Source organism: Engystomops pustulosus, chromosome 9 (genome assembly GCF_040894005.1).
Source record: "Engystomops pustulosus chromosome 9, aEngPut4.maternal, whole genome shotgun sequence".
In the NCBI taxonomy this organism is placed as follows: domain Eukaryota; kingdom Metazoa; phylum Chordata; class Amphibia; order Anura; family Leptodactylidae; genus Engystomops; species Engystomops pustulosus.
This window is the reverse complement of record NC_092419.1, coordinates 52,740,175-52,884,353: the sequence shown is the minus strand read 5'-3', so window position 1 is coordinate 52,884,353 and position 144,179 is coordinate 52,740,175. Positions and strand designations below refer to the sequence as shown.

At 43.9% G+C, this 144,179-nt stretch overlaps 2 protein-coding genes and 1 long non-coding RNA gene across 6 annotated transcripts; 2 read left to right on the top strand and 1 right to left on the bottom strand.

Moving 5' to 3' along the window:
- The first annotated feature begins 41,956 nt into the window (after positions 1-41,956).
- On the top strand, positions 41,957-44,687 carry LOC140076661 (protein shisa-1-like). Its single transcript, XM_072123286.1, has 2 exons — positions 41,957-42,297; positions 43,161-44,687. Exons 1-2 carry the CDS (start codon positions 42,015-42,017, stop codon positions 43,682-43,684), a joined length of 807 nt encoding a protein of 268 aa, XP_071979387.1. The 5' UTR covers positions 41,957-42,014; the 3' UTR covers positions 43,685-44,687.
- An 8,352-nt stretch (positions 44,688-53,039) lies between these two features.
- Positions 53,040-108,628, bottom strand: LOC140078021 (uncharacterized). 2 transcript variants are annotated; one of them, XR_011849877.1, is made up of 3 exons: positions 108,555-108,628; positions 105,705-105,767; positions 53,040-53,236 (listed from the first exon to the last, which is right to left on the bottom strand). It is a non-coding gene; the product is annotated as an uncharacterized lncRNA (long non-coding RNA). The 2 variants fall into 2 exon arrangements; XR_011849876.1 differs by lacking the exons at positions 105,705-105,767; positions 108,555-108,628 and adding exons at positions 68,130-68,264; positions 69,356-69,457.
- Positions 108,629-114,685: 6,057 nt separating this feature from the next.
- C9H8orf48 (chromosome 9 C8orf48 homolog) lies at positions 114,686-127,929 on the top strand. Of its 3 annotated transcripts, none has more exons than XM_072123373.1 (7): positions 114,694-114,825; positions 117,427-117,469; positions 118,274-118,671; positions 122,362-122,448; positions 124,279-124,499; positions 124,621-124,773; positions 127,523-127,929. In XM_072123373.1, the coding sequence occupies exons 3-7, from the start codon at positions 118,281-118,283 to the stop codon at positions 127,625-127,627; spliced, it is 957 nt and encodes a 318-aa protein (XP_071979474.1). In that variant the 5' UTR covers positions 114,694-114,825; positions 117,427-117,469; positions 118,274-118,280; the 3' UTR covers positions 127,628-127,929. The 3 variants fall into 3 exon arrangements, with proteins under 3 accessions (XP_071979473.1, XP_071979474.1, XP_071979472.1); XM_072123371.1 differs by having other exon boundaries at positions 114,695-114,825; positions 117,427-117,487; XM_072123372.1 differs by lacking the exon at positions 117,427-117,469 and having other exon boundaries at positions 114,686-114,825.
- Positions 127,930-144,179: the final 16,250 nt, after the last annotated feature.

Sequence of the window (144,179 nt, the reverse complement as noted above, 5' to 3'; positions counted from 1 at the left end):
TTTTTGATGCATCTCCATAGACTTGTATGGTGCGTTTTTCAAGCGCGTGACTTGCAAAAGTAGAGCATGTCGAGATTTAAACGCGCGTGTGTGCGTGAAAAAAAAATGCAAGTCTGAAAAGAGCCATTGATTTAAGAACGGGTGCATGGTCCATTAAAATGACATGTCATGTGCCTGAATAATGAAAGAAAGAAATCTGGGGGCTACTCAAGTTCATTTAGAGGGCTTGATGGAATGTGCATCCCTAAAATTATCTTACATGGTGGACCCAAGTAACCCCTGACCAACACTGACTTTAGTAATGCAGACAGTGTCTTACGTACAGTGTCAGAAATTTCCCTCTATATTGTTATTTGGATCCTGGGGATTTGGTTTTGGTTTGTATTTGCTGATGTACAGATTTGTAATATTTGCAAATGAACAATTAAATATTGCTGATATTTTCCTCAGCTTCCCAGGGTATAGCTTCCTGTATACTTTGCAATGCAAATGTATTTTTATACTTTAGTTGAGCCAATAAAATGTATATTTAATTGAACTTGTGGTGCTGCGAGACATGATCTGATCCAGCTATACTGCAATCGATAAATAAATTTGTTTTATGCTAATGCAGCCTGATACTAATAAAAAGACAAGGTCACTTTTGCTCTGTAATTGCATTCAAACTATATTAAATAATTAAAAACATTGTGGAAACAGTGCAGAGCTCAGCAAGAAAGTGCCATGTATGGCTCAGTAGAAAAGAAATGAGATGATGATGCTTCTTGCCAGGATAGACAGGGCCTGCTGTGCATGATCTAAACTTAGAGGAAGGATTATTTCTCCTTTAAAACATGCAATTAGAAAATTTAAATTTTCATTTAAATTTTCATTTGTAGTAAGTTATTAGAAGCTGGAAGCTTACAATATAGATCAATTTGGCAAGCTCTCTGCAGGGCTGCGTAGTCTGTGTGCGTAAATGAAGGAATTATTATTTAATTATTAATAGATCAATAAGTATGAAAGCTGTAATTCCCATAATAAATAGGTATCCACATAAAAGGGGTTGTCTCAAGTTAAAGGGGTTCTCCCACCTAATAAGTTAAGCCCTATCCACTGCTCTTTTCAGCTAATTTTGAGCAGTGGCATAACTAGGAGAGGCAGGGCAGACTCCTGAATGGGGCCCTCTACCCCCTCAGAAAATATACATATTTATACACTTACACAGATCTGTCCCTGTAGTTGCTGACTACATGGGGGGAAGTACAAAGCAGGAATTATAGATGAGAGATCCCTAGTCCTGTTGTACTGCTGCCCCCTATCTCTCTCCTGACATTTCTTACCTGAGCTGCTGATTCATCCTGTGTACTTTGGAAGATGTGCACTGTTATGTACATATGTTGTACAATGTGAACCATAATATGTATATTTTGGTGCACATCCTCCATTCCTTATTGTGTCAGGCCGGATGCCGGGGCTACATCTAAATGAATCCCAAAACATTCTAGATCCAGGTTTTCTCATGTACACGCCAGATTTATTTGGTGCAAGTTAAGATCTGCAGATTATTTTCAGATTTATATTAACATGAAGGATTGTCATGTCTGCTGTCCGCTAAGTCACCAAAAACATGGTAAGGTCTGTCCTCACATGTCTCCAGGTGTTCCACCAGTTGTCTGCAGGTTGGGGGTCTGTTGACATGTGTTTGTCCTGTAAAAGATCTGTAATGTTACGTGTTAGTGATTGACGGTTTTAAAAATATTTTCTGGGCTGCGTTCACATGTTCCATCTGTATTGCGTTTCAAAATACGATCCAGGCGGAAGGAAGAGCTGCTGCGCCCAATCGTACAAGCGTTTCAACAGCAAAGAATGCAATCAGTAACAAGCGCCTGCTGTTTTACATGTTATTAAAGCGCAGAGCCCCTCTGTGTTCTGGCTGGTTTGAGTTTTGAAATGCAATTAAGATGGAATGTGTGAACACAGCCTCACAGTCCATAGTAATAGAGCTGCCTGTCTCCATAAAGGCATTACTTTTTGGGTTTAATAGCTGTGAAAATACCACATTTGATGGATTTCATGATTTTACATCTGGTAAATTTATATGAAAAATTGTGCATGATATCTAACAAAACATAGATATTTCTCACTTGCAACCTCACACCTAAGACCACGTAACCATTCTGCCAACAGCTGTACTTCTCATATCCCACATGTGCAACTGGTAAAAAAACTGCTTCTGCCGGGTAGAACCATTGAGACCATAAACTGAAAGCTTAGGCCATGCTCAATGTTGCATTTGAATTATTTTTTAGAAATGCAATTGAAATGCAGCGGGGAGGAGCTACTACTGAGAATGTAAATGCATTATAAACCTAAACGCTTGTCATCAGTAACTATCATCACATGTTTTGTAGCATTTACTGTGTTATAACCAGATGTTGTTAGTTGCTGGGTACAAGTGTAAACTCAATGCATTGTAAATTCATATGACTATGAATACCTTTAAAGGGAACCTGTCACCGCAAACATCGATACCAAGACCAGCAGGCTTCCGCCTTCCATGCACCCCATGCACATGTGCTGACACTACGAACCTGCGGCTAGTGACGTGGGTTAGCGGGCAGGCTGGATGGACAGAGCGGTGTTGTGGTATTAGTGAGATAGGTCGTGTGCCAGACATATTTTCTAATTTTCTTGTCGCGTTTATAAGCTCTTAGAGAGGGGAACAAATGATAGGACATTGCTTAATACCACACATGTTTAGTATGGAAAGACCACCTTACATGGTACCTTCAACCGACACCTAGAGGGAGTTCCAATAGCCATCTACGACTTGTCCAAGAAAACCCCCATTTTCTTTGCTTCCATCCTTAGGTTCTGCACTCACTGTAGACTGTTCTATATACCTCATTATTTCAGCTGTCTCGTAGTGTTTTGTTTCTTGCACATTGTCAGGGCTGCAGGTTTCCAGTGTAAATCTCATCACAATAAAAGCAGGTGGCTGAAAGAAAAGAGTAGTTTGTGAGGGAATCTATTAGATGGTGATGTGGTAGTGGTACAGGCCCAACGTTTGGACTAGAGAAAGAACAATGCCGATTGCACCGCACCTTGTCCAACCTCTAAGCATAGTATAATAACGACTTTAACCCCTTGGGCCGCAACCAGTTAATAGCAACCCACTTTTGTGTTATCTGACATGCGTCAGTTATAGGGTTATAACTTTGGAATGCTTTGACTCATAAAAGTGATTTTGAGTTTGTTTTACTTGTTGTTGTTGTTTGTTGTACTTCTTGTTGGTAGATTTTGGTTGATAAGTTTTGCATTAATTTTTAAAACAAATTAATTTACCATTTTCAAAATTGGAAATTATCTATTTTTCAGACAGATAATTTCACAACTTAAATTAGTTACTAAGTAACATTTATGTCAGGGTTGTGAGTCTGTGGACCCTCTGGACCACCGTGGGAGATGGAACCAGCCGACACCTGGGACCCGGTCTTCAACAGAGCCTGTCGCAAAGTGGGATGGTCTTGCTGCGGCGGGATACCACCAGGTTGTTCCACAGGTACGATTAGCCCGCGGTGGTAGCCAAGGTAGTAATGCAGGAGACGGTCTGTACCCAGGGTGACAGCAGGAGAACAGCACAAGAAGGCACACTAGAATTCACGCCAGGAAACACAGAAGCAGGAACACAGAAACGGACTGGGACACAGGACAGGAACGCAGGATACACAGGAACGCAGGATACACAGGAGGGCTTTCTCTTCAGGGAAATGGCTTGAAGATTAAATACATTCCCGGAAGTGGAATCACCTCTGCGCTAATCTGGGGCCTAATCTGGAGAGGAGCATGGAGAGGTAAGTCCATGGGGGCGGGGCAGCGGCAGCGGACAGGGTCACGAATGGATCGCGGGGGTGCCCGTGACAGTACCCCCCTTCGGCCTCTCCCTCTTCTTCTTGGTCCCATGAAAACTTTGGAGGAGAGTCCGATCCAAAATGTTCTCTTCGGGCTCCTAGGATTTCTCCTCAGGCCCGAACACCTTCCAGTCTACAAGAAAGAACCACTTACCCCTCACGATCTTCATGTCTAGAACCTCCTTAACTTCATAGACATCTGGGGAATCCGCCTCAGGAGCAGGAGGAAGGGATTGCTGGGAGAAGCGGTTCAAGACGACCGGCTTTAGGTGGGAGACATGGAAGGAGTTAGGAATGCACATAGAAGGAGGAAGACGGAGCTTGTAGGCCACTTGATTGATGTGCTTGATTACCTCAAAGAGACCAAGAAACTGGGGACCAAGTTTGTAGCTGGGTATCTTAAGCCAGTCATATCTGGAGGGTAACCATACTTTGTCACCAGGAGAGAAGACAGGAGGAGCTTGATGTTTCTTATCAGCCTGGGTCTTGGTATGGTCTGTAGCTCGTAGAAGGGACTGGCCGGTCTGGTCCCGAATGGAGGAGGGCGAGACCACAAAGAACAGAGCTGAGCCAGTAGACCCCGAGTCCAGGGAATTGTAGGAGAACTCAGCCCAAGGTCAGCCCAGTTGCCTTGATGGGCTGAGATGAAGTGGCTGAGATGTTAGCCCAAAGTCTGGTTCACCCTCTCTACTTGACCATTCGACTGAAGGTGGTAAGCAGAACAAAAGTCAAGGTTGACCTGCAGCTGGTAAGACAAGGAACGCCAGAATTTGGACACAAACTGGACTCCTCCATTGGACACGATGTGTAGCGGAAGACCATGTAGCCGTAAGAACGAACTGGAAAGCCGTGGGGAAGACAGAAGACCTGGAAGGGGAACAAAATAGGACTGTTTAGAAAACCGGTCCGTCACCACCCAGATAACAGTACTGCCCGAGGAGACAGGCAGATCGGTAACAAAATCCATTGCCACGTGGGACCACGGGCGACTGGGTATCGACAACGGAAGTAACAGTCCAGCCGTTTTGAGACGAGAGGCTTTGTTGCGGGCACAGAAGGAGCAGGATCCCACAAACTCCCGAACATCTTTGATCAAGTCTGGCCCCCAGTAGTAGCGGGAGTTGAGGGCCACGGTGCGTTGCACCCCAGGGTGCCCAGCCACACGAGAAGAATGTCCCCAAGACAGAATCCTCTTCCATAGAGCAAGTCTAACATATGTCTTGCCGGGAGGTAGCTGCCGAAGATCCACCAGAGCTGCAACAACAAGCTGGTTATGTGCCAAGGAGCCGGTTCTTCTCCAACAACATCCGAAGCACGGGACAGGGCATTAGCCTTGAAATTCTTGTCAGCTGGACAAAATGAATCAGGGAGAAGCGGGAGAAGAACAATGACCACCGGGATTGCCTGGGATTCGGGCGCTGGGCTGTCTGGAGCTCCTTCCAGAAGATACTGCCATTCTTCCAGAGCAAGTTTGATGGCCAACAGCTCTCTGTCTCCAACCAAATAATTTCTCTCAGCTGGAGAAAAGGTCTTGGAAAAGATGCTGCATGTGGAAGTTTGGCCCTTGGGCCCTTTCTGGGTGAGCACCGCTCACCGCTCCTACGGAGGACGCATCCACCTCAAGATGAAAGGATTTGTTCGTATCAGGCCTATTGAGTACTGGAGCCAAGGCAAAAGTGGACTTCAACTTGGAGAAGGCCTCTTCAGCTGTAGGAGACCAGGCACGTGGATTGGCACCCTTCTTGGTGAGTGGCACGATGGAAGACACCAGAATGGAGAAATGCAGAATAAACTGTCGATAATAGTTTGCAAAACCCATGAACCTCTATATGGCTTGAGAGGCCTTCTGGACGTGGCCACTGAAGAACTGCAGACAATTTTGCAGGGTCCATCTGGAGGCCTCTGTCGAAAATTATATAACTGAGGAATGGAAGGCTTTGCTGGTGAAACTGGCATTTTTCCAGCTTGGCGTAGAGATGATTGGCACAAAGTCGACCAAGAACTAGATGTACATGTGTCTGGTGGGATTCAAGGTCTGGAGAGTACACCGAGATGTCATCAAGGTAGACCATGAGACACGTATAAAGAAGGTCCCGGAAAATGTAATTAACAAATTCCTAAAAGGACTGTGTAATGCAGAGGCATTAAACAGTCCAAAGGGCAAGACTAAATATTCAAAGTGCCCGTCATGGGTATAAAACACCTTATTCCACTCGTCACCTTTGCAGATTCGAATGAGATTGTAAGCACCACAGAGATCCAGCTTAGAGAACACCCTGAAACCGTATAGGCAAAGAGTTCCGTAATCAACTGCAGGGGGTAGCGTTTTTTAACCGTGATCTTGTTCAGCCCATGATAGTCTATACAGGGACATAAGGAACCGTCCTTTTTGGTGACAAAGAAGAAATCTGCGCCAGCTGGAGAGGAGGACTGATGTATGAAACCCCTCTGCAGGTTCTCCTTGATGTATTTCGACATGCAACAGAAAGCGAATAGAGTGGCACCAAGAAGGAGATCCATAGGGCAATCATAGAAACGATACGGTGGCAAAGTCTCGGCTTGTTTTTTAGAGAAAACATCTGCAAATTGTAACAAGCTGGTAACAAGCTAGCAGACCCTTCATAGACTTAGAAGACACAGAAGAGGTCAGGACTGGAAGTGGTGCCACCATGCATCAAGATTGGCATTCAGGGCCCCAACGCAGGATCTCACCACTCTTCCAATTGAGGACCGGAGCATGGAGTTGAAGCAAAGCAAGACCCAGAATAAGAGCTGATGTGGAGCGAGGCAGGACATAAAAGACCAGTCTTTCTTGGTGTAGGACTCCAACTTGAAGACGGATAGGTTCTGTGCAGTACCGGACAGGATTGTAAAGAAGCTAACCCCCTACTGAAGAAATGACCAGGGGTGACTTGAGGGGAAGGAAAAGAACGAACCACTGAGAATAATTTTCTTATAAAATATCTTTGCTTTATATAGTTCTTGTTAACACATTAGTTACAAAAATACAGTACGTAGAAAAAAGTTTTTTCTTTATAAATAACTTCTGATGGTATACCTCTAAATGTAGTCCTTTGTTATTACACGGGTTGCAAAAATGCAATTTCCACTTCTGAGTTTCACTGTACCGTGGCTTGTAGAGAAATCTCACAGTTTTTAATTCAACAGAAGAACAGGTCTTATCATCAGTCACTTCTTAGCAGAGACGGCGCTCGCATAATTACTGTGACGTTTCAGAGGTCACGCCTCCTTCCTCAGACATGTCTTAGGAAGGAGGCGTGACCTCCGAAACGTCACAGTAATCATGCGAGCGCCGTCTCTGCTAAGAAGTCACAGGGGCCTGATGCTGAGGCTAGAGTCAAGCAGCTGTTGGAGAGCGTAAGCGGCTTGGCCTAAAATTTCTCCTTGGGCAGCAATCTGCTGCGACTGATGGGCGACAGTATCTGATGTGGCTCCTTGGCAGGGTCCATGGCCGGATCTAACTGTCAGGGCTGTGAGTCTGTGGACCCTCTGGATCACTGCAGGAGATGGTACTAGCCAACAACGTGGGACTGGAGTCTAATTCACCAGAGCATGCCTCAAAGGGGGATGGTCTTGCTGCGGCGGGGTACCACCAGGTCGTTTCACAGGGGTGACTAGCCCGCGGTGGCAGCCAAGGTTGTAAGCAGGAGACAATCTGTACCTGGGGTGACATCAGGAGAACAGCACAGGAAGGCACACTAGGACTACACAGGAACGCAGGATACATGCATGGTTTCTCTTCAGGGAAATGGCTTGAAGATCCGGCGGGGAATGATGGGAGCCGCTGGATTAAATTCATTCCCGGAAGTGGGGAACAGAAACAGCTTTAAGATTTTTTTTTAAAGAGTTTTTTTTTAACCCTTTGGGATCTTCATAGTAATTAAAACAAATGGAGGTGAAATTTAGAATGACCCCATTTTGTCAATACATTTAGCACTAAAATTTGCAAATTAACAATAGATAAAAAGAGAAAACTAGAGATGAGCGAGCACTAAAATGCTCGGGTGCTCGTTATTCAAGACAAACTTTTCCCAATGCTCGAGTGCTCGTCTCGAATAAGGAACCCCATTGAAGTCAATGGGAGACTCGAGCATTTTTCAAGGGGACCAAGGGTCTCCACAGGGAAGCTTGGCCAAACACCTGGGAACCTCAGAAAATGATGTAAACACCACGGAAATGGACAGGAAACAGCAGGGGCAGCATGCATGGATGCCTCCGAGGCTGCTTAATCGCACCATTATGCCAAAAATATGGGCAACAGCATGGCCATGGCAGAGTGACCGAATGAGGCTAGATAGCAGCTAAAACATCCAATAATTGACCCTGACACTATAGGGGACGGCATGCAGAGGCAGCGGCAGGCTAGAGAGTGTCATGGCGACATACCCTAAATGGACTCAGGCTTCCAACCAATGGGTGGCAGAGAGGAACCAAAGGAGGTGAGCAAGAAGGGCTGAAATGATTTCCTATGTCAACAAAAGGTTGACGGTATATTTAGTCGATAACACAGCATGGTGGCAACATAGTGACCAATTTTCATAACGTATCTGGTGAAACACCCGAAAAATGAGCCTGACACAGCTCGTTTGATAAGGGGACGACATGTGGAGGCAGCCATGGAGACGACTTCCATGATTAAGAGTGACAGTATGGGGCATCCATATTGCTGCTATGATTGCAACTTCAGGTCTCCAGCATGGCGGATGGGCCGAGTTCCATTATGTATCTAGTGAAACACCTGAAAATTCTGCCTGACACAGCTCGTTTGATAAGGGGATGATGTGCTGTATATCCTCTCGTGCTCCAGCATCTGGGGTATAGAGAGTCGAAAGTTGCGCATGGAGACATTGGTGGATGCTGTGGAGGATCGTGGAGGCAAAATGGACAGGAAACAGCAGGGGCAGTATGCATAGATGCTTCTGAGGCTGCCTAATCTTGGGGTGGAGCTGGCGGTCCGCTGCCAGACGAGCTTTCGCCTCTCCAAGCCCCTGTCTCTCGGCTCCTCCCCACCCAAAATGGGCCTGGGGGCCAGAAGCGTTTACTTTGAAAAAATTATAATTTTCAAAGCAGGTGGGGTCGTTTGAATATTTCACCTAGGAATAATGGAATAGCATAGTGGTTCTATTTTTAATTGTTTTTTCGGAAATGGTTCCATGATTAAGAGCGACAGTATGGGGCATCCATATTGCGCTGCTATGATTGCAACTTCCGGTCTCCAGCATGGCGGCGACAGATGGGCCGAGTTCCATTATGTATCTGGTGAAACACCCGAAAATTCTGCCTGACACAGCTCGTTTGATAAGGGGACGATGTATGGAGGCAGTAAAGTAGTAGTAGATTAAAGGTGCTGCAGTTAAAACTATGTTAGTTGGATCTTGGGATGGAGCTGGCGGTTCGCTGCCAGGCGAGCTTTCACCTGTCCAAGCCCCTGTCTCTTGGCTCCTCCCCAAACAGCACTTCTAAGAACCTTTTGTATAAGATCAAGTGTAGTAGTGTTCTTATAAGTTTGGGTTATGGCGGGTGAGGGGAATGTAAACAGGTGCGCAAGAAGTGCTAAAATAATATCGGTAAATGATAAAAGTTTGCCAGTATATTTTGTGGATAACACAGCAGGGTGGCAACAAAGTTAACAAGTTTGATGTGGAAGCCATGAAAATAACCCAAAATTCTGCCTGACACGATGTATGGAGGCAGCTATATGGACGACTTTGGGAGGCAGCTATGGAGATGATGTGTGGAGGTAGCAATGGAGACAACGTGTGGAGGCAGCTATAAAGACGACGTGTGGAGGCTGCTATGGAGACAATTAAATTTGGATAGTGCCTGTATGTGGCAGTCCAAAAAAGTTTTCAAACCAGAGGAGCAGGTAGGTGGCCCTCCAGAAAAATTAAATACATAGAGTACTATAGCTAGAGCCAGTTGGCCCTAGCAAAAAATAGCAGTTTCCTCTGCTTTAGTGTACAAATGGGAGGAGAAGGAGGAAAATGAGGAAGTGGAGTGCATACATTATTCTGGTTCACCTGGTGGAGAATGGAAATCCTGAGAAATCCAGGCTTTATTCATCTTGATAAGCGTCTGCCTGTCAGCGCTGTCAGTCGACAGGCGTGTACGCTTATCAGTGATGATGCCACCAGCTGCACTGAAAACCCGCTCAGACAACACGCTAGCGGCAGGGCAGGCAAGAACCTCCAAGGCGTACAGCGCCAGTTTGTGCCACACAGTAGTTGTAGGGAGCTGTGTGATCTTTTAGGACGATGGTATGGTCAGCTACGTACTCGCTCACCATCTTTCTGTAAAGATCAGCCCTACTCTGCCGAGACTGTGGACATGTGACAGTGTCTTGCTGGGGTGATATAAAACTGGCAAAGGCCTTGTAAAGCGTACCCCTGCCAGTGCTGGACAAGCTGCCTGCTCGCCTACTCTCCCTTGCTACTTATCCCGCAGAAGTACGCCCTCTGCCGCTAGCGCTATCAGAAGGGAAATACTGTTTCAGCTTCTGCACCAGGGCCTCCTGGTATTCATGCATTCTCACACTCCTTTCCTCTCCAGGGATGAGAGTGTAAAGATTTTGCTTGTACCGTGGGTCCAGGAGAGTGAATACCCAGTAATCGATGCTGGAATAAATTCTTTGAACGCGAGGGTCACGGGATAGTCAGCCTAGCATGAAATCTGCCATATGCGCCAGAGTCCCAACTCACAAGAATTCACACCCCTCACTGGCCTGACTGTCTATCTCCTCCTCCTCCAACTCCTCCAACTCCTCTTCTTCTGCCCATACACGCTGAACAGTGAAGGTCTGAGCAATGCCCCCCTGTTCTGTCTCGCCAACATTCTTCTCCTCTTCCTCCTCCTCTACCTCCTCCGATATGCGCTGAGAAACAGACCTGAGGGTGCTTTGGCTATCAACAAGGGAATCTTCTTCCCCCGTCTCTTGTGACGAGCGCAAAGCGTCTGACTTCATGCTGGCCAGAGAGTTTTTCAACAGGCCAAGCAGCGGGATGGTGAGGCTGATGATGGCGGCATCGCCACTGACCATCTAAGTTGACTCCTCAAAGTTACTCAGCACCTGACAGATATCAGACATCCACGTCCACTCCTCATTGTAGACTTGAGGAAGCTGACTGACCTGACTAGCAGTTCTGACATCTGGCAATCTACAATTGCTCTGCGCTGCTGGTAAACTCTGGATAACATGGTTAATGTTGAATTCCACCTCGTGGGCACGTTGCACAAAAGTCGGCGAGCGGGCAGTTGGAGGCGGTGCTGCGCTGCCCTGAGAGTAGCAGCATCTGTGCTGGACTTCCTGAAATGCGCACAGATGCGGCGCACCTTCCTGAGCAAATCAGACAGATTGGGGTATGTCTTGAGGAACCGCTGAACTATGAGATTTAACACATGGGCCAGGCATGGCACATGTGTCAGTCTGCCGAGTTGCAGAGCCGCCCCCAAGTTACGGCCGTTGTCACACACAACCATGCCTGGCTTCAGGTTCAGCGGTGCCAGCCACAGATCAGTCTGCGCCGTGATGCCCTGTAATAGCCCTTGGGCGGTGTGCCTTTTATAGCCTAGGCTCAGCAGTTTGAGCACCGCCTGCTGACGCTTAGCGACGGCACTGCTGCTGTGCCTAGAGCTACCGACTGATGGCGCCATGTTCACGGATGGTAATTCAGAGGAGGAGGTGGAGGAGGGGTGGGAGGAGGAGGAGGCATAGTAGGCCTGAGAGACCTGGACCGAGGTAGGCCCCGCAATCCTCGGCGTCGGCAGTATATGACCAGCTGCACGGTCAGACTCGGTCCCAGCCTCCACCAAGTTAACCCAATGTGCCATCAGCGATATATAGTGGCCCTGCCCGGCAGCACTCGTCCACGTGTCCGTGGTCAGGTGGACCTTGTCAGAAATGGCGTTGGTCAGGGCACGGATGATGTTGTCTGACACGTGCTGTTGCAGGGCTGGGACGGCACATCAGGAAAAGTAGTGGCGGCTGGGGACCGAATACCGAGGGGCGGCCGCCGCCATGAGGTTGGCGAAAGGCCTCGGTCTCTACCAGCCTATAGGGCAGCATCTCCAGGCTAAGTAGTTTGGAGATGTGGACGTTGAGGGCTTGGGCGTGTGGGTGGGTTGCACTGTACTTCCTCTTGCGCTCCAGCGTCTGGGGAACGCTGTGCATGGAGACATTGGTAGATGCTGTGGAGGATTGTGGAGGCGAAGGTGTGGTTTTCGCACGGGAGGTGTTTGGGCCAGGGTCCTGGGCAGGGGGCTGACTAGCAGAGGTAGCAGATGATACAGGGGAAGGAGCAGTAGTGTGCCCGGCCAGACGTGAACGGCCTTGGTTCCATTGAGTGTGGTGTTTAGCATTCATATGCCTGCGCATACTGGTGGTGGTTAAGCTGGTAGTGGTGGAACCCCTGCTGATCCTGGTGTGGCACAGGTTGCACACCACAGTCCGTCGGTCATCCGGTGTTTCTTTAAAGAACCTCCAGACCTCCGAAAATCTAGCCCTCGCCACGGGAGCTTCACTATGTGAAACATTTGGCGCTGATGCACCAGCTCTGGCCCTGCCTCTCCGTCTGGCCCCACCACTGCCTCTTCCAACCTGTTCTCGTCGAGGACTCTCCTCAATCTCAGAAGCACTGTGTTCACCCGGCCTATCAACCCAGCTTGGGTCTGTCACCTCATCATCCTCCGATCCCTCAGTCTGCTCCCCCCTCGGACTTCCTGCCCTGACAACAAATTCACCACTGACAACCGTGTCTCCTCATCATCTGACATCTCTTTACACACTTCTTACACTATGTCAACAATGTCATCATCACCCACAGACTGCGACCAGTGGAAAACCTGGGCATCGGAAAAGAGCTCAGCAGCAACCGGACAAGTGGTTTGTGACTCGGGGAAGGGTCCAGAAAACAGTTCCTCAGAGTATGCCGGTTCAAATGCCAAATTTTCCTGGGAGGGGGCAGACTGGGGGGAAGGAGGCTGAGGTGGAGGAGTGCTGATTTCGGTGACATGGGTGGACTGCGTGGAAGACTGACTGGTGGACAAATGGCTAGAAGCATTGTCCGCAATCCACAACATCACCTGTTCGCATTGTTCTGGCCTCAACAGTGCTCTACCACGAGTCCCAGTAACTTGAGACATGAACCTAGGGAGTGTAGCTCTGCGGCGTTCCCCTGCTCCCTCATCAGCAGGTGGTGTCTCACCCCGCCCAGGACCACGGCCTCTGACCCCTGCAGTAGTTGGACGCCCACGTCCACGCCCTTGTCCTCGTCCTCTACCCCTAGCCCTCGGGTTCAACATTTTCAAAATTAAAGTGTAAACTGTAAATTTTTTTTGATTTTTTTTTGTTTTATTTGTGTTTTTTTGTGTTTTTTTTTTTTACAAAACGATGCTATCCTATTGCTATGGCTAGTTTCTAACCTACACTGAAAGCACACAACTGGATTTTGTGCTGTGCCTGATGACTTTGAGTTATAAAAAAAAATAAAAGTAAAAAAAAAATCAGCAGACTGTGCCTAATTCAATCAAACCCCTAATAAATTGTCCCACTTAGGTGTTTGAGATGTGTGTGTCACTAAGAGCTAAATAGAACGTTCCCAAGTCTCTCTGCAAATTCCTCACAATATGGTACTAGCTGCACTACTAGTGCCAGCAAGGCCAGCCACAAGCAAATCAACAAAATATATATGTATATATATATAACGCTATTGTAGGCCTAAGAAAGTCGGTTGGGTTCTTGTGTGCCTAGTTTCTAACAGCACACAACAACTGGATTTTAAGTCACTTTAAGTTTTGAAAAAAAATAAATCGTCAGACTGTGCCTAATTCAATCAAACCCCTAATAAATTGTCCCACTTAGGTGTTTGAGATGTGTGTGTCACTAAGAGCTGAATATAAGGTTCGCAAGTCTCCCTGCAAATTCCTCACAATATGGTACTAGCTGCACTACTAGTGCCAGCAAGCCCAGCCACAAGCAAACAAAAAAAATATATATATAACGCTATTCTAGCCCTAACAAGGGCTGTTGGGTTCTTGTAGACTCACTCCTGCCTAACAGTAAGCTAATATAACACCCTAACGCTATCCCTGCAGCTCTCTCTCTAACGGCATCCAGGCAGAGAATGATGCGAGCAGCGCGGGCAGCGGCTAGTCTATCCCAGGGTCACCTGATCAGGCCAGCCAACCACTGCTATCGACGTGTAAGGGTACCACGTCATGCTGGGTGGAGTGCAGAGTCTCCTGGCTTGTGATTGGCTCTGTTTCTGGACGCCAAAAAACAAAACGGCGGAAGATGCCATTTTCTCGAGCGGGCGAAGTATTCGTCCGAGCAACGAGCAGTTACGAGTACGCTAATGCTCGAACGAGCATCAAGCTCGGAAGAGTTTGTTCGCTCATCTCTAGAGAAAACACAAAATTTGTTATGCAATTTCCGTTGAGTGTGGAGACACTAACATGTGAACTTCACTTTTTTTATGAGCGCACAGCAAGGCCCAGAAGGGAAGGAGGGCCATGCATTAGCCAGTTTTGCCCTATAGAATTTATAGAGCTATGGAGCTATAAAATATCAGTTTTTTCTCGTCGAGGACTCTCCTCAATCTCAGAAGCACTGTGTTCACCCGGCCTATCAACCCAGCTTGGGTCTGTCACCTCATCATCCTCCGATCCCTCAGTCTGCTCCCCCCTCGGACTTCCTGCCCTGACAAGGAATGAAATGCATTTTTCAGTGATTTTTTTATGCAGTTCATCGCGTGGGCTTATAATGATTTTGTTTTATTGTTAGGGTCATTGCGGACGTGGAGATACCTTTATCTGTGGGTTTTTTATGGTGATTTTCACATTTGTTTCTTTCTTTGTAACTGTTATATGTAAAATATCCAGACGTTTTAAAAATTATGAAAACATAGAGCAGACATATGGGAAATTGTCACGGGCACCCCCGCGATCCATTCCCTGGTGTACTCATGCTCCTCTCCACTGCCCCGCTCCCGCAGACTTACCTCTCCACGCTCCCATCCGGACTAGGCCCGTGTGGCCCCGCCCCCTAGGGTGCGCGCATCGGTACTTCAGGATTTAAAGGGCCAGCGCACAGGTGATTGGTGCTGGCCGATTCCAGGAATGCATTTAATTCTGTGGCTCCCATCCCCTGATACTGTGGCAATTCCATTTATAGGAGGGCCTGGCACTGAAGGTGGTCCTAATCTGTCTACCCCTCCCCCTGCTCCCTCAGCACGACATTTAAACACACAGTGGAAGGGGGAAGTGCTCCTTTCACACTGTAACAGCCTGCAAAGCTGCAGCACGAAGGTGCTCTAGTAACGCCTGGAGAAGCCCTTCTGGGTCATTAGCCTAATTTTAAAAGTTGATTTTAGAAGGAAGGAGGCAATGGGTAACAAATATAAAAAGATTACTACAGTCACAGTGCCTGGATCTATGCGTAAGTGTCCCTTGATGCTTGATTTTTATTTTTGAGTTCCTTTAACTTGATGACTTTCGATTTAGCCCAGCATATACACTGAATATTGGTATCCATCCAAACATTCACACTTATAGCAAGAATGTATTACACAGCACTAAGTTGTTTATTTTTACAAATAAGAAATACAAGAAGTAAAAGAAGGAATAACCAGTTGTACAGCCAATGTGCCACACTTTTTTGCTTTGACTCCCCCCCTTTTTTCCCCATTTTTCTGACTTTTGTGACATGTGCAATTTTGTGACTTATTTGCGCCAAAGACAACCTCCCTTCAAAGTTCCCCCATTGTCTAGTTTTCTGCAGTGTTCAGCAATCAGCAATTTGTCTGAATTAATTTCCTATGATGTGCACACATGCTTATTGATTAGAAACACGCAGCCAACACACACTAAAAGAGGATGTCTTGAATCCTACCCCAACACTTTGTTTGTTACTTTTGGTCAAAAAAGGTATCTGACCATCAAAAAAACATTTGGAAAAACAAAGCCAAAACCAAGATACATGTGCCCCAATCATCCATTTATTAACAAATGGAGCAGTTACATTACTATATACTGCCAAGGGGTGGCAGCACAGAGCCTCACTTACAGTTTTACTCCTCTTGGTTCGGATTTGTTTTTGTTTAACAATTAAAGGAAAGAAAACGACTTAATAGGTGAGTATAAAAATATATTGGGCAGTAAACATTTGAAGATAAAAAAAACTAAGAAAAGATTTGATACCCCTATGAGTCTTTAGTGCATAGCTATTGCATAAGGATAGACCATCAATATTTTTAATTGTCAAAAACCCAATCCAAGGCTTTTCTGGTATAGTCTCTTAGGGCAGGATCACAACTTTTGCCATGCATTATTACTGTTGGACATAAACGTGGGCAATAAATCAGACTAAACTTTTGGCTGACTGAAACATAGGAGGGCATTTATTATAAGCCAGCACTCATGCACTGACGTATGATAAAGGCCACGGCCTCCCAGTCACAGCGGATACATCAAGAGGTATAAGCCTTTTGATGTATCCATCAGGAGACTGCGCCACCGGATAAAGCTGCACCATGTCTGGCCAGGCGTAGTGTGGTGTAAAAGAACAAATGTTCATAGTATTTAACTTTCAAATTGTGTTGGAGGCCATGTTAAAAGTGCACCCCAAAAAAGATGGGGAACTCTGTTGGACCGCCGCACGCAGCATTATAGACAGACAATGCACTTTTAGTGAACTCTAGCAACTTTGTAAGTAAATGTGCCCCAGTAAGTTCAAAATGGGCTAAAGTGATCCATTGGGGGTCATTTACTAAGGGCCCGATTTGCGTTTTCCCGACGTGTTACCCGAATATTTCCGATTTGCGCCGATTGTGCCTGAATTGCCCCGGGATTTTGGCGCACGCGATCGGATTGTGGCGCATCGGCGCCGGCATGCGCGCGACAGAAATCGGGGGGGGTGGCCGAACGAAAACCCGACGTATTCGGAAAAACCTCCGCATTTAAGAACGGAAAATGTGTAGCTCGGGACGCGCTTACCTTCACTCAGACGGCCTCGGTGAATTCCGGCGCATTAAAATGCTTTTCAGCGCAGCAGCGCCACCTACTGGACGGCGGAGGAACTACCTTATTAAATCCCGGCCGGACCCGGATCCAGCGCAGAGAACGCGCCGCTGGATCGCGAATGGACCGGGTAAGTAAATCTGCCCCATTGACTCACATTCATTAAAGTGTTTGCACCAGTTTCTTTCTGACTTAGCACAAAAAAAAAAATCATGCAAACTGCTTGCACATGTATTTATCAGGTGTCCCGTTTTGTGTCGCAGCTGCACCGTGTCCAACAAGTGCGACTGGGTCGCACGCAATCAGATTCTGGCGCAGCGGCGCTGGCTTTCATGTGACAGACATCAGAGGTCGGGCCGTTGGATGATCGACTGATTCGGACTTAGCGCCGGATTTAAGATTAAAATTGTTTCGCAACCAATGCTCTTACATACACCGGAAGAAGATGGTGAACTCCAGCGGAAGCGGAGCGGGGAAGCGACGATCTTAGTAAATCGCTGCACAGTGCATTGTCGTCGGACAATGCACTTTGGGGAACTCCAAGGGACTGGGTAAGTAAATGTGCCACAAAGTGTTAATGCTTAGTTGGAGTCTAGGCCCCATTTATTACTGACATGAGCCACAATTCTGCAGCATGAACAAAGTGCACCCAAATAAAGATTAATGTAGACTGTGCGCCACTTTCGATGCATCTGGCGCACTCTGCACACACCCTGGATAAACTGCACATAGTACAGACTGCATTAGTTTTGATAAATGTGGGCCATTCTCTTTTATCTCTTGCTACATCTGGATGGAACAGAGAATAAAGGATGGGTCTTAGCAGATGCTGATAGACTACTTAAAATGAGCCTGTAGGTAACACACCTTAATGCTGCATACACACTGAATGTAATAGAAAGAACAATAGAAAGACTGAGGGTGCTTTCCCACATGGTGTTTCCGTTGCATTTAAAAAATGCAGTTAAAACGCACGTTTTTTAGTGTTGCGTTTCCCGCAAAAACCGCATGCGTTGCCAATTAACATTACATTGCTTTCTCAACCGCATGCGTCCCTGAGAAACACAAAGAAGAAATGATGTGCGGAAAATCTAACCAGGAAACATTACCTGGAGCAGTGTTGCGTTTCAAACGCCATGTGGCAAGGCAGGTACTCTGGTCACAAGTCAGCTGAGGCTAGAAGCACAAAACAGGCATGCGCCATCCTCCTTTGACTAGAAATCACACAGCTGCACTAAAAGCAACAATTTTTGATGTATCCGATAATATATCAGCTATTTTAACAGACCTGCCAAGTGATAAAGCATGTTGGTCACAATAGTTTATCAGGATACATGAAAAATGAATGGCAGACTGAACGTCCATTTTTAATGTATGATTTTATCCACATTTGTGTGCAGGTTACTTGAGCTATAAATATGAGGTTGAGTTCAGATGAATGTATGCCCGCACATCTACGGCCAGGCGGGCATACGTTTGCCGCAATGGAGAGGAGTGGTGACCCCTTCCCTCTCCATAAAAGTGCATAGCTTACAGGCTGTAACATGGGGAAAGATAGCGGTACGGTGGCGCACATGGGCCACAAACTCGCGGCTGTACATATGTCTCCCATATGTTAGTGTGAATGTAGCCTTAGGTTGTATAAAAAGAGAGATACAACCCAGGAATTCAATGTAGAGTATTATTACTCCTCTACAGAGCCAATGTAAGATCACATCTTGAGACTGTGTTCACAAGGTTTGCACAAAGTTAACAAGATGTTAATACAATTTAAATACTATGTTAACAGATTGTAAATGCAATTCAAAAACTGTGTGTGAATGAGGCTTGAATATGGCATCCAGTTTTGGGTTTCACATTCCCCCATAAAAAGATATTAGAAAGTTAGACAGAGACTAGAACCTGCAACTTACCTGCTGTAGATACTGGACCTGCAGTGGAAATCAGTTACTGCTGTGTTTTTGCAGCATTTTTGTGGGAATTATATGTATCCCATTCACTATTCTACTAATATAAATAGCTTTGGGGAGTCTTAGTCTACATAGGCTACATGGACATGGACGTGTGCTGTTCTCTGGCTTCAAACAGTGGATCTATGGAATCCAATAGTCTTTGTAGGCACCCCAAACAGTTACCTCAGCCAGAAGTGTCACCAGTTATGTTTTTCAGGAAACAAAACAAAGAAAACAAATCCACATAGGCACCAAACTTCTGATCCCCCACTACCCCAAGGATAAGTAGGCTATTCGGCCGCCGGAAGAAAAAGCGATTCCGGGGGACTCGATCAGGGCGAACAGAGCAATCGCATGAATGAAGAACCAGAGGTGGCACTCACCTTTAAAAATCCAAGAGTCCTTTATTAATTGCAAGCGGAGGTGTGGGAGAACGCCAGACACTGCTCGTTATGTTTTTGCCATAGTTTTTTGGTAACTTATTATAAACAACAAAAATATATTTCTGTAATTTTTAACCACAAGAAACCACAATAATTCTTTGACACTTCAGAGTTCTGGCATAGAGTGTAAGTATCTTAAATGCAAAATATATATTAATCTTATCTTGGGGTATGCATTTAATCTCTGTCCAGTTTAAATACTTAAATACATATATCTACAAACAAAATAAAGATAGAGGGATGAATATTTTTTGCTAATGGAAGTAGAACAGGATAACACTTTTGTTTAGATCAACTATAGTGCCAGAGGCCACCTCTTCACAACAATGAAACTCCTTAACAGCAATTTTTCTTTCAAGAAACATGAAGCCTTGGAGCACATGCAAATCCTACACATGACTAGCCACAGGGCCTTTAGGTGGACAACATTCCTATAGTTTCTCCTAAACCAATACAATGTATTCATTGTTTTCTATATATAAAGTCTCATTAAACTGTGAAAAAAATAGTTTTTCCCAATTAAATGATTCTTCTGCTATACAAGATGTGCATATGTTTCATTCAATATTATACAATTGTACACAGTTGCTGCTCCACTTACCTAAAGAGTAACCAAATATTTGAAGCAACTTTTTGAAATAGATTCCTTTTTTTGCTGTGTATTTGAAAGTGTTAAGAAGTCCAGTCCAGCGAAAGTGCATTGTCCGACTGGAATGTACATCTGCTGCGAATCACTAAGATTGTGCGCCTGATATCCTGCATTTGTCGCTTCCCTGCTCAGGTCTGCTGTAGTTCACCTTCTTCTTCCTGGTGCATATAAGTGCATTGTCTTGCAACACAAATTGAATCTTAAATCCCGAGTCCGAATCAGTTGGATTGTCCGACAGCCCGTCCCCCCAGCTCTGACGCATGAAAGCCAGCGCAGCTGCGGCACAATTTTATCATGTGCAACACAATCCCCAGCTAAATACCTGTCACAGCGGCGCAAATCCCGAAAATCCGACGAAAATGCGATCCGCGGACCCTTAGTAAATAAGCACCCATGACGTGATAATCTTCTTTTATTTGTTGCCCAATGTAAAAGTATGCTAATGACCCCCCAGGGCCTCTGTTTGGGTGGTTCCAGAACCCCTCAGTTATGTCTTTTCGCTGGTTGTTACAATGAGCAGAGCAGGAAGAGAGCAGGGGGGGGGGCATGTTCTGCTCATTGTAACAGCCTTATGAAGCTATGCTAATGAACCCAAAGGGCTCCTGGTGGTGTCCCTCTATGATGCAGATTAACAGGCTCTTATAGTATGCAGGAGCACTCCTGCAGGAACACTAGGCAGAGGAAGGGAGGAAGTGCTGAGGGAGCAAAAGGAGAGGGGAAAGGTTCTGGTAACAACCCCCAAGAGCCCTTAAAGCTTGTTGGTTTCAAAAGGGTATGTAATGCTCAATATAAATAATGTTTCATGGTTAATTACGGTTACTCCTTAAATTGTTGCACTTATTTACAATCCTTTAGTTTATCTTACCTGGTTCCCGGTCAAAATCCTATACTGAGACCCAGGGTGGTGGAGGCACTTCAAATCAAAACGGATTTCAGATGACCATTTAGATTTTAAGTGCCCCACATACAATTACAGCACAGTGTGGGGCTGGGTGTATGGAGAGGGCTAACAACTGAGCTCTCTTCATACATTGGGGCAGATTTATCAATCTGTCTGAAAGTCAGAATATTTCTAGTTGCCCATGGCAACCAATCACAGCTCCCCTTTAAAATAATCTTGAGCACTGGTTAATATGAAAGCTGAACTGTGATTGGTTGCCATGGGCACCTAAAAATATTCTGTCTTTCACACAGCTTGATAAATCTGCCCCATTGTGTGTATTTGCTGCATATTGCAGGAAACGCACAACACTAACACCCACAGTCAGTGCTAGCATGAAACTCAGGTGTTAACTATGTAAATGCAGCTGATTGTGGTTGTTCACTATTAAAATGCTGCTGGCAAAGTTGTGGCAGCATATCTAAAGCTCTGTTATTTCTTTATAATGCCTGAATATTGCCACATGTTCTATTCTTTATTCAGTAAAGTCTTTTAAGTCAGTGGGGAGCTAACTGTTGAAGTTGAGCTCTCTACGCTTTTCGCCCAGACAACTTCATGGGGTTAGTGGAATATGCACATAGGTTGATTTAGATGGGACATGGAAAATCACGCGTCTTTTGCTACCTTGTAAGCTATCCCCCTTACCATCAAGGTATGACTTTCAGGAAGCCTACTGACATGATGTGGGATTAAAGCCAAACCAGTATATTTATTCCAGAAGTCATGTTTGATGGTAAGGGGGCTGCTTTACAAGGTAGCAAAAGAGTTATGGTTTTCCTTGTCCTATATAGGAAAACCTATTAACCTATACCTGCTATATATATGGAAAGGCATCAGTCCTAGTCCTAACTACAATTCTTGGCCCTGTTAGTTTTATAGAAGTATGTTTTGGGGCCCCACTCTGGGATTGCATAAAAATTGGAAAAGGGGCAACAGGCCTTCTGGTCACGAAGATTGGCTTGGCCTTTCTTGAATAAGTTACAATGCACACATGTAGTCAGATGTGATGTCAGACAATTTCTGCAGGTTCAATATTTCCACAACCAGTTTCTAGTAATCCTAAATCAGGTGTATCTCAGGGGTATATTCCTTAACCCTCTATATATTGGGACCATTCTAGCTGACCCTCTAACTTACCACTACCTTACCACTATGTAATTAGTGCCCCGGGATTCACATTGACATCCAAATGTATAAAGCAGTTCTAAGATTTAAGGGCTGACCGCAATTGTGTGTTTTTGGCATAATGGGGTTTTTAGCCAAATCCTGGAACCAATTCTACATGTTGGTTACATACCGCATCAATCTAGTCTCAATGCTAAAGTAGTGATAACAAATAGCTCTGGGAGCAGATAGACAGCGAGCAAGTTCCAAAATTTCAGTAGCAATGGGGTATGGTATTATTCAAGCTATTAATTATATGCATCCACATGGTAGTAATTAATAACAACCCAATTAGTTTCTCCAGCCCTCCAGGACAATTCAGTTAGCACATGTTCACTTGCCTGGTGTACAAATGTCACACAAATTACATCAATACAATGGCAATTTGTCAGCATTCAGGAAACAAAGAGGGCCTTCAGCTTTCATTACAGGAACACATTTTGGCTAATTTCCCAGCTTTTTTTACCTGTGTATTTCAACTTTATTGAATAAAATCTGTTCAGTCCTACTGTGTGACGTTGGAAGTTTGACTTTGTTTATGAAGGAGAAACTAATAAAATATTTAGTAACAAAAAATTAAAACTCTTTTGTCATTACATAGGTTTAAAAAGATACATGTCCAACATCTTAAAAAAAAAGAAAATTTATAAAACATCATTATAAGGTGAATTCTATTCTTACTAGCTAACAATATAACCTTTTTAAAATACTGACATAGAATTTAACATTATTACCACTTGGGGTAGGACATTCCATAGTTTCACTGCTCCGACTGTAAAGAATAGAGATGAGCGAGCACTAAAATGCTCGAAGTGCTCGTTATTCGAGTCGAACTTTTCCCGATGCTCGAGTGCTCGTTTCGAATAACGAGCCCCATTGAAGTCAATGGGAGACTCAAGCATTTTTCAAGGGGACCAAGGGTCTGCACAGGGAAGCTTGGCCAAACACCTGGAAACCTCAGAAAATGATGGAAACACCACGGAAATGGACAGGAAACAGCAGGGGCAGCATGCATGGATGCCTCTGAGACTGCTTAATCGCACCATTATGCCAAAATTACGGGCAACAGCATGGCGATGACAGAGTGACCGAGTGAGGCGAGATAGCATCTAAAACATCCAATAATTGACCCTGACACTATAGCAGACGGCATGCAGAGGCAGCGGCAGGCTAGAGAGTGGCATGGCGACATACCCCAAATGGACTCAGGCTTCAAACCAATTTTAAAAATTCCTTTTGGCGAGGATAACGTGTAGCACTGTACGTTTCAGTATTTGGCCTGGTTATGGCGGCAGAGAGGAACCAAAGGAAGTGAGCAAGAACTGCTGAAATGATTTCCTATATGAACAAAAGGTTGACGGTATATTTAGTCGATAACACAGCATGACGGCGACAGAGTGACCAAGTTCCATAACGTATCTGGTGAAACACCCGAAAAATCAGCCTGACAGCTTGTTTGCTAAGGGGACGATGTGTGGAGGCAGCTATCCAGACGACGTGTGATGGCAGCTATGTAGACGACGTGTGGAAGCTGCTATGTAGACGACGTGTAGAGGCAGTGGGGACGGTTATGACACCCGAGGTGAACGTAAGGAAATGAAAAAAGAGGAGTGAAAAGATAGATTTTCGAGGTAAAAGGTTATAGTAGTAGATTAAAGTTGCTGCAGTTAAAACTATATTAGTTGGATCTTGGGATGGAGCTGGCGGTCCGAAGCGTTTACATAAAATTATCATTTTCCAAACAGGTGGGGTCATTTGAAAACTTCATCTACAAATAATGGAATAGCAGTGCAGTTCTATATTTTTTTTTTTTTCCCAGAAATGGTTCCATGATTAAGAGCGACAGTATGGGGCATCCATATTGCGCCACTATGATTGAAACTTCAGGTCTCCAGCATGGCGGCGACAGATCTGCCGACTTCCATTATGTATCTGGTGAAACACCTGAAAATTCTGTCTGACACAGCTCGTTTGCTAAGGGGAAGATGTATGGAGGCAGCTATATGGACAACTTGTGGAGGCAGTGGCCGCAACCTCAGGCTGGCGATTATCCAGGCGACATAACCAGAGTGTACTCTGGCTTCAAACAGCATTTCTAAAAACCTTTTGTGTACGATCAAGTGTAGCACTGTTCTTATAAGTATTTGGTCTGGTTATGGCGGGGGAGGGGAACATAAAGAGATGCGCAAGTAGTGCTGAAATAATATCCTTCATAGATAAAAGTTTGGCGGCATATTTTGTGGATAACACAGCAGGGTGGCGACAAAGTTAACAAGTTTGATGTGGAAGCCGTTAAAACCCAACCCAAAATTTTGCCGGACACAGCTTGTTTGCTAAGGGGACGACGTGTGGAGGCAGCTATGGAGACGACTTTTGGAGGCAGCTATGGAGACGACTTTTGGAGGCAGCTATGGAGACGACGTGTGGAAGTAGCAATGGAGACATCGTGTGGAGGCAGCAATGGAGACAAGGTGTGGAGGCAGCTATAAAGACGACGTGTGGAGGCTGCTATAAAGACAACGTGTGGAGGCTGAGACAATTAAATTTGGATAGTGCCTGTATGTGGCAGTCCAAAAAAGGACGATGGTATGGTCAGCTACATACTACCTCAACATCTTTCTGTAAAGATCACCCCTATTCTGCCGAGACTGGGGACAGGTGACAGTGTCTTGCTGGGGTGACATAAAACTGGCAAAGGCCTTGTAAAGCCTACCCCTGCCAGTGCTGGACAAGCTGCCTGCTCGCCTACTCTCCCTCACTACTTGTCCAGCAGAAGTACGCCCTCTGCGGGTAGCGGTGTCAGATGGAAAAGACTGTTTCAGCTTGTGCACCAGGGCCTGCTGGTATTCGTGCACTCTCACACTCCTTTCCTCTACAGGGATGAGAGTGGAAAGAGTTTGCTTGTACCGTGGGTCCAGGAGAGTGAACGTGAGCGTCACAGGATAGGCAGCTTAGCATGAAATCTGCCATATGCGCCAGAGTACCAACGCGCAACGATTCACTCCCCTCACTGGCCTCACTCTCCATTTCCTCCTCCAACTCCTCTTCTTCTGCCCATACACGCTGAACAGTTAATAAGGACTGAGCAATGGTACCCTCTTCTGTCTCTTCAACATTCTCTTCCTCCTCATCCTCCACCTCCTCCGATACGCACTGAGAAACAGACCGGAGGGTGCTCTGGCTATCAACAAGGGAATCTTCTTCCCCCGTCTCTTGTGACGAGCGCAAAGCTTCCGACTTCATGCTGACCAGAGAGTTTTTCAATAGGCCAAGCAGCAAGATGGTGAGGCTGATGATGGCGGCATCGCCACTGACCATCTGTGTTGACTCCTCAAAGTTACTCAGCACCTGACAGATATCAGACATCCACGTCCACTCCTCATTGTAGACTTGAGGAAGCTGACTGACCTGACTAGCAGTTCTGGTGGAAGTTGACATCTGGCAGTCTACAATCGCTCTGTGCTTCTGGTTAACTCTGGATAACATGGTTAATGTGGAATTCCATCTCGTGGGCACATCGCACAACAGTCAGTGAGCGGGCAGTTTGAGGCGGCGCTGTGCTGCCCTAAGGGTGGCAGCATCTGTGGTCGACTTTCTGAAATGCACACAGATGCGGCGCACCTTCGTGAGCAAATCAGACAGATTGCGGTTTGTCTTGAGGAACCACTGAACTATCAGATTGAACACGTGGGCCATGCATGGCACATGTGTCAGTCGGCAGATTGCAGAGCCGCTCTGTCACTCTGCAGGTTGCAGAGCCACCACCAGGTTACGGCCATTGTCACACACAACCATGCCTGGCTTCAGGTTCAGCGGTGCCAGCCACAGATCAGTCTGCACCGTGATGCCCTGTAATAGCTCTTGGGCGGTGTGCCTTTTATCGCCTAGGCTCAGCAGTTTCAGCACCGCCTGCTGTCGCGTAGCGACGGCACTGCTGCTGCGCATAGAGCTACCGACTGATAGTGCCATGCCCACGGATGGTAATTCGGAGGAGGAGAAAGAGGAGGGGTGGGAGGAGGAGGAGGCATAGTAGGCCTGAGGGACCGTGACCGAGGAGGCCCCACAATGCTCGCCGTCGGCAATATATGAGCGGCCCCAGGGTCAGACTCAGTCCCAGCCTCCACCAAGTTAACCCAATGTGCCGTCAGCGATATATAGTGGCCCTGCCCGGCAGCACTCATCCACATGTCCGTGGTTATGTGGACCTTGTCAGAAATGGCGTTGGTCATGGCACGGATGATGTTGTCTGAGACGTGCTGGTGCATGGCTGGGACGGCACATCGGGAAAAGTATTGGCGGTTGGGGACCGAATACCGAGGGGTGGCCGTGATAGGCCTTGGTCTCTACCAGCCTATAGGGCAGCATCTCCAGGCTCAGTAATTTGGAGATGTGGACGTTGAGGGCTTGGGCGTGTGGGTGGCTGGAACTGTATTTCCTCTTCCGCCCCAGCGGCTGAGGTATGGACAGCTGAACGGTGCGCATGGAGACAATGGTGGACGCTATGGAGGATCGTGGAGGCGAAGGTGTGGTTTTCGAGCAGGAGGTGTTTGTGCCGGGGTCCTGGGCAGGGGGCTGACTAGCAGAGGCAGCAAATGACAGTCGGGAAGGAGCAGTGGTGTGCCCGGTCGGAGGTGAACGGCCTTGGTTCCATTGAGTGGGGTGTTTAGCACGCAAATGCCTGCGAATACTGGTGGTGGTTAAGCTAGTAGTGGTGGAACCCCTGCTGATCCTGGTGTGGCACAGGTTGCACACCACAGTCTGTCGGTCATCTGCTGTTTCTTTAAAGAACCTCCAGACTTGAGAAAATCTAGCCCTCGCCACGGGAGCTTCACTACGTGAAACATTTGGCGGTGATGCACCAGCTCTGGCCCTGCCTCTCCGTCTGGCCCCACGACTGCCTCTTCCAACCTGTTCTGGTAAAGGGCTCGCCTCCGTCTCAGAAGCACTGTTTTCACCCGGCCTATCAACCCAGCTTGGGTCTGTCACCTCATCATCCTCCGATCCCTCAGTCTGCTCCCCCCTCGGAATTCCTGGCCTGACAACAACTTCACCACTGTTTGACAACCGTATTACCTCAATGTCCGACACCTCTTTACACACTTCTTCCACTACGTCAACAATGTCATCATCACAAACAGACAGCGACCGGTGGAAAACCTGGGCATCGGGAAACAGCTCAGCAGCAACCTGACAAGTGGTTTGTGACTCTGGGAAGGGTCCAGAAAACAGTTCCTCAGAGTATGCCAGATCAAATTCTAAATTTTCCTGGGAGGGGCCAGACTGGGGGGAAGGAGGTTGAGGTGGAGGAGCTGGAGGAGTGCTCACTTTGGTAACATGGGTGAACTGCGTGGAAGACTGACTGGTGGGCAAATTACTTGAAGCATTGTCCGCAATCCAGGATATCACCTGTTCACACTGTTGTGGCCTCAACAGTGCTCTACCACTAGTCCCAGTAACTTGAGACATGAAGCTAGGGAGTGTAGCACTGTGGCGTTCCCCTGCTCCCTCATCAGCAGGTAGTGTCTCACCCCGCCCAGGACCACGGCCTCTGACCCCTGCAGTAGTTGGATGCCCACACCCACGACCTCGCCCTCTACCCTTAGCCCTCGGGTTCAACATTTTCCAAATAAATGTCTATTTTATAGACAAAATAGAAATATAAACTGTACATTTTTGGGGGTAATTTTTTTTTTATGTTTGTTTTTTTTGGATTTCTAGAAGAACAAAATGTGCAGAAGAAATCAGACAGCAACCTCAGAAGATGATTGCTATGTCTAACCAACACAGACAATTTTCTGGATTTCTGGAGACTAGCTTGCTAAACAGTAACAGGCAGACTAAGCTAGATGAAATTGCATTTGCACCACTGACAGCACACAAAAGAATATTGTGCTGTGACTTTCACTTTTGAAAAAAAATAAATAAATAAAAAAATCGGCAGACTGTGCCTAATTCAAACAAACCCCCAATAAATTGTCCCACTTAGCTGTTTGAAATGGATATGTGTGTCACTAAGAGCCAAAAATAATATTTGGAAGTCTCCCTGTAAATTCGTCGCAATATGGTAGTAGCTGCACTACTAGTGTCAGCAAGCCCAGCCACAAGCAAATAAAAAAAAACGGCATTGTAGCCCTATAAAGGTCTGTTGGGTTCTTGTAGAATCACTCCTGCCTAACACTATTCTAATAGAACACCCTAACGCTTTCCCTGACCATCAGCAGCTCTATCTCTAACGGCATCCAGACAGAGAATGATCCGAGCACCGCGGCCAGTGGCTAGTATATTCCAGGGTCACCTGATCAGGCCAGCCAACCACTGCTATCGACATGTAAGTGTACCACATGATGCTGGGTGTACTGCAGAGTCTCCTGGCTTGTGATTGGCTCTGTTTCTGGCTGCCAAAAATCAAAACGGCGGGAGATGCCATTTTCTTGAGCTGGCGAAATATTTGTCGGAGCAACAAGCAGTTTCGAGTATGCTAATGCTCGAACGAGCATCAAGCTCGGACGAGTATGTTCGCTCATCTCTAGTAAAGAACCTTTTCCCACATAGATGGCTAAATAATTTTTTCTTCACATATAACAAATGCCTCTGGTTACTTGGAAATAATTAATCCTGCACTGGTTTATTGTATTGAACACACATATACATATAGATTTTTAAAGCTGAATAAACCTTCTATCCCATTTCTTAACCCCTTATGGACACAGCCATTTTATGACCTTCGGCTCAACCCAATTTTTCTTCTAATGTGTTTCATTATATGAACACTTTATATAAATAAAGGAATTATTATTATTATTATTATTATTGTGCTCCATGACATACCTGTACTTCATATAGCACTAGCTAAAGGGATCTGCACATGTTAACTTTTTGCCTAATAAACATTTTTTTCATTTTACATTTTAAGCACAGTGTACATTTACAGCCTCCTCACACATGGCGGGTCAATTCTGTATTAATACAGTTGTCCTGTCTGCCAAACACTACTACAGCATGCTGTCAATCAAGCACCTATTAAAAGTTACTAAAAAAAACTTTTTAAAAAAGGAAAAAAAAATAAAAACTTAAATCTACCCCTTAGAAAGCACATAACAATAAACAAAATAATTAAACTAATTATTCCATGTGGTTAAAGTCAAATGTTTATTGCCACTCAGATAAATTGGAATAGAAAGTGATCAAAGTCCATTTAGCATCCAAACTGGTATCAATGAAAATGTCATCCAGAGGAAAATAAATATTACACACTTCTGTATAACAAAGTTATGGGTGTCAAAAAAGTTTTTGGAAAGTGGGGAAATAAAAAAATTTAAACACAAAAATAAAAAGGGTCTGCATCCGGGTTTTTCAGTTTTTTTGTTTACATGGCAGGAAATGTGCGCTCTACTTGTTACTATCCTTACTCTAGTATGGAGCCTGTGATTGCTGTAGTCATATGCAGAATTTAGGCCAATTAATATTGGGCTGTGCACAGCTTCAGGACTTGCTCCCACCCACTTCAGGTCAGACAGAACCTAAAGAGAAGTTGTCTAAAGAAAGGCTGACTTCTTTTAAGATAAAAAAGATGGCAGCTTACGTCCCAGATTTAATTATGTGATGCTCAATAACATTAGTATTAGGATCTAGTATCTGTTACCTCTCATTCCTAATCTCAATTATCAGATAGCTGGGTCTCATTGGTTTTCTAAGCAAGAACTTCGGGGAGTTTATAATCTGGTCAGAATTAAAAATGGATAAGATTGGAAAACTGCCATTAACATGCCAGAGGGAAATTTTGAATACATTGTTATGCCTTTTGGTTTGTGCAAAGCCCCTGTTGTTTTTCAGCATTTTGCCAATGAGATCTCGGCTATTTATCTGGATGATATTTTGATTTTCTCTTCTGCAACCCACCACCTTAAAGGCACTGCAGCATACCGTATTTTAGGTTTCAGCAATTACTACAACATGTAATGAGAATTATTCAGTCTTGACGATGCCCTTGACAGATCTAATCAGGAAGAATCTGATCTGTTTCACTGGCCTTCTGATGCTGTGCAGTCATTCAAAATCCTAAAAGATGTTTTTTACACTGCTCCTGGGCTCGTACAACCTGACTTTGATAGACCTTAAGTTGTAGAGTTGGTTGTTTCAGAGGTGGGAGTAAAGGTTGTCCTACCTCACGGGCCTGCTGCTGTGACTAATATCAGACCATGTGCATATTTGTACCAGTTCCATGCATCTTTTTTCATTCTTTTGACTCACTAATATCCTTTATATAGGGATCATTTAGATCTAAGTTACAGTTGGCTAAGCTCCAACATCCCCCCTTCGGACATCTCTTCTTCTTGGTCGCAAGAAACCTCTTCCAGAGAGCAGGCAAGATGATATGCCGAGAGACTGGCCCTTCTCCCACAACATCCGAAGACGTCAGGATAAATGGAGGTGACGCCATGCAGGAGAAGCCCCAAAGTCCGGAGGCTAGAACGGCCTTTGGGAGACCGAAGCCAAACAAGGTAGCTGTGGAAGCGAAGTCTGTGGTTGCTCGTGATGCAATTCCCCAGCACACTACATGAACTGGACGTCTATCCGGGTGGCCTGGGTGATAAGACCATTCAGAGTAGATGGCAGGTCACAAGCAGCCAATAAATCCTTGGGCAGCGTTGTTCCAGGAGAGCTTGGAAGCCAGAGTACAGAACTTAACGGCATACTCACCCACGGTCAAGTTTCCTTAGCGCAGGTACAGCAGTGCCGTTTCAGCTGAGGAGGCTCGTGGGGGTTCCTTAAACGCGGAATTCAGCCAGGAATGCAGTATGGGTGGTTGTGACTGTATTGCCTCTGTCCCATAGCGGTGTAGCCCAGGTCAGGGCCTTCCCAGAAAGTAGACTGCAATAAATGCCACCTTGAAGCGTTCGGTGACAAACTGGAATGACATCAGTTCTATATTCAGCGAGCCATCATACTTGTCAGGCATAGAGAGTCTGAGACTTGGTTCTGCCGCTGGTAGACAAGTCAGAGTAACGGGAGGGGTAGCAGGAACTGCCGCAGAAATGGTTGCTGGAGCCAGAAGCTGGTGCACAGAGGAAATCAGCTGTTGCAGTGCAACGGTGACTTGACCGAGTAGTTCTCCATTAGAAGGGACAGCTGGGCGACAACCCTGGAAATATCTGCCAGAATCGGAAGCGGAACCTAGGCAGGGTCCATGGCCAGATCTTACTGTCAGGGTTCTGGGTCAGTGGAACCCCTGGACCACTGTGGGAGATGGTACTTGCCGACACCTGGAACTATAGTCTAAGTGGCACCTGGTTTTCACCAGAGCCCGCCGCAAAGTGGGATGGTCCTGCTGCGGCAGGGTGCTACCAGGTCGTTCCCCAGGTGTGACTAGCCTGTGGTGGCAGCCGAGGTTGTGGTACAGAATTGGAGTCCAGGCTCAAGGTCAGGAACAGGCACGAAGTCAGGGAAGGCGGCAGAGATGCAGAGGTCAGGTCCAAGGTCACAACTGGAAAAATCCAAAATAACACAGGAGCAGGAACGGAAAACAGGAACCCAGGAATCGCAGAGGAAGCTTTCTCTTGTCGCTATAAAGCTCAAAGATCAGGCAGGGAATCCTGGGAACAACCAGCCTTTAAGGAAACCAGGGGGCACATGCGCGCCCTAGTGAGCGGGGACACGCTCATGGCCTAGCCGGGAGCAGAGCAGGATTGCGGAGAGGTAAGAGCGGGGTGGGGACCGGATTAGCACCGCAACGGAGATCTAAGGGTTTAATGTCCAGGATCAATGTTATCCCTGACTGTGACCTTTTAGACCTGGATTTTATTGCCAGATGAAGTACCTACTCACTTGCATGGACAGTTGTGTCCCGGTGCCGGAAGAGGTTAAGCACAAGACAAGGAGATAACAGTAGGCAATATGCAGGATGCAGGCATAGCTTTCCTGTGGAGAATGATGGTAAATGTGATTAACACCATTCAGTCCAAACTGCATAAAATGTATATATGCTGCCACAATGCATATAAATCAGATTTTGTATTGGAAGGAGGCAAATGCATCCTGTAGTGAAAATTAGATGGCACACTGCTGTACTAAATGCAATACCTTGTAATAGATTATTTTAATAGGCCCACCGTCGATTCACTGTTTCCCATGGATCAGTCACAGTTTAAAGAACTTCTTCCATTTCAATTTTCTGGCAAAAAGATGTAAATCTTTGACCCAGTTAAATGAGTCAAAGCGATCAACGAGAGATCAATGAGAGATCTATAGCCTTTTTGGATTTACACATATCTAAGACCCCCGATGGACAACTGCAGACAAGAGTACATAGAAAGGAAACAGCTACGAACAGCCTTTTATGGTGGGAGAGCTGTCACCCCATTCCCCTTAAAAGGGGTATCCCGAAGGGACAGTTTCTCAGGCTCCGCCGTAATTGTAGCCACATGGAGGACTTCCTAACGCAAGCCAGGGATTTGAGCGATAGGTTTGCACAACGAGGGTTCCCTAAAAGAACTATAACGAAGGCCTTTCAGCATGCACTAACTTCGAGGAGAGATGATCTCTTAGGCCCCAGAATTAGGGAGAATGAAAACATCATATGGCTGATTGGTACCTCTGACATGAATGCTGATGCAGTCAAGCATATCCTCAGTAAATACTGGCGGATCTTGAGACAGGATCACGATCTGGAGGACTGTCTAGCACCATTTCCATCAGTCACCTATCGGAGAGGGAAAAACCTCCGTGATAGACTCGTGCATAGTCATCTCGAACCTATTCGCTCTCCTCAAACCTGGCTACCAGCTGGGACTGGCACTTTCAAGTGTGGAAAATGCAGTGTGTGCCCACTGGTCCTTGTGGGGAACAACTTCCAGGGAGCCAGTACTGGGGTGACATACTCCATCAGAGACTACACTAATTGTAGGACTGAGGGAGTGGTCTACATGTTGTCCTGTCCCTGTCCTATGAACTACGTGGGCAAAACACACCGCCAAATCAAGATTCGGATACATAAACACATAGGTGACATCAGGAACCAACGGGACACCACTGTGGCCAGACATTTTGCTACATATCACAATAGCAATCCCAATCTTCTACACTTTCAAGTGATTGAGAAGGTGAGACCCCCAAAGAGAGGGGGAAATTGGGATAGACTGATCCAACAAAAAGAGGCAAGATGGATATATACTTTGAACACAGTGGAACCGAATGGTCTAAATGATAAGCTTTCGTTTGTGAGCTTCCTCTAATGGTTTCCTACAGGACCGAATGGTCATGTGAAACCTCTGGGATGTCCCCTATTCTATGTTTTACAGAAAACTCTCTCTCTTTGTCCCTGATTCACCCTTTGTTTTTTCATGTATTTCATCTTAGCTCTTCATTGTTCACATGTTTTTTCATCTCCTGTGCAGTATATATACTGCACATAGTGCTTATTTCATCATACATCTTATCTATTATCTGCGAGTGTACCACTCACTGACTTGGCCCCGGATGCTGTGTGACGAGCACCTGGTTTTCCCCTTTCTAGTTTTTGTGAGAATTGGTACCCCTTATCTTTGTTTATCTGTATCACCTCGTAGCGGTCCAATAGCCATGTCTGATGCGCGATCTGGGCAGTCCTATGTGACGCGTCGGATTCACGATCACGTGACCGGGGTGACTCCGCCCCCGGGCCTGTTTCCATGGCCGGAACATCGGATGACGCACCGGGGTGTATCCAATGGAGGGGCTCGTCCGTTACGACCCTTCTGATTGGACAGGACCACTCCATGAGCTCATAGGTGGGAGGGACCATACCTTTAAATACTCAGCGTGTTCCCGCGGCCGCTGCCGCTTACATCAATGCGGGAACCCGCTGTATGAATGTGTTTCGCATCAGTATGAACTTACTACTCTACATTCACATACAGAATATCTGATCCCTGATGAACAATATAGGGAAACGCGTCGGATCTTAGCAATATGGAGTGCTAACTTAGGATTAGGGTTGTTTTGATGGCTATAGCTAGTGAGCAACTGTCATTAGCCCATTGAGGCTGAAGTGCGACTCATGAGCCCTTCCCTATCCTGTAACAGAAACGTTCAGCCTCCTCTCTATTTTAGTTGGACCTTGTGCAGGCTATTATCTAGGCTATATGCCTGAGGTCTTATTCTTAATAGGCATATTATCCTTTATCAAGAAGTGGGGTGGCTGCCTCGATCTAGCATCGCATAGCACATAATGGGTGCTTACAGTCTCCAATAATATCTCTCAGCCAAATACCCCCACAATAAGTCTGACCTCCATACAAATTGGTCTAATTGTTGCCAGCTAGCGAGATCAGACCTTAGTGTTGATACACATCTCTCATTGGTGTAAGGTTCTTACCCCCTCACCACATTCGTTGTTACCCATTTTAATAGCATATCTAATAAAAGTCCATCACTCAAGCCACAGCTGCAGGCAAAACAAACTCAAACTCACACCCAGCTTTACCTAAGGAAGGGGAAGGGAGCTGTCAATAATGGCAGCACTGGGTGTGGTTTTCAAGCACAGAGGCCTGAAATCTGATCCCATCCAGAGCAAATTGCGAGCTCTGACAGGTTGCTTGTAATATGTATACAGTCCAGCAAAAAACAAAGTTAGGCTACATTCACACTACAGTATGGGGGACGTATATACGGCCGACGTATATACGGCCGATATACGTCCCCCATACACTCCTATGGGCTCACGGCCCTGTACGGGAGCGGTACGGTGCAGCACACGTGCGGCACCGTACCGCTCCGTAGCCCGGGGAAAGATAGGACATGTCCTATCTTTCCCCGTATTACGGCGCCGTGCGCCATTAGTTTCTATGGAGAGGGGCGGGGGTGAGCTGCGCTCACCTCCTCCTCCTCTCCCCGCGCTGCCGTGTGCCCGCCGTGCTACGGTGCGGCGGGCTCACGGCAGTGTGAATTTAGCCTAATGTATGAATTGTAGGGCATATATAAATAAATATTTTTTTTTCAAAGTTAATCTACACTGTACCCAGGTACATCTTCAGTTTCATGCAAAGTGTGTACTTTGCGGGCCTCAAGCAGGGGAATGTGATCCCCTATTTGTGGTCTGTCTGATAGGACTGCAAAGATAGTCAGCAAAAGGACCTGTTCTATCCTTTACGGAGTGGGTTGTCGGCTCAGCTCGGCATGCAACACAGCAAGCCAGCCCAGTGGAAAGTGGCCATGAGTTAGCCATAAAAAAAGAACCAGTCCTATTACACGGTTATGTGCTTAACCCCTTCCTGCTCAGTGTCTGATATATCAGACTCTGAGCACAGTGACTTAGCGCTCAGCGTCCGATATATCGGACGCAGAGCCGATGCCGGTTCAGCTCAGGATCTGAGCCGAACCGGCATCGGGAAACATGGGGTGTCGACTATAAATAATAGCTGACACCCCAGTGTAACACCTGCGGTCAGAGTGAGCTCCGATCATGGGTGTTTAACCCGTTAAAGGCCACGGTCAGCAAGACCGCGGCATTTAACTTGGCTTTGGGGGGTCTTTTCCCCACGATCGCAACCCCCCCCCTTCGAGCCATTTTCGGGGGGCGCTGATCGTTGCTGTGGCATCACTGGGGTCCGATCTGGACCCCAGAGTTGCCTGTAAGGACTGCCTGTAAGATGGCGTCAGTGATGTCATCTTACAGGCAGAGTGTCAGCCTATGCACGTGCAGAGTATTATCATAAACAAGCAATCAGATGATTGTTTGGTCATGTCCCATGGTGAAATAGTGAAAAAGTTAAAAAAAAAATGTTATTCAATAAAGAATAAGGAAAGAAATCAATAAACATGCCCAAAAGCCCCATAACATATAAAGATACATATAACCCCAAAAAAAGGCTAAATCATAACACAAACCTCACATATATAGTATCACCACGTCCGTAACAACCCGTAGAATAAAAGGAAATAACCCGCACGATTTTTACCTATTCAATCCCACAAAAAAGGCAATAAAAAGTGATCAAAAAAACATATGTACTCCAGAATAATACTGGTGCAAAGTACACCATATCCCGCAAAGCTCCGTAGCCAAAAAAGTAATAATGTTATGCCAATTCGAAAGATGGCAATGCAAAAATGATAGATTTTTCCTATTTGGGTTTATTTGACAAATTTAGTGAAACGTAAGAAAAATATTCATGTCTAGTATCCCCGTAATCGTATTGAGCCGTAAAATAAAGATAACATGATTATTAGGCTATACGGTGAACACCAAAACAAAACAATAAAAAATCCAGTATGGAATTGATGCTTTTCTACTCCTGCCCTAAAAAAAAAGTTCCTAAATTTTTAACAATAGGGGATACCAACCCCAAAATGGTAACACTGGAAAAATCATCTCATCTCGCAAAAAAATGCTGTCACATGACCCCAATAATGCAAAAGCTAAAAATGTATAGCCTACAAAAGGGGCCAATGAGGATACTAAAATCCTGGCAGCTGCAGTGCCCCCATAAAACAAGTAATGGCCAAATGTGGGGGGTTCTCTGTACTCAGGAGAAATTGCAGAACAAATTGTATGGTGGGTTTTGTATTTTTATCTTTTGGAAATGTGTAAGTTTTAGGGCTATATGAACGTATAAATGACAAAATTGACCATTCTAAATTTCACCTCCATTTTGATTCAATTACTGTGAAGATCTCAAGGCGTTAACAATCTTCCTAAAAGCTGTTTCTGATAGTTTGAGGGGTGCAGATTTGAAAATGGGTTGATTATATGGGGGGTTTTGATGCTAAATATGTAAAATTTCATTCAAAACTGTATTTATCCCCAAAATAGTCAATTCTGAAAATCTGGAAAAGCGATATTCGATTTGTAAGCCGCGCGACATCAAAATAAATTATCCAGACCAGTATATCAGTGTGCTTGGTTAATAATCCTAGATCCCGCTGGTAGATGTCCTTTAAGACCTGAGGGAAAGGGTTTACACAAATTCCAATCCATGTGCTGTGTTAAAAACCAGAAGCTCCACTGCAAGTTTAAAATCTGCAGCTTGTATATTATTGTTTAGCGATTCCAACCCGCCTGTTCCTTAGGCTCAATGTCCACAACCAAGCCAATTGTCAAACATGATAAACTGACGTTACCATTCTCAGGAATTATATTCAGAGTGATCAGTATATAGGACATGCTTTACCATCCAACGGAGCAGACACAAGGACCATTAAAATAACAGCTTTGAGCACTAATCTATTAAATATTGCGTTTAATAAATTTGTGTGCCATACATTAAAAGAAATGGACGGCACTTGGAGCTGCTGGTAATGTACTCAATAAAACAGTTATGTTACTACAATTTTCATACCCTTCCTTAACTAAAAATACTACTATTCTGGTAAGTTCCGAAATCCTAGCAGGAAGCACTGGGGGGGGGGGGGGGGGGGTCAGGAGTATAGAGGAGCTTATAATGTCATGCAGGAAGCTGATAAACTGACTTCTGCGCCACAGCAAATACCTGAGAAGTCACTTATTGCTGCAAATCCTGGTGCAAGAATCATCCTTTGTGATGCCCTGCGGCCACATAGAAGTCTGTTGGTTTCTGAAGCATGTGTCATGGTTGCAGACTTACCGCTAGAGATATTCTCACAGTCATTGGCCCACATTTACTAAAGCCCTTGCGTTAGCTTTCTGTCGGACTTTGTACATTCTTTCTAGTGCAAACTGCCACCACATGTATTTAAGAAATGTCCATGTCACATTTCATTACTGAGGGGAGGCTGCTGGGCATTTAATTAGTTAAGGGAAGCTGATGGGCATTATATTAGTGACGGGAGGCTGCTGGGTATTATATTAGTGAGAGAAGGCTGCTGGGTATTATATTAGTGAGAGGACGCTGCTGGACATTTCATTAGTGAGAGGAGGCTGCTTTTGTAAATGCACATATTAACAGCAGTAGGTAAATCTAAATCTCCCCTTTTCTCTTACTATGTAAATGCCACATGAGAACGCAGCCTCCATGTAAATTTTTTCCTAGTTAACAAAAATACAGTTAAACATGTAGTGGACAGGTATGTCAGATAAATGACCTTAAAAAAAACCTTTAAATAAGCCCATTGAATATAATCGGTGAGTTTCCAATGCCACCACAAGCTCGAATGGGACTCTCTTGTGAAAGGACCACTCGAGTATAGACAACCGCTTTATTGCCTTACATCCTGTTTATTACAGGAAAGAAATGTTGATTCCCTTTCTTAAAATGAATTATTCTGTATATTCTTTGAAGTGACCAGACTGATGCAAAGTAATTGCATCACACCTAGAATAATGGAAATAACGCCATTAGTCACTAATTAACCAAGATGAGGATGGGCCACTACAGCCCCTGATTTCCCTTACGTTTGGCTGTAACACTACAGGTTTTCCAGCTGACACCTGCAATAAGTTGGCTTTCATGGAACCAAATTACATGTACTTTTTATGCATGGGTAACTCAATGTGGATTCTTTCTTGATAGCCTTTGATACAGTGGTGTAACTATAATTTACGACGATAATGGACAACATAACAAACTTTTGGCAATGCCCCCCCTCACTCCCTGAAATTGTAGGTTGTGGTGTGAAAACATACAAGTCACCAACATGAACATTTACACCTCCAAGGCTGTTACTTCTAACTTGCCCACAAAATATAATCCGCCTGTTTATGCCCCCCCCCCCCCTCAGTATAGCTCCCCCTTTCCTTCAGATACAACTCATAATGCAATCCCACCACTTATAGCACCTCTTTTCTATTACCACTCTAAGTTAGGCTCAGTTAAAATGCCTCCTTTCTGTAGACCCAAACTGATGCTGCCCCCTTTTCGTGGCCCCTCAATTTATACTCTTATTTCTCTAGCCCCCACCAACTTATGCTTTTATTTCTTAAGCTCTACAACTTATGATGCCTTAACTGTAGCCTTCAAAATGTATGCTGCCCCTTCAACATATGTCCCCCTTTCTGTGGCCCACCTTAATTTATGATTCCCTTTCTGTAGCGCAAACCAACAGCACCCCCCCAACTAAGAACTTATGTCCCTTTCTCTGAAATCCCCAACCTCCTAGCTTACTCTGCACTTTTTGTAGTCCTCCTCCCCAATTTATGTCCCTCTTTTTGTAGTCTGCCTCCTCAATATGTGTCCCTCTTTTTGTAGTCCGTCCCCCCAGAAAATCATTTTTTTGATTTTTGAGCGGGCCGAAGCTGAAATGCGTAGTGAACTTAACAATAAATTGAAACAACGTGTCATAAATTAGACGATGCAGAGCCTCGCTCTACGAGATCCAAAATATTTCAGCATCTCTTACCAAGCTGCCTTCTGGGAGAGCGGACAGCAGTGTCCTGAAGGATATACCAAGGACCCTGAACAGGACCCTTCATGATCAAATACGCTCAAAACTTCTGACACCAGGTGAGAGACGAACCACTTGCTCTCTTTTTTCCATCTGTAAGATTTCATTGAGTCTATTTCCGCTTATCTCTCTTTCTCCTCGGAATATTCCACCGTGCACAAGTGAGGATCCATTCACAAAGGCACCCAACCCAGCCCGTCATAAGCATACACACTGTCAATTACGCACAGATTTCCCACATAGGCCATTGTTAGGGTGATGTCGCGCATGGCGTTTTTAGGCCGTTTTTGGGACATTTTCAGTTAGTGTGTTTTCAGATTGTAAAAAACGCATCCGTTTTTGTCAGATTTTCTAAATTTGCGCAATTAAAAAAAGGACAAAAACAAATGCGTTTTCAAAAAACGATGCCTTTTTTTACGCATACGATTTTAATGATCTGAAAACGCACTAACTAAAAACGGCCCAAAAATGGCCTAAAAGCGCCATGTGTGACATCACCCTAAGGCCTTATTGCTACTGAGGCTGTGTTTACTGGTTGCGTTTACATTGTGTTTTGAAATGTATTGCAACAGTTGAGGAGTGGTGATTTGCTTAAAATTTGTGTTTACAAATCGCACTATAAACACAATGTTAACACAATTGGTTATCAAAATGTTGATAGTTGCATTTGTGAATATTAACAGTAATGTAATAGGGCAAATCTCCTCTCCTTAGCTCTTGTGATCTGTTTCAAAACTTGTCGGTGTGCACCCAAAAGAGCAATTTAGGCCGCGGTCACGCGTTCCGCTAGGACCGCCCCTGCGCTCAAGCGTCGTGTTATGAATGGACGCCTAGCAGAACGTGTGACCGCGGCCTTCTACAAAGGATAGGTGACAACTTTTTGTTTATTTATGGTTGCACCACTAATATGAGTTCCGCAGCACCCCATTCTGTTTGTGTTGTTTTTGCATGTAATTGCATGCCTCTCAAAACACAATTGAGAAAACACTTTATCAAAAAACCCATGTAGTAAGCAAATATGCAAAACTAATGTGTTTTAAAATGCAAATACACAATGAAAAAAACAGTAGGCTGGCGGCAAACGTGGCTTTTGAACCTGTTTTTGGCACATTTTGAGGGCCCGTTCACACGTTGCGTTTTGACCTGCATTTTCATTGCATTTGAAACGCATATACAACAGCTGAGGAGAGGTGATTTGCCTAATTACATCACTGTTAACATTTCCGTTTACAAAACGCATCGTAAACGTGATGTTAACGCATGCATTTTGTTAACGCATGCATTAACATTGCGTTTACAAACGTAAACGGTAATGTAATTAGGCAAATTACCTCTCATCAGCTGTTGTATATGCGTTTCAAACACAATGAAAATGCAACCAAAACGCAACGTGTGAACGCGCCCTGAAGGAGGCCGTTAAAAAACACATGCTTTTTTAACGGACTGCTTAAAAACAGCCCAAAAAGCGGGTTCAAAACACCACGTGTGCCGCCAACCTCAGGGTGATGTCACACCACGCGTTTTTGGTCCGTTTTAAGAATGCCTTTTCAAAAAGCATGGGTTTTTAAAACGCATCCGTTTTTGCCCATTTTTTACCAATTATCTTAATAGAGAAACAGGTTGTAAGCAGCCAAACGCATGGTAAATGGTTAAAACGGACCAAAAAACGCCATTTGTGGCATCACCCTTTGGGGTACATTTATGAAAGGCATCCACTCCTTCTGATATGTGGAAGTCTGCTGTGGTTGTGTATAAGGCCGTGGTCACATGTACCGCTAGGAGTCCGTTCATAACACGCTAGCGCACAGGGGGCGGTCCTCGGCCCGAACACACATGCGTTTCCAGGGAAACGCATGCGATTGATAAGCATGTAGCCCAATACTGAACTCTGTAGTATGCAGTACAAGTGGAGGCTCAACTCATACATATACATGCAGGAGAAGATTTATTTAATGTACTTTTTCCCTTCTGTGATCTAAGTACAGGACACATTTGTAGAATATTCTCATATAGTACAGACACTAATCAGTGTACAGACACTAACCTATTATTGTGATGTCGTTTTCCATGCGTTGTAATGACATCATGGAGGTGTCAGCCATGTGTTGGTAAAAGTGTGTAGTGTGCCAGACAATAGGTGTGTAAGTAACTGTGCATAGATAATGTCATTAACTGGAGGACATGTCTCTAAAGACCAGATAATTGATTTAGTGTGATGATGGAGCACATGGTTACTGAGTAAATTATGATGAATACGTTTCATTAAATAATTAACGTCATCTAAATGATAGAATTGTGAGCTGCCAGCCATTTGTAAATTCATGGACAGCCCTTAAAATATTATGGTATGTTCAGATTATCATAAATAATGAAGAAAACTCGAGTTTATACAGTTGTGAAGTGCAATCCACAAGTCTTCCATGGCAGCTCTGTGGTGCTGATGTGTTTATGATATGTGGCCGTGGGGTGTAGGTGGGGGAGTGTCAGGGGGGTAAGGTGGCTGACACTCCCTCACAGGAGAGGCGGGTTATAGCAGCAGCTGATAAAACTCATCTACCCCCTACAGCAGCAGCACTCAGCAATTAGTCTTCCTCTGCAGCTTGCACCATGTGTCCATTGTTTATCCTGTTGTTCCTGCATGTGAGTAGTTCTTGGGCACAGTTCGGAGAGTACTGCCATGGATGGACAGATAACTATGGAAGTTGGCACCCAGGATTTCAGTGCCCAGAAAGATATGACCATGTGGAGGCTACCTACTGTTGCGGGTCTTGTAATCTAAGATACTGCTGCACTGCCAGTGAAGCCAGGCTGGACCAGGGATTGTGCCCTAGTGAGGATCAAGAAGAAATGCTCAGGGATGGTGTACCAGCTGTAGAGGTGCCACCAGCAGGTAAGACCCAATTACACAATGTATATACAATATCGATAGGATGTGGGTGGTGGAGTGCATGGAGACGGTTGTTACAAGTAGTTGTCTTTAGGCTTGTATTTAAATGTTACAGGAGTTTTAGCAACCAAAAAAATCCATTTAATGTGGGTTGTTTCTGCAGCATGCACATGGATTTTCATTTAGATGAATGGGGAAGCTGCAACAAATCTGTTTTTGTTTTCACTCAAAGTTATTGGATAAGTAAATAACTGTAACTTTGCAAATTATCGGCAATAATATACACTGTAAAGGGAGGGGTGCAAATCTTTCCATTATACTTCAATGTATCTGGAACAATTATGCCTTAAATACCAGCGTGTGTAAAATATTGACCCATGTGTGCCCAGTGTATCCCCAAGTTTTGTTGTAATGTAGTTCCACATTTTTAGTCTCTATATCCTTGGTACAAAAGTAATCCAATAATTTGGAAACTTTTTCAGTACTTTTAAATATTTGGATCATTGTTCTAGGATAACAGTATAATATATTACTCATTTAAAAAAATACCTTGTGCTGAGTAGCTTTACCCCAGAGTAATTGCAGTAATCAATGTACTTTTGGATATCTCCCTGTTTTGTGGACTGTGTGATCCTATCCTTAGGCTGTGTTCACACCACCTGTAATGTGCTTTTGCTGCATAAACTGGGAATCCTACTATATATCAGTTATTTTCAAGTCTGTCACTAATTAAACTGTATGACCTAAAGTTATATACCATAAGGGCTATAATACTTGCTATGTAACTTATGAGAGAATCCAGACCACAAGTCTAACATACTTTTTTTTTTTTTTTTTTTTTTTTTTTTTTTTTTTTTTTCTTCTAGTGCCCACATACTTGCCTTTTCTTCTGGTTGGGAGCATCTTTGTGAGCTTTGTGATTGTGGGTGCTCTTGTGGGAGTATGCTGCTGCAGATGTCTGAGACCTGAGGAAGAAACCCAGATCAGTGGACCGGCACCACAAAGCCGACTCCTGGATGCAGAACCGTCTACTGATAACTCCAGGCACTCTAGTTCCAGCTCAAACTCTGCCCCTCGTGGTTCCCTAAACGCTCGCCCACAAAATCTCTGTGCTCTGGGAGCTGAAAATATCAATCTGTATATGAACATGCCACAAGCGTTTCCAATCATGGGTTGCCCACCTAATACTCAGTTTATGCATTCAGCTCCATCTGCTGCTCCTTTCTTACAACCACCATTCATTAACTATGCTGTGCCAGGGGAGCATACCATTTTAATGGCACCAGCTCAATACGTTGATGCCAGGAACTGTTACCCACAATCTACAAACTACCTACCACTGGCTCAGCATATTGACCCAATTCACGATGAATCTCCTTCAAAATGTTGAGCTGACTGGTAGAACGAGGCCTTTTAAAGGACAATTGCCTAATTTAATTGTATATGAAGAAAGTTTTTATAGAATGCAGCATCAATGGCTAATTCTTGTGTTTTGTGTTATTTTTTTTTTTTTCTATAGGTTGGGATGAATGTTTGTTTTTTTTCGACAAATGACAACCTACTAAGTCTTGGAGAAAGTTATGTGAATCTGAACAATCAGTTGTTCATTTATGTGTATTATTTTATGTATTTGTAATCTGTCATTTCTATTTTTAAAGCAAACGGTTATCTAGGAAGGTTGCCATGGATTCTGAAAGCATTTTGAGTATTAATGGATTGTGTGTGTATGTATAATATATATATCCTATACACACATACATATATATTTGGCCCTTTGGGACTCTTTCACATTGGCGTTGATGTTCAGATTCAGTTGTGCATTCATTCCATTGTGTCTGTGTCTGCAAAAAAAAAAACTGAAGGTTTGACATGGCTTTGAAAACATCACAGCTGGTTTTCCAGCCTTATCAGTAAAAAAAATGTTTTTAGCAGGGTGTTTTTTCACGGACAACGAATCAGTGAAAATACAAGCCAATGTAAAAACGCCTATAGAAATCAATGGCTTTGCAAGGCATCCGTGGAAATTGCAGAACCACAGACGTGAAAAACAGCACCAATGTGAAAGAGCCCTAACTTGTTTTCTCAAAAGGGCTGCTGTGAATGAATGTGACTTTTGCATTTCTAGATCGGCCCCACTTGAAACCTGAGGAAATGTTTTAAAATGTTTTTCTTTGCAGAGGTCGTTTTTTAATTCAATCTAGAAGAATAAGCAAATTGTAATGGTTGCTCTAACAAAATGTAGACTTCTCATTAACAAGGCTGCAATCTTTGTAGATGTTGTATTTGCTTCTGGAAAAGGAGCGTTCAATGTTTTTGTGTACAGTTAGTGTAAACTGGACTTTTATATATATATATTTTTTTTTCTACCATAAAATAAAACAGATGTACTGTTATATATTGTGTTCTTGTTCATTATTACTATATACAATAGTAGTTGTACTAGTGATTGCATGTTAATGGCTTTTACAAAGTCCACCAGCCAGTGGTTTTCTGGAGAAAAGCATGAGGAGCTATGCATTTCTAATCAGTCTTTTCATTAGCTCCTGCATCTCTTTTAATGGCTTCTTTGTGACCAGGCTCAAGCCATTGTTTACCCAGTCTACCCCCCTCTGGCAAAGGTGAAGTCATTTGTCTGTGCCAGTCCAGGTGTTTCCAGTACAGCTCGGCTCTAATTACTCTACTTTATGAAAATTGAGGACCTTTTGTCTTCATACTATCTAGTCCTTACAAGACAATAGGTTTTTCCCAAAGGTGCTGACGACCATTGGCTTTGCATACTAAGAGGCTTATGCAAGAACTAATAGAAACTATTTTGAATGTGAGTGGGTAACTGTTCTGAATGAGTGTGGTATTGCTGTATAAACACTGTGGTTCTCAAATATCACTCTACTGAGACTCATTTTGTGCTACCCCCACTACAATCTGTCCGTTGGTGGGTATATGCTGCATAGTGGAAATGTGCCCAGTCGGATTAAGGTAGGTGAAGGCCCCTGGGTGCGTAATCTGGTGGGGGCCCCCACTGAATATAGCCCAGACAGTGGTACACATTTACTAATAATTCCTTTATATAGCGCACACAGATTACGCAGTGCTACACAGAGCACAAATCAGTTAATTATAATTAATATTCTAAATTTTCTACTCAATTGTTAGTTTAGCTGGCGCAGAGGTGTTAAGTGTTAGCTGCTGCGTTCACACGATGCGTTGGGTCACTTTTTTTTTTTTTTTTTCTCTCTCTGCCTTTTTTTTTTTTTTTATGCATTCCAAAGGCTTGAATCGTGATCACATGATGAGGTTACATTGCATTTACTGAAACCCAGTGTAAATTTAGCATGTCATCAAGGCCGAAATCTTTTAAATGTGTTAAACGCATTGTGAGAATGTGCCCTCACAGATAAGGCCAAGTGATCTATGAGAAAGTAAACTTAACACTGATTAACTTGTAAGTATTTCAACCAACCAATGTTGGGTAGTAGGGTGGGGTATAAGGTGTCACTCTGGATTTAGTGCAGCTCCTGGAAAGCACAGTGCGATTGAGTATGGCTGGGCGGGCATGCGCTCACTGACAGAGCCAATGAGTCACTGTCAGGCTTGGTGGCCGGTGTACGTGTAGCGTGCAGGTACTGCGGCCACGCATCACTCCTTGAAACTTACAGCATAGAGCTGACTTTTGGACGCCGCTGGTGGGGGCCCCCTTATTAGCAAAGTTTGGGGGGGCCCCAGGGCGCTTGCTCCCCTGGAGCCCTTCCTATAATTCCGCCCTGATGCCCAGATAGTTTACCCTTTGGCATTATGCACTAGGCCGCAGCCTGGGTGAGCATACGTTCATGTGCAGGGGGTTTAAGGAAATGCAGCCGGTAAAATAATTCTACATTTCTGACAATGATATCCTAAGCTCAGGATAGGTCATCAGTATTTGATCAGTAGGGGGCCGACAACTGGATCCAGCTGTCCCAGGAAGCCTCTGTCAGAGGGGTCAATGCTGTAAACAGGAGGGACTGTTCATTGTAAAACAGTCACAGAGGATAAGTGCAGCTCAGCCCCTATTCACCTAAATAGGAGCAGAGATGCATTTCTTTGCCACAGCAGATATACAGTGGCTCTTCACTTGTGTAGCTAACAAAACCAAAGACGTTGATCAAAGCTTTATCTGAGGGTCCAACACTCAATGATCAAATATGAAATTTACTTTGTAAAAATGATGTTGTGCTGAGAAGGGCAATCTGTATAGTGACAAATAGTGTACAATATCCAGGAAGGAATGATCCTAGGAATGTACATGGTCAATTATATCTTTCCAATTGTATGTCCATACATGTGAATCCCTCTAGGAATTCAAGGAAATCCTAAGCTTTATACAGTACAATCACTGGGATCGAATGACAATGGGACCTTCTATTCTTCTATTTCTCTTGTGCATGTTGATATTTGGTGCAGTGGCTTAACAACAACAGTTCTAGGGTTGCTTGACTTTTGTTATTTTAATTCTAGAAGTAAATACTACATATGAGATTTTGTTCCTAGAGCTAAACTCCAGGTGTTGCCAATAGAAGTGTGAGGAAATCCCTGGGATTTACCAACCAACTGTGTAAACAGCCGCGTTGTCACTGCCAGAAAAGTTCCCACTGCACAATGCAGCTGATCTGTGCTTAAAATGATTTCCAGGTGCACTAAGGCCACATAAACGTGTAAAGCTTAAGAATCAAAAAACTAAAACAAATGAAGCTACTTATGGGGTTGTAGTTCCTGAAATCAAAATCCTTATACAATATATTCAGTCTTGGTTCCAATCGCAATGCTTTGCTAGACCGCATGTCATGATGTGAAGGGGCTTACAGTTTCTCTTGTTTCTACTATTCCTTATTGCATGTAGTTTTAAAGGAAACCTTTATTAACCAATGTATTCAAGTTTTCTGGGTAAAAGGGGTTCAAATTGTCTTCACATAAGACAAAATTGGGAATTCTTAAAATTCGGCAATTCTTTTGTCACTTTGTCAAATGTCTTTTTTGGACTGTATGAACTATGCAACTTTTAGGGTGCGGTTACAAATGCCGATAGTGTTACGTTTCGTATCGCATTATGATAAGTAACCCGCACCCAGTGTGTGGGTGCTGTTTACGATTGCATGTGTTTCACTGGAAACACATATATAAGATCAGGAAGAGGCCCAACCTCCGCGTGCTATTGTTGCGTTAGGTGACTAGAAATGTGGATGGGGCGAAGCAGAGTTTGCCATAAACTACATTGCAAATCTAGATTTGCCTTTCTTGCCACAGAAAAAGCCATAAGATGTCCCATATATAAATTGGATTCCATTTCATTTTGGTTTAAGAATGTTCCACAGAAAACGAGATTTAGTAAATGCCACCATGAAATGTTTACTTGTGGACACATTTAGACAATCTTTTCCATATTGGACATGTACTGTATGTAAGGCTGTATTGGCACTTTATGGTTGTCATTATCTGTCTGCACTTCTTTGCTGCAGTTTTTGGAAGAGATTTCACGTAAAAGAGGGAATTCTAGAAAGGACATTTCATACCCTAATTGCGGGGTTAGTCATTTAATTGGGTAAAATCTGGTGACAGTTTCCCTTTAAAGGTGTATCCTTTACATCCTTTTGCATCCACAAGTTCTGTAATGCAAATACGATTAGTAATGCCAGGTTTTCTATCAAACTAACAGAATCAGACAATTTGTCTGAATTGTCTATCTAGGTTGTCCAAAACCTCTGGTGTATAACTAGATTAAGCAATGTACCCTTAAACAAAAAACAAAAGTCTCTTTAGTGACCCCCCCCCCTCCCCCAGGCATCATTGCTAATGAATCTTAATTGCAATTAAACTAGACTGCAATGGCTTTAGCTCTTCTGCTTATTATTAAATTAGTTGCACTCTTTGTACAAGAATTTATTGTTAAAGGGGTTTGTCCTGAGGGAAAACTGCTTACAGGGTCATAAGGACCCCCCCGCTAGGACCCCCAATGATCAGTGTCAAGTAACATGGCAGCATGTGTTCACATCTCCTTAAGGTCTGCCATAGGGCACATTAAACAGGACATCACAGGTCCTACCATACAGAAAGAAATTTCAATGAACTTCGGATTTTTATCTGGGAGACTTTAGGTTAGTGTTATTGATGCTAATATCAAAATATATGATTCTACCTTTAGAACAAGGCTCAACAAATTAGATCTACATGGGGAGGGTGACACAAACCCTTCAATGACCAGAAAGAATGTTTGCTTAAAGGGGTAAACAATAATTTGATTTTATGATTCACAAAATGTTATGGGCTTTCTAAAGTAGGCAGAGTTATCACCAAGATGGCTGCCACTGGAAACTACAAGTCCCATGATCCTTTAGTTCTCAGTAACGTCTCTTATGTAACAGAATGTCCTGCCCTGTTACCATAATAATGATGTGTAGCTGCCATCACTTCACATTGCCTCACTGAGATGGGTCTTTCTACAACACTAGTCATACTGGATGCACTGCAATCAACCAACTACAGCCAAACATAGTGATGATCACATGACCTGCCCAGGCAGTTGCAGGACATGTAATGTGGACATGTGACCAGGGGCCATCTTCTGTCCTGTGTCTCCTCTACAGGGACAAAGTCACAGGACTGATTAAAGGTCCAGTAGCATTTCAATTCTTCATTGAGCAACATTTTAAATAACAACTAATCACATATTAACCTATATTTTAAGGACCCATTTGTGTATGAATTATGATTATTCTTGGAATACTCCTTTAAGAGTAACCTACATCTGTGAACAGAGACCCAGAATAAACAGAGAATCCGACCAAAGACCCAAAACACATGCTTGGCAAAATCCATAGTGAGCATTACACCAAGTATAATGCTGAAAGTGTTACAATTTGGGGATTCTTCATAGTATAATTTCCCTGTGTTTTAAAAAGATAAAATATAGAGCAGCGGTTTCCAAAATTTTTGAAGCTTCAACCCATTTTGCAATGAGACGTTTTTTTAAAAAAGATCCCATAAAGTAATGGCGATGATCAACTTTCAAAAAGTTTGGATAACTTGTACTAGTCGGTAAAGATTCTTCAGCAATCTGTTCCATTACTTTTTACATTCTATATTATAATGATTCTCTCTACTGTCAGTATGCCCATCTGACCGTAGGCAACCTATTTAGCTTATTTGGTATAAAAAAATAAGGCACATCTAAGGCATTGCTTGTGAAAAATTGCCCTGGAATTAGTGGAGCGTGACCTGTTGAATTATACAAACAGTTTGAATTGGAGGAGGAACTTGAAGCCCAGCATCCACTGAGTTTGGACCTCAGCTGGCAAGAGGCACAAGGTGGAAGTGGCTTATTAGCTCTTGTGCCTTCTCCTTTCTTCACTACATAGTGCTAAAGTAGTGCTATGCAGTGAATCAAGGAGCCAGATATGTTCCCTCACAGAGGCTCTTATAGATTCCCCAGTTACAGTTGAAACCATGAAAGGAAGGAATAAGTGAAAATGTCTCCCAGTGGTCGTTTATGACCTTAAGGGGGGGCATATAAAATAAAAAACACACACAATACATATATACTCATGCAAAACAAAACATGCTGAAAATTTTCACCTCAACTCATACATGAGCCAATAAAAAAAATAAACTTACATACTCACATTCCGGCGTCCCTGATGCTTGTCGCGGCTCCTCTTCATTCTTTTCTCGGCTGTTACAGCCAGCAGAGCCGGCGCACACTATGATGCGGTCGAGAAGATAGAAGAGGAGTCGCGGGGACGGGAGCAAAGGAGAGCCGCGCCGAGCATCGGGGACCGCCAGAAGGTGATTATGTAATTTTATTTTTTTATGTGCTTGGCAAACTGTGGTCTGGCTATATACTAAAGGGGGCTGGCTGGCTGTATACTAAAGGGTACTGGCTGGCTATATACTACTAGGGCTGGCAGGCTATATACTACTGTGGGCTGGCTGGCTATATACGACTGGGGGCTGGCTATATACTGGGAGGCTGTGACCAATGCATTTCCCACCCTCGGCTTTCTAATGTTCTCCTCTCACACATGGGACCCAAAGGGCACTAAACCCAAACATTAAGTAGAGTGGGTTTCATTGGAAGCAATTTACCTCTGTAAATGTAAGATTGTAAGGCCTCTTACACACAAACATTGTTTTTGTATGTTTGCTAGCCATTGTTCTAGCGGCTAGATTACATCTCCATTTATTTCTATGGGCTCATACACACTGCAATGATTTCCACAGCCCCATGTATGAGCCAACTGCCCAGGCAGCAAATTACAGGGCAGGTCCTATTCTTGCCAAGTTGCAAGTGACAAATGGGTAGTAGACAACCAACCTTGGGTCTGTTGTTTGTGAACCAAGAGCACTCAATGCTAGTATGCAGGAGGCCTTTTCTATTCCTAAGAGTCCAGTAGATGGTATTACTTCATGACTGACTCTCTCTTTATGCAGTCATACAGAGAAGGTTGCTAGTCACTAAAAATCAGACACCATGTTCAAGATGACAGGATCCATTTAAATAAAGGTCATTATGACATTTTGACTAGTGACATGACAAATTATCAAGCAATAATGGAAAATAACTCACCATAACAGCAGGTATTAAATATGTTTGTAGGAGCAGAAAAAAACAACTTTTAAAGTAGCCTCTGGTGGATACAATCCATATTAAACACCAGCTTACCCTTGATGTCTGTGTAAACCTGAGCTCTGATGGGTTAATTCTAAATGGATGGGCCAGCAGGGTGCTATAAAATAGTTTAAAACTGTCTTCACTGCAATTTTGATTTCAGATACACTAATGAGTCACTTTAATCTTTTTTTACGAGTGCATGCTGGGCTCAAATCTATTTCCTTTCATGCAGTAATGCCATGTTCCCAGAAAATTTGTATATGTGTTAACTGGTACTACGTAATGTGCTGCAGCGCTAATGTGCTGAGACCCAATCAACAGCAAAATCTGTACTTTTCTACAAATCAAGAAAATCATCTTTGTGAACAAAACAAGTGCACTAAGGAAATTATATCTTAATGTGAATGGTAATAATAGGCTCAATTATGACTGAGAAAATTGGCAAATTGGTCATTCATTGGTCAGTGCTGTTTACCGAGCAGAGGAAAAGTGAATGTGTCAGCACCCAGATCATACATAAACTAAACATATAGCTGTGTAGTGAAGTGCCTAGCATAAATAAGTGTGTTGGCTTTTAGTGAGAAAACCTGTGGCTTCAATACAGAAAATCCTTTACTTTTTCATATACAAATGGTGCCCCATGGGTGTGGCCACAAGGTTCAATACACCTCGACAGTGGCTGTCGGTGGGTCACGTGACCTGCTATGGGCAGAAAGGGAACATTTATCATGGTAAGTACATAGCTTTGTGATTCATTATTTTTTTTCATAAAGATCTATAGTTTTCATGTGTGCAACCTTTTTGTATAAATTTTTAATACTCCCAGTCCCATGATGCCTCAGCAGAACCTCACATGACTATCTGTAAAAAGTACAGTTGTTACGCACTGGGGTGCGGGAAGAGTCTCTGGGGGTAAAGTCTGTGGAATCCCTGGACCACCGCAGGGAATAACGATACTAGCAGCAACCCGGGAGCGGAGTCTAAGTGGACTCCTGGTCTTCGTCAGAGGCCGCAGCAAATCGGGATGATCTTGCTGCAGCGGGGAGCCACCAGGTCGCTCCACAGGTGCGACTAGGCCCCGTGGAAGCCAAGGTAGGGACACGGGTTTGCAGGACCACGGGAAGGCAGGACCACAGGATGGCAGGACCACAGGAATGCAGGACCTCGGGATGGCAGAACCTCGGTAGGATGGCTGGCAGGACCTCGGAAGGATGATCTTGCTGCGGCGGGGAGCCACCAGGTCGCTCCACTGGCGACTAGGCCCGCGTGGCAGCCAAGGTAGGGACATGGGTCTGCAGGACCACGGGATGGCAGGACCACAGGAAGACAGGACTCGGGTACTGCAGCGCCTCGGGAGGACAGCTGGCAGGACCTCGGAAGGACGGCTGGCAGGACCTCAGAAGGACGGCTGGCAGGACCCCGGAAGGGTGGCTGGCAGGACCCCGGAAGGAGGGCTGGCAGGACCTCGGAAGGCCACTGAGATAGCAGGACTGCCACAGGGTAACATGACCGCAACAGGGTTACAGGACTACCACAGGATTACGGGAACACCACAGGAACACGGAGGCATCTAGGAATGCTCAGAAAACTCGGAGGCGTCTGGAAACGCTCAGGAGGCTTTCTCTTCAGCAGAATGACCTGAAGATCCGGCAGGGGATGGTGGGAGTCGCCAGGCTATATAGCAGAGCAGGGAATGCCAGCGCCAATAAGGAGGATGCTGGCCCTTTAAACGCACAGCCTAGTCAGGAGGTGGACCTGCGGCCTGGACAGAGCCATCAGGAGCCGGGAGAGGTAAGTACTGACCTGGGGGAGCAGGGACAGTGGCAGCACACAGTGTACCTGCGATACGCAACATGGATTGCGGGGGCACCGGTGCCATAGGTCCGGACCGGTGCCGAGCAGAGCACGGGTGCACCCACGATCAGAGACATGGATCGCAGGGTCACCCGTGACAACAGTGCACTGAGAGTGCACAGTACATAAACCTTTCTAATTATTATTAGTTACTGTGATTGTATTGTGTTTACAAAGTTTGATTTTTGTGATACAATGGGGGAGATGTTTCAATCTGTCTACGGCAAAATACTGGAGTAATTTGCACCTGAAATGTTGTACACCACATTTATATTAGACCATTTTTAGGCTGTTTTTCGTTGAAAAAAAAAATGAAAATTCGACCAACTAACAGGAGGTGCAAAGTAGGTCATCAGTCTTAGGATAGCTTCACATTGGCGTTGGTGCTGCACTTTTCTTGCATTTTGTCTCTGTTGTGTCTCCGTTTTGCTTCCATTTTTTTCTCTGCTTCTGCAAGAGAAAAAAAGCTAGGGTTTAACATTGCTTTGAAAACATCACACCTGGTTTCACAGCCCCATCAGTGAAAAAAAGGGACATTTCATCAGTTTTTTTGCGCATCCATGAAAAAAAAAAGACAGGTTTTATCATTTTTTCATGGACAAAGGATCAGTGAAATAACAAGCCAAGCATCCACCCTAACAATTAAGCTGGCACAGCAGAGAATTAAACACTGAAACATTAATACACCCCCCCAATGTATTTATTGCACTTTGTGTTCCAGTGTCTGATGAAGACCACTGGGTCAAAACGATGCACAGTTTGTGAATAATGTAGTAATAGAATTGGCACCAGCTGCAGGTACTTGGCTTATCATGTTAGCCCGTCACTTGGTACTCTGCCTCTCCTGCCAGGATAGCAGTCTGACTGACCCATCTTCCAGCTCCAGTTAAAGGGGGCCAGCACAAAGGTAATAAAAATAACTTACCTTGCTCTCTGTCCCCGCTATTACATCACAGCTCTCAGATTGGCAGTCATGGGAGCAAAGTGATAGGGCAAAGTGGTCTGCTGGTGGTCCACACCTTTAGCCTGGCCATGAAATGACCAGGAAAAATAAAGTGAGTAAACTTTAGTTTTTTTCTTATCCCTTCCTTGACCCCTGTAGGAGATCTTACCCTACTACTTCACTCTCTAGCAGCTCTGTTGGCTTGCTACATCTCCAAAGCAATGTCTAATTTCTTGCACCTCCAAGTTGTTGCACACACCGAGTCACATCGGAAACTCTCTACTACTGAGGTTACTGTAAAAAAGGCATAGTAATAAATCTAAATCATGGAACTGAAAATTCATCTCAGTGACATAAAACACATTTGCCCCTTACACATGGTTCCTAAATGCATTTCAGTAGGAGGCATGTATGGCAATGTGCCTGCATGCACAGGTTTTATTCCATTGTGTGTAATGAACAAAACTTTGCATCGTGCAGGATCAGATTCCATAGGTCAGATAACATTAATTCATTAGAAAAACTGTTATAAAACTGGTTTAGAACAGGAGACTGTAATTTAGATAAAATGCATCCCCGCTGTTTGCATAAGTCCTTACACACTCCTGTTGCATAAAACCAAGCTCCAGCTTTTTTTGCTCTGTGATTACCAAACCCACTAAATCCTTATTTTCATGCTAATGACCTAACCTGAAAATATCACTTTTAATCCTGGACAAACAGTAAGTAGTTAGCAGGACTTAATTGTCTGTTGACTTTCCATTGTGTTCATTTATTTAGCAGTGTTTGCTTAATGGTAATCCTTCTGCTCAATAAAGAAGTAATTTCAGTTATCTCTTCCTATCTATACCCCAAGGGGGTCACCATAGTCTAAGAAAGACAAGTCTTGGCAATTTTCCACTTTAAATACCAATCAACAATTGTACATAGTAGCTCATTAGTATACCAAAAATGAGACAACTAAAAGACAGGGTTGTATATAATAATCCACTGGACACTTTCACAAAACTTGGCTATGGCCAAGCTGTGGTTACAAACCTAGTGATACTCCATACAGAAAAATGTTTATACTTGTTTAAAAGAAAGGAGTAGATTACAAGATGATGATACTTCATATGTGTTTCTTCCATGTATTGATCTTTTTTGTACATTTTAATCAGAATTGACAAATAAAGTTTTTGTGTATATTGCTAGTGGCTTGTAATTCTCTACTTTCTTATGTATACACATTGTCACTTATTAGACACATAGATAAGTTTCCATGCATTTCTATAGCATGAAACAAGGGGTAATACTATCAAGCTTACATTATTAATTACAATGTTCGCCGGAGTTCACCTGCTTCTTCCCGGTGCATGTGAGTGCTTGATCTTGCGACACAAATCCTTTTTTAAATTCCGTGGTTCGTCTGAATCAGCCCGCTCCCCGATTTCTGTTGCATGCAAGCCGGTACCAATATGCCAAAATCCAATTGCATGCACCAAAATCCTGGGGCAATTCGGTGCAAAACGGAAATCGTTGGGAAACCTGACGAAAATGCTTCCGACGGACCCTTAGTAAATGAGCCCCAAAGAATGGAGTAGTGGCCAACCTAAGTAACTACAGGTCAACTTCTCTTCAAATGAAAGTTGGCCACTATACAGAAAACATGGATGCCCTTAGAGCTTTATTCTATCTGTTACCGTAATTTCTCATGGACATATGCCAGATGGTGATTTTAAATGAACAGCAATTTTTTTAAAGAAACTGCCAAGTTTTTAATAAAGAAAATATCTAAAATTAAACTTTTTTTACTGTTGGATTTTTGGCTGCAAAGTTTGTACGTGGTAATAGCTCGGGAACATAAAATACATCATTGCGTGAAGTGTGTTTTCTCTCTGAGCCCTCCAGCTACATAATTTTGCTTCACTGTTCTCTGCCTCTGTTTTCTTTTTTTTCTCAAGAGGCAAACCCAAAATCTTTAGCTAAATTTTTAACAACTAAAGTAACTGAATGATTCAGTGCAAAAGTGGGTACAAAGTAGAGGCACCACTCTGCTAATACGGTTTGCTGCATTCTTCATATCTCAAAGAAAATTAAAATCATAGAATACTCAGATTATTTACTGATATTAAGGATTGTGCTCACTAATGGAAAAATCTGGATAAGGTTTGGTTCCTAAAACTTTCCCTCAGTATCCAAAAGGGTAAAAGAAAAAAAAATATGAATAGAAAGGGTCTGTAACACCATCACCATTCAATAATAATTACGATATATACATAGAATACATAAGTAAAATACCGAAAATAACTCAAATGTTTTATGGCTTTGAAAATGAAGTGAAAATGTGTAAATTCTATAGAAATGTAACAAAAAAGGAAATCAGACAAAAACAGAAGAAATCAGTTAATAGGTTTGTTCATTTAAAAATTATTTTCTGATTTCTTCTTTTTCTTCTTTTTATGCTTTTTTTATTTTATTACAATTTTATGGCACCAATTTAGGAATTTTTCATTTTGAAACCATAAACCATTTGAGTTATTTTGGGTATTCTATTTACATAATCTGTGTATATTATTGTTATAAAATGGTGATATGCATTAAAATTTAAAGGGAATTTGTCAGCTTTTATCTCACTAAACTAGTAACCCCACAGATAGGGAATAAACTGTATTTTCCGAAATCTCACCCATTTACGGTACCTACAAAAATATCCTCCAGTCATGTGAAAATCAGCAGAGAAGAGTCATATTTTGCACAAGAGTTTAGAAGTTGCAGGGGGTGTGTCACTTAAGATGCCACTTTCTATAGTACCTGGAAACATGCTTTTGATGTATTTTTAAAGATAAGTTTCTCATTTTTTAGATTGCATCATGTTGTTATGTGGTTCTGTGATTTACAGAACTGGAGATTCCAGTAGTTAAAAACATAGTTGGAAATGCAAGCAGCCAATAAAAATCCAATTCTTGCATTTTTTTACTGCTTGGATCTCTGGTTCTTTAGCTTATAGAACCTTTAAGCCTGTGATCTGAAAGATGAGATTTTCTAAAATGACACCAATAACATGATTATGGGGGTCTGAAGTTATATTCTTTAACCTTAACTCATCTCAGGCAAATATGACTTGGAGGTGATATTTTATAGATAAGTGGATGAGTTTTCACATAAAAAGGGAATTATATAATGTACATTTCATACGTCATTACAGTTAAAGATTACTCTATTTTTGTCTTAGACAGTGGTCTTTATGAACATCTTGAATATGCTAAATGATCAGGGGGTGTACAAAGAATTAGATGCTTAACCCACCAATGAGATCAGGAAGAAAATAGAGGATGTACTTTAATGGAGAGAAGATCTTTTTTTTAGTCCTAAGGAATCCCATCTGTGCCATCATACATGCTTTTCCAAAGGTGCACAAAGGCACCTTCCCCTTCTTCCTATAATTGCTGAGGTAGGATCCCTAATGGAAAACCTCAGTTCAGTTCATGGGTGGATTCATATTTACTATCCAATTGTTAAATAACTACCAGGATTTTTACAGGATACAAGGGAGGTGCTTAACCATATGGAAAATATACATTGAGAGTCACACTATTTGTGGCTATCATGTGATATTGTAGCATTGTGTACATGCACTCCACATGATAAAGTCACTTGGTGAGAGGAGCATGTCCTTTATGGAGCAGACAACCCTTTTGCACCACATGTATAGTGGTACGGGCATTATATGGATGATACCCTGTATGTGTGGTGATGACCTCAAGACCATCTTTTTTGTACTTTATTAAAAAAAAATTAGTTCAATCAAAAAATGACCTCTAGTAGTCGTGACAATGATATATTATTTTTGGATATATAATTATCAGGTGATAGGGAAACGGGGAAGGTTGTAACAAAACTGAAGAGAAAGAATACAGGTGGCAAAACATTGTTACACGTGACCAGTTGTCATCCCTGACATGTAACAGTTAATTTCCCTACAGGAGAATGAATTAGGGCAAGAAGAAGTTGTAGTAATGAGGTAGATTTTGTGCAAGAATGTGACATTATAACTAATTGTTTGTTACGTAGGCCTTACTGCATGCCTATTATTGATAGGACTTGCGAAATAGCTGTAAAAAAGGACAGGATATCACTACTACATAACAAAATGCCAAAACATATTTAGCTACCGTATTTTATATCTCCGTGATCAATTACAAGATATTTTACAGTCACTATGTAAATTTGTTGCAAAACAGGTGAGAACTATGGGTAACATGCTTGCAAGTTTAAGGAAGAAATTAAAATCTTTAAAGGGGTATTCTGGGAATATGAATATGTGATACAAAAACCCATGATATAAATAAATGAATACAACAAAACTCAAAAAAAGAAAAAAGACAGCAACCAATGTATTTACCAAAAGCTGTTTTGTTTGATGCATGCAGCCCAGGGTCCTAGTGTGCAGGATCCATAGTCCAAGACAAACAGATGAGAGAAGGCCACAGCATGCAATATGATGAAAAAAGGTTAAATCTTTATTGACACAGGCATAGAAAAAAATTTTCTATGCCTGTGTGAATAAAGGTTTAACCTTTTTTCATCATATTGGATGCTGTGGCCTTCTCTCTTTTTTTACAACAAAACTCAATGACATAAGTCATAAAATGGAACTTAAATTGTTTGAATTTATGATTTATAAAATTTATGGCCTCTCTAAAGTATGCAGTTGTCACCAAGATGGCCACCACTGGAAACTAAAAGTTCCATGATCCTTTAGTTCTCAGTAACTCCTCCTCCCTCTTATGCTTTGCTCCCAGTGATGATCTTACAGACTTTCTTGCTCTGTTACCATAGTAAGGCTACATTAATGCGAACGTATGGGGGAAGTATATACGGCCGATGTATATACGGCCAGGGCCGCATCTGCCATGAGGCGAGATGAAAATCTCTCCTCAGGCGGCAGATTGCGGGTCCCTGTACAGGGCGGCGAAATTCGCCGCTCTAAAGTGGGCGATTCGGGCGTTAATGGACGCCCGAATCGCCCACCAGCTAAATAAATCGCGCCTGTCTCTTTAAGACACAGGCGCGATTTATATGCGGAGCGACGCAGCGCCTTTCCGGCAGCTGCATCCCTCCGTTCTAATCAGTGACACAGGCGTCATTACGTCACGACGCCTGTGTCACTGTGCGGAGCGGCGGCTCACAGGAGAGCCGCGTGAAGAACGGAGCCGCGCGCCGAGGGATCAGCCGCCTGCAGGTGAGTAGGATTTTATTATTTTTCATGCACTTTCATTCATTCTAATCTGGCTGATAAGGGGGAGTGGGGGCCATAATTGTCATATACTGTGTGTGGGGGTGTATACGTTATACGTGGCCATACTTGTTTTATACGGGGGGGGGGGGCTGTATACATTATATGTGGCCATAATTGTCATATACTGGGGGGTGCTGTATGCATTATATGTGGCCATACTTGTTTTATACTGTGTGGGGGGTATATATTGTGTGGGGGGGGGCTGTATACATTATATGGGGCCATAATTGTCATATACTGGGGGTGATGTATGCATTATATGTGGCCATACTTGTTTTATACTGTGTGGGGGGTATATATTGTGTGTGGGGGGGGGGCTGTATACATTATATGGGGCCATAATTGTCATATACTGGGGGTGATGTATGCATTATATGTGGCCAAACTTGTTTTATACTGTGTGGGGGTACATATTATATGGGGGCATAATTGTCATATACTGGGGGGGTGCTGTTTACATTATATGTGGACATAATTGTTTTATACTGTGTGTGGGGGGGTTGATATATTATATGGGGCCATAATTATTTTATACTGTGTCGGGGTGTTTGATATATTATATGGGGCCATAATTGTTTTATACTGTGGGGCGGGGGGGGGGGGGGGGGTTATATGGGATACAGTATATTACTAAGCTGGGAGGGGACTGTATATCAGGTACAGCATATTACTAAGCTGGGGGGATGTATATAGGATACAGTATATTACTAAGCTGGGGGGCTGTATATGGGGTACAGTATATTACTAAGCTGGGGAGCTGTATATGGGATACAGTATATTACTAAGCTGGGGGGCTGTATATGGGATACAGTATATTACTAAGCTGGGGGATGTATATGGGATACAGTATATTACTAAGCTGGGAGGGCTGTATATGGAATGCAGTATATTACTAAGCTGGGGGGCTGTATATGGGATACAGTATATTACTAAGCTGGGTGGATGTATATGGGATACAGTATATTACTAAGCTGGGGGGATGTATATGAGATACAGTATATTACTAAGCTGGGGGGATGTATATGGGATACAGTATATTACTAAGCTGGGGGCTGTATATGGGATACAGTATATTACTAAGCTGGGGGGCTGTATATGGGATACAGTATATTACTAAGCTGGGGGGCTGTATATGGGGTACAGTATATTACTAAGCTGGGGGGCTGTATATGGGATACAGTATATTACTAAGCTGGGGGGCTGTATATGGGGTACAGTATATTACTAGGCTGGGGGGCTGTATATGGGATACCGTATATTACTAAGCTGGGGGCTGTATATGGGATACAGTATATTACTAAGCTGGGGGGATGTATATGGGATACAGTATATTACTAAGCTGGGAGGATGTATATGGGGTACAGTATATTACTAAGCTGGGGGGATGTATATGGGATACAGTATATTACTAAGCTGGGAGGGCTGTATATGGAATGCAGTATATTACTAAGCTGGGGGGCTGTATATGGGATACAGTATATTACTAAGCTGGGTGGATGTATATGGGATACAGTATATTACTAAGCTGGGGGGATGTATATGAGATACAGTATATCACTAAGCTGGGAGGATGTATATGGGGTACAGTATATTACTAAGCTGGGGGGATGTATATGGGGTACAGTATATTACTAAGCTGGGAGGCTGTATATGGGGTACAGTATATTACTAAGCTGGGGGGATGTATATGGGGTACAGTATATTACTAAGCTGGGGGGCTGTATATGGGATACAGTATATTACTAAGCTGGGGGGATGTATATGGGATACAGTATATTACTAAGCTGGGAGGGCTGTATATGGGATACAGTATATTACTAAGCTGGGGAGCTGTATATGGGATACAGTATATTACTAAGCTGGGGAGCTGTATATGGGATACAGTATATTACTAAGCTGGGGGATGTATATGGGATACAGTATATTACTAAGCTGGGGGGATGTATATGGGATACAGTATATTACTAAGCTGGGGGGATGTATATGGGATACAGTATATTACTAAGCTGGTGGGGATGTATATGGGATACAGTATATTACTAAGCTGGGGGCTGTATATGGGATACAGTATATTACTAAGCTGGGGGGCTGTATATGGGATACAGTATATTACTAAGCTGGGAGGCTGTATATGGAATACATTATATTACTAAGCTGGGGGGATGTATATGGGATACAGTATATTACTAAGCTGGGGAGCTGTATATAGGATACAGTATATTACTAAGCTGGGGGGCTGTATATGGGGTACAGTATATTACTAAGCTGGGGGGCTGTATATGGGATACAGTATATTACTAAGCTGGGAGGCTGTATATGGAATACATTATATTACTAAGCTGGGGGGATGTATATGGGATACAGTATATTACTAAGCTGGGGAGCTGTATATAGGATACAGTATATTACTAAGCTGGGGGGCTGTATATGGGGTACAGTATATTACTAAGCTGGGAAGGCTGTATATGGGATACAGTATATTACTAAGCTGGGGAGCTGTATATGGGATACAGTATATTACTAAGCTGGGGAGCTGTATATGGGATACAGTATATTACTAAGCTGGGGAGCTGTATATGGGATACAGTATATTACTAAGCTGGGGGGCTGTATATGGGATACAGTATATTACTAAGCTGGGGGGCTGTATATGGGATACAGTATATTACTAAGCTGGGGGGATGTATATGGGATACAGTATATTACTAAGCTGGGGGCTGTATATGGGATACAGTATATTACTAAGCTGGGGGGCTGTATATGAGATACAGTATATTACTAAGCTGGGGGGGCTGTATATCAGAGGGTGCTATATATTTACATTAATCAGGGTAGCACTGAATATAAAATCACATGTAACATAATAACAGGGTGGGATATATTAGTTATAGGATACCATAGATTACTTTGCATCATTTAAACCAAATGTTGGGGGGTCTGTATTAATAAATTGGGGGTGTTGTATATTGATTGGTGCTGGACCTGCTAAAATTCCAGTAGAATATATATAATGAAGGGATGTTTTATATGTGAGGAGAGTGCGGTCAGTTGTGTTGTGAGGGGTATATATTATTTAGGAGCGCAGTGTTGTTATCCAGGAGACTTTATACTGTAAGTGACTGTGGTATTTTTAGGGACGCCGAGTGGAGATGCTGCACGGAGCTGAAGATATCTGGCAGTGAATTCAGCAGTGATACATCATGGATTGGAGAACCTGGAATAAAGTCCTCCTGATGGAAGAGATTGTCATCTATAAGGTACTAGATGCCACTAATGCCTCTCAGATCCTGTAGCCAGTCACACAGTGTCAGGGAGCTGTCTGTAAGGTTGTTAATTGTTAGTAAAGTTTTCAGCATTTACTTAACAGGGAGCGGGGGGGGGGGGGGGGGCAGCATTTTAATATTCGCCTCAGGCAGCAAATATGCTAGAATCGGCCCTGTATACGGCGTATATTCGTCCCCCATACATTGCAATGGCCTCACAGCGCCGTATAGGAGCGGTACAGTGCTGCATGCGTGCGGCACCATACCTTTCCGTAGCCCGTAGAAAGATAGGACATGTCCTATAACTGCCATCACCATAACAATGGCCATACTGGATGCACTGCAACCAACCGACTACAGCAGTACAAAAGTAGTGGTGATCACATGACCAGCCCAGGCAGGTGCAGGACATGTGATGTGAACATGTGACCAGCGGCCATCTTCTGTCCTGTGTCTGCTCTGTGCAGAGAAAATCAACGGACTGATTAAAGGGCCGGTAGCATTTTAATTCTCCATTACAGTCTACAGTATGTCAGCAGCATTCTCTGCTAAGTGGTGCAAAGTTTGAAATAACAACTAATTACATATTAGCTTATATTTTGAGTAGACATTTGTGTATGAATTATGTTTATTCCTGGAATACCCCTTTAAGTCAACAGAACTTTTACTATCCAGTTATTTGTAAACTCTAACAGTACATATGTGGTAAACATGCTGCAGAATATGCAGTTTACAATATGCTGCTAGCACTAAAAGAATGTTCCTAATGAGATCAGGGGAATACTTGTCAGATGATAATACTTCCTTCTATCAATAGAAGGGTACAGGTAAGAAGTGAAAAGAAGAATATGTTGGGCTTATCAGGGCATTTCTTTACAGTTCACAATGGATATACCTCTAGTTTAACCCCTTAACCTGGCCTATAACTTTTGTATTTTTACATGTAAAGACCTGTGTGATGGCTTGTTTTCTGCAAAACAAATTGCACTTCATAGTGATGGTATTTAATATTCCATGCAATGTACTGGGAAGCAGGAAAAAAATTCCATGTGCAGTGAAAATGGTGAAAAAACGCATTTGCGTCATTTTCTTGTGGGCTTGGATTTTACAGCTTTCACTGTGCGCTGCAAATGACATGTCTACTTTATTCCTTGGGTCGGTACGATCACCGGGATACCAAAATTGTATAGATTTTATAATGTTTTCATACATTTACAAAAATTAAAACCTCCTGTGCAAAACATTTTTTTGATTTTGCCGTCTTCTGCCACTTATAACTTTTTCATACTTTAATGTACAGAGCTGTGGGTGGGGTCATTTTGTGCGACTTTCAATGACGTTTTCAATGCTACTGTTTTTAGGACTGTACAACCTTTTGATCACTTTTTATTGAATTCTTCAAAATGACAATAAAGTGGCATTTCCATTACGGGGTTAAATACAGTGAAAAACGGTTATTATATTTTGATAGATCGGGCATTATCGGACGCGGCGACACCTGTGTTTATGATTTCTACTGTTTATTTATATCAGTTCTAGGGAAAGGGGGGGGATTTGAATTTTTAGGGTTTTTTATTATAATTTTTTTAAAAACTGTTTTTTTATTTTTATTCTTATTATTTTTCAGACTCCCTAGGGTACTTTGACCCTAGGTTGTCTGATCGATCCCACCATATACTGCCATAGTCCCAAGGCTGTCATGGCGACAGATCATCGCTCCCTCATGACGTCACGGGGGGGGGGGGGGTGTGACGATCCTCGGCAAGATGGCAGCACCGACTGCGGGTGTTACCAGTAAGTGTTTGCGGCAATATGCAGAAAAGACTTACCGGCTATTGAGAGGGCTCAGCCCGTGAGCCCTCTCCATGTACCCGCACCCGTACTATTACGGCGTGTGTTGTTAAGGGGTTAAAAGTTACCATAATAAAAAGGGCAGAGATTGGGTCAAGAAACTCAAAAATCAGGTGGCTTTTATATATTCTGAGTTTAGATATGAACAGAGAAGATTAACCCCTTAAGGACGCAGCCTTTTTTTCGCTCAAAAATCTATTTCCGTGTACAGAAATGTGTTAGCTTATTTTCTATGGATCAAATTTTACTTCTCTGTGACGTTATTTATTATTTGATACCGTGTACAGTGAAGCTGGAAAAATATTCCAGATGTGGTGAAATAGGTGAAAAAAACACATTTACGTTAATTTCTTGTGGGCTCAGTTTTTATGACTTTCCCTGTGCACTCCAAATGATACATCTACTTTATTCTTTGGTTTCGAGCGATACCAAATTTATATAGTTTTTATTGTGTTTTAATACATTTTTACAAATTAAAACAATGGGGCACATTTACTTACCTGGTCCCTGCACGATTCCCCATCCGGAATGCCCAACGAGGATGAACTCTGCCGCGATTCACTAGGATTGTGCGCCCGATATCCTGCATGTGTCACTTCCCCGATCAGGTCCCCGGAGTTCACTTTCTTCTTCCTGGTGCATATAAGTACTTCGCTTGCGACACAATTTTAAATGTTAAATCTCACACGTTGTCCGAATCTGTCGGATAGTCCCACGGCCCGCCCCCGATTTGTGTCGTGCGAAAGGCGGCACAATTGCGACACAATCCCCGAAAAGTCGGGAAACCCGACAAAAATGTACCCCCGGGACCCTTAGTAAATAAGCCCCAATGTGTACGAAAAGAAAAAAGTTGTTTTGCCATCTTCTGCCCCTAATAACTTTTTCATACTATGGTAAACGGAGCTGTGTGAGGTGTCAGTTTTTGTGAGATGAGCTGACATTTTCATTGATACCATTTTGAGGACTGTGTGACCTTTTGATCACTTTATATTAAAAATTTTATGCTATGTAAAATGGTATAAAAGTCGCATTTCTGAGATTTGGGTTCTATTTTCCGTTATGTGGTTTACCACAGGCAATAAAAGTTATTATATTTTGATAGATCAGGCATTTTGGGACCTGGCAATACCTAACATGTGCAACACTTCTACCAATGCATAGGCAAGTGGGAAGTTCCGGATTGCGCCCTCTCCAGGTCAGTAGCTCTTAGGGAGATTGATCATCTCTCTAGGAAGGTTCTCGTACCTAGACATTGGGGCAGATTTACTTACCCGGTCCATTCGCGATCCAGCGGCGCGTTCTCTGCACTGGATTCGGGTCCGGCCGGGATTTATTAAGGTAGTTACTTCCTGCTGCGCTGAAAAGCATCAGAACACACCGGAGTTCACCGAGCCGGGCTGAGTGAAGGTAAGTGCAAGCTCCGCGACTTTTTCCGAATCCGTCGGGTTTTCGTTTGGCCACGCCCTCCGATTTCCGTCGCGTGCATGCCAGCGCCAATGCGCCACAATCCGATCACGTGCGCCAAAATCCCGGGGGAATTCAGGGAAAATCGGCGCAAATCGGAAATATTCGGGTAACACGTCGGGAAAACGCGAATCGGGCCCTTAGTAAATGACCCCATTGTGTGATTGCAGCTGTAGATTCTGCCTGGAAAGGCAACAGTTAACTTGGTGTAAGTAATTATCCAATGATGTGGCTGTATTGTTAGTTGGAGTGTGATTGGAGAGCTGCTACCACCTGACCAGGGGGAGTGCAAAAACCCCTGCTGGGAGGAAGCACATGCTCTCGTCTTACCACATCCTCTCAATGAGCACAGTGGGGCAGATTTACTTACCCGGTCCATTCGCGATCCAGCGGCGCGTTCTCTGCGCTCGATTCGGGTCCGGACGGGATTTATTAAGGTAGTTCCTCCGCCGTCCACCAGGTGGCGCTGCTGCGCTGAAGAGCATCGGAACGCTCTGGAATATACTGAGCCGGGCTGAGTGAATGTAAGTGCAATTTTCGCAACACATTTTTTTTTTAAATGCCGCGGTTTTTCCGAATCTGTCGGGTTTTTTGTTCGGCCACGCCCCCGATTTCCGTCGCATGCATGCCAGCGCCGATGCACCACAATCCCAGGGGAAATCAGCGCAGATCGGAAAAATTTGGGTAACACGTCGGGAAAACGCGAATCGGGCCTTTAGTAAATGACCCCCAGTGTGTGCAGCACACCTTCAGTGCTGTCTCAACCCTTCAATCCCAGGAACTTCTAGTGCCTTAGGCCTACTGCCTAACACTTAGGACGAGTCTGAAGACTCTAGCCCAGAGCTGCAGCTTCCACAATTTGGACACCGCTCCAACTATCCAAGCCTGCATCTACTATCAGGCTGGTGCACTATTCCTGCAGACCACTCTCCATGACCACCCCAGCAACCGAAACCGGCTGTTAACCGTTTTTGGGCCGTTTTGGCTGTTCAGTAATGAACTGTAAGTTGATTTGCACAACATTGCCTCTGTCGGATCCCTGGATACGGCTGCTTACCACCCGTGAGCCCTCTTGATACACCCTTCATAGCTCGCTAACGCATGGGTTCTGGGCTGTATGAATATGATAGCCCCTAAAAGTCAGGAATTTACTTCCTAGACTTTACTAGAATCAAGCTTCTTAGGGAATGTCCCTCCTGCCTGCTTTTAATCTGCACTTTCAGGATTTTTGAAGGGCCTTGAAAGGTTTTAATAAAGCCAATTTCATGTATATTTCATAATGTATGTTGCCTGGAGTGCTGGAAAAAAATAACATTATTTGTATTTAGATACCTGCCCCCTCTCTGTGCATTTCTGAATGGAGTTGAATAATATATAGCGTGATTTGGTGAGCTGACTATTCAATACTTTTTGATGGTTTTCATACCTTACCCAAAAGTAATGTACAAACATAGCAAATGAAGACCTAATAACCATATCCATCACAATAAGATAGAGCTGGCAAACAAATCAAGAGAGGGGGTGGGAGGAAGAAAGGGAGGAAAAGGGGCAGAGGAAGGTACACTAGTGAAAGATCACTAGCCCTAATTTCCTGCATGTTAGCAGTAGGGAAGAGTCCCATTGGGTACCCAGCCACCTAAATCAATGGACCCCGAAAGGTAAAACAGGGTGCCCAAATAGGAGACCAGAGCCAATCATTTGCATCAGATGGTTCCTAGACCACGCTCAGTCATCTTTGGAAAGGGCAGTAGTCGATCTCCATAATCTCTGTATAATCTAATGTACTGCTGATCTTTCTTTGTGTTAGAGATGTGGTCTGGTAGCACAGAGAGCAGGCCCTGTTCAGGAGAGTTGGTAGTGATAGGCAAACACAGAATTATATAGGCAAGTGACATTGAGGTGCAAAATCCTGCCAATCTTAAAGATAGGTGATCAATAGATAAATGAAACCTTGAATACACAGGATTAAAAAAAAACACATTGGGGCACATTTACCTACCTGCCCCTGCGCAATCCCCGAGGTGTGATCCCTGCCCCCCCCCATTTGTATCGCATGAAAGCCGGCGCGTGCAACGAAAACCTCTGGAAATGCGGTCCGCGGACCCTTAGTAAATGTGCCCCATTGTTAATAAACTTTGACAGTGAAAGAGGGTGCCAGAGGTACTCAAGCCCCATGCTCTGAAATTTCTGACACTCCCATATTATTGACAGACCCAATATGTGAACCAGATTGCTTGGGTCCTGTTCTCATAATCCATGGGGTTCCCATCAGTCAGGCTGGCTGCTTGTTTTGCCCTATCCATTAGAAAGGGTCTAGCCAGAAAATTTGGTACAACTACTTAAAGTATTAATTTAAATGAGTTTAATGAGTTTTAAATGTTTAAAATGAGTGTTTTCTATTGTGTATTTTCTATTCTGAATATACAAGTTAATGCTTGGATGATGCAACCAAAACATCTTCACACCTATACAATATTGAGCTGTTTCTGTCTTCTAGGCACAGACTTTAAGTCAGTTTGGGTAGGAGCAGTGTCCAGTTACCTCCTCATCTGGGCAGATTTTGTTTTCTTCAGATCGAAACCTTAGCTTCTGAGTCCCTTTAGCTGTCCGTCTGTCTGTTCAGTCTGCTGTGTGTGATACTTGCTGTCTCCAGGGATCTTGGAAACAAGGCCGCTTCTATAGAGATGAAGTAAGATGCACTCATGTAGATCAAGGATTTATTTTTACCTTCTATTCCCCTTCCTTTGAGGTGAAGTAGGGTCAAGTTTTTTTCCCTTATCCATTCCCCTGGTGAGTTTGAGTTGCGCGGGCTGAGAAATCTAGAGAACATTCCTGAATATAAGGAACCTGTTATTGTGCTGTAACCATTGGGTAAGATGACTAATAAAATATAAACGCAACAAATATGACTTTTTAAATGTTTCTATTTCTATATGTAAATACAGGCGGTCTCCGACTTAAAGGACATCTACCATTAGTTACTGATGGTAGATGTGTTCTAATAAAAAGCTCCTGAGGAACGATTTTGCTTAGGACTTGTTTTATTATATAAATATCCCACTATTGTGGAAATATAGAGTTATAAAAGTTATGCAAATTACCCTGGGGTGGTCAGGCTACGTCACCCGAGAGCCTCAGGGAGCCTCATATTGTAATCTATGCACTCCCCCCCCATTGCGCAAAAGGATTAAAATCTCTGGAGAAGTGTAGTAAATATATACTCCAGGCATCAATGAATAGATGTATTTTATATTTGCTGTAGTTTCAGCAGTAAAACTTGAGCTGTTTGTGTAGCAGGAGCTGAACTCTCTATGCAGAATGATATAAATACATATTATCATTAATTACATCGCTCACCTCCAACCTCATTTCCACCCACAAGAGGCGCTCAAAGAAGACATCCCTGCACAGCATATAATAATGTCATACACATGGAGGAAGGTGACTCATTCTCACACTGTTTAACAATGTGGTGGCAGGAACCCCCAGATCCTCACTAATTGATGCCTCCTTCATCATTTTCTTAATTTATCATGTTGGATTTAAGAAGTGAGCACTGACAGCAGGGAACAGATGTATCAGAGATCAGCACACAGAGCAAATCTGCAGGTTTAACTCTTTACAGTAGGCATCAAAAATAAATAATTCACTGGGGAATTTAGAGAAAATAGTTGTAAAAGATGCAGTAGTGTAAAAGTGCATCACTCAGAGGTAACTGGTTCTTGCAGGCATTGCTCCATTGGAATAAATATGCAAAATAGCTCTACCCAGAAGGAAGAAACTGTCTCTCTGGTGCCACCTATTGGATGAAACTTTACTAAGGAACAAAATATTTTCCATAACCACATAAATATTGGGCACCATTTAGGGGTTTGTGGACTGAGCATTCAGGGACTGGCCCAGCAGAGTTTCATAGCTGATCCTGTAGTCATTAACTGACAAATAGTACTGGACCCATATAGTCCAACAGATGAAAAACCTGTTAGGAGCTTTACATTATGGTCTATATTTTATAGGATAATTTACAATTATAATGAATTATTAGACCTTTATTTCAGCCCACATGCACACAAACATAGAATTTGTCTGATTGATCCAGATAGCAACTGCCCGATCCAGTATATTTTGAGCAGTTCCTATTCCTGCCCCAGTTTGTGACCCAGGCAGTCCTTTCTACTGTCATCGGCACGTGAGCAGACATTTGTATGCAGATAGGCTTAAAGGGGTTGTACCAAGAATTATTGTTATCCCCTTTACATAGGATAGAGGATAACCATCTGACCAGTGGGGGTTCAATCGCTGCGACATCCATCGATCATGAGAGCAGTGTTCCGTTATCACAAATTGAATGAACTAGCAGATATGAAGATTTCCGAAGCCCCCACAGTATTGAATGGAGCAACATGATACATCCATTAAATTAGTGAGAACAGGATGCCGGCTCTTTTGAATAGTACTGCCGGCAGTTGGATGCTCAATGATCAAATTGCTATTCCCTAAGGTGATAACAATAATATTTGGTATAATCCCATTAAACAGATGTGTAACTGTCACAGGTGCTCCTGCAACTCACTTACCTGACCATGCTCCAGCGATGGTTCCTGCAATCCGGCACACATCTCCGTCACCTAGGGAGCGCGTGCGCCGGCTTCCGCATATTTAAAGGGCCAGTGCTCCACTAATTGCCGCTGGCCACCTGGTACTTAATAAATAGCCAGCCTCTTCCCTCATGCCCGCCAGATCTTTGTGCCTCGTGCCTTAGTGAAAAGCTTGTTCCTATGCCCTGCGATTATTTGGTGACTTCCTTTTGTGCCCCGGGTTCTGTCCCCGACTTCGCTACTCTGCTGCCTGCCTTGACCTTTTGCCTTGCTCCTGACCAGGAACCTGTCCTGCCTGCTTCAACCTCCTGGCTGTCCCCGACCACGATTCTGCCTCACGACTCTGTACCTCGCCTTGGCCACCACCTCAGACATAGTCATGCCTGTGGAGCGACCCGGTGGTATCTCGCCACAGCAAGTCCAACCTGCTTTGTGGTGGGCTCTGGTGAAAACCCGGGTGCCACTTAGACTCCACTCCCAGGTGTTGGCTTAAGTCATTGCTCGCGGTGGTAAAGTGGGTCCACTACCCCTGAATCTTGACAGTACCATTCAAATGAATGATATATAACATGTTCAATAGTCACATCTGTATATATGATGGAAGTGCACAGGTCCATTTTGGATAGATAATAAGCCCTCAGCATTCTATCCACGGTGCTCCAGTCTGACACTTTTCAAGCAACCAATATTTACTTACTTTCTTACTAAGTCCCACAGTCAGAAAGCATTTGTATGTTTCAGAACCCCTCAAAGCTCTAGGCCAACCCTCCTTTCATTACGCCCCCGTGGAAAGGGGATAACATTTAAACTCCGGACAACCCATTCCATCAAGCATTATCACAATACAATGAGAAGTTTAATAAACATTATTAACACCTCCTAGTGGTGTTCTGTGACAGCAATGTAAACAAAACTAAGTTAATACACAAAATAATCCACCCCCAAATACTGTTTGCATCATCTTTCCCTATTATATCATTAAACTATTACACTAAATTAAACTTTTCTACTACTTTATCCTCATGTGAGCCACACGTATGTGCCGTCTTCTTTTCTGTACCATTCTGTAACCATTTTTCTGTACAAACTAAAAAAATTATGCACATATTTTTTGCCGGAGTTCAGCAGACACATGCGGGTGAGTTCTGACGTTTCACAAACAGATGGAGGTCTTTCTCAAAGCATCTGTTGCTTATGGTGACAATCCAGGAGCACCAGAAACATTTAGCTTGAGAAAGCATATGGGCAGAGACATTTGGTGCCAAGCAAACTCCCCCATTATTTATGGAACTAAGTAAACCGCAAAATGTATTAATGAACACTATGGAAGAAGCTTATACTTAATGTATGTATAAGATAAGAAACAATGTAAAAGCATATGGCAACATTTTAAAAAGTTAATTCATACAAATATAAGAGAAGATTTATCATACGCTGGCACTATGTGTGTCAGCATATGATGTTATCCCCAACACCCACCACATTTATCAGGAGGCTCTGGCTTACTGATAAATCAACTGGGCAGCCGTGCTGCTCAATGCCGGTGGGGGAGTTCTATGCTAGGTCCGACCTGCCAAAGAATTGCCCAGAACGGGCACAGGCTATAGCTTGTGCACAGCTGTGGAGAAGGATAGCACTCCATTGCTGGCCATGCTCCTCTTTTTTCCCCTCTATACCTATCTGGTGTGGAGGTGGCATAGGCGGAGTAATAGGCGCAGTTCTTGGTGTATGGGTTTCAGCGGTTCATGCCTTGAGGTACCTGGCCCAAAGCTCCTATTTAGTAAATTTTGTTATGTGGCAGGCTCCAGTTATCAATCTAGAAACCATGTTTTTTTTAAAAAATTTAATTATCTTTAAAGTTTAATGTTTTCCCTTTAAAGGTGATTATAATCTTAAAATGTAATTTGTAATCCTTGCTTTCCTTCCTTGCCTGCTAGTTTTACATTGGCCACTAGATGTCAGTAGAGCCGCCATTCCCATTTTATGGGTTGGGAGTAGAGATGAGCGAACACTAAAATGCTCGGGTACTCGTTATTCGAGACGAACTTTTCCCGATGCTCGAGTGCTCGTCTCGAATAACGAACCCCATTGAAGTCAATGGGAGACTCGAGCATTTTTCAAGGGGACCAAGGCTCTGCACAGGGAAGCTTGGCCAAACACCTGGGAACCTCAGAAAAGGATGGAAACACCACGGAAATGGACAGGAAACAGCAGGGGCAGCATGCATGGATGCCTCTGAGGCTGCTTAATCGCACCATTATGCCGAAATTATGGGCAACAGCATGGCAATGACAGAGTGACAGAATGAAGCTAGATAGCATCTAAAACATCCAATAATTGACCCTGACACTATAGGGGACGGCATGCAGAGGCAGAGGCAGCGGCAGCAGGCTAGAGAGTGGCATGGCGACATACCCTAATTGGACTCAGGCTTCAAACCAATGGGTGTCAGAGAGGAACCAAAGGAGGTGAGCAAGAAGCGCTCAAATAATATCGGTACATGATAAAAGTTTGCCAGTATATTTTGTGGATTACACAGCAGGGTGGCGACAAAGTTAACATGGAAGCCATGAAAACAACCCAAAATTCTGCCTGACACAGCTCGTTTGATAAGGGGACCATGTATGCTTACAGTTCATGCCAGTCGCTGCACTGGCTGCCAGTCTCCTTTCGAATACAGTTTAAAATAATAATAACCCTCATCCATAAAGCTCTGTATAATGCTGCACCCCCCTACCTCTCCTCTCTTATCTCAGTCTATCGCCCAACCCGTGCTCTTAGATCCGCCAGTGATCTTAGATTAACCTCTACCCTAGTGCGGACCTCCCACTCGCGTCTCCAAGACTTCTCTAGAGCTGCACCAATTCTATGGAATGCTCTGCCCTGGACTATCAGACTAATACCTAACCTCCAAAGTTTCAAACGTGCTCTTAAAACCCATTTCTTTAGGCAAGCCTATAACACTCATTAACTGCATGAAGTTTTAACTCTTCTACTAACCCGTCCTGTGTCGTCCTCCCATCTGTTATCCAGCAACCAAGAGGCACCAGACTTCTCTGCAGTCCCATTCACCCTGGACCTGGTATATAAGATGACGGCTGAGTGGTTCAAGCGACAGCAATTCCATTTATTATATTTTGTTCTATTCCCTAAGAAGAATGGCTTGACCGTTAAATATTCTTTTACCTCGTGTTACCCCATCATCTTCATAAACCGTAAGCTCTGGCGAGCAGGGACCTCACTCCTGTTGTTCCATACAAATGTTGTGCTCTGTTACAATACATTTGTATTTGTTTCCTATGATTTGTAAAGCGCTACGGAATATGATGGCGCTATATAAATAAAGATTATTATTATTATTATTATGGAGGCAGTGAACTAGTAGTAGATTAAAGGTGCTGCAACTATGTTAGTTGGATCTTGGGATGGAGCTGGCGCTCTGCAGCCAGGCGAGCTTTTGCCAATCCAAGCCCCTGTCTCTAGGCTACTCCCCAAACAGCACTTCTAAGAACCTTTTGTATAAGATCAAGTGTAGTAGCGTTCTTATAAGTTTAGGATATGGCGGGTGAGGGGAATGTAAACAGATGCGCAAGAAGCGCTGAAATAATATCCCTAAATGGTAAAAGTTTGCAAGTATATTTTGTGGATTACACAGCAGGGTGGCGACAAAGTTAACAACTTTGATGTGGAATGCCCTGTAATAGCTCTTGGGCGGTGTGCCTTTTATCGCCTAGGCTCAGCAGTTTCAGCACCGCCTGCTGTCGCTTAGCGACGGCACTGCTGCTGTGCCTAGAGCTACCGACTGATGGCGCCATGCCCACGGATGGTAATTCGGAGGAGGAGGAGGTGGAGGAGGGGTGGGAGGAGGTATAGTAGGCCTTTGAGACCTGGACCGAGGTAGGCCCCGCAATTCTCTGCGTCGGCAGTATATGACCAGCCCCAGGGTCAGACTCGGTCCCAGCCTGCACCAAGTTAAGTGTAGTAGCGTTCTTATAAGTTTGGGATATGGCGGGTGAGGGGAATGTAAACAGATGCGCAAGAAGCGCATGATGCGCATGGAGCTGGCGCTCCGCTGCCAGGCGAGCTTTCGCCAATTCAAGCCCCTGTCTCTAGGCTACTCCCCAAACAGCACTTCTAAGAACCTTTTGTATAAGATCAAGTGTAGTAGCGTTCTTATAAGTTTAGGATATGCCGGGTGAGGGGAATGTAAACAGATGCGCAAGAAGCGCTGAAATAATATCCCTAAATGGTAAAAGTTTGCCAGTATATTTTGTGGATAACACAGCAGGGTGGCGACAAAGTTAACAACTTTGATGTGGAATCCATGAAAACAACCCAAATTTCTGCCTGACACACCTCGTTTGATAAAGGGACGATGTATGGAGGCAGCTATATGGACGACTTTTGGAGGTAGCAATGGAGACAACGTGTGGAGGCTGCTATGGAGACAATTTAATTTGGATAGTGCCTGTATGTGGCAGTCCCAAACATTTTTCAAACCAGAGGAGCAGGTAGGTGGCCCTCCAGTAAAATGGAATAGATTGAGTGCCTGTATGTGGCAGTCCCAAAAATGTTTCAAACCAGAGGAGCAGGTAGGTGGCCCTGCAGTAAAATGGAATAGATTGAGTGCCTGTATGTGGCAGTCCCAAAAATTTTTCAAACCAGAGGAGCAGGTAGGTGGCCCTCCAGTAAAATGGAATAGATTGAGTGCCTGTATGTGGCAGTCCCAAAAATGTTTCAAACCAGAGGAGCAGGTAGGTGGCCCTGCAGTAAAATGGAATAGATTGAGTGCCTGTATGTGGCAGTCCCAAAAATTTTTCAAACCAGAGGAGCAGGTAGGTGGCCCTCCAGTAAAATGGAATAGATTGAGTGCCTGTATGTGGCAGTCCCAAAAATGTTTCAAACCAGAGGAGCAGGTAGGTGGCCCTGCAGTAAAATGGAATAGATTGAGTGCCTGTATGTGGCAGTCCCAAAAATTTTTCAAACCAGAGGAGCAGGTAGGTGGCCCTCCAGTAAAATGGAATAGATTGAGTGCCTGTATGTGGCACTCACAAAAATTGTTTCAAACAGAGGACCGGGTAGGTGGCCCTCCAGAAAAATTAAATGCATGAAGTACTATAGCAAGAGCCAGTGGGCCCTGTCAAAAAATAGCCATTTTCCTCTGCTTTACTGTACAAAGAGGAGGAGAAGGAGGAAAATGAGGAGGAGGAGGAGTGGATCAATTATTCAGGTTGAGCTTCCTTCACCTGGTGGAGATTGGAAATTCTGAGAAATCCAGCCTTTATTCATTTTAATAAGCGTCAGCCTGTCAGCGCTGTCAGTCGACAGGCGTGTACGCTTATCGGTGATGATGCCACCAGCTGCACTGAAAACCCGCTCGGACAAGACGCTAGCGGCAGGGCAGGCAAGAACCTCCAAGGCGTACAGCGCCAGTTCGTGCCACATGTCCAGCTTTGAAACCCAGTAGTTGTAGGGAGCTGTGTGATCATTTAGGACGATGGTATGGTCAGCTACGTACTCCCTCACCATCTTTCTGTAAAGATCAGCCCTACTCTGCCGAGACTGGGGACAGGTGACAGTGTCTTGCTGGGGTGACATAAAGCTGGCAAAAGCCTTGTAAAGCGTACCCTTGCCAGTGCTGGACAAGCTGCCTGCTCGCCTACTCTCCCTCGCTACTTGTCCCGCAGAACTACGCACTCTGCCGCTAGCGCTGTCAGAAGGGAAATACTGTTTCAGCTTGTGCACCAGGGCCTGCTGGTATTCATGCATTCTCACACTCCTTTCCTCTGCAGGGATGAGAGTGGAAAGATTTTGCTTGTACCGTGGGTCCAGGAGAGTGAACACCCAGTAATCGGTGCTGGAATAAATTCTTTGAACGCGAGGGTCACGGGATAGGCAGCCTAGCATGAAATCTGCCATATGCGCCAGAGTACCAACGCGTAAGAATTCACTCCCCTCACTGGCCTGACTGTCCATTTCCTCCTCCTCCAACTCCTCCAACTCCTCTTCTTCTGCCCATACACGCTGAACAGTAAAGGACTCAACAATGGTCCCCTCTTGTGTCTCACCAACATTCTCCTCCTCTTCCTCCTCATCCTCCTCCACCTCCACCTCCTCCGATATGCGCTGAGAAACAGACCTGAGGGTGCTTTGGCTATCAACAAGGGAATATTCTTCCCCTGTCTCTTGTGACGAGCGCAAAGCTTCCGACTTCATGCTGACCAGAGAGTTTTTCAACAGGCCAAGCAGCGGGATGGTGAGGCTGATGATGGCGGCATCGCCACTGACCATCTGTGTTGACTCCTCAAAGTTACTCAGCACCTGACAGATATCAGACATCCACGTCCACTCCTCATTGTAGACTTGAGGAAGCTGACTGACCTGACTACCAGTTCTGGTGGAAGTTGACATCTGGCAGTCTACAATCGCTCTGCGCTGCTGGTAAACTCTGGATAACATGGTCAGTGTTGAATTCCACCTCGTGGGCACGTCGCACAACAGTCGGTGAGCGGGCAGTTGGAGGCGGCGCTGCGCTGCCCTGAGAGTGGCAGCATCTGGGCTGGACTTCCTGAAATGCGCACAGATGCGGCGCACCTTCGTGAGCAAATCAGACAGATTGGGGTATGTCTTGAGGAAACGCTGAACTATCAGATTTAACACATGGGCCAGGCATGGCACATGTGTCAGTCTGCCGAGTTGCAGAGCCGCCACCAGGTTACGGCCGTTGTCACACACAACCATTCCCGGCTTGAGGTTCAGCGGTGCCAGCCACAGATCAGTCTGCGCCGTGATGCCCTGTAATAGCTCTTGGGCGGTGTGCCTTTTGTCGCCTAGGCTCAGCAGTTTGAGCACCGCCTGCTGTCGCTTAGCGACGGCACTGCTGCTGTGCCTAGAGCTACCGACTGATGGCGCCGTGCCCACGGATGGTAGTTCGGAGGAGGAGGTGGAGGAGGGGTGGGAGGAGGAGGAGGCATAGTAGGCCTGAAACACCTGGACCGAGGTAGGCCCCGCAATCCTCGGCGTCGGCAGTATATGAGCAGCCCCAGTGTCAGACTCGGTCCCAGCCTCCACCAAGTTAACCCAATGTGCCGTCAGCGATATATAGTGGCCCTGCCCGGCAGCACTCGTCCACGTGTCCGTGGTCAGGTGGACCTTGTCAGAAACGGCGTTGGTCAGGGCACGGATGATGTTGTCTGACACGTGCTGGTGCAGGGCTGGGACGGCACATCGGGAAAAGTAGTGGCGGCTGGGGACCGAATACCGAGGGGCGGCCGCCGCCATGAGGTTGCGAAAGGCCTCGGTCTCTACTAGCCTATAGGGCAGCATCTCCAGGCTAAGCAATCTGGAGATGTGCACATTAAGGGCTTGGGCGTGCGGGTGGGTTGCACTATATTTGCGTTTCCGCTCCAGCGTCTGGGGTATGGAGAGCTGAACGCTGGTGGATGCTGTGGAGGATCGTGGAGGCGACGATGGGGTTTTTGTGGCAGGGTCCTGGGCAGGGGGCTGACTAGCAGCTGACACAGGGGAAGGAGCAGTGGTGTGCACGGCCGGAGGTGAACGGGCTTGTTGCCACTGAGTGGGGTGTTTAGCATTCATATGCCTGCGCATACTGGTGGTAGTTAAGCTAGTAGTGGTGGAACCCCTGCTGAGCCTGGTTTGGCAAATGTTGCACACCACAGTCCGTCGGTCATCCGGTGTTTCCTTAAAGAACCTCCAGACTTCTGAAGATCTAGCCCTCGCCGCAGGAGCCCTCGCCACGGGAGCTTCACTAGTTGACACATTTGGCGCTGATGCACCAGCTCTGGCCCTGCCTCTCCGTCTGGCCCCACCACTGCCTCTTCCAACCTGTTCTGGTCGAGGACTCTCCTCCGTCTCAGAAGCACTGTGTTCACCCGGCCTCTCAACCCAGCTTGGGTCTGTCACCTCATCATCCTCCGATCCCTCAGTCTGCTCCCCCCTCGGACTTCCTGCCCTGACAACAACTTCCCCACTGTCTGACAACCGTGTCTCCTCATCGTCGGACACCTCTTTACACACTTCCACTACGTCAAGAAGGTCATCATCACCCACAGACTGTGACTGTTGGAAAACCGGGGCATCGGAAAATTGCTCAGCAGCAACCGGACAAGTGGTTTGTGACTGTGGGAAGGGTCCAGAAAACAGTTCCTCAGAGTATGCCGGTTCAAATGCCAAATTTTCCTGGGAGGGGGCAGACTGGGGGGGAGGAGGCTGAGGTGCAGGAGCTGGAGGAGTGGCGATTTCGGTGACATGGGTGGACTGCGTGGAAGACTGACTGGTGGTGGACAAATTGCTCGAAGCATTGTCAGCAATCCACGACATCACCTGTTCGCACTGTTCTGGCCTCAACAGTGCTCTACCACGAGTCCCAGTAACTTCAGACATGAACCTAGGGAGTGTAGCTCTGCGGCGTTCCCCTGCTCCCTCATCAGCAGGTGGTGTCTCACCCCGCCCAGGACCACGGCCTCTGACCCCTGCAGTAGTTGGACGCCCACGTCCCCGCCCTCGTCCTCTACCCCTAGCCCTCGGGTTAAACATTTTTAAAATGAGAGTTATAACTTTATTTTTTTTTTTACTTTTTTTTACTTTTTTTTGGTTTTTTTTGTGTTTTTTTTTTTTTTTTGTGTTTTTTGGTTTTTTTTGAGTTTTTAAAACCAAACAATGCTATCCTATTGCTATGGCTATTTTCTAGCCAAGTATCAAAGCACACTACTATGCCAGATGAGATGACACTGAGTTAGTGCCTAATTGAAATCCAACCCCTACTAAATTTTCCCACTTCGGTCTTTGCTATGGATATGTGCGTCACTAAGCGCAGAACACAGCGGTCGCAAGTCTCACTACAAATTGCTCAGAATTGGCTAGTACATGCACTGCAGAAAGTACAGCCACCAGCAGATCAACCAGAAATCAAATATATAGAACGCTACTGTATGCGTAAGTAAGCTCTTTGTATTCTCCTATGGCTATTTTCTAGCCAAGTATCAAAGCACACTACTATGCCAGATGAGATGACACTGAGTTAGTGCCTAATTGAAATCCAACCCCTACTAAATTTTCCCACTTCAGTCTTTGCTATGGATATGTGCGTCACTAAGCGCAGAACACAGCGGTCGCAAGTCTCACTACAAATTGCTCAGAATTGGCTAGTACATGCACTGCAGAAAGTACAGCCACCAGCAGATCAACCAGAAATCAAATATATAGAACGCTACTGTATGCGTAAGTAAGCTCTTTGTATTCTCCTATGGCTATTTTCTAGCCAAGTATCAAAGCACACTACTATGCCAGATGAGATGACACTGAGTTAGTGCCTAATTGAAATCCAACCCCTACTAAATTTTCCCACTTCGGTCTTTGCTATGGATATGTGCGTCACTAAGCGCAGAACACAGCGGTCGCAAGTCTCACTACAAATTGCTCAGAATTGGCTAGTACATGCACTGCAGAAAGTACAGCCACCAGCAGATCAACCAGAAATCAAATATATAGAACGCTACTGTATGCGTAAGTAAGCTCTTTGTATTCTCCTATGGCTATTTTCTAGCCAAGTATCAAAGCACACTACTATGCCAGATGAGATGACACTGAGTTAGTGCCTAATTGAAATCCAACCCCTACTAAATTTTCCCACTTCAGTCTTTGCTATGGATATGTGCGTCACTAAGCGCAGAACACAGCGGTCGCAAGTCTCACTACAAATTGCTCAGAATTGGCTAGTACATGCACTGCAGAAAGTACAGCCACCAGCAGATCAACCAGAAATCAAATATATAGAACGCTACTGTATGCGTAAGTAAGCTCTTTGTATTCTCCTATGGCTATTTTCTAGCCAAGTATCAAAGCACACTACTATGCCAGATGAGATGACACTGAGTTAGTGCCTAATTGAAATCCAACCCCTACTAAATTTTCCCACTTCGGTCTTTGCTATGGATATGTGCGTCACTAAGCGCAGAACACAGCGGTCGCAAGTCTCACTACAAATTGCTCAGAATTGGCTAGTACATGCACTGCAGAAAGTACAGCCACCAGCAGATCAACCAGAAATCAAATATATAGAACGCTACTGTATGCGTAAGTAAGCTCTTTGTATTCTCCTATGGCTATTTTCTAGCCAAGTATCAAAGCACACTACTATGCCAGATGAGATGACACTGAGTTAGTGCCTAATTGAAATCCAACCCCTACTAAATTTTCCCACTTCGGTCTTTGCTATGGATATGTGCGTCACTAAGCGCAGAACACAGCGGTCGCAAGTCTCACTACAAATTGCTCAGAATTGGCTAGTACATGCACTGCAGAAAGTACAGCCACCAGCAGATCAACCAGAAATCAAATATATAGAACGCTACTGTATGCGTAAGTAAGCTCTTTGTATTCTCCTATGGCTATTTTCTAGCCAAGTATCAAAGCACACTACTATGCCAGATGAGATGACACTGAGTTAGTGCCTAATTGAAATCCAACCCCTACTAAATTTTCCCACTTCGGTCTTTGCTATGGATATGTGCGTCACTAAGCGCAGAACACAGCGGTCGCAAGTCTCACTACAAATTGCTCAGAATTGGCTAGTACATGCACTGCAGAAAGTACAGCCACCAGCAGATCAACCAGAAATCAAATATATAGAACGCTACTGTATGCGTAAGTAAGCTCTTTGTATTCTCCTATGGCTATTTTCTAGCCAAGTATCAAAGCACACTACTATGCCAGATGAGATGACACTGAGTTAGTGCCTAATTGAAATCCAACCCCTACTAAATTTTCCCACTTCGGTCTTTGCTATGGATATGTGCGTCACTAAGCGCAGAACACAGCGGTCGCAAGTCTCACTACAAATTGCTCAGAATTGGCTAGTACATGCACTGCAGAAAGTACAGCCACCAGCAGATCAACCAGAAATCAAATATATAGAACGCTACTGTATGCGTAAGTAAGCTCTTTGTATTCTCCTATGGCTATTTTCTAGCCAAGTATCAAAGCACACTACTATGCCAGATGAGATGACACTGAGTTAGTGCCTAATTGAAATCCAACCCCTACTAAATTTTCCCACTTCGGTCTTTGCTATGGATATGTGCGTCACTAAGCGCAGAACACAGCGGTCGCAAGTCTCACTACAAATTGCTCAGAATTGGCTAGTACATGCACTGCAGAAAGTACAGCCACCAGCAGATCAACCAGAAATCAAATATATAGAACGCTACTGTATGCGTAAGTAAGCTCTTTGTATTCTCCTATGGCTATTTTCTAGCCAAGTATCAAAGCACACTACTATGCCAGATGAGATGACACTGAGTTAGTGCCTAATTGAAATCCAACCCCTACTAAATTTTCCCACTTCAGTCTTTGCTATGGATATGTGCGTCACTAAGCGCAGAACACAGCGGTCGCAAGTCTCACTACAAATTGCTCAGAATTGGCTAGTACATGCACTGCAGAAAGTACAGCCACCAGCAGATCAACCAGAAATCAAATATATAGAACGCTACTGTATGCGTAAGTAAGCTCTTTGTATTCTCCTATGGCTATTTTCTAGCCAAGTATCAAAGCACACTACTATGCCAGATGAGATGACACTGAGTTAGTGCCTAATTGAAATCCAACCCCTACTAAATTTTCCCACTTCGGTCTTTGCTATGGATATGTGTGCCACTAAGAGCTAAACACAACGGTAGCAAGTCCCCCTGCTAATTCCTCACAAAATGGTACTAGATGCAAATTAAAATAAAAAAAGTAGAACGTTATTGTAGCCCTAAGAAGGGCTGTTGGGTTCTTTGAGAATCACTCCTGCCTAACAGTAAGCTAATAGAACACCCTAACGCTTTCCCTGACCAGCAGCAGCTCTCTCCCTAGCGGCATCCAGACACAGAATGATCCGAGCAGCGCGGGCAGCGGCTAGTCTATCCCAGGGTCACCTGATCTGGCCAGCCAACCACTGCTATCGACGTGTAAGGGTACCACGTCATGCTGGGTGGAGTGCAGAGTCTCCTGGCTTGTGATTGGCTCTGTTTCTGGCCGCCAAAAAGCAAAACGGCGGGAGCTGCCATTTTCTCGAGCGGGCGAAGTATTCGTCCGAGCAACGAGCAGTTTCGAGTACCCTAATGCTCGACCGAGCATCAAGCTCGGACGAGCATGTTCGCTCATCTCTAGTTGGGAGATATTTTCAGTTACAGTAAATACTGTAACCACCGCAGGAACGCTGCTGAAACCTTTTCAAATGTACAGTACATAGCGGTGTATAGAATGTATGGAGGACAAGAGAGTGTATATATGCAGCCGTGAATTTAGAACACCATTAAGAGAACAGTGCAAATGTGGAGATAGCACTTAAAACAGAACTTTTAATCAGTCAAAGTAATATAAAGAAATCACCCTTATAGATGTATGCAACAGGACATAACCTGACAAATATAAATGTCCACTGACCTCAGACTAACAAGTTTAGTATATCAATAAAAAGTAGTAGACAAAATATTATGATATAGACTTGTACTGTCTCTTTACTGTTCATGATGACCCTGGGAATCTTCAGAGTGCATCAGGGTAAGGGCCCATGCAAGCCCTGGCAGGCTTGCGTTGTGCTCACCGTACCGAGCTCGGGCGCCATAGACAACTGTAATGGACGTATATATATGGACGTATATATATGGACGTAAATTTGCGGCCATATAAACACCCCCATACGTTTTTGTGCGAGTGCCTTAATCTAGTAAAATATTAGTGTAAACAGGTAGAAGGGTGGAAAATAGAGGATACCCAAAACAGGACAGGTGAAAGACACATAAGGACACAGGGGTATAGAGGTATGTATATTATATCAGTCGTTGAAAGGCTAGTATCCTTGAGTGTAAAGAGTCCTAATAAACCCTATGATGTGAATTGTCTCCTATATTGGCAATCCTAAATGGTTGTCACCCGACTGGAACCTGTCCCTTAATGGTGAACTGTCCCTAATATTCTAAATCCTCATGTCTGAAGGGTAATTAATAGCAACAGAGTGTCCAGAAGTAGTAAAGATTCAAAGTGCATAGGCAAAAAGGTGCATGTTTCGCCTGTCAAAACAGGCTCATCAGGGGAAATATATGACCTATAAAAAACAGACACCAAATTTTTAAAACAAAAGTGTTGTGACCACGAGTTTCCTAAGAGATCTAAATATCAATAGAGGGTACTGTTACCCAAATGCCACTGGTAGTCAAGTAGTCTTAACGTTGCTATATATTTTTGCTATGTATTCTGTTGACACCATTAAGAGACGAACAATGGGGCACATTTATTTACCTGGTCCCTGCGTGATCCCCGCTGTGCGTTGTCCGCCATCTGCCGCAATTCATGAAGATCGTGCGCCTGATTTCCTGCATGTGTCGCTTCCCCGATCAGGTCCGCCGGAGTTCACCATCTTCCTCCCGGTGTATGTAAGTGCTTGGCTTACAACACAAATTGATTTGTTAAATCCTGTGCGTATTTCGACGGGCCGCGGGACCCTTAGTAAATAAACTCCAATATGCCTTTTTGTGGAGCTAATGAATCACTCATAGTGCATTTCAGGAGGTACGGAAAGTATTCATACTAGAGATGAGCGAACACACTTGTTCGAGCATTAGCGTACTTGAAACTGCTAGTTGCTCGGACGAGTATTTCGCCAGCTCGAGAAAATGGCATCTCCCGCCGTTGTGATTTTTGGCGGCCAGAAACAGAGCCAATCACAAGCCAGGAGACTCTGCACTCCACCCAGCATGACGTGGTACCCTTACACGTCGATAGCAGTGGTTGGCTGGCCTGATCAGGTGACCCTCTAATAGACTAGCCCCTGCCCGCGCTGCTCGGATCATTCTCTGTCTGGATGCCGTTAGGGAGAGAGCTGCTGCTGGTCAGGGAAAGCGTTAGGGTGTTCTATTAGAATAGTGTTAGGCAGGAGTGATTCTACAAGAACCCAACAGCCCTTCTTAGGGCAACAATAACGTTATATATATTTTTTTTTATTTGCTTGTGGCTGGGCTTGCTGCCATTAGTAGTGCAGCTAGTACCATATTGTGAGGAATTTGCAGGGAGACTTGCGACCGTTGTGTTTAGCTCTTAGTGACACACATATCCACCTTAAACACCGAAGTGGGACAATTTATTAGGGGTTTGATTTGAATTAGGCACAGTCTGCTGATTTTTTTTTTTTACGTTTATTTTTTTTTATAACTCAAAGTAATCTGGCAAAGCAGTGTGCTTTCAGTGTAGGCTACAAAATAGCCATAGGAGAACCCCAACGGCTTACTTAGGCCTACAATAGCGTTATATTTTACTTTTTTTGTTTGCTTGTGGCTGGGCTTGCTGGCACTAGTAGTGCAGCTAGTACCATATTGTGAGGAATTTGCAGGGAGACTTGCGACCGTTGTGTTTAGCTCTTAGTGACACACATATCCACCTCAAACACCGAAGTGGGACAATTTATTATGGGTTTGATTTGAATTAGGCACAGTAGCTGATTTATTTTTTTTTACGTTTATTTACTTTTATAACTCAAAGTCATCAGGCACAGCACAAAATCCAGTTGTGTGCTGTCAGTGTAAGTTAGAAACTAGCCATAGCAATAGGATAGCATTGTTTTGTTTAAAAAAAAAAAAAAATTTACAGTTTACACTTTAATTTTGAAAATGTTTAACCCGAGGGCTAGGGGTAGAGGACGAGGGCGTGGTGGACGTGGGCGTCCAACTACTGCAGGGGTCAGAGGCCGTGGTCCTGGGCGGGGTGAGACACCACCTGCTGATGAGGGAGCAGGGGAATGCCGCATAGCTACACTCCCTAGGTTCATCATGTCTCAAATTACTGGGACTCGTGGTAGAGCACTGTTGAGGCCAGAACAGTGCGAAGAGGTGATGTCGTGGATTGCGGACAATGCTTCTAGCCATTTGTCCACCAGTCAGTCTTCCATGCAGTCCACCCATGTCACCGAAATCAGCACTCCTCCAGCTCCTCCACCTCAGCCCCCTTCACCCCAGTCTGCCCCCTCCCAGGAAAATTTGGCATTTGAACCGGCATACTCTGAGGAACTGTTTTCTGGAACCTTCCCAGAGTCACAAACCACTTGTCCGGTTGCTGCTGAGCTATTTTCCGATGCCCAGGTTGACATTATTGTTGTAGTGGAAGAAGTGTGTAAAGAGGTGTCGGACGATGAGGAGACACGGTTGTCAGACAGTGGTATCATAGTATCATAGTATATAAGGCTGGAAGGAGACGCAAGTCCATAAAGTCCAACCTTTAAGAATAAAATAAATGTTTTATCCCCATAACCCGTGATATTTTTTCTCTCCAGAAAGTCATCCAGGCCTCTCTTGAACATGTACATAGAGTCCGCCATAACAACCTCCTGCGGCAGAGAGTTCCACAGTCTCACTGCTCTTACAGTAAAGAACCTTTGTCTATGGTGATGGTAAAATCGCCTCTCCTCTAGGCATAGAGGATGCCCCCTTGTCCTGGTCACAGGCCGAGGTATAAAAAGATCTTTGGAGAGATCCTTGTACTGTCCGTTCAGGTATTTGTACATTGTAATGAGGTCTCCCCTCAGTCGTCTTTTTTCTAAACTGAATAATCCCAATTTTTTAAATCTGTATTAAAAACTAGAATATGTGTATTCTAGTTCCCCCATTCCCCTAATAATCCTGGTTGCTCTCCTCTGCACCCGTTCCAGCTCTACTATATCCTTTTTATACACTGGTGCCCAAAACTGTACACAATATTCCATGTGTGGTCTGACCAGGGATTTGTATAAGGGCAAAACTATGTCTTTATCATGAGAATCTATTCCTCTCTTGATACATCCCATTATTTTATTTGCTTTAGCAGCAGCTGCCTGGCTCTGGTCACTAAAATTAAGTTTACCATCCACCAATACCCCCAAGTCCTTTTCAGCTTCAGTTTTACTAAGTAATTGACCGTTTAGAACATAATTATACTTTTTGTTTCCATGGCCCAAGTGCATAACTTTACATTTATCTACATTAAACCTCATCAACCATTTCTCTGCCCATCCCTCAAGCTTCCACAAATCCCTCTGTAATGCTAAACTATCGACCTCAGTATTTATTACTTTACACAGCTTAGTATCATCTGCAAATATTGAAACTTGACTGTGTAAACCCACTACAAGGTCATTAATAAAAATATTAAAAAGAAGTGGCCCCAATACTGACCCCTGTGGCACTCCACTGGTAACATCAACCCAATCTGAGAATGTGCCATTAATGACCACCCTCTGTTTTCTATCACTAAGCCAATTACTTACCCAAATACACAGATTTTCCCCTATTCCCAGCAGTCTCATTTTATGTACCAACCTTTTATGTGGCACGGTGTCAAATGCCTTTGAAAAGTCCAAATATACAACATCTACAGCGTCCCCCAGATCCAGTCTTGAACTTACCTCCTCGTAGAAACCAATCAGATTAGTCTGACAGGACCGATCTCTCATAAACCCATGCTGACGCTGGGTTATAAGGTTGTGCACAGTGAGATACTCCAGGATAGCATCTCTAATAAACCCCTCAAATATTTTCCCCACCACAGCAGTTAGACTCACGGGTCTGTAGTTTCCAGGATCACTATTTGATCCTTTTTTGTATATTGGTACCACATTTGCTATGCGCCATTCCTGTGGAACATAACCAGTCCTCAGTGAATCTTCAAATATTAAAAATAACGGTTTGTCTATCACCGTACATAATTCATGCAGAACCCGGGGGTGTATGCCATCTGGCCCAGGTGATTTATCTATCTTAGTGGTTGCGAGGCGGCGCCGTACCTCTTCCTGGGTTAAACTGTTGACATTATAAAAAGAATTTACATTATTCCTCATTGTGTCTTCCACCAGGGGATTTTCCTGGGTAAAGACAGTTGAGAAGGCGACATTCAGTAGATTGGCCCTTTCCTCATCACCTTCCACCATGACCCCCATGTTATTTCTAAGGGGACCCACACTCTCTGTTTTTAGTTTCTTATCATTTATATACTTGAAAAATAATTTGGGATCATTTTTACTCTCCCTGGCAATATTTCTCTCAGTCTCTATTTTTGCGGCCTTTATCTGCTTTTTACAGGATTTATTTTTCTCTCTATAATCCTGTAATGCCTCATTGCTACCTTCACGTTTTAGCACCTTAAATGCTGTATCTTTCTCGCTTATTGCTTTCCTTACAAGACTAGTTAGCCACATAGGGTTTTTCTTGTTCCTTTTATGCTTTTTCCCATAAGGTATGTGTTTCTCACAGGACTTTTTCAGAATATATGAGAAAAAGTCCCATTTTTTGGGGGGGCTTTTATCTTTGAGAACATTATCCCAGTCTATGCCTTTAAGGTCTTCCCTTAGTTGCTGAAAATTTGCCCTCCTGAAGTTTAGAGTGTTGGTTGCCCCTTCACTAACGCTCTTAGTAAAGCGTAATACAAAATCAATGATATTATGATCACTATTCCCCAGGCTCCCCCCAACCTGTAGTTTTGATACCCTATCAGGTCTGTTGGTCAGGATAAGGTCCAGCAGTGCCCCCCCTCTTGTTGGCTCCAGGACTAGTTGCGACAGGTAATTGTCTTTTGTTGTGGTGAAGTTGTTGTCAGGGCAGGAAGTCAGAGGGGGGAGCAGACTGAGGGATCGGAGGATGATGAGGTGACAGACCCAAGCTGGGTTGATAGGCCGGGTGAACACAGTGCTTCTGAGACGGAGGCGAGTCCTCGACGAGAACAGGTTCGAAGAGGCAGTGGTGGGGCCAGACGGAGAGGCAGGGTCAGAGCTGGTGCATCAGCGCCAAATGTTTCACGTAGTCAAGCTCCCATGGCAAGGGCAAGATTTTCAGAAGTCTGGAGGTTCTTTAAAGAAACACCGGATGACCGACGGACTGTGGTTTGCAACCTGTGCCAAACCAGGATCAGTAGGGGTTCCACCACTACTAGCTTAACTACCACCAGTATGCGCAGGCATATGAATGCTAAACACCCCACTCAATGGCACCAAGCCCGTTCACCTCCGGCCGGGCACACCACTGCTCCTTCCCCTGTGTCATCTGCTAGTCAGCCCCCTGCCCAGGACCCCGGCCCAAACACCTCCCGTGCGAAAACCCCATCTTCACCTCCACGATCCTCCACAGCATCCACCAGCGTTCAGCTCTCCATACCCCAGACGCTGGAGCGCAAAAGGAAGTATAGTGCAACCCACCCACACGCCCAAGCCCTCAACGTCCACATCTCCAAACTGCTTAGCCTGGAGATGCTGCCCTATAGGCTGCTAGAGATCGAGAAACCTCATGGCGGCGGCAGCCCCTCGGTATTCGGTCCCCAGCCGCCACTACTTTTCCCGATGTGCCGTCCCAGCCCTGCACAAGCACATGTCAGACAACATCATCCGTGCCCTGACCAACGCTGTTTCTGACAAGGTCCACCTGACCACGGACACGTGGACGAGTGCTGCTGGGCAGGGCCACTATGTATCGCTGATGGCACATTGGGTTAACTTGGTGGAGGCTGGGACCGAGTCTGACCCTGGGGCTGGTCATATACTGCCGACGCCGAGGAGGGCCTACCTCGGTCCAGGTCTCTCAGGCCTACTATGCCTCCTCCTCCTCCGAATTACCATCCGTGGGCATGGCGCCATCAGTCGGTAGCTCTTCACTGTTCAGCGTGTATGTTCAGAGGAAGAGGAGTTGGAGGAGTTGGAGGATGAGGAAATGGAGAGTCAGGCCAGTGAGGGGAGTGAATTCTTGCGCGTTGGTACTCTGGCGCATATGGCAGATTTCATGCTAGGCTGCCTATCCCGTGACCCTTGCGTTCAAAGAATTTATTCCAGCACCGATTACTGGGTATTCACTCTCCTGGACCCACGGTACAAGCGAAATCTTTCCACTCTCATCCCTGGAGAGGAAAGGAGTGTGAGAATGCATGAATACCAGCAGGCCCTGGTGCACAAGCTGAAACAGTATTTCCCTTCTGACAGCGCTAGCGGCAGAGGGTGTACTTCTGCGGGACAAGTAGCGAGGGAGAGTAGGCGAGCAGGCAGCTTGTCCAGCACTGGCAGGGGTACGCTTTACAAGGTCTTTGCCAGTTTTATGTCACTCCAGCAAGACACTGTCACCTGTCCCCAGTCTCGGTATAGTAGGGCTGATCTTTACAGAAAGATGGTGAGGGAGTACGTAGCTGACTAGACCATTGTCCTAAATGATGACACAGCTCCCTACAACTACTGGTTTTCAAAGCTGGACATGTGGCACGAACTGGCGTTGTACGCCTTGGAGGTTCTTGCCTGCCCTACCGCTAGCGTGTTGTCCGAGCGGGTTTTCAGTGCAGGTGGTGAGATCATTACCGATAAGCGTACACGCCTGTCGACTGACAGCGCTGACAGGCTGACGCTTATCAAAATGAATAAAGCCTGGATTTCTCAGGATTTCCATTCTCCACCAGGGGAAGGAAGCTCAACCTGAATAATTTATGCACTCCTCCTCCTCATTTTCCTCTTTCTCCTCCTCTTTGCCACCTACCTGGTCCTCTGTTTTAAACAATTTTTGGGAGTGCCCCATACAGGCACTCAATCTATTTCATTTTTCTGGAGGACCACCTACCTGCTCCTCTGGTTTGAAAACTTTTTTGGACTGCCACATACAGGCACTATCCAAATTAAATTGTCTCCATAGCAGCCTCCACACGTCGTCTTTTTAGCTGCCTCCACACGTTGTCTCCATTGCTACCTCCACACGTCATCGCCATAGCTGCCTCCAAAAGTCGACCATATAGCTGCCTCCATACATCGTCCCCTTAGCAAACGAGCTGTGTCAGGCAGAATTTTGGGTTGCTTTCATGGCTTCCACATCAAACTTGTTAACTTTGTCGCCACCCTGCTGTGTTATCCACAAAATATACTGGCAAACTTTTATCATTTACCGATATTATTTCAGCGCTTCTTGCGCATCTGTTTACATTCCCCTCACCCGCCATAACCCAAACTTATAAGAACACTACTACACTTGATCTTATACAAAAGGTTCTTAGAAGTGCTGTTTGGGGAGTAGCCGAGAGACAGGTGCTTGGATAGGCGAAAGCTCGCCTGGCAGCGGAGCGCCAGCTCCATCCCAAGATCCAACTAACATAGTTTTAACTGCAGCACCTTTAATCTACTACTACTTCACTGCCTCATACATCGTCCCCTTATCAAACGAGCTGTGTCAGGCAGAATTTTCAGGTGTTTCACCAGATACATAGTGGACTTCGGCCCATCTGTCGCCGCCATGCTGGATACCTGAAGTTGCAATCATAGCAGCGCAATATGGATGCCCCATACTGTCGCTCTTAATCATGGAACCATTTCCGAAAAAACTATTAAAAATAGAACCACTATGCTATTCCATTATTCCTAGGTGAAATATTCAAACGACCCGGCCTGCTTTGAAAATTATAATTTTTTCAAAGTAAACGCTTCTGGCCCCCAGGCCCATTTTGGGTGGGCAGGAGCCGAGAGACAGGGGCTTGGACAGGCGAAAGCTCGCCTGGCAGCAGACCGCCAGCTCCATCCCAAGATTAGGCATCCATGCATGCTGCCCCTGCTGTTTCCTGTCCATTTTGCCTCCACGATCATCCACAGCGTCCACCAATGTCTCCATGCACAACTTTCAACTCTCTATACCCCAGACGCTGGAGCACGAGACGATATGCAGCACATCATCCCCTTATCAAACGAGCTGTGTCAGGCAGAATTTTCAGGTGTTTCACCAGATACATAGTGGAACTCGGCCCATCTGTCGCCGCCATGCTGGAGACCTGAAGTTGCAATCATAGCAGAGCAATATGCATGCCCCATACTGTCGCTCTTAATCATGGAAGTCGTCTCCATGGCTGCCTCCACATGTCGTCCCCTTATCAAAAGAGCTGTGTCAGGCTCATTTTTCGGGTGTTTCACCAGATACGTTATGGAACTTGGTCACTATGTCGCCACCATGCTGTGTTATCGACTAAATATACCATCAACCTTGTGTTCACATAGGAAATCATTTCAGCGCTTCTTGCTCACCTTCTTTGGTTCCTCTCTGCCACCCATTGGTTTGAAGCCTGAGTCCATTTAGGGTATGTCGCCATGACACTCTCTAGCCTGCCGCTGCTGCCGCTGCCTCTGCATGCCGTCCCCTATAGTGTCATGGTCAATTATTGCATGTTTTAGATGCTATCTAGCCTCATTCGGTCACTCTGTCATGGCCATGTTGTTGCCCATAATTTTGGCATAATGGTGCGATTAAGCAGCCTCAGAGGCATCCATGCATGCCGCACCTGCTCTTTCCTGTCCATTTCCGTGGTGTTTCCATCCTTTTCTGAGGTTCCCAGGTGTTTGGCCAAGCTTCCCTGTGCAGAGCCTTGATCCCCTTGAAAAATGCTCGAGTCTCCCATTGACTTCAATGGGGCTCGTTATTCGAGACGAGCACTCGAGCATCGGGAAAAGTTCGTCTCGAATAACGAGCACCCGAGCATTTTAGTACTTGCTCATCTCTAATTCAGACCCCTTTACATTTTTCTCTCTCATTGATCTCTCTAAGATCAAAAAAGTTCTTTTTTTGCTCATTCATTTGCACTCTCCATCCCATCTTGACAAAAAAAAATCTTAAATATAGATGTTTTTTCTAATTTGTTAAACAAGAAAAACTGAAATATCCCATGGTCATAAATATTTAGACTCTTCTGAGACATTCATATTTAACACACATTTTTTCCATATCCCTCTGACCCTCCTTGAGATGTTTCTACTCCTTTATTGGAACCCAGCTGTGTTTAATTAAACTGACTGGAATTGAGTAGGAAAGGTGCACACCTGTCTATATAAGACCTCACAGCTCACAGTGCATGTCAAAGCACATGAAAATCATGAGTTTTAAGGAGCTGCCCATTGAGCTCAGAGACATAATTGTGGCAAGGCACTGATCTGTCCAAGGTTACAAAAGAACTTCTGTAGCACTCAAGGTCCCTAAGAGCACTGTGGCCTCCATAATCCTTAAAAGGAAGAAATTTAGGACAACTGCAACTCGACCTAGCCATCCAGCCATGCTAAGCAATTGTGTGAGAAGAGCCGTGCTCCGGTGGCTGCCTGTCCCCGGCCTCCAGGCCGCGTGCTCCCGCTGCTAGTGCGTGCGTGCACGCTCACTTCTCTGAACTGAAAGGGCCATCGTCCTTCCCATTGGCGCTGGTCCCTTCTGGGTTTCCTATATAACCCGGCGGCTCCCTTCACTCCTGGTCGGATCTTCAAGTCTTCCCACTGAAGTGAAAGCCTCCTGTGTGTATTCCGAGGTCCTGTGCATTTCCAGATGCATGCTGTGGTCCGTATCCTGTGGTCCGTGTCCGTTGGTCCAGAGGGTCAACAGACTCTTCACTCAGAGATCCTGTGCGTGACAGTAAGATCCAGCCATGGACCCTTCCAAGGCCATGGACTCCACCAAGGTCGTGAATTCTGTTTAAGCCATGGACTATGCTAAGTATCCACATTTGGGAGAGTCTCTGGCTCTCCCAGAAGCTGCTCCAGAGTCTCCGGCTCTCCCAGAAGCCGCTCCAAAGTCTCCGGCTCTCCTAGAAGCCACTCCAGAGTCTCTGGCTCTCCCAGGAGCTGCTCCAAAGTCTCTGGCTCTCCCAGAAGCCGCTCCAGAGTCTCCGGCTCTCCCAGAAGCCACTCCAGAGTCTCCGGTTCTCCCAGAAGCAGCTCCAGAGTCTCTGGTTCTCCCTGACGCCCCTCCAGAGTCTCCGGCTCTCCCAGAAGCCGCTCCAGAGTCTCCGGCTCTCCTAGAATTCACTCCAGAGTCTCTGGCTCTCCCAGGAGCTGCTCCAAAGTCTCTGGCTCTCCCAGAAGCCGATCCAGAGTCTCCGGCTCTCCCAGAAGCCACTCCAGAGTCTCCGGCTCTCCCAGAAGCAGCTCCAGAGTCTCTGGTTCTCCCTGACGCTGCTACAGAGTCTCCAGCTCTCCCAGAAGCCGCTCCAGAGTCTCTGGCTCTCCCAGAAGCCGCTCTAGAGTCTCTGGCTCTCCCAGAAGCCGCTCCAAAGTCTCCACCTCTCCCAGAAGCTGCTCCAGAGACTCTGGCTCTCCCAGAAGCCTCTGGAGAGGTATGAGATGCTTAATACATAGAGATGAGCGAGCACTAAAATGCTCGGGTACTCGTTATTCGAGACGAACTTTTCCCGATGCTCGAGTGCTTGTCTCGAATAACGAGCCCCATTGAAGTCAATGGGAGACTCGAGCATTTTTCAAGGGGACCAAGGCTCTGCACAGGGAAGCTTGGCCAAACACCTGGGAACCTCAGAAAAGGATGGAAACACCACGGAAATGGACAGGAAACAGCAGGGGCAGCATGCATGGATGCCTCTGAGGTTGCTTAATCGCACCATTATGCCAAAATTATGGGCAACAACATGGCCATGACAGAGTGACCGAATGAGGCTAGATAGCATCTAAAACATCCAATAATTGACCCTGACACTATAGGGGACGGCATGCAGAGGCAGCGGCAGCAGTGGCAGGCTAGAGAGTGTCATGGCGACATACCCTAAATGGACTCAGGCTTCACCAAAGGAGGTGAAATGATTTCCTATGTGAACAAAAGGTTGACGGTATATTTAGTCGATAACACAGCATGGTGGCGACAAAGTGACCAAGTTCCATAACGTATGTGGTGAAACACCCGAAAAATGAGCCTGACACAGCTCTTTTGATAAGGGGACGACATGTGGAGGCAGCCATGGAGACGACTTCCATGATTAAGAGCGACAGTATGGGGCATTCATATTGCGCTGCTATGATTGCAACTTCAGGTCTCCAGCATGGCGGCGACAGATGGGCCGAGTTCCACTATGTATCTGGTGAAACACCTGAAAATTCTGCCTGACACAGCTCGTTTGATAAGGGGATGATGTGCTGCATATCCTCTCGTGCTCCAGCGTCTGGGGTATAGAGAGTTAAAATGAGACATTGGTGGACGCTGTGGAGGATCGTGGAGGCAAAATGGACAGGAAACAGCAGGGGCAGCATGCATGGATGCCTCTGAGGCTGCCTAATCTTGGGATGGAGCTGGCGGTCCACTGCCAGGCGAGATTTCGCCTGTCCAAGCCCCTGTCTCTCGGCTCCTCCCCACCCAAAATGGGCCTGGGGGCCAGAAGCGTTTACTTTGAAAAAATTATAATTTTCAAAGCAGACGGGGTCGTTTGAATATTTCACCTAGGAATAATGGAATAGCATAGTGGTTCTATTTTTAATTGTTTTTACGGAAATGGTTCCATGATTAAGAGCGACAGTATGGGGCATCCATATTGCGCTGCTATGATTGCAACTTCAGGTCTCCAGCATGGCGGCGACAGATGGGCCGAGTTCCACTATGTATCTGGTGAAACACCTGAAAATTATGCCTGACACAGCTCGTTTGATAAGGGGACGATGTATGGAGGCAGTGAACTAGTAGTAGATTAAAGGTGCTGCAGTTAAAACTATGTTAGTTGGATCTTGAGATGGAGCTGGCGCTCCGCTGCCAGGCGAGCTTTCGCCAATCCAAGCCCCTGTCTCTAGGCTACTCCCCAAACAGCACTTCTAAGAACCTTTTGTATAAGATCAAGTGTAGTAGCGTTCTTATAAGTTTAGGATATGGCGGGTGAGGGGAATGTAAACAGATGCGCAAGAAGCGCTGAAATAATATTGGTAAATGATAAAAGTTTGCCAGTATATTTTGTGGATTACACAGCAGGGTGGCGACAAAGTTAACAAGTTTGATGTGGAAGCCATGAAAACAACCCAAAATTCTGCCCGACACAGCTCGTTTGATAAGGGGACGATGTATGGAGGCAGTGAACTAGTAGTAGATTAAGGGTGCTGCAGTTAAAACTATGTTAGTTGGATCTTGAGATGGAGCTGGTGCTCCTCTGCCAGGCGAGCTTTCGCCAATCCAAGCCCCTGTCTCTAGGCTACTCCCCAAACAGCACTTCTAAGAACCTTTTGTATAAGATCAAGTGTAGTAGCGTTCTTATAAGTTTGGGATATGGCGGGTGAGGGGAATGTAAACAGATGCGCAAGAAGCGCTGAAATAATATCGGTAAATGATAAAAGTTTGCCAGTATATTTTGTGGATTACACAGCAGGGTGGCGACAAAGTTAACAAGTTTGATGTGGAAGCCATGAAAACAACCCAAAATTCTGCCCGACACAGCTCGTTTGATAAGGGGACGATGTATGGAGGCAGTGAACTAGTAGTAGATTAAAGGTGCTGCAGTTAAAACTATGTTAGTTGGATCTTGAGATGGAGCTGCCGCTCCGCTGCCAGGCGAGCTTTCGCCAATCCAAGCCCCTGTCTCTAGGCTACTCTCCAAACAGCACTTCTAAGAACCTTTTGTATAAGATCAAGTGTAGTAGCGTTCTTATAAGTTTGGGATATGGCGGGTGAGGGGAATGTAAACAGATGCGCAAGAAGCGCTGAAATAATATCGGTAAATGATAAAAGTTTGCCAGTATATTTTGTGGATTACACAGCAGGGTGGCGACAAAGTTAACAAGTTTGATGTGGAATCCATGAAAACAACCCAAAATTCTGCCTGACACAGTTCGTTTGATAAGGAGACAATGTATGGAGGCAGCTATATGGACGACTTTTGGAGGCAGCTATGGCGATGACGTGTGGAGGTAGCAATGGAGACAACGTGTGGAGCCAGCTAAAAAGACGACATGTGGAGGCTGCTATGGAGACAATTTAATTTGGATAGTGCCTGTATGTGGCAGTCCAAAAAAGTTTTCAAACCAGAGGAGCAGGTAGGTGGTGCTCCAGAAAAATTAAATAAATTGAGTGCCTGTATGTGGCAGTCCAAAAAAGTTTTCAAACCAGAGGAGCAGGTAGGTGGTCCTCCAGAAAAATTAAATAGATTGAGTGCCTGTATGTGGCACTCCCAAAAATTGCTTAAAACAGAGGACCGGGTAGGTGGCCCTCCAGAAAAATTAAATACATAGAGTACTATAGCTAGAGCCAGTTGGCCCTGGCAAAAAATAGCCAGTGTCCTATGCTTTAGTGTACAAAGAGGAGGAGAAGGAGGACAATGAGGAGGAGGAGTGCATACATTATTCAGGTTGAGCTTCTTTCACCTGTTGGAGAATGAAAATCCGGAGAAATCCAGGCTTTATTCATCTTGATAAGCGTCAGCCTGTCAGCGCTGTCAGTCGACAGGCGTGTACGCTTATCGGTGATGATGCCACCAGCTGCACTGAAAACCCGCTCGGACAACACGCTAGCGGCAGAGCAGGCAAGAACCTCCAAGGCGTACAGCGCCAGTTCGTGCCACATGTCCAGCTTTGAAACCCAGTAGTTGTAGGGAGCTGTGTGATCATTTAGGACGATGGTATGGTCAGCTACGTACTCCCTCACCATCTTTCTGTAAAGATCAGCCCTACTCTGCCGAGACTGGGGACAGGTAACAGTGTCTTGCTGGGGTGACATAAAACTGGCAAAGGCCTTGTAAAGCGTACCCCTGCCAGTGCTGGACAAGCTGCCTGCTCGCCTACTCTCCCTCGCTACTTGTCCCGCAGAAGTACGCCCTCTGCCGCTAGCGCTGTCAGAAGGGAAATACTGTTTCAGCTTGTGCACCAGGGCCTGCTGGTATTCATGCATTCTCACACTCCTTTCCTCTCCAGGGATGAGAGTGGAAAGATTTTGCTTGTACCGTGGGTCCAGGAGAGTGAATACCCAGTAATCGGTGCTGGAATAAATTCTTTGAATGCGAGGGTCACGGGATAGGCAGCCTAGCATGAAATTTGCCATATGCGCCAGAGTCCCAACGCGCAAAAATTCACTCCCTTCACTGGCCTGCCTGCCCATTTCCTCCTCCTCCAACTCCTCTTCTTCTGCCCATACACGCTGAACAGTGAAGGACTGAACAATGGTCCCCTCTTCTGTCTCGCCAACATTCTCCTCCTCTTCCTCCTCATCCTCCTCCACCTCCTCCGATATGCGCTGAGAAACAGACCTAAGGGTGCTTTGGCTATCAACAAGGGAATCTTCTTCCCCCGTCTCTTGTGACGAGCGCAAAGCTTCCGACTTCATGCTGACCAGAGAGTTTTTCAACAGGCCAAGCAGCGGGATGGTGAGGCTGATGATGGCGGCATCGCCACTGACCATCTGTGTTGACTCCTCAAAGTTACTCAGCACCTGACAGATATCAGACATCCACGTCCACTCCTCATTGTAGACTTGAGGAAGCTGACTGACCTGACTACCAGTTCTGGTGGAAGTTGACATTTGGCAGTCTACAATCGCTCTGCGCTGCTGGTAAACTCTGGATAACATGGTTAATGTTGAATTCCACCTCGTGGGCACGTCGCACAACAGTCGGTGAGCGGGCAGTTGGAGGCGGCGCTGCGCTGCCCTGAGAGTGGCAGCATCTGTGCTGGACTTCCTGAAATGTGCACAGATGCGGCGCACCTTCGTGAGCAAATCAGACAGATTGGGGTATGTCTTGAGGAAACGCTGAACTATGAGATTTAACACATGGGCCAGGCATGGCACATGTGTCAGTCTGCCGAGTTGCAGAGCCGCCACCAGGTTACGGCCGTTGTCACACGGCTTGGCTTTAGGTTCAGCGGTGCCAGCCACAGATCAGTCTGCGCCGTGATGCCCTGTAATAGCTCTTGGGCGGTGTGCCTTTTATCGCCTAGGCTCAGCAGTTTGAGCACCGCCTGCTGTCGCTTAGCGATGGCACTGCTGCTGTGCCTAGAGCTACCGACTGATGGCGCCATGCCCACGGATGGTAATTCGGAGGAGGAGGAGGCATAGTAGGCCTTTGAGACCTGGACCGAGGTAGGCCCCGCAATCCTCGGCGTTGGCAGTATATGAGCAGCCCCAGGGTCAGACTCGGTCCCAGCCTCCAGCAAGTTAACCCAATGTGCCGTCAGCGATATATAGTGGCCCTGCCCGGCAGCACTCGTCCACGTGTCCGTGGTCAGGTGGACCTTGTCAGAAACGGCGTTGGTCAGGGCACGGATGATGTTCTCTGACACGTGCTTGTGCAGGGCTGGGACGGCACATCAGGAAAAGTAGTGGCGGCTGGGGACCGAATACCGAGGGGCGGCCGCCGCTATGAGGTTTCGAAAGGCCTCGGTCTCTGCCAGCCTATAGGGCAGCATCTCCAGGCTAAGCAACTTGGAGATGTGGACGTTGAGGGCTTGGGCGTGTGGGTGGGTTGCACTATACTTCCTTTTGCGCTCCAGCGTCTGGGGTATGGAGAGCTGAACGCTGGTGGATGCTGTGGAGGATCGTGGAGGCGAAGATGGGGTTTTCGCGCGGGAGGTGTTTGGGCCGTGGTCCTGGGCAGGGGGCTGACTAGCAGATGACACAGGGGAAGGAGCAGTGGCGTGCCCGGCCGGAGGTGAACGGGCTTGGTGCCATTGAGTGGGGTGTTTAGCATTCAGATGCCTGCGCATACTGGTGGTAGTTAAGCTAGTAGTGGTGGAACCCCTGCTGATCCTGGTTTGGCAAAGGTTGCACACCACAGTCCGTCGGTCATCCGGTGTTTCTTTAAAGAACCTCCAGACTTCTGAAAATCTAGCCCTCGCCACGGGAGCTTGACTACAGGCAACATTTGGCGCTGATGCACCAGCTCTGGCCCTGCCTCTACATCTGGCCCCACCACTGCCTCTTCCAACCTGTTCTGCTATAGGACTCGCCTCCGTCTCAGAAGCACTGTGTTCACCAGCTTGGGTCTGTCACCTCAAAATCCTCCGATCCCTCAGTCTGCTCCCCCCTTGGACTTCCTGCCCTGACAACAACTTCACCACTGTCTCCTCATCGTCCGACACCTCTTTACACACTTCTTCCACTACGTCAATAATGTCATCATCACCCACAGACTGCGACTGGTGGAAAACCTGGGCATCGGAAAATTGCTCAGCAGCAACCGGACAAGTGGTTTGTGACTGTGGGAAGGGTCCAGAAAACAGTTCCTCAGAGTATGCCGGTTCAAATGCCAAATTTTGCTGGGAGGGGGCAGACTGGGCGGAAGGAGGCTGAGGTGGAGGAGCCGGAGGAGTGCTGATTTCGGTGACATGGGTGGACTGCGTGGAAGACTGACTGGTGGACAAATGGCTAGAAGCATTGTCCGCAATCCACGACATCACCTCTTCGCACTGTTCTGGCCTCAACAGTGCTCTACCACGAGTCCCAGTAACTTGAGACATGATGAACCTAGGGAGTGTAGCTCTGCGGCGTTCCCCTGCTCCCTCATCAGCAGGTGGTGTCTCACCCCGCCCAGGACCACGGCCTCTGACCCCTGCAGTAGTTGGACGTCCACGCCCTCGTCCTCTACCCCTAGCCCTCGGGTTAAACATTTTCCAAATTAAAGTGTAAACTTTTATTATTTTTTTTTTTTGTGTTTATTTTTTTTTTTATTTTTATTTTTTTTTTAACAAAACGATGCTATCCTATTGCTATGGCTCGTTTCTCACCTACACTGACAGCACACAACTGGATTTTGTGCTGTGCCTGATGAGTTTGAGCTATAAAATGAAATAAAGGTAAAAAAAAAAAAAAATAAAATCAGCAGACTCTGCCTAATTCTAATCAAACCCCTAATAAATTGTCCCACTTCGGTGTTTGAGGTGGATATGCGTGTCACTAAGAGCTAAACACAACGGTCGCAGGTCTCCCAGCAAATTCCTCACAATATGGTACTAGCTGCACTACTAATGCCAGCAAGCCCAGCCACAAGAAAACCAAAAAAAGGAAAATATAACGCTATTGTAGGCCTAAGTAAGCCGTTGGGGTTCTCCTATGGCTATTTTGTAGCCGACACTGAAAGCACACTGCTTTGCAAGATGAGTTTGAGCTATAAAATGAAATAAAGGTAAAAAAAAAAAAAAATCAGCAGACTCTGCCTAATTCTAATCAAACCCCTAATAAATTGTCCCACTTCGGTGTTTGAGGTGGATATGCGTGTCACTAAGAGCTAAACACAACGGTCGCAGGTCTCCCAGCAAATTCCTCACAATATGGTACTAGCTGCACTACTAATGCCAGCAAGCCCAGCCACAAGCAAACCAAAAAAAGGAAAATATAACGCTATTGTAGGCCTAAGTAAGCCGTTGGGGTTCTCCTATGGCTATTTTGTAGCCGACACTGAAAGCACACTGCTTTGCAAGATGAGTTTGAGCTATAAAATGAAATAAAGGTAAAAAAAAAAAAAAATCAGCAGACTCTGCCTAATTCTAATCAAACCCCTAATAAATTGTCCCACTTCGGTGTTTGAGGTGGATATGCGTGTCACTAAGAGCTAAACACAACGGTCGCAGGTCTCCCAGCAAATTCCTCACAATATGGTACTAGCTGCACTACTAATGCCAGCAAGCCCAGCCACAAGCAAACCAAAAAAAGGAAAATATAACGCTATTGTAGGCCTAAGTAAGCCGTTGGGGTTCTCCTATGGCTATTTTGTAGCCGACACTGAAAGCACACTGCTTTGCAAGATGAGTTTGAGCTATAAAATGAAATAAAGGTAAAAATAAATAAATAAATCAGCAGACTCTGCCTAATTCTAATCAAACCCCTAATAAATTGTCCCACTTTGGTGTTTGAGGTGGATATGTGTGTCACTAAGAGCTAAACACAACGGTAGCAAGTCCCCCTGCAAATTCCTTACAATATGGTACTAGCTGCACTACTAGTGCCAGCAAGCCCAGCCACAAGCAAATAAAAAAAAAATGTATAACGTTATTGTAGCCCTAAGAAGGGCTGTTGGGTTCTTGTAGAATCACTCCTGCCTAACACTATTCTAATAGAACACCCTAACGCTTTCCCTGACCAGCAGCAGCTCTCTCCCTAGCGGCATCCAGACACAGAATGATCCGAGCAGCGCGGGCAGGGGCTAGTCTATTCCAGGGTCACCTGATCTGGCCAGCCAACCACTGCTATCGACGTGTAAGGGTACCACGTCATGCTGGGTGGAGTGCAGAGTCTCCTGGCTTGTGATTGGCTCTGTTTCTGGCCGCCAAAATGCAAAACGGCGGGAGATGCCATTTTCTCGAGCGGGCGAAGTAGTCGTCCGAGCAACGAGCAGTTTCGAGTACGCTAATGCTCGAACGAGCATCAAGCTCGGACGAGTATGTTCGCTCATCTCTATTAATACAATCTCATACCTCCAAACTTTTGTTAGAGGAAATTTTTATGTCATAAGCCACATCCCTTACCTGACCCCTTACTCATAGCCCTAGTATTCCCTCATAGTATAATACCCACCCTTATGGCCCTACACTGTGTAACAACCCTTATTGTGGCCCCCACAAATACAATGCCCCCTTACTGTGATACCCCATTATATATAACCCTTTCACATTGTGGCTCCATCCTGCTGCTCCTCACATTGTAGCCCTCCTCCTCCTTCTCAAAGTGTGCCCCCTCCTCCTCACATAGTGCCCCACTCCCATTCTTCTCCTGTTTTTGCCCCATCTTCCTCCTTACATTGATTCACTGAAAGACTGTTAAGAGACTGTGGCTGCTTTGTACAAGTTAACTTTTATTCTCAGCTGCCTTACAGCCTATGTGTGCAGTATAGTGTCTTTCTAACACCCAGATAAAAAGCTCACATGTTGCCCAGGGCTAATTATTACCAGACTGACTGTGTGTCCTGGCCGTAGCTATGTGATAATAGATAGGGCATACTGTATTGCTGCTAGGTTGTACTGCTGAAATCTTTAGGATCTAGAGTACTGTCCGACTAGCTGACCCTCTTCACTGATACTAGTGCTAGATACCAGAATAGATAGCTTGTTCACACTGATTTAATAATATACTCTTCCGCTGATGACTGATAAAACCCTTCACATTTCAAGTAACAACTCTCATCAGGGGTCATGTCAAATCTGCAGGATGATGCTAGATATAGGCTTCAGCAGCTTGAGCTCTCACTACTGCACTGAAAAATGCTGAGTATTTAAATTCCACTGTGACTATAGGTTACTATGCCTGATGGCTATTGTGGTGTAGGTACAGTGTCTATTGGCTACTAGGGACAGGCACTGTGACTAATGGCTGCTGGTGTGACTATTTGCTATAGCAGGGCTGGTGCTGTGACTAAAGGCAATGTGAAATGTAAAACTAAAGGGGCATTGTTACTATACTGGTTACTGGGAAGGGAATGTTACTATATTTTTTTACTTTTGGGACATAATAACAATCTCCGGGGAACAAAAGAACAATATTAAGTTTTTGAGAAGAAGATAGAGGAGATGATGAAGATGGAGTGAAGAACCTAAAATTTTTGTGTTGCTAATCTACAGAGTGAAAGAAGCTGAAATGGCAGCTAGGTAGAAGAAGATGAAAGAGACTCCTTTGATCAGATCTTATTGAATTTATAGTAGGTGCGGGCATTACACATGAGCTCACAATTCTGCACTCAGTACTCAATATTTTTTACACATAGTTTTGTTCTATATTTATGTACTTAGCTAGGATTCGGAAGTGTATTTATGTACTGAGTTTGGTTTTGGTGTTGCATTTATTTACCGAACTGGGTTCTAAATCTATTGACAAGGTCAGCAAAAAATAATGGCCTCTATCGCTAACGTCACAGACAGAAAAGCACCTCTTGGCACAAACCGGAGGCATCTGTATTCACTATACATTTGTGATCTAGATGCAGGTACATTCACATTGCCTGCATCATCATGGCATCCAACTCTATCCTTGCCCAGGGGATGGATCCCTAGATCAAACCCTACAGGGTTAATGACTGTGTACCATACATATAATTCTAGGTATTCATAGATGTTACATTCCAACAGTCCATTTGTATTGCGAGTAGGATGGAACACTAGCGCATGGGCAGACAACTCCCATAGAGCCATAGGGTCTGTAGCGCTGTCTCCACCGAAATCCACCAGCTTCTCACCACAATCGTTAATGGATCTATTTGCTAATTAGGGGTTATCTCTATTGCACATACAGTACAATATCAGGCCAGCTGCAGATGAATGTGTACAGCCTGATTCTGTACCTCGACCTTGGCTGCCACCATGGACAAGTCACGCCTGTGGAACAACCTGGTGGTACCACGCCGCAGCAAGACCAACCTGCTTTGCGGCGGGCTCTGGTGAAGACTGGGTGGCACTTAGATTCCTGTCCCAGGTGTCGGCTTGTGTCATTGACCGCTGTGGTCCAGAAGGTTCTCTGACCCCGAGCCCTGACAGTAAGATCCGGCTAAGGACCCCACCAAGGTTCCATTATCTAGACTGGCTGATCTTACCACCGTTGTGGTCCAGCAGTCTCATCAGATTGCTGCGCAAGGAGAACAGCTAGGCCGAATCACGGTCATGCTCCAGCAGCTGCTTGCCATTCAGCATCAGCGTCACATTCCTGCAACTGCTCCTGCGACTTCTGCTACCCCGGGTTGTCTTCCTGCTGCTGAACCTAGCCTACAACTGTCTATGTCTGATAAGTTTGATGGGGTCCCCAAGCTGTGCAGGGGCTTTATGCTCCCTGCACATTGAACTCATGCCGTCTCAATTTGTCACGGAATGACCCAAGGTAGCATTTATCATCAGTCCCCTCTCCAGGAAGGCCCTGGCTTGGGCAACCGCTCTTTGGGACAGAGATGCTCCGATCACGGCTACTCACACAGCATTCCTGGCGGAATTACGGTCCCTGTTTGGAGAACCTTCATGGGCCTCCTCTGCTAAGACTGCTTTGCTGAATCTGCGCCAAGGCGACTCATCAGTGAGAGAATATGCAGTTCAGTTCCGCATCCTGGCCTCAGAACTTTCCTGGAATAATGCATCCCTGACTGCCACCAAGAAAGGACTTTCAGCTCCAGTCAAGTCCATCCTGCTGAGAAGAATATCAAGGCTGATGCCCTTTCCTATGCCTCTGATGTCATAGGAGAGAAACCAGCTCCTTGGCACATTATTACTCCTGAACAACTGGTTGTGGCTGCTCCAATGGGTCTTCGTCAACTACCTCCTGGCAAGACCTATGTCAGACCAAAATTCTAATTTGAGGACATTGCTCACGAGTGGCTGGGCACCCTGGGGTGCAGCGTTCTGTCGCCCTTATGTCCCGATTCTACTAGTGGCCAAAACTGGTCAAGGATGTTCGGGACTCTGTGGCTTCCTGCGCTTCCTGTGCCCAGAATAAGCCGTTGCGTCTCAAGCCTGCTGGTCTCCTTCTGCCATTTCTGATACCGAGCTTACCATGGTCTCACGTGGCTATGGACTTCATCACGGATCTTTCACCTTCTTCAGGCAATATCGTCATCTGGGTGGTAACAGACTGTGTTTCCAAAATGTCCCATTTTTTCCCTCTTCCTGCCATCTTCTCCACGTCTTGACAGCCTCTTCTTCCACCACATCTTCCGGCTCCATGGACTTCCCCAGCACATTGTTTCTGATGAAGACCGAGGCTTCTTAGATTCTGGTTTGTCGTCTTATGTCATCGGCCCTGGTGGTCCAGGGGGTTCACTGACCCTGATCCTTGACACTGTGGAAACTAATCTGTTTGATTGTCCGATCCCACTGACTGCACATATTGAACAGGATATGAGTACTTCATCATAGTGAAATATGTCTGCTGACAGATATGCAGCGCCGGTAGGGCAGAATACAGGGCATCCTTGCATCTTGTCAGAAAACCACACACAAGGCTGCTTTCATTGACAGCTCCCTTGAAGGATCTTTCCCTAGGGAAAATTGGGTGTGAATTTGAGCTTGTTATATCTAGCTTGTTATATCTGAGCTTTGCTATATCTAGTGCTATTGCTTTGTTTGGTATTTTGTGTATCTGACTCAAGCTACTTGTTATCGACCATTCTATTGCTATGCAATTTTGTACCTTTGTCGCCATCTTGGTTTTGACCTGGTTCTATCGGACTCCACTTGTCTGTCTTTATCTGTGTGTCCATTGTCAAATTTCTCCCATTTTGTAACTGGATTGACTCTTTTCTGTGTACTATTGTGAAAACTGGTCTATCTCTGATTTCCTGTTACCTGTCCGCTCCACCATCCAGCAGTTGCCAGACTAAGTACGTTGTTTCCGTGTCACCTTGCAGGGTCACTTAGGGCCCATTAGTTATGTTCCTGAGAGCATGTTCTCCCTTGTCAGGGCTGTTTTGTCTTCTGTAGGCAGAGCCTTGCCCCACAGGGATGTCAAATGGTTTGTTCGCCACCATTTACCCAGTCTTGGCAGCTTGTCTTGTTGTGATTGCTCAGTTGATGGACAGGTTTGTGACAATATTTCCGTATATTGGACTCCAACCTGTGCAATGTGTGCAGCTCATGGGATTAGACCAACATACGTTTCAGCATAACAAAATATACAGTTTCAGAAATAACTATCATCCCCATTATGCCTACCACCCAGAAGGCAAAATATGCATATAGTAGAGTTGCAGAGAGTGAAAAAGTGAAAAAGATCAGAAAAATACAAAAAAAATACAAATAAGCTTAAAGGAAATCAACTAGCCAAAAAATGAAAAAAAAAACCCTATGAATACTCACCCCTGCTCCTCTTCATCTTGATCCCGGGGCTGTCCATCACTAGTCTTGACATGACGGGATCATCTAGAAAAGAAACTTAGAATCAGCAGCACAGAGTGCAGGGACCTCCCTCTCCCATGCTGGAGGAATTCACGCCCCTCATTTTCTCTTCCTCTCCCAGCCGACTGAGCAAGACATACCCACTCTGATGCCAGGTAAGCATTTTAAGAAGAAATGAATACTATTTCACAACAATTGACTGCTCAAGGGTATCCACAATGTAAATTGTAATGATTTACTTATTGGAAAAAGATGCCTCCTATTACTTGTATAGGTGGTAATTTTTGGACAAAGAGGTTTGAACCTGTTTTTGTTACTTATAGCAAGGAATATCATGGTAAAAGGAAGAAAAATATCTTCCTTTACTCTATGAAGATGATACTCTGTCTCAATGCTTGAAGAATTTTCTACCAAGAGACTACCTACTTTGGGTTTCCTTTTATCTCCTAGTTGCCCACGAGCATCTTTAGAGAGGATAACTTGGCTAGATATTTAAAGGGGTATCCCCATTTCAGCAAGTGAATGATATTGTTTGTATTAGAAAAAGTTAAACAATTTTCCATTATACTCTCTGTATCAAATCCTCACAGTTTTCTAGACCTCTGCTTTCTGTTATTCTATACAAAGCTTCAATGTTTACTTCTAGTGGACAACAATCTGACCATGGTCACACAGGTGCACCAGCAGACAATTAAAAGAAAGAACTAGATAACATATCGGAGGGTCATATCCAACGAATACCACTACAAATATTTGTAATGTTTTCTATGTTCATACAGATGATTTGAATTGCATGTGAATCAATGGGTTGGAAAGGGTTAACAAACCCATGACAGGAGGAGATCACAGACGTCTCCTTCTCAATAGGGAGGGGTATTGGATTTTTCTAATGGATTGTATCACTCCAAAAGGTTTAAATGTACAAAATGATTGATTTGCAAAATTCCTCCACTGGTATATTCACTATCTTTGACTAAATGTCCATTGTCACAGTAAACACATCAGAAAGTGAGGGAACATTTTAAGTCTGCTGGCCATTTTCTTTGTTTTCTTGACTATATGATAAAGTTGATTTATGTGGATGTGAGTTAAAACATTTTTAGCTAAAAGAAGAGGTCAGCTAGTTAATAGGCCTCTATGGGAACCTGTTACTAGGTGTATATGTGAAAATGCAGTGATAGGTTCTCTTTAAAAGAATTTATGTTACTATTCTAGTTTTTATTTATGTGAGCATGCAATGCTCCTGCAGCTGCAAATTCTAATTTGTTCTTGGATATTAGATCTTGGCTATAGCTCTTTATCTTAATTTTAATCTTATATCTTTTTTTGTTTGAAGGGGTATTACGGGAATATGAACGTCTGCTACAAAATCCAAAAATGACAAAGTTCAATGTTATTAATTACAAAAAGGAGTCTAAGAAGTATACTTTTATGATTCACAAAAAATGTATGGGCTTTCTAAAGTAGGCAGAATTATCCCCAATATGGATGCCACTGGAAACTACAAGTCCCATGATCCTTCAGTTGTCAACAGCTTCTCCCTCTCAGACTCTGCTCCCAGTGATGATGCAACAGACTGTCCTGCTCTGTTACCATAGTAATGATGTGTGTAACTGACATCACTGCACATTACATCAATGAGAAGGGTCCCACCACAACACTGGCCATAGTGGATGCACTACAACCAACCTACCACAGCTATGATATACAACTATGATAATCACATGACCTGCCCAGGAAGCTGCAAGACATGTGATGTGTACATATTACCAGCTGCCATCTTCTGTCCTGTGTCTCCTCTACTGGAGCAAGATCAACAAACTGATTATAGGGCCAGTAGCATTTTAATTCCATTTTAATATGAATTATACCTATTCCTGGAATACCCCTCTAAATATGTTTTATGTATTTCTTGACTTTTTGATGTATTTTGATATATAGGCGGTCCTTTACTTAAAAACAACCGACTTACAGACAACCCCTAGTTACAAACAGCCCTCTGGATTTGGTAATTTACTGTACTTTAGCCCTAGGCTACAATGATATTGCTAATCCTAGTTATGATAACCTAACATTTTTAATCCAATTGATTTTAAATCCAATTGTCACAGAGACCACAAAATTTTGATTGGAGCTACAATTATAAAGTATACAGTTACGACCTTCATACAAATTCAACTTAAGAACAAACCCACAGAACCAATCCTTTACGTAACCCAGGGACTGCCTGTGTAAAGTATTTATTTATGAATTGCGCATTTATGTATTCAGTGTTTTATTTGTTAATTTACTTTCTTCTATACATTTTTATTATATTGGGATTTACCTTTTGGTAAGGCAGATTTTATACTTTTGACTTTTAATTTCACTTAAGAGCTTTCCCCAACTCTAGTATTAGCAACTGAACATACCATAATCAAGCCAAGGACAAGAGACGCTTCATTGAAAATGTTGACACCTAGGTCAACTACAAATTATTGCCAGGAGTAGCCCTGGAGCATTGAATCCATGAATTCTTCATGCCATATAAGAGCAAAGACTCCATGACCTCTAACCAATCTGCTCCATGAATTATATAATAGATTTATTTTATGGATTAGAAATATGTCATGTGTCTGTCAGGGGCACCTAGGTGGAGTAACAATGGTGTTTTTGTAGATATTGTATGAATAAACATTACAGAAGAATAATATTATTTATAATGGTTTTCAGGGCAGGTATTAAGCCAGTAGTACTGTACAGTTTTTCTCGAGATGTTTAGCACAGGTATGAAAGTAGCTGTCTCATCACACACAACCCCTCAAGACTCACCTCCATGTCAAGCAAATAATTACACCATGTTTGGCTTGCAACATCCGTAATTTTGCTGGGGTAGTTTCCTTTGCCTGCTCATTTCCCACTGCAAAAAAAAAAAAAATAAATAAATAACTAACCTTGTATTATGTGGATGAAGGAGGTCTGTGATGCCTTCTGGCTTGTAAAGGTAAGGTACATATTTGCACAGTTTGTTTGTGCTTAATGAACCATTAATGCTGTAAATATTGTAACAGCCACTTTTACGGGATACATAATCCCATATCCAGGGATTTCTTTTCCCTTAATTAAACATATTATAGACTACCATACATTTATATCATAAAGAAACTAAATGATATTACCATTACGATTGGTAGCCATAATACTGCCATGTATCATTTTGTCCAGATTTCTATATTCCATGGCGCGGTTGTTCATTTTTCTTTAATACTGTCCGGATTACAAAAATCTACTGTGAACAGACTCTAACCCAGGGGAATACATGAAACCTATGCGGCACAGATTCCTAACCCTTGTCACACATAATTCAATTCACGATTTGTTAGCCGCAGAGTATATTCTTGATACTGTATTATCCTGCCCTGCTCTCTACTAATGGAAATGGCCAGACAGATCATCTTCTTTCTCCTTGTTCAAAAACTGACAGATGTAGAGAAATCCTATTTTCTAATCTCATTTTGGTTATTGGATATCTTTCCTTCTGCTTTTTTTAGTTCATTTTATAAAACTATGAGGGGCTTCCAATGCAGGAGCTACAAGGAAGAGGAAGGAGCCTGAAGCATCAATTACTATAATTCATGTTGTGTGAATCCTAGCTGAATGGATCTTATATTTTTACTGCAGTGAACTAGACACTATAGTTTGCAAGATAGACAGGAAAATTATTGCTCCAAATTGAATTTGATTTGACCTCAATGTTGGAGGCCATGTGGAAGCCCAGTATTATGTGCACTTAGCAAAAATTGCTTTTACAGACACAGTGATAAGCATGTTTTGTTTGTTCAATACAGTGGCAAATAATATATATTACACTATGGTTTATTTGACAAATACAATGAAATCAATATTTACACATGAATATTTACAATATAATAGCAACATTGTACGACTATGTACATAAACTGTATGTCCAACATTCCCCCTCCAAGAGAGAAATGAATGCCAAACTGTACACATTGTTTGCTAAATAATCATATTTGGCACAATACTTTTCATTCTGGATGCCTCCCTGTGTCAGGCATAAAAATCAATAATATGGAGGCCAGTTTATAATTCACAGAGCCATTCAGTCATCATTATTGTTGAGCCAGTGGAACAGCAAAGTTTGGGACTATGTGCCACTCAATAGTTTAAATGCCGCTGGTGGCTTTGTCAGCAGCATTTAAATAGATAGCACCCTTGATTGGTGCCAGAAGGGTGTTACTGTTTGGTCTCGACTCCCTCCCCAATACATGATTGCTGCAGCCTGGTTTGGGGGCATTGGTAGCGGTACCTTGTTTAAAAATGGGGGTGCTGATGTCTTTATGAATTACTATTACTTTATCCATAGCATGTTTTCATGGGAGAGAGCCCCGGTGCCCCCCTTTGTTATTGGTTGATTCAGAAGGGCCTTAGGGGTGAGGGACTTGAAGAGTGGGATGCACATAAAATTTATCCACATAGATCCCATAGCAGGAAGATACTGCTGGCGAGCAACAGCTCCGGCGAGCAACAGCTCCGTGTGTCCAGCCGAGTGGTAGCATCCTGTCACCTCCCAGATTGATAACTCAGCACTTTGGTGTGTGCATCCCGTGAGCACTGTGCAGTATTTTTGCATCTCTGCTCACAAAGATCCGACTGAACTAAGGGCGGGATTTAACTTTCAAATTGCGTCGCAAGCCAAGAACTTACATGCATTGGGAAGAAGATGCTGAACTCCGGCGGACCTGAGCGGGGAAGCGACACATGCAGGATATCGGGTGCCCGATCTACGTGAATCGCGGCAGAGTTCATCCTCGTCAGACATTCTGGATCGGGGATCGCGCAGCGACTGGGTAAGTAAATGTGCCTCATTCTGTCCCCCGAGTTGGGGGAGGCCAACTGTTAATAAAGTTTTTACATGTGTTGAAGCACAACATTTACACATCCCCTCCCAATGGAAAATGGCCCTTTCAACCAAAAGATGCTTTTCAGCTGAGGGGTCATATGCCTTCTTTGCCTCCGATGTTTATTCAAAAAGGGGGTAATCCCCATTCCTTTATTTCTCATCCTCTTCCTCTTTCTCCTCATCTGGTTAAGAAGGGCCCTCCAGAAGGCGCTCCAGGACAATGGTTGAGGATGTTCCCCAGCCCCAAGTGGCCCTGCATGGATCCCACCCCCTGATAATTATAAGCTGCAAATTCCTGAATTTGTGGGAAGCTCAGGAATTAATTTTAAGACAGAAAGTCTTTTTCTCTGAGGACCTTGTAAATTTAATGGTGGCACAAACAGATTTGTATGCCCAACAAATTTTGGCACAAAACCCAACATCATCATTTGCTCGGTAGAAATTATGATGTTTCGGGGTCTTGTGCTGGAGTTCTGTATTGGAGTTCTGATATTTTCTACATCACTACTTTACTGCACAGTATTGACTCAGACAACCTTTGAGGCCATTCAAAACTTTTTACACTGCAGTTACACTTCACCAGAGCCCACCTCAAAGCCTCCAGTCATTTGCCCGTCTTCACAAAAATAAGGCCAGTCCTCGATCACTTTACCGATCTAGACGAGTTATTTGTAAATTTTAAAGACAGACTAAGAATATGCAAATACCTGCCCAACAGGAGGGCAAGGTATGGAATTAAAATGTACAAGCTGTGCGAGAGTACCGCGGTTTTAACACTGTTTAAACTTTAGAGCAGAAGAGGCTTCGGCGCTGCGCGCGACCGTGTGCGCGCAACGTCTCCGACATTTCCTATGTAGGCGCGCGCACGATCGTGCGCACGCAGCGCTGAAGCCTCTTCTGCTCTAAAGTTTAAACAGTGTTAAAACCGCAATACAGCGGTTATTAACACTAACGAAACTAAGCACCGGCACCAGCTCACCCTGAGCTGGTGCTCGGTACTTACTGCTTACCCCTACCATTCTAACTGGTAGGTTTCCTTTAAGGGAAAAGTCAGTTTGTTATGAATGTCAACAAGAAGGAGCAGACATAATTCATTTACTATGGACAAGCTCGTAGTTGAGAGATTCAATTTAGAAATTTCCTTTTGTAATTCACAGGGCAGTGCTTTAAAGTGCATGGGCCATGGTGATTGGTGCCAACCAGAAAGTAATAATAGGAAACTTTGGTTTTTGGTGAGGTTGGTTATCATTAAAATCTGGATATGAAATTCTGATTCCCCAATGCAACAATGGATGGCATTATTAGAGAGGGTTAAGAAGTATAGGCTATTGCAGGCTCAAAAGATGGACAGCTTTAATAAAATTAGCACATAGCACATAGTAAGTCTTCGGAAGACCTGCCATGGCAACCAATCACCGCTCCCCGATGAAAATCAGGGCCGGAGTTAGCGGGCAGAAAACTGGGCATTTACTTAGGGCCCTCTGTCCTAAATAGGCCCCCTGCAAGTGGACTTATGAGAGCAGAGGATGTATTGTTCTTTTTACCCCCCCCCCTTGATTGAAAGCCCGGGTAAAGATGCTAATTATCTATCAGCTCTCTGTATATCCATGATATACCTGTCTAAGGAAGCCACATTGCGTCGGAACGCGTGGGCCGCTTGGCCCCTACCCCATTGGAACCTGTTGATATCAAACTTTTTTCTCTATCTATGGACATTATTTAATCATTGGGTCTTCCGAAGACCCGAGGCTGTCTGGATTTAACCCATTCATTACTATGTGCTGTAGACAACCTAGGGTTAAAGTACACTAGGGAGTCTGAAAAATAGTAAAAGTAAAACTAAAAAATGTTTTTTGGAAAAAACCTCGGCAAAGTCCCGGTAACATACTGGCAGACCGTCCAGAGACTTGGGAAACACAGAAGAATTCAGGACAGGTAGAGCTGCTACCATGCAGTGACAGTGGCATTCTGATCCCCAACGCAAGAACTTACCAGTCTTCCAGTCGAGGACTGGGGAATGAAGTCGCAGCCATGGAAGACCCAGGAGAAGAGATTATGTGGAGGGTGGCAGAACATAGAAGAGCAGTCTTTATTTGTGAAGAGCTCCAATTTGAAGAGAGACTGGTTCAGTGCGGTACCGGACCGGACAAGACTGAAGATTTTACAAGTGGTTTTTCTAGAGGAACCAACGGAATGTGAGACCAGAGCGGCATCCACAAAGTTCCCTGCAGAATCTGAGTCCAAGGAGGCTGAAACTTGAACAGGAGTGCAGGTACTGACACCGAGGAGCACAGGAATTCACACCTATGGATGCTTCTCCCAGGAGCCCTAGGTGCTGGCGTCTCCCAGACATTGGGGGGGGGGGGGGGCGAACAGGACAAGCCCCAATGAAGTGCTTGGGACTAGCACAGTACAAGCAGAGATTCTCCTGTCAACATCTGGAACGTTCCTTGGCGGTGAGTCGGGCTCTGTTGACTAGCATAGGCTCCACTGCAGACTGTACGCCCGGAGGCTGGAGCGGCCTTTGGTAAACCGGAGCCAAGCGAGGTAGACGTGGAAGCCGGGTCTGTGGTTTCTTGTGACACAACTCTTCAGCACACTCCATGAACTGCAAGCCTATCCTAGTGGCCAGGGTGATCAGACCACTTCAAGTAGCTGGCAGGTCACGGGCGGCCAATGCGTCTTTGACCTGAGATGACAGTCCTTTTTTAAATGTTGCGGACAGGGTCATTCCAGGAGAGCAGGGTAGGGAACGTGACAGCGTATCCGCCTACAGACGAGTCCCCTTGGCGTAAGTTGAGCAGTGACGTTTCAGCTGAGGAGGCTCGTGCGGGTTCTTCGAACACGGACCGGAATTCAGCCAGGAATGCAATATGGGTAGCCGTGACTGTATTGCCTCTGTCCCATAGAGGGGTAGCCCAGGCCAGGGCTTTCCCGGAGAGAAGGCTGACAATGAATGCCACCATGGAGCGTTTGCTGTCAAACTAGGAGGGCATCTGTTCAATGTGCAGATAGCACCGTGTAATGAAGCCCCTGCACAGCTTGGGGTCACCCTCATACTTATCAGGCATCGAGAGTCTGAGCCGTAGGAACTGCCGCAGGAGTTCCTGGGCGACAACTCTGGAAAAAGCAGCCAGTATCGGAAGCGGCACCTTGGCAGGGTCTATGGCTGGATCTTACTGTCAGGGTTCGGGGTAAGTGGACCACCTGGACCACGAGAGAGATGGTACTAGCCGACACCTGGGACCGGAATCTAAGTGGCACCTGGTCTTCAGCATAGCCCGCTGCGAAGCGGGATGGTCTTGCTGGGGCAGGGTGTTACCAGGTTGTTTCACTAGCCTGCAGTGGCAGCCAAGGTCAAGGTACAGAATCAGGGTCCAGGCTCGAGAACAGGCACGTAGTCAAGGGAGGCGGCAGAGATGCAGAGGTCAGAGGTCTACACATTGAGCAACAGGAAGGGAGGCATTATACCATGTGTTACCCATAGGAACTGAGGAATTATACAGTGGGGGATAGGGGGTAACAGGAAGGGAGCAACAGGAAAGGAGGTGTGTGTGTGCGTGCATGCGCAGGTGTGTCTCTGTGTGTGTGTATTGTACATTGTGGAAGAATTCAGCATGGATTGTATTGTACCTGATGATAGATGACAGTATATGGTGTGGGGGGCAATAAAGCGGCCATTATACTCTGCATGAGGCAGCAGTACTGCTGGATCTATAGTCTGGGGCTTCGTCGCGGCTCTAGGAAAAGACGGTTCGGCATCAATCGTATGGGCGTCTGCTGTGGTGGAATGGTATATTTAATAAATGTAGGGTAAAAGTATGCTCAGTAATGTATTGAGGGGCACACAATTTGCCTGTATGGGGCAAAATTCCTGATGCCAGTTCTTTTCTTCGCTCTTTGAGGGTTGGTGTTTGTATAAATCAAAGGACAAATCTTTGCAAAGCTGGTGACCAAAATAATATATGTCACAAAAGAAAAAATCTGCTTAATAAGAATGAGCAAAGGAAAATAGAGACTATCCTGCAGCTACAGGAAGTGCAGGGACACATAATCCTGCTAGGAACCCGAGCTCCCGGCTGTGTGTGTGCACGGACCTTATTCTCTGCTGCACAGAGTAACCAGGGAGACGGAGGATTGCAGGAAGAGAGAGGAGTTGCAGTGTCCTGGGTGTAGATGGTGGGTGCTGGGCTGTGCACCCCTCTGTATTGTACGCATTCTGGAGCTGTTATGCTGGCAGGATCAGGATTGTGCACATTGCATAGTATAGCGGTGTCACTGGCCAAGGCTGGATTCACACCTGGAGATTGTTTTCAAAAATTCTTTTTCCATTCTTCTGAATAGGATTGTTACTGCAGGATTAAAGCTCATAGAGATGAATGGGATGGTTCTGCTACATGTTCTCCTTCTATGGCTCCTGGAGGGGTAACATCACTGCCACATTTCAGATGGTTTCTGGTTGGTTGTGTTCTAGGGACAGGGCTCTGAAGATTTGCTATTATTTCAAAGTTTGTAGACCAGAAAACTGGCCTACAAGCTCTTATAAATGTCCCACATAGAATCTTTCTATAGAATGCCATGAGGAATTGATACAGAAAGTATACAGGAAAATGGTATAACTTTTCATTATACAAACAATAACAAATTAGCGGAAGCTTGACAACCCCTTTTAGGATGTGTTTGGTATGTCGTAACCCAACTAGAGATGAATGGATCAGATGTTCTGGTTTAGCTGCACAAAGGAAAACGTCCTGTATTGCAATGTGCGCCAGGACCAATCAACAGCACGCATGATGCAGTCACAACCCCTCCTCCCTCGCTGGGCCAGATCACGGATCTTATAGTTCAGCTCAGGTCACATGACTTTCTACAGCCACCATGGGCTGGAGCAGTGATTAGCTCTGCCCCCTTCCATGCACACACAGCCATCAACAGGATCGAGCTGTAACAGCCTGATCTTCTACCGATATTATCAGCCCCCTGTAATCACACCTGCCCCTGTATAAAGAGAGAGGCTTGCAGGGAAGAAGATGCTATGTGTATCCTCTCTGCATGTATCTGTATATACATCACTGATAACAGTGACCCAATGTTCTCTTACCATTAAATCATCTCTGATCTTTAAAATAATCTATAAGAGAAAAACAAATGTATAATGTATTTCTTGCTAAATGTGCCCCTGTAAAAATATGTAATTTAAAAAAAACAAAAAAAATGTATTAAAAAGTAAAAAAATTAACTAAATAAAATTTCATCAGCATCGGACCCAACCCGTTCTGTAGGTTGAAATCTCTGAGGAGACCATGAAGAGGTTGTACCCCACTTGTTTAATACATGATGTAATATTACTAGAATTGTCTCAATCGGCTACTTAAGCACAGAAAACGGGCTGTAGCAATATTTTTGTATTAATAAGATGTCTATTAACACTATATACACCAAGGAGTTATATGTTTGTATTACGAAAAAATGTAATACTCCTCCTCAGCTAAAAATACTCTTCAAAAATGGTGAAAGGAGTATTATTACCCTTCTGAAAAAATGTTAGTGCAACCTCTGGTGAACAGTATGCTAGATTAGGCAGCTAAACAGCCAATCCGCCATGATCTAGTGAAGAATGTTTAGGCTTCTTATTATTTACTTGGCTCTGTCTGAGTATAAAGTTATGGTAACTACATTTCCATGAATAATGACAGACTACAGGACCATTTTTTATCTTAATTTCATGTTTTTTTTTCTTTTTAGCAATTTCTTTTATCTGAATGCTTGTAGTCCAACTCATGGGATGCATTGGGAGGTTTAGGTCCTTGATGTTGTCTGACACAGCAGGCAAATCACCTCCTCGATTTCCCAGGAGTCACAGATATATGTCACTACAGTCAGTTACTTATGGCATTTTCTTGGTCTGTGGCCCCTGGTGTAGAACATGCTAATGTATTGTACAGCAGCAGTTTAACACAAAGAGCAGTGCATTGCTACCGCCCACTGCCTCCTTGTTTCCATCAGGAGAGCAGGTAGTCATTACTGGAAGGTGTTGTGTGAACAGTTGTCTTCTGTGGAGCTGTCATGCCACACTCCACACCATATGCAATACTATGTAGGGCAGCTGCTGTGTCATATACATGTCATTTGGTAGAGTGTATTTGCACATTCCCTTTCCCACCCCGGCAGTGTTGTATTTTTTCAATGACATGTGTCTTTATCTGATAATACAAATGAAATCCCACTGTTACTGCTTCTTTGCATTGTATTCAGGCATCACTGCCTTAGCTCCTGACTAGAGATGTGCGAATAATTTATGATTCGGTCCGCTAAAGCTACAACAAATTTTTCAAAAGATTCAGTTTGGGTCCAAATGGAATCTCTCCAAACAATGTTGATCTAATTCTTCTGGAAATTGCTAAATAACCCCTTCTATTCATGTTAAACACAAAGTTATCATTAAGAAGGTCCTGAGTTTATTTTCTACAATTTTCTCTTATCTTTATGTGGCCGTACACAGCAGATTTACAATTTTGGGTGGAATTTCTCAAACCAGAAACAAAAGGAAGAGAAGATCCTGCTATAAAGCTTCCGAGTTTTAAGATGTTATTTTGTTGCAGTTACAGCTATGGCTATATTTGTAGCATATTTACTGGGCATTGTTGGCATCACCATTGCTTATAGATTCTCACAGTTTAATGTTCTATTACATTTATTGCACTAATAATCTCCATTGTGCAGCATGGGCCATCAGATTGATTGATTAATATTAATCCCTTGTTCTTCTGACCTTTACAGATCTATTAGAGAGCACAGTGTGGAGTCATGGTTCCAGTACATGGTGAACTTTTTACATGTGGTAATTGCCGCACTTTGATACTGACAGTCTGAGAGGATTGCTGTAAAAGTGAAGGATGTTGACAACATTTTTAAAGTGAACATCTGCTTTTATGAATCCATTTCTCAAGATGTAATGTTTTCATGTTAATACAATAAGAGTAAAAGGACATATTGTCATCTAGGCATTCTTGTATATGGACAGTCATTAGGACCTGAAGAGGTTGTCCGGTGGTTAAAAATTGTCTAAAACAAACTGTTCATTAAACCAAAATAACCAATACTAACCTTACCGCCCCCTCCCCCCCCATTCAAACACCCACATGATCTCCAATGGTCTCTGCACCAATCTTGACACACAGGACATGCCTGCTTAGCTAACCACCACCAATAGCTTAGGAAGCGTTACGGTGTGGGTGATCTAGTTCTTAGAAGTTCTCCCCTATACATGGGATAGGGAATGTGATCAGGAGTGTTTGACTTCCTTTTCTCACTAATTGTTGCTGCTGCAGGTCAAGAATAACTTCTAAACTTGGCAAATCCCCTTTAAGTTGTCTCAAATTGCACTCCTTCTATTATTTTCTTGAAGCATTTTTCTTCCTACCCTGTCCACTTTATAATTTCTGGCAGTATAAGGTAATATCAATTGTAATATTTGCAAATCTGGTTGTTAAGGGCTTGAAGTTATGTAATTTAAAGGGATTTTCTAAACTATTAACTACACGACTTATGTTTTGACTCTAACATAGAAAAATATTTGTTATTTACCATTCAAATATCTATATGTGAATAATGCTTTTTCATACAGAGCTGTGATGGCGCTATCCCCAGTCAGCGAAGAAAGTCCAAATTATGAGGAAGTGCTGCAAAAAAGTGACTCTTTGAGTTGTGGATTCAGATATTCTGGAGACTCATTTGAATCTAGTATTGGAGAGTCTAACGGAAGATACAAAAGTGATGCCTCTGACTTCATTACCAAGAGTGAAAAGTATCTCAGTGATTCCTTTGAATCCTTTGAAGGAGAATCCAGCCCTCAGCAAAGAAGTGATTCCTTCCAGTCCCTTACTGGAGACTCTAGTAGGAACTATGAAAGTGATTCTTTTGAATCGCTCTCTGTCGAGTCTGGTGTTCATCGGTCAGATTCTTCTGAGAGTTCATCCATAGAAACCGTTTCAATAGAAGATGACCACAATGACAATCATCAAGGTATCCATTTTAAATATGCCTTTCTAGTTACACATAATAGTTGTCTGGAGGTAAAAATAAAAACATGACTGCTTTCTTTAGAAAACAACTCTTCTCCTGACCAAGGATGGTGCAAGGTATTGCAGCTAATCCCCATTTATCAGTTCCAACCATTAGACCAGATCGGAACTGGCAGAATTCTCTACTATAGTCTCTGCATTTATAAAACACAACCGATAATGCATGTGTTAACATAACGTTAACTGTTGCATTTTGTAAATGCAAATGTTAAAAGCTATTTAGTTATGCAGATCTCTCTTCAGCTGTTACAGGGCGTTTTGAAATGCATTAATTGAACGCCACTTGTGACTGAACCCCGAGGCCGCAGTCACATGTTCCACTAGTATTGCGCCCATAACATTTTATATATATATATATATATATATATATATATATATATATATATATACGTTTAGAACATTTAGGTATACGTTTCTATTAACAGTAACATTAACTGTAAAATAATGTGATATATAAATGTAATTGTGTTGAAAGATTAGAATAACAGTAAAATACACAAATAGTCCTGTGTCAGATGAACAGAAATTGGACTGATGGCACAGTTCTTGAAACTATATTATTGTGATAAAAAGCTTTTATTCCATTTCTCCTTTAAGGCAGCACCTCCACTGTTCTTTGCATGTCTTCTGACTATTAGAGTCTGGAAGCCCAATACACATTAGATGATCATCCTGTGGTCAGGTGTGGTTGACATTCATCTCATGCATGTGGTCACCTTGAGAAGGCTTTGTCTTGTGAACCACTCAATTCTCTGCCTAATTGTCCTCTACCTCATCTTATCTATTAGAGCGAGAGCAGTTACTTATGCAGATGAGGTGAGTCTCCTTGAGAAATCTACATAGGGATTTTTTTTTTCTTGCTTGCCTGGGGACACACTGTAAAATAGCTGCTATATGTACATAGCATTTATTTTAATTTTCAAGTTTTTATCAGATTATTTAGGTTCTGAAACTTGCATTGCCATGACAAAGCCTCTTATCTCTTTTCTTCTTGAAAGATACATTGTCCTTTATCTTTATCAACAAAAAAGAACCACAGTCATCATTAAAGACTATGAAATCTATGTATTATTGTTTTACTTATAATATTACTTATAATATTTGATCCTTTTGATAATTTGTTTTCTTTTATGATCGGTTATGTAAGGTCTCAGTTCATGTTGACATGCCTTCTTGCTGTTTTACGCCTCTGATCCAGTACCGGCATTCTGGGTCCAGCTCCTAAAGCTCCTATTTAGCATATGTGTGACCTCTACACGAATAACACATCACTAGCTGATATCAGCACTAACATGTTGTGCATATAAAGTCCGTTGCTGAGGCCTGTGATCAGCTCCAGAAGGGATCTCCCAGATCATATGCCATAGCCTAACAGAAGCTGCAGGAATTGGCAGTAGGCTACTGGTGCTGGAAGAGGGGGCAGGTGCAATGATTTGAATTACTTTAAAGGGAACCTACCACCACAGTTCTACCTATAAATGTAGATCAAACGGTAGGTGCATATGTGCATATCCTCTTAAGGGCCAATACTCGCAATCTTTCGATAACTTTTATTTCGCTAATATGCAGAGGTCGCGATAACGCCCCTACAAGCCTCTATGACACATGTAGAGGCTTATTTACTCCCCCCAAAACCCACCAAGCGTATAAATATGTTTGATGATTTTCTTGTTTAGGCACTGGCTGACGGCTCCGAGCGGTGCCAACACTCACTGCGATCCGGAATGCAGAGCCCCCTGCCAGACCAGCTTGCGGCTCGGGTAGAAGGTCATGTGACCAGAGCTCAACCCAGTAGCTCCGCCCATCCCCATGGCTGTTTGTGATCGTGCCCACAGTGCCATCAGCAGGATTGAGCTGTCTATGTGACAGGGGATCGATATTATCAGTCCCCTGTCACCCCGCCCCTGAATACAGTGAGAGGCTGCATTGAGAATGCTATATGCAACCTCTCTGCATGTCTCTCTATACACTGATCACTGATAACAGTCATCCAAGGGGCTGTTACCATTAGATCACTGTTATCTGTGATCTATATTAAAAAAAAGGGAACACATATATTGCTAAATTGCTTAAAAAATAATAAAAATATCTTGAAAATTAAAATCACCCCCCTTTCCCTAGAACTGATATAAAACTTAATAAGCCGTAAAAATCCCAAACACGTTAGGTATCGCCGTGTCCCAAAATGCCCCAGTCTATCAAAATATAAAAACTGATATTCCTGGCGGTGAACCGCATAACGGATAATAGCACACAAATGTATGAAATGCCACTTTTACACCATTTTACATCACATAAAATTTTTTTCATAAAAATTGATCAACAGGCTGTACAATCCTCAAAATGAAAACGTCATCGCATCTCGCAAAAAATGACATTATACAGAGATCCATACACCAAAGTATGGAAAAATTATTAGCGCCAGAAGATGGCGAAATGTTGTTTGAATACATTTTCAGAAATGCATAAAACCTGTATAAATTTGGTATCACCGTGATCCTATCGAACCAAAAAATAAAGTTGACGTATCATTTGTATTGCACGGTAAAAACTGATCCCACCAGGAAGTGAATCAAATGTGTTCTTTCACCAATGTCACCACATTTGGAATTTTTTTCCGTCCTCCCAGTACACGACGTGGAATAATAAATAGCATCACTGAGAAGTAAAAATCCCTCACACAGGCCTGCTGTTCTGCGCATGCATCAGCTCCTCATAGCTGCGCCCCTAAGTTATTTGGTAGGAGGATAAAAGAGGCTACCAGGGCGTGGAGTAGCCATGCCGTAGCCTTTAGAAAATGTACATATTAGCTAAATAAAAGTTATCAAAAGATTGCATGGACATGAGGATTAGCCCTTAAAAGGGCTTTCCTCATGTCCCACAGATGCACCCACCACTTTATAGGTAGATCCATGGTGGTAGGTTCCCTTTAAACACAAAACCTTTAAAGGACAACATTGTGAAGGACATGGACAAACCCTAATCCTAAGTACAGGCAGTCCCCGGGTTACATACATGATAGGGTCTATATGTCTGTTCTTAAGTTGAATTTGTATGCAAGTCGAAACTGTATATTTTATAATTGTAGATCCAGACAAAAAAAATTTGAGCAATTGGAGTTTCAACATTTTTTTTTTTCTGTAATGGGACCAAGGATTATCAATAAAGCTTCATTGCAGACACCTTACAGCTGATCATTACAGCCTGGGACTAAAGTAAAGTATCCAGAGAGCTTCACCAGAGGTAACAGTGGGCAGAGAGGTCCGTCTTTAGGGAACCGCCTGTATTATATTATTATCAATTCTTGGCAGCAAGGACCCAAATAGAAATAATGATACTCTGAGGCCGTGACCACGCGTTGAGTTTTGATTGCATTTTGAGATGCAATCCAAGGGCTTCCTGGGTAATCACATTTCAGGGTAACAATGGCAACACAATATTACCTCGACATTTGTTTATGGGGGAAGCCCTTTGATACTGTTTCAAAATGCAATAAAAATCAATTGGGTATAATTGTTGTCCAGGGGAGTTGTCTTATAATGAGCACCTGCCTCTGTCAGTTTTATATCCTTAAATTGTAAAAATAAGTCATTGAAATGTCTTCCTGTGTGACTTTGTGGGTTCATTGTAGGAACGGGTCTGATCGGCAAATTGATAAAGACGCTGGTTGATGGCAATCCCCGGCCAAATAATTCATTTCAACATCGACTTAAATCTGGTGAGTAGAAAGTTGTTGAACATCTGCACATGTTTAATAAAATATGAATAAATATAATTGTATATTATACAACAGTTAATAATAAGGGTCTTAGCCTTGTACCAGAATATTAGATATGTAAACATATAGACAGGCCTACCACGTCATAGGTTGCTTTCTTCTTGCCCCAGGGACAGAATCACCTGGCGTTCCTCCATTCTATCTTAGGATACATCTTGGCTTAAATGGTTTATTTCATTTTTTTTAAGCTGAGCTAAATCAATTACTATGGTAATCTCCAGTTTCCAAGTGTAATAAGCATCTGTTTATTCCAGGCACTCCTGATGCTTTCCCTTTTGTCCCTTGGGGCTCTGTCTTATTGTTTTATACACTTAGATGCAGCCTTCATTACCTCTTAATTGTTTTTGCATAAAACTGGAGATGATGTTCCCTAATACATTCAGTGCCATAATTAAAGTGGTTTTCTAAAAGTAGAATGAGGCAAGGTGCATTAAGACGTTCATTGTCAATATAATGGGATAGCAATTTCAGATGATACTACAAAAGGTTTTAAAGAGGTTCTGTAGCTTTAATGCACTGAAGCTTAATAAGCTGTACACATGTAGTACTGTGTATTTGTAATATAGTCTATTTTTAAATGAGTGATTGTTTACCCGTGCTTGTTCAGGGATGAGATGGGATTTGTATATGTACTGAACGTCTGAGAGTCTTGTGGTGGCCAAGTCTCTCCCATACACAGGTAGCTATCTCAAAGATCTCCCATACTATTGCTTTTTAAACATTTCAGGTGCAGCATCTTCCTCACCTTGGAGGTAAATTTGCTGTGAGAGCTGCTACTCTGTAATACAATATCAGCTGTTTTTTGGATAAGACACCTCCTGGTGTTCCCCGACACAGGAGAAAACTAAGAAATACCAGTGCTTAGCTAGATGGACTCTGTCTGAAGTCGCCTTGAAAATGGAATGCAGTGGAGGAAAAAGATGGATTAACGGGGCTTTCCACTTTTGCAGACTATCCCTGAAGGGGGAATTGTTTTGTGGTATATAGAAACAACCGTTCTTTCTTCTATATTTCCGATAGGTGGATGTTGCATGTGAAATGAATGTGATATTATCACTGACCACCCAACAGAAGAATGGGGAAAACATAGTCACTGCCCACAGTAGTCGCTTACATGATGTAATTGACCAAGTCAGAAATGCCTTCCGGCATGATATTTATAGCATTTTCTTTTACTACCCACAAATTCTTCCTCTTCATAACATTTGAATGACCGTGAAAGGCTCAGCCTTAATCGATTAACAAATACGTAAACGGTGGAGCTAATATTAATCTGTGATGTGGTCTAGGACTAGGAGCTCTCCTTCACTCCCCAAACGCATCATATGAATCGTGTCCAAAAGCAAAACTGACCACACAAGTTTTCTGGATAAAACCTTCCTTTTACTTCATAATTTCTCGTAAAACATTCACATTTTTTGATAAATTGACCATATATTCACTATGATAGAGTTCAAAGAGCTTGCATTCTCAGACCACGAGGTAACGTGAGTATGTTAACATATTTGTAAACTTATTTGTAAACTTGCATAATCGTAGTCCATCCTTTGAATGTCCTTTAAAACAACTCACGTATCCTGGTGCATGGACGGAGACCATAACTCAAGCAGACGCCTCCCGAAAGTGCTGTGAGCACTGTGCTGTGACATTTCGGGGGTCACGCGCCCTTCCTCAGACTTCCTTTATCCAGAAAACTTGTGTGGTCAGTTTTGCTTTTGGACACTATTCATTTGATTCCCTTTTCTATTTACCTATTGTTACTGTTTCCAGATGCTCACCAGGAGTGTTCAGGGAGTGATAACAAGCCGGTGAATTCTTACTGCTCCATAAAGATAGAACATCTGCGCCAATCGGCAAAAAGACAAAGGCAAAGAAAACGCCATCCACTAACTCGTCCTGGCGCAGCAGCAAACACACATGAACCATGTCCTGTTCCCCGTGAACTGATGAACAGGCTTCAATTACAACGTATCAAGGAAACTATTGACCAGGTACCATAAATATTCACACTTAAGCAAGTGATGCCATCTTTTTGGATGTCTAGATGGTTAATGTTGTTATTTAGCTGGATAGCCATTGTAGATAAGTCCCCACTTCTTTTTTTTTTTTTAGGTGATCAAGGCTGATATGCATGACCCTACCACCTGCCCGGACTGCAGCAGTAAACAGGCGGAACTGGCACAGTGCCGCTTTATAAGAATGAAAAAGAATAAATTGGAAGCTGATTTGCTGCATAAGAAAATGGAAGAGCACATGTACAGCAAGGTAATTTCCCTCTTAGAATCTACTACTATGAAAAAGTTGCCATTCCTGGTGCATGGCCAGGCAATTAATACTATTTTAGGGTTTTACACCCCATAACCCCCCTTTTTTATGTGGGTGTGGCCGGGACATGGATAATTCCCGGGTCCACAAATTTACTATAGCCTACGCCAGAATAGCAGCAACCGTTATAGCTGTAATCTAAACCAAGCAGGACGTGGCATGGATTTCATTCTGGCGCACAATTTTTGATTTTATGGAACTTCCTCCCATTTTCCTACCACATCTCTGGAGCTCAGCCACAGTGATCTTGGGGTTCTTCTTTACCTCTATTATCAAGGCTCTTCAACGATTCCTTAGTTGGGCTGGACGGCCAGGCGAGGAAGAGCTGTGGTCATCCCAAAATTCTTCCATTTAAGGATTATGAAGGCCACTGTTCTCTTAAGAATCTTGAGCGCTGCATCAATTCTTTCGTAGCCTTGGTCAGATCTGTGCCTTACAACAATAATGTCTCTGAGCTTCTTGGACAGTTTCTTAGACCTCATAATTCTCATGTGCCCTGACATGTACTCTGAGCTGTTAGGTCTTATAGACAAGTGTGTACCTTTCGTTATTAAGTCCAATTAGTTTCATTAAACACAGCTGGAGAATCAGAAGGAAATGGACCACATGTGAGTTAAATATGAGTCACATCAAAGGGTTTGACCTATGTTTGATAGGTGTTCCAGAAAATCGTAAAGTAGAATGCAATTTGTATAGAAAGCCAACTGCAGGTAACACTGTGTTACACGCTACAAGTTGTCACCCACCGCATGTGATCAGGAATTTACCTAAGGGAGAATTCATCAGGACAAAAAGAATTTGTACTCAAGAGAAACAATATTTAGAAACCTCCAGTAGTATCACCCAACGTTTACATGAAAGAGGATACAATAAAACTCTCATCTCACGTACAAAAGATTCTTTGAGAAATAAACCTAGGTCTCAGTTACTTTATACTGACCGCCCTACTAATATTATAACACATCGAAAAAAACAAAAGCACTGATCAGGTAACTTTTTCTACGGATTATACTTGCCAATATAATCAAGTGACACACATAATAAAAAGACATCTTCCGATTCTATTCCAGGATCCTATCTTAAATGTGCTCAACCGAGATGTGGCACATGCAAATACATTTCCAAAACGAAATTTGCATCATCCATACAAAACAACACTAATTACAAAATAAATTTGTTTATAAATTGTAACTCTACATATGTAGTATACTCCATTACTTGTGTTCATTACAATATATAGGTAGTACAAAACTGGCATTAAAACAGAGAATAGCAGAACACATAGCAGGAGCATGTTATGATCCATCTATCATGTGTACAGGAAATAATACACGCAACATCTCAGCAGTTTCCAGACACTGTAGGGATTGACACAACGGAGACACCTCACATCTATCAGTAGTGCCCATAGAACGGGTTAACCGCCCTAAAAGAGGCGGGGATTGGATCAAGGCTCTCCGTAACAGGGAAACCTACTGGATATTAACCATGAAAACTAGAATACCACTAGGTTTAAATTCCAGAAATGATGTTATGTATATTTACTAATTATGTTCTGCTTATACTGTTTTTTGCTTTGTTCCTCGTTATTTTTCTGTTGCCACACAGCTGCATACAATTTGTGACGTATTTGCCGATTTGCTTGCCGCCCACTTCCGTCCCTTCTTTCCATATAACTTTTTAATTTAGCATGGTGATGTGTTGACTATGATTAAGAACAGCATTTAGTTCGAAACGCGTCAGTTTTTGCCATGGTACCTTTTTAACCAATTTTTAAAGGGATGAAATAAAACCGAGTTTTATACTTACGTTATACTATGTCTTCTGCCTGGTTGCTGGATTCACCCGTTCTTCCTCTGCAAAGGGTTTGAATACTTAGGACTATGTGATATTTCAGTTTTTCTTGTTAAATGAATTAGCAAAAATATCTACATTTCGTTTTTTTCTGTCTAGCTGGGATGCAGAGTGTACATTCATGTGCAAAAGAATATGTTTTTTTATCTTACCTATTGGCTGCAATAAAAAAATTAAATGTGTCTGAATACTTTCTTTACCCTCTATACTAGTATGCATGAGTACTTCCATACAGAGCTGCAAAAAATTTCCCAAAAATTGCCAGATCCAGCAGACGGCAGCCATGCTGTAATTGGACTCCTCCTTCTCCTGTAAGACAGTCAGTTATATGTGATGGAAGTGCTGGACAACCACATAAAAATGAAGTCAGTCTATGATTATCTGAATGTATGCAAGTGTTCTCTGCAGCATTTTTAATGGTTAGAAAACTGCAGTCAGCACTAACTGACAAAATTCTGGATACCTGAAAAAATGATGAGATGCATCATAAGCAGATGGATACTATATTTTTATAACAGTCGTGGTGCCATTATAAACAGAAGCTTTGACACTAATGTGAACAGAGACTAGTATTGCAGGAAATTCTTTCTTTAATATTTATTGTGGCTGTACAAATGAAAGAGTGATGTGAGTTGGATGAATATTATAAAAGGATTTGGCTATAATAGAAGTATTGAGAAGGGTTTCTCAGTAATATTATCTTCTATAACTTTATATGTTGCGTATTGATATGAAGAAATGCTACCGTATTACTTACTATGGTATTACTACCATGATCATTGATCTACTTTGTTTTCTTTCACCTTACACTAACATTGCCTTTATTACCTTTAAGGATCTGGTTACTTCCATTGGAGAAATCTTCCAGTCTCTTCCCAAACTTTCAGAAGAGCAGAATGCTATCTGGGAAAGACTCTACAACAGTGTCAAGAAGACATAGCCCCATGTTCCTGGGAAGTAGATTGTTGATCTTATGACTAAACATGAGCAAACTCTTCTCTCAGCTTTATCAATGTGTGGTTGACTAGAATAGATGATGGAAGCAGCCGTGTTTGACTTATCTACAAACTCTTCTTGTGAAGATCAGAAGAGATCAGACTAATGAACTCTGGAAACCTTCGGATTTGGACTTGCAAAGATAAAATATTAAATGATTTTTCCATGTATATGGAAAATCCAAAGTGGCTGGGGCCAAGGTTAGAAAAAAATACATGTACTTGCCCTGCTCGGGCTTCCAACTCACACATCGCTCCTCTGTTTCTATTTTGCACCCAACCAGGAGTTAAAAGGTTTGTTGAACCTGAGTTACCTCCTCAGTTTAGCTGACAACAGGGGAAGGAAGTTCTGTCCACCTACCACTCATTTGAACTTTCGATGGGACACATGAAATCAGAACTGCAAGAGGAGTTCTCAGACATAACTCTGATCCTTGTTATTCCACCACTTTCCTAATAGTGACCTATATATTTAGTCAGAGGTTACACAACTTCTTTTGCCATCCATTCGGCCCCCCACCATTCAATCATGTAATGCAATGGGATTATTGTGTCCATCTGGAGCCTTTTACCTATTGTCAGTCTTAAAGTACAGTGGGGTAAAGAAGTATTTGATCCAAGGCCGATTTTGCAAGTTTTCCCACTATAAAGTGTGGAGATGCCTGTCATTTTTAATGTAGGTATACTTTAACTATGAGAGACTTTTAAATAATGAATTAAAATTACATTGAATGAAATAAATATTTGATACCATAGTAAAACAAAATGTAATATTTGATACAGAATTATACTACAAATGTCAGATGTTTCCTTTGTTGGTTAAGGCATTGAGTTTCAGCTCACTCCAAAAATTTCTGATTGGGTTTAGGTCTGGAGACTGGCTGGACCACTCCAGGACCTTGAAATGCTTCTTAAGGAGCCGCTCCTTAGTTACCCTATATGTGAGTTTTGGGTCATTATCATACTCGAAGACCCAACCACGACCCATCTTCAAAGTTCTTACTGAGAGAAGGAGTTTTCTGTCCAAAATCTTTGGATACATGCCCCCATTCATCCCCTCCCCTTGTTTAATATGCTTCATTTAGATTTTTCCTTTAAAAAAAAATTACTTTGGTGAAATACAAAAAATATATATCTATTGACAGGTAAGAAGGTGGTTGGGGAGCTACTACTGCAGTAGTTATTTAGAAGTTGCTATGAGCCTAACATGTACAATATGTAACGAGGTATATTGATATATTAAGCGCCACAGATAGAACTTTACTCTAGAATTACTGACAATTACTTGAGATATACACAAACATACAGTATACAGTTCCCATTCACCTCTTCCAGGGAAGCAATCTGCTCTCCCAGCTGCGAAGAAATACAAATTTTCTTCTCCATTATGAATTCAGGACAGTGTTAAATAATGTGTGAAAATCAAGTTAGCAGAACGTGGAGGAGTTTTATAATATTCTCGCTTGCAGTAAAGCAGGTCTTCTATGTTACACTTAACTTTTAGCGACTAAAATTTGTGGATTTTGCATACGTTTATACTTGTGTGTTTTCATATGTATTTTATGTGCAGAAAACAAATAGGGTTTTCTATACAGTATTTACTATTATATGTATTTGGTTGGTTGTGACATCATACATGCTGTTTTGTATGAAGGAGAGCTGTGCTGTGGTATTTTTGCTTACCTCAGCAGCAGCAGTCATAAATATTATAATCAATCATTATATTGTGGAATAAATTTAATATACCAGCAGGAACATTGTATATGGCTAGAAGTGTGTCTTGGCAAATAAGCATATCCCTTTATGAGTCCTCACTCAGCGTCTATTATAAATGTATTATGTATCCAGGGAAATATTTCCATAAGAAATTATTGTCGTCATGTGCAAAAGACATAGATTCCATGTATGTTTTGCCTTTGAAAAACTTGCAGTATGCAAAAATTGGGGACTGAGTCTTTGTTATATATACATATTACTCATATATTTTATACAATAGGATTTTTAAAATATGTTTAGGTTGTCTTTTTTTTACCTTTGCTGGGGGAGAAGATCCTAGCAGGGGTGGCGGAGTATTTAAACTAGGCTCGGGGGAGGAGGAAAAGGAAGACACTGAAGGGGTAGACAGGTCAGAGAGGGAGCAGGTTATGTTGGTGGGTGGTGATGTGGGCTGTGTATGGGGGCCTAAGGCAGTGGATAAGGAGATCCACAAGTTGCAGAACAGTGGTGAGGATGTATGTGCCAGTAAAATTACTTTAAATCAGATAAATAACTGTGGAAAATTAAATTGTATGTTCACAAATGCCAGAAGTATCTCAGGCAAAATGGGTGAGATTGAGGCTCTGATATTAGAGGAACAGTTAGATGTTGTTGGTGTAGCAGAGACATGGCTCGATGCATCGCATGATTGGGTTGTTAATATTCAAGGTTTTACACTCTTTCGGAAAGACAGGGCAAATAGGAGGGGAGGAGGTGTATGTCTGTATGTCAGAAGAGACTTAAAAGCGATTGTGAATGAGTCGGTGGTCTCAGAAGAGTGTGAGGAGGCTGAAATTTTGTGGGTTGAAATTCAAAGCCAAGAGAACTTTGAGAAAATTATTTTTGGTGTAATTTATAGACCCCCTAACATCTCTGAGGAAATAGAGGGTCACCTATATAAACAGATGGAGCGGGCTGCACAGGAGGGGACCGTAGTGATAACGGGAGACTTTAACTTTCCAAATATAAATTGGGGTCAGGGCTCGTCTTCATCTATGAAGGGGAGACATTTTATCAACTTTCTGCAGGATAATTTTATGTTGCAGCTTATAGAAGATCCCACAAGAGGTGACGCATTGTTGGACCTCGTGATTTCTAACAATGAGGAGATTATCCAAAATATCAGTGTCCGGGAACCCCTTGGGAACAGCGATCATAATATAATTATTTTCATCTTAAACTTTAAAAAGCAGAAACAGGTGGGAAAATCGAAAACTTTGAATTTTAAGAGGGCTAATTTCCAAAAATTCAGGGCTGCAATACAGGATATAGACTGGGATCAGATACTGTCACATGGTGATACTAATGTTAAATGGGAGAAATTCAAATCTATCCTGGGTTTTTATACTTCTAAATTTATTCCAATAGGTAACAAGTATAGACGGGATAGATTACACCCCGCGTGGCTTACAGCTACAGTCAAAAGGGCAGTTAATGAGAAAAAGAGGGCATTTAAAAAATATAAATCTGACGGGTCACCTGAGGCTTTCAATACTTACAAAAAACTTACCAAAATCTGTAAAAAAGAAATCAAATCAGCCAAAATACAAAATGAAAGACAGGTAGCTAAAGATAGCAAAACAAATCCCAAGAAATTTTTTAGGTATATCAATGCAAAAAAAAATGGGTCACAACAGGTTGGACCCCTTTATTCTGAAAATGGGGCATCGGTGACTGGAGACCAGGAGAAAGCGGAGATACTTAATAGGTTTTTTAGCTCCGTTTATACAATAGAAGAGAGAACTTCTGACTTGGGTGGTGCCAGTGCGGGTCATGGATCCTGTGATATACTAGGCTGGCTAAATGTAGACATTATCCAATCTAAGCTCAATAAAATCAATGTGTACAAAGCTCCTGGACCAGATGGGTTACACCCCAGAGTTCTTAAAGAACTCAGTTCTGTTATTGCTGTACCGCTGGCTAAAATCTTCAGGGATTCTGTAATGTCTGGTGTGGTGCCAAGTGACTGGCGCAAGGCAAATGTGGTGCCAATATATAAAAAGGGCTCTAGAACTTCGCCTGGCAATTACAGGCCTGTAAGCTTAACTTCCATTGTGGGGAAAGTATTGGAAGGGTTAGTAAAAGACTACATACTGGAGTATGTGACATCAAATAGTATAATAAGTGACAGCCAGCATGGGTTTACTAAGAATAGAAGTTGTCAAACTAACCTTATCTGCTTTTATGAAGAGGTGAGCAGATGCCTGGATGGAGGAGCAGCTGTGGATATTGTGTTCTTGGACTTTGCAAAGGCATTTGACACTGTCCCTCATAGACGCCTGATGGGTAAAATTAGGGCTATTGGTTTGGCAGAAATCATTTGCAATTGGATTGAAAACTGGCTGAAGGATCGTATCCAGAGAGTTGTGGTCAATGATTCCTACTCGGAATGGTCACCAGTTATGAGTGGTGTACCTCAGGGTTCTGTGCTTGGCCCACTACTATTTAATATATTTATTAATGATATAGAGGTAGGAATTAATAGCACTGTGTCTATTTTTGCAGATGACACCAAACTGTGTAGTGTAATACAGTCTATGGAGGATGTTCATAGGCTGCAGGGTGACTTGGACAAACTGAATGTTTGGTCATCCACTTGGCAAATGAGGTTTAATGTGGATAAATGTAAGGTTATGCACCTGGGGGCCAATAATCCAAAGGCAAAATATGTCCTTGGGGGAGTAAATCTGGGAGAGTCCCTTGTTGAGAAGGACCTGGGGGTACTAGTAGATCATAAATTGAGTAACAGCATGCAATGTCAATCAGCTGCCTCTAAAGCCAGTAGGATCTTGTCATGTATCAATAGTGGTATGGACTCTCGTGATAGGGATGTAATATTACCACTATACAAGGCATTGGTTCGGCCACACCTGGAATATGCTGTCCAGTTCTGGGCACCGGTCCATAAAAAGGATGCCCTGGAGCTGGAGAGGGTTCTACGTAGAGCCACAAAAATGATAAGGGGTATAGAGGGTCTCAGTTATAAGGAAAGATTAAAACAACTAGATTTATTTAGTCTGGAAAAGAGACGACTACGAGGGGACACGATTAATTTATATAAATATATGAATGGTCCATACAAAAAATATGGTGGTAAGTTGTTTCAGATTAGATCAAATCAAAAGACGAGGGGGCACTGTCTCCGTTTGGAGAAATCAAGGTTTAATCATCGGAGGCGACAGGGCTTTTTTACTATGAGAACGGTCAATCTGTGGAATAGCCTGCCTCAGGCGCTGGTCACAGCAGGGACAGCGGAGAGCTTCAAGAAGGGTCTAGATGCCTTTTTACACCTAAATAACATTGATGGTTATGTTGTATAGAATTGTTTCCCCTAAATCCCTTCCTCATCCAATCCCTTCCCTTCCTTGGTTGAACTTGATGGACAAGTGTCTTTTTTCAACCGTAGAAACTATGAAAACTATTATGTATCAATTATTTTATTAAAATAAATAATCTAGTCTTACATTATTTTGATATTTTTTACTGAAGATCCTTCTCATGATCCCCTCCCCTGAAAGTAATTAACTGAAGGGGTTAATCCTCAGGTACCATTGTTCATGGCTAATGGGGCTCTTCATAGATGGGGACAGACAGATGCCCTTAGCGGCTTTGCGTGATTAGACGGCTCCTCTCACCCCTCTATACTGTATACTTGGTCTCTTAGATTCTCTTAGACTTTACCAGCAATAACTGCTGGTAAAGTGTCAAAAGTCCTCCCCGTATCATGTCAAATAATCTCCCACTGAGGCATTGTGCATTAATTACAGCCATTTTTCCAATATGCAAATGAGTAGACAAATGGTTATTAATAGAATAATCAACCTCTCCAGGCTGCCAGTAAACCACGCCTCCTTCATTTGATTGACAGCTCCGTGTCTCTTCAAATCTCAGCCTGAAAGTCCTCACCATATCCACTTCCTATTCTTACCAGAATGCTGTCACTCTCGCACTATGCTGTATTTAGCAGTGAGCGCTGTGTGGGAAACTACAAGGCGGAGCCAAATAGCTGTGGGTCTGGTCAAGCGACAATGGCCGAAGCCAACATAAATTGACGTAGAAGAAAATTGCAAATGCGATATCAGGGGTGAGTAAGGGTTATTGTGCCTGTTCTTGATGACAGGTTCCCTTTAATTACCATAAGTATATAGTGCAAGAACAGGTAAAGGTGGTATTGTTTGTAGTTTCCCATGTGACGATGTGCTGTGGCATCATGAGATTGATAGCAGTGCATAAAGCAAATTTTTAAAATAAAGAAGTTTGATCAGAGCAGACTGGGAGATAATAAATTCACTTTGCATATGTTGTTAATTCTTTTCGACTTTTAGTCATTGGGGGCATTAACACTGGGAATTTCTTTTTTTTTTTTTGGAGCAAATTTTTTTTTTTTTTGGCCTTTTCTTGCCAAATAATGGCACAAGCATAGAACCACTGCTAGTACAACGCTGTGTAAAGCCACATTTATGACTTGCAAATTTTTTTAAATACTCACAAAAAAGCGCAGTCATACCACTCCCCTTCTTGTGTTATGGACTTTAATTTTTTTTTTTTCCTCATCTTACAATAATTTAAAAGAAATCCATTGCCCGATGATAAATACCCCTAGGAGGGGCCTGCCCAATGATTCATACCCCAGTGATTGGTAACATCCAGGTCTTAAAATTCGCGATTCCAATAGGGGGCCCTGGTGTGATCATCTGATACCGAATTTACCTCCCATGAAAGATTCCTACTCAGTGGCTACAGAGATGGTGAATGTACAGGCGGTCCCCTACTTAAGGACACCCGACTTACAGACAACCCATAGTTACAGACGGACCCCTCTACCCACTGTGATCTCTGAAGCTCTCTGGATGCTTTAGTATAGTCCCAGACTGCAATGATCAGCTGTAAGGTGTCTGTAATGAAGCTTTATTGATAATCCTTGGTCCAATTACAGCAAAAATTTTGAAAATCCAATTATCACTGGGACAAAAGACAAAAAAATGTGTCTAGAACTTCAATTATAAAATATACAGTTTCGAATTGCATACAAATTCAACTTAAGAACAAACCTCCGGACCCTATCTTGTATGTAACCCGGGGACTGCCTGTATATACCAATTATATTAAATAGTTTCATAGCATTAGGTCAGACGTAATTTGGTTACAACTAGTATCTTTTAAAAGCCAAGTTCCCAATTAGAATTAGCCGTATGTTATACACTTGATTGTGTATCAAGTGATGAATGTATTGTCGCATCATTGTTCTTCAAGTGTTGCTTAGGAAATCCTTAATATTAACCCCATAGCGCAATAAGACGTACCCTTACGTCTTACTGCGCATGGGGGAGTATGAAGAGGGCTCACAGGCTGAGCCCTCTTCATACTCACCGGGCATTTGCTTCATAATGAAGCAAACGCCCATCGCTAACACCCGCGATCGGTGCTTGCACCGATCGCGCGTGTTAACCCTTTGATTGCCGCCGGCAAAGCTGCCGGCGGCATTAAAGAGCCGGCGGCGCGTGGGCGCCGCCATCTTGGCTCCGATCGTCACTCCCCGTGACGTCACCGGGGAGCGGCGATCCGTTGCCATGACAGCCTGGGATCACACAAAGATCCCAGGCTGTCATGATCGAGGCTATCTATTATAATGTGCGATCTGCACATTATAATAGATGGTATGCAAAATCCCCATATACTGCCATACTGTAGTATGGCAGTATATGTTAGGATCAATCAGACAACCTAGGGTTAAAGTACCCTAGGGAGTCTGTAAAATAGTAAAAAAATAAATAAAAAAAAGTAAAAAAAAAAAAATTATATTAAAAAAACATAAAAATTCAAATCACCCCCCTTTCCCTAGAACTGATATAAATATAAATAAACAGTAAAAATCATAAACACAATAGGTATCGCCGTGTCCGAAAATGCCCGATCTATCAAAATATAATAACCGTTTTTCACTGCGTTAAACCCCGTAGCGGAAAATAGCGCCCGAAGTCGCAAATGGCATTTTTTTGCCATTTTGAAAAATAGAAAAAATTCTATAAAAAGTGATCAAAATGTCGAACAGTCCTAAAAATAGAAGCATTGAAAACGTCATCAGAAGTCGCAAAAAATGACACCACCCACAGCTCCATACACCAAAGTATGAAAAAGTTATTAGCGCAAGAACACGGCAAAATGAAGAATTTTTTTTCTGTACAGGAGGTTTTAATTTTTGTAAATGTATGAAAACATTATAAAACCTATACAAATTTGGTATCCCCGTGATCGTATTGACCCAATGAATGAAATAGACCTGTCATTTGGGGTGCACAGTGAAAGCTGTAAAAACCAAGCCCACAAGAAATGGCGCAAATGTGTTTTTTCATCATTTTCACTGCATTTAGAATTTTTTTCCCGCTTCCCAGTACACGGCATGGAATATTTAATACCATCACTACGAAGTGCAATTTGTTACGCAGAAAATAAGCCATCACACAGCTCTGTACATGGAAAAATAAAAAAGTTATAGATTTTTGAAGGTGGGGAGTGAAAAATAAAAACGCAAAAACGAAAAAGGGCCTGGTCCTTAAGGGGTTAAAGGACATCTACCACCCGGATGAAGGACTGTATGCAAATGAAACTGAGGGACTCCAGGCTCCATTAACACCTATGGAGCCTAGAGCCCCTCAGGCTCATTTGCATACAGTCCTTAATCCTAGTGGTAGATGCCCATTCCATGCATGAAAATTCAGGTGTCCTGTTATTACAGACTAGTATCCTACTTCCCCATAAAACGGGTCTCCTGGGAGGAGTTTGTTCGGAGTTGGGTCTGAGTCTCGGAGTTGGTGGCATTTGGGAAGCTTTAGAACAATAAAGTTAATGTATGTCATTACAGTGTAATCCTTTTTTTTTTTTTTAAGATTGTTAGAATAACCTGAAGTTAAAATCACCCTGTGAAGCTTTGAGTCATTGTATTCATCGAGTCATTGTATAGTCTTTATTTTTTAGTAAATAAAAAGATACATTGAAGGTTAGGCTCACAATGTGCTTTTTAACAAACATGGCAGTGAAGAACAAAAGAATTACCATAATAATAATAGTAATAATTCCTACACGGTGTAATTTCCCGACACTACAATGTGAGTAGCTTATTATGTTCTAGGCGGCTTGTTAAAACTCTCGTGCTAAAATAAATGTTAAAAGCCCTCATTGTGTTTGACTTAAAGTGATCAGTAACACACGACGTGCACGCGCCTACTGTATAACCACCTACACAGAATACATCCCGCAATCTTATAAACTATTACTATCCGTACAACCCCCACAGAGTAATCCTTTGTATGGAACTTCGGAATTGTGTATTATCATGAAATGTATTCACTCGTGGTAAAACAGATTGTTTCCAACATAATTGCTGAATACCAATATGTGCACATTGCTTTGTTTTCTATGTGCCTTACATTAAAAGAAGGTTCTATTCATATAGTCATATGAATTATTATTCAAGCACAAATCTATCTAGATTTATGGATCCTGCAATGTAAGCAGTCATTATATGTCATTTGTAAGAACTTCAATCTCAATATTATACTGTGTGTTTATCATGCAGTAATGCCACTACAAATGTGGTTTACATGTGCATCATGACCACAATGTTATTGCTGATCTTAAATATCTAGGTAGGAAATGGACTAAAGTATGGTAAATACCCTAATAAATGAAGAAGTTATTGGGATCAAATTAAAGTTTCTATGTGTGAATGGAATGATTATATATGTAAGTGAGCAAGTATTATTAGAGCAAAAGGATAATGTTATTGGAGAAACTGTGGAGTTGGTAAGAGGAGCAGGGTCTTGCTCCTGTTGCAATTTAGTGGAGAGCTTACTGTGAATTCCTTGCAGTGGGTGGGAGAGCACTATCCAGCTGAAAAATGCCCTGGAAGTCCGGCTTCTGGAGACGGCACATAGGATGTCCAACACACTGTACTATGCTCTTAAAGGAGTTGTCCAGGACTAAACTTACCCTGGTTACTCTATATCTACCTGCAGTTTACTTACATTTTCAGAAGTGAGCTGTTCCTGTCACGGCCACATCTCTCTCAGCTCCTATGGGATAGATGGGCAGGGTTTTTGGCCTCTTCACTATTCGGGGTCGGCAGTGTCGAATCTTCTTGGCACATGCACAGGCAGGACAACACTTTGCTTCATCTACTGCGCATGCCCGCCTTCCCAACAGCACTCCGCAGCACCCTGGTCCAGGGAAAATCACTGCATGCTGGCAAACTTTACTAGTAGTAAATTCACTTAGCCCACATTCACATGTGTTCACATATGTCATGGGGGAATGGTCACATAAGAGCTTCCAACAATTAATGTGTGAATAACCCTATGATATGAAAATAAAGGAGATGGTTATCGACCTAAAGAGGAACAGAATGGCCGCAGTACCAATTAGGATAAACAGGCGAGAAATAGATCAAGTCAACACCTACAAGTACCTAGGGGTGCACATTCATGACAGGCTTGAATGGAGGACCATTGTTGATTGGTTATGCGGAAAGGCGATGATCAGGTTGCACTTGTTGATGAAGCTGAGGTCATTCCAAAACTCCACCCTAATATTAAAAATATTTAGCCCAGAGCACTATTGCGCAGTGGTGGCGAACCTATGGCACTGATGCCAGAGGTGGCACTCAGAGCCCTTTCTGTGGGCATGCAGGCCTTCACCCCAACACAGAGTTTGCCAGATAGGACTAAAGACTTTCTCCTGTGATTCAATACAGCCCAGAAAGGGCCTTGCTCAGCGATATTTTAAAGCGACACCCTTGGCTGCAGGATGACAGGAGGAGTGAGAAGGTGTGGATAGAGATGGATTGTCATTGGAGCTCCAGCTCTAGGTCCCCTGTTTCTTCCTCTTCAGGAGACCCCGGAGGGAAGCTACAATCCAAATTTCTCCATCATCTTTCTATTGTATTGGTGAATTCAGGAGGCCAATACGATGAAACCTGTGATACAGTAAGAAGCAATAAGTTACTGCTTAAATTGCCATGTTGGTACTTTGCGACCTATAAATGGGTTTTGCTTGTAGCTTGGGCACTCTGCCTCCAAAAGGTTCGCCATCACTGCGCTAGAGGAAGTCTGGCAAACCAGATGCCTTAGGAAATTTGATGCCATTGTGAAAAACGGCGGCCACCCACTACACGACACACTACTGCAGCAACGCAGCGACAGAAGTTATCGCTACCACCATGTGTATTGCCGTACCACGAGGTTCCTTCATCCCGAAGGCAATAGAACTATTCAACCATACGGTGGCTAAAGCGAAGGACTAAGTCACACCCTCATTCCTTCTCCCTATCCCCCAAAATTAAGGGAGGAACTGTTATGTTATTTGTGTTGTTTATTATGTGAAACGCTGGTCATGCCTTGCCTGGAGAAATGATTCACAAAACAATTTCCCAGCGGGATTAATAAAGTTTAATTCTATTCTCTTCTATATATATGAACACACCAACATTCATGTGCCATCACATATGTGGTGGGGGATGTTTGACACATATGAGCGGAAACTACATATGTGACCACCCACAGCCTTTTACCCCATTCCTACATTATGTCCCCTTTTACACCTTAACCCCTTAAGGACGCAGGGTTTTTTCACTCATTTCTCGCTCTCCACCTTCAAAAATCTATTACTTTTTCATTTTTCCATGTACAGAGCTGTGTAAGGGCTTATTTTGTGCGTAACAAATTTTACTTTCCCGTGATGTTATTTATTATCCCACGCCGTGTACTGGGAAACAGGAAAAAAATTCCAAATGTGGAAACATTTAAATAAAAAAAACCTGTCACATTCTAATGGGCTCAGTTTTTACAACGTTCACTCTGCGCTTCAAATAACACATTTACTTTATTCTTTGGTTCGGTACGATCGCGGTGATACCAAATTTATATAGGTTTTATTGCGTTTTAATACATTTTCAAAAATTAAACGAATGTATACGAAAAAGAAAAAAAATTGCCCTCTTCTGACGCTAATAACTTTTCATACTTTGGGGTACGGAGCTGTGTGATGTGTCATTATTTGCGAAATCAGACGACATTTTCAATGCTACCTTTTTGAGGACTGTGCGAAATTTTGGTCACTTTTTATTCCATTTTTTTATGTGATGTAAAATGGTGTAAAAGTCCCGTTTCGGACATTTGGGCGCCATTTCCTGTTATTGAGATCTCCACCGGCAATAACTATTTTTATATTTTGCTAGACGCAGCCATGTGTTTGTGATTTTTACTGTTTTATATCAGTTCTAGGGAAAGGGGGGTGATTTGAATTTTTAATATTTTATCAACTTTTTACATTTTTTAAACTTTTAAATAAATGTTTTCACTATTTCTGAGACCTTCTAGGGTACATTAACTCTAGTTGGTCTGATCGTTCCTACTACTGTATTGCAGTATATGGCGTTTTTGCACAGTATTCATTACGAATCTGCTGAAAGCATGTAGCCTCAGATCTGACGAAGACCAGAGGCTATCATGGCAACCGATCGCTGCCCCCGATGACGTTCAGGGGAGCGATGATCTGATTTAAGTGCCGCCAGGACTTTGCCGGCGACAGATAACATCCGCTATCGGTGCAAGCAGGTAATGGCGATGGGTCTATGCTGCAATCAAAGACCCATTGCACTTCATAGTGACGTTTTTTTTATATTCCAGGCTGTGTACTGGAAAGTGGGGAAAAACATTCCAAATGGAGTGAAAATTGTGAAAAAACGCATTTTCTTGTGGGCTCGGATTTTACGGCATTCACTGTGCGCCACAAATGACGTGTCTACTTTATTCTTTGGGTCGGTACAATTACGTGGATGCCAAATTTATATAGGTTTTATAATGTTTTCATCCATTTACAAAAATTTAAATCTCCTGTACCATTATTTTATGTGAGGGATCTATTGTCTTTGTCTTGTAAACCTGCATGACAGTGTGCAGTCGCTGTACAGGATAAAATATTCATTGTGCACTAAGCCGGAAAAAGGAAGGTGTAGTGGGCTGGGAACAGCAGAGCTTGGAAGGTGTAGTGGGCGGGGTACAGGGAAGGTATAGTGGGTGGGGAATAGCAAAGCCTGGAAGATGTAGTGGGTGGGGAACAGCGGAGCCTGGAAGATGTAGTAGGCGGGGAACAGCAGAGCCTGGAAGGTGTAGTGGGCAGGGAACAGCAGAGCCTGGAAGGTGTATTGGGCTGGGAACAGTAGAGCCTGGAAGGTGTTGTGGGCTGGGAACAGTAGAGCCTTAGAGGTGTAGTGGGCTGGGAACAGCAGAGCTTGGAAGGTGTAGTGGGCTGGGAACAGGAGAGTATGAAAGGTGTAGTGGGCAGGGAACAGCAGAGCCTGGAAGGTGTAGTGGGCTGGGAACAGTGGAGCCTGGAAGGTGTAGTGGGTAGGGAACAGCAGAGCCTGGAAAGTGTAGTGGGCGGGGAACAGCAGAGCCTGGAAGGTGTAGTGGTCGGGGAACAGCAGAGCCTGGAAGGTGTAGTGGTCGGGGAACAGCAGAGCCTGGAAGGTGTAGTGGGCTGGGAACAGCAGAGCCTGGAAGGTGTAGTGGGCTGGGAACAGCAGAGCCTGGAAGGTGTAGTGGGCGGGGTGTAGCAGAGCCTGGAAGGTGTAGTGGGTGGGGAATAGCAAAGCCTGGAAGGTGTAGTGGGTGGAGAACAGCAGAGCCTGTAGGCTGGAATTGGTGGATACGGAGTATAGTTTCTGCAGCAGAAAAACGTCCATAGCTGAGATAGTAAACATTTGCAGGATGATGTGTACCCATGTATGCAGGGGGGATTCAAAGTTTTAATCAAGGAAAGGCATGTTAATTAGAATTATGAAGTATGAATACTAGGAACATCTGGAGAATTTTTAGGGTCTCGGATCATAGTTTCATAGTTTATACGGTTGAAAAAAGACACCACATGTCCCTCAAGTTCAACCAAGGAAGGGAAGGGATTGGATGAGGAAAGGATTTAAGGGAAACAATTCTATATAGCATAACCATCAATGTTTTCTATGTGTAAAAAGGCATCTAGACCCTTCTTGAAGCTCTCTGCTGTCCCTGCTGTGACCAGCGCCTGAGGCAGGCTGTTCCACAGATTGACAGTTCTCATAGTAAAAAAGCCCTGTCGCCTCTGGTGATTAAACCTTGGTTTCTCCAAACGGAGACAGTGCCCCCTCGTCTTTTGATTTGATTTAATCTGGCACAATTTACCACCATATTTTTTGTATGGACCATTCATATATTTATATAAATTAATCATGTCCCCTCGTAGTCGTCTCTTTTCCAGACTAAATAAATCTAGTTGTTTTAATCTTCCCTCATAACTGAGACCCTCCATACCCCTTATCATTTTTGTGGCTCTACGTTGAACCCTCTCCAGTTCCAGGGCATCCTTTTTATGGACCGGTGCCCAGAACTAGACAGCATATTCCAGGTGAGGCCGAACCAGTGCCTTGTATAGTGGTAATATTACATCCCTATCACGAGAGTCCATTTAACTTTAGATACATGACAAGATCCTACTGGCCTGATTGACATTGCATGCTGTTATTCAATTTATGATCTACTAGTACCCCCAGGTCCTTCTCAACAAGGGACTCTCCCAGATTTACTCCCCCAAGGGCATATTTTGCCTTTGGATTATTAGCCCCCAGGTGCATAACCTTACATTTATCCACATTGAACCTCATTTGCCAAGTGGACGACCAAACGCTCAGTTTGTCCAAGTCACCCTGCTGCCTATGAACATCTTCCATAGACTGTATCATAGTATATAAGGCTGGAAAAAGACACAAGTCCATCAAGTCCAACCTTTAAGAATTAAATAAATGTTTAACCCATAACCCGTGATATTTTTTCTCTCCAGAAAGTCATCCAGGCCCCTCTTGAACATGTACATAGAGTCCGCCATAACAACCTCCTCAGGCAGAGAGTTCCACAGTCTCACTGTACTGCACTCAACTGGAGCTCACACACATTAAAGTGTGTGAGCTCCAGTTCAGTGCAGTACAGTCTCTCAGAACTCAGAAACACAACATCCAAGGACTTGAGCAGAACCTCAAAACAGGGAAAGACCCCCCAACTTCCCTGCCCAGCAAGGAATCCAGATTGGATGTGGAGCACGCTGAATCGAGCACTGCAAATGACGTATTGTACATCTCTAGATGTATTGTATGTGGTGTGATAGAAATGAGTCATTGGCGCTGACATCATCCTGGAACCCTATACTTGACCACTGCATCCTTTTCATGAACGCACCTGCCGACATGAAACCCAGGAAAGCGGCCTAATATCACTCTGGACATGACCCTAAACGATCTTCTCGTGTTTTACTGGTAGTACTACCATAATAAGTGAGCAATATTTCACTCAAAGAAAATATATCAAATTGTCTAATCCAGATTCACACATGTGGTGCCTGTATCGAGTTTTCTCTCTCCTTCTTTGAATATACAAGACTAGTTAGCCACATTGGCTTTTTCTTGTTCCTCTTATGCTTTTTCCAATATGGAATGTGTTTCTAACAGGACTTTTTTAGAATATATGCGAAAAAGTCCCATTTTTTGGGGGGGGGGGGGGGCTTTTGTCTTTGAGAAAATTATCCCAGTCTATGCCTTTAAGGTCTTCCCTTAGTTGCTGAAAATTTTGTTGGTTGCCCCTCCCCTAACGCTCTTAGTAAAGCGTAATACAAAATCAATGATATTATGATCATTATTACCCAGGTTCCCCCCAACCTGTAGTTTTGATACTCTATCAGGTCTGTTGGTTAGGATAAGGTCCAGCAGTGCCCCCCCCCCTCCCTTGTTGGCTCCAGAACTAGTTGCAAAAGGTAATTGTTTTTTGTTGTAGACAAGAACCTGCTGCCTTTGAAGGACCTGCAGATTTCTGCCCCCCATGATAATTGGGGGGGTAATTACCCCATGGTAATTGAAGTCCCCCATGATAAGTACTTCACCATGCTTTGAAGCCGCATCAATTTCACTTATCAGCATTTCCTCTGCTGCCTCCATTATAATTTGAGCCTTATAACAAACCCTTAGTAATATTTTATTATTCTTTTTCCCTCCCCTTATCACCACCCACAGGGACTCCACATTTGCATTTGCTTCACTGATGTCATCTCCCAGGACAGGCTTGAGGCATATAAACAAACCCCTCCCCCCTTTTTATTTATACGATCCTTTCTAAAAAGACTATAACCATCTAAATTAACAGCCCAGTCATAGCTACTGTCCAGCCATGTCTCGCTGATACCCACTATATCATATTTCCGCTCCAACATCAAGAGCTCCAGTTCCTCCATTTTGTTTGTGAGGCTTCTGGCATTTGTGTACATACACTTTATATGGTTTTTCCTGTCCCTATTCATTTTGTTCTTATTCCCCAATCTCATTCCAGCCCCCCTTCCTCCCCCATGGACTATGACTCTTCCCAGCTCTCTAACTACACTGTCTATTTGCCCTGCACAAGTGTAGTTGCCCTCCCCCCAGGTCTCTAGTTTAAACACTTCTCCAACCTTCTAGCCATTTTTCCCCCCAAACAGCTGCACCCTCCCCATTGAGGTGCAGCCCATCCCTACTGTAAAGCCTGTAGCCGACAGAAAAGTCAGCCCAGTTCTCCATGAACCCAAAACCCTCCTTCTTACACCAACTTTTGAGCCACTTATTTACCTCCCTGATTTCCTGCTGCCTTTCTGGTGTGGCACTTGGTACAGGCAGTATTTCGGAGAAAACTACCT

Bases quoted from the DNA above. Each gene is read 5' to 3' on its own strand.
- C9H8orf48 (XM_072123372.1), top strand. From the start codon at position 118,281: ATGGCGCTATCCCCAGTCAGCGAAGAAAGTCCAAATTATGAGGAAGTG. The intron at 122,449-124,278 runs GTGAGTAGAAAG...TACTGTTTCCAG, and splicing joins TCAACATCGACTTAAATCTG to ATGCTCACCAGGAGTGTTCA. The intron at 124,500-124,620 runs GTACCATAAATA...TTTTTTTTTTAG, and splicing joins TCAAGGAAACTATTGACCAG to GTGATCAAGGCTGATATGCA.
- LOC140076661 (XM_072123286.1), top strand. From the start codon at position 42,015: ATGTGTCCATTGTTTATCCTGTTGTTCCTGCATGTGAGTAGTTCTTGG. The intron at 42,298-43,160 runs GTAAGACCCAAT...TTTTTCTTCTAG, and splicing joins TGTAGAGGTGCCACCAGCAG to TGCCCACATACTTGCCTTTT.